General features: G+C 39.8%; 1 protein-coding gene and 1 non-coding gene across 4 annotated transcripts; one reads left to right on the top strand and one right to left on the bottom strand.

Moving 5' to 3' along the window:
• Nucleotides 1-66,388: 66,388 nt before the first annotated feature.
• SP4 (Sp4 transcription factor) lies at nucleotides 66,389-143,845 on the top strand. Of its 3 annotated transcripts, none has more exons than XM_055144976.1 (6): nucleotides 66,389-66,601; nucleotides 67,072-67,182; nucleotides 67,693-69,244; nucleotides 113,272-113,500; nucleotides 122,931-123,130; nucleotides 140,705-143,845. In XM_055144976.1, the coding sequence occupies exons 2-6, from the start codon at nucleotides 67,111-67,113 to the stop codon at nucleotides 140,950-140,952; spliced, it is 2,301 nt and encodes a 766-aa protein (XP_055000951.1). In that variant the 5' UTR covers nucleotides 66,389-66,601; nucleotides 67,072-67,110; the 3' UTR covers nucleotides 140,953-143,845. The 3 variants fall into 3 exon arrangements, with proteins under 3 accessions (XP_055000951.1, XP_004604149.2, XP_055000952.1); XM_004604092.2 differs by having other exon boundaries at nucleotides 67,067-67,182; XM_055144977.1 differs by lacking the exon at nucleotides 113,272-113,500 and having other exon boundaries at nucleotides 67,067-67,182; nucleotides 140,705-140,898.
• Nucleotides 91,043-91,176, bottom strand: LOC129400892 (small nucleolar RNA SNORA70). The gene has a single exon (XR_008627956.1). It is a non-coding gene; the product is annotated as a small nucleolar RNA SNORA70 (small nucleolar RNA).
• Nucleotides 143,846-144,179: the final 334 nt, after the last annotated feature.

Genomic DNA, 144,179 nt, shown 5'->3' with positions numbered 1-144,179 from the left:
GTGAAGTCCTTGAAATCAAAGTTAGTGTCAAATAAATGTTCAATATTACTATTTTGTTATTATGACCTTAGTGGTTTCTGCAAAATATCTCCAAAGATATTTTCATTCGTGGTCATCAGTGATAAAGCTGAACACTGTCTCACATGAAAAGTTGCCCAAGTGTACTATATTCTGTTACCAAGCTCTGACCATGGAACCAGATCTGGGAAATAGCACAATCTACTGTCTGTATTTTTAGCTACAGTATACATTTCCTTCCTGGTTTCCTTCAGAATAGGGAAAAGGTATTCTCAGGTCTGTCTTCACTTTAGTTTTCACTTGTCAACATATAATTTAGTACCCGAAACATGTTTTTGTATAATACAATAAAATAATGAATTCCATCCTGTTGTTCATGTAGATGACTTTTAAGATTTTCAGACTAAATCACTTGCTTTTTATCATTTCATGTTACATGTCATTGCATTGCAGATTATTTGTATGAAAGTATTGTGAACTTTCATACAAATTTACAGTTGAAGGTGTGAAAATCCAATACCATAAATTTTTACTCTATTATCACCATGTTACCTAAATTGTAATCTAAAATTTTTAAAGAGGGGAAAAAAGAAAGAGACTTGATATTTTAAAATCTGCAATTGGTCGACTTTAGGGGGGAGAAACTCCAAATAAATAATAGTGAATTTTTTGTTGAAATATTGAATGTAATCAAAGTAAAGTGAAAGTAAAGTGAAATTTCGCAGTTACACATGCGTGGTAGGGGGATGGGGAGGTGGGGAAGGGGGGAGGTATACCATGATTCTTGGTGGTGGAATATGTGCAGTGGTGAAGGGATGGGTGTTTGAGCATTGTATAACTGAGACTTAAACCTGAATGCTTTGTAACTTTCCACATGGTGATTCAATAAAAGAATAAAATAAAAAAAAACCTGCAATTGTCCATCATACTTTAGAACTTTTTGCATTGAGATCTACTAATTATCCAACTCTTATTATGTTAAATTTGTGTCAGTAAGATGTAGAAATGAGCATTTCACAGTAACCATGCCTGAGGAAAAATTTTAAAGCTTGACATTTGAGACTATTTATTAATTATGATAATGTGATAAATAGCTCATTAATCCTGTTTATCAGGTTGAAACTAGGCAAAGTTGTCACAGATTATATCAATATAAAGGAGCTTAAAAAAGAATAAACCAAGAAGTTGTTTGAGGTTCTTTAACCTAAACCAGGAGATTAGAAGTTTTCTTAAATGATTCCTTAAACACTTTTCTCAAATATTTTATGCCTCACAGATATAACAGTCTCTGTCACCACTGCTCAATTCTGCCTTCATGAAATCAGCCATCAACAACAGGTAAGTGAATACATCTGCCTAGATTTTAGTAACTGCTGCAACATGGGTGAAACTGGAAAGCATTAAGCCAGTAAAATAAAGCAGACACAAAACATATTTCATGATTCCACTTATATGAGGTCTCAAGAATAAATAGATTTAGAGATGGACAGTAGTATAGTCATTACTATCTTCTATAGTAGATATAGTAGTTATTGTATACTACAGGGACTGAGAGAAGGGAGAATGGCAGTGCTTAAAGAATACTGCCAAAGAGTTTATGTTGGGGTGATGAAAAAAATCTGGAATGGATAAGATAATGGATGTGTAATTCTGTTGATCTGAGAACTAGCCAAGGTAATCACTCTGTCATTGACAGAGCCACAAGAGTAAAAATAAAAATTTTTTATCTTAAATGATTTTTGCAAAAATATTAAGTACATAGGAATCAATTTAACAAAGGAGGTAAACGTCTTAAACATCAAAAATCATAAGTCACTATTAAGAGAATTAGAAGACATAGGAAAAGGAAAATTTTCCACATTCATAGATTGTAAGAATGTTAAAATGACTATCCTACTCAAAGCAATCCTTGTCAAAATTCCCCTGGCATTCTTCAATAACATAGAACAAATACTACTAAAATTTGTATGAAACCATAATACACCTAAATAGTCAAAGCAATTTTGAGAAAAACAATGAAAGGCACTGCATTATTGACTTTATACCATAAGAGCCAGAGAGATAGTACAGAGAGTTAGTACTTGTCTTGCACATGGCTGTCATAGATTTAATTCCAAGCACCCTATATGGTCCCCCAAGCCCACCCTGAATGACCACTGAGCACATATCCAGAAGTAAACCCTGAGTATAACCGAGTGTGGCCCAAAAACTAAAAAATAAGAATTAAAAATAAACTATACTGTAAAGTGTAGTAATTGAAAGTGTGGTATGAAAATAAAATGACTCTTAGGCCACTTAGAATAGAATTTAAAACCCAGAAATAAGATCTCAGATGTATGGGTGGCTAAATAATACATAAAAGTTAGTTTGAAGTGGATTAAAAACCTCAATATAGCCCTCTGCCGAGATGTAATCCTGGTGGCCACACGTGTACGGCCTCTCCACTGCTGCACGACCATGGCCCCAGAGGCCAGCTAAAGTACTTTGGGCACCAGAAGCTTCTTGCAGAAATGTCTCTAGACTGGGAACTGAGCCCAGGCCACCATCTTATGATGACCACAAAAGGGAGGTACGAGCTTTCAGTGATGCAATTTCTGGCAGAAATTTCCCTGGGCTTAGTTACTAAAATACAAAAATCCAAAACCTCATATCTCTTCATTGTCAGCAATGGAAAACAAATTATCAAATGCTTCCTTTCAATAGGTCTGATTTTTTTGGGGGGGGAAACTCCAAACAATAATAATGAGTTTTTTGTTGAAATATTGAATGTAATCAAAGTAAAGAGAAAAGTAAAGTGAAATTTATCAGCTAAAGAGGCGGGGGTTGGGGGCAGGGTGCGGGGAGAGGTATACTGGGGTTCCTGGTGATGGAATATGTGCACTGGTGAAGGGATGGGTGTTTGAGCATTGTATAACTGAGACTTGAGCCTGAAAGCTTTGTAACTTTCCACATGGTGATTCAATTTAAAAAAAAAAAACTCAATATAAACCAGAATCCATAAAATACATGAAAGAAACAAAAGCAGAATTCTCATGATATCTTCAGAGGTATCCTCAATGATGTAACACCTTTTGGTTTTTGATAAAGAAAACTGAAGCAAGGTCAGAGAAATAGTACAGTCTCTAAGACTCTTGTCTTTGATGCAGCTCACTGAGGTTTGATTTCTGGCACTTCGTATGGGCCCCTGAACCCCACCAGGAGTAATCCTACCAGGAGATTACTGAGCACTGCTGGTTGCCAACTGTGACCTAAATTTCCTTTCCCCCAAAAGGCAAGACATAAAAGGAAAAAAGCAATAATAAACAAATGGGAAAATATCAAACAAAAAAGTTTTTGCACTGGGAAAGAAAGACACCCTAATGAGTAGGAGAAAATATATCCACACCTCATATCTGACTAAGGGCTAATAACCAAGATTTATAAAGCACTCACAAAATTTAACAGCAACAACAACAAAAAACAAACTCCAGCAAAAAATGGAGAGAAGAAATAAATAGATACTTCTTTAGAGAAAATATATAGGTATATGACCAACATGCATATGAAAATGTATTCATCATCAGAGAAATGTAAACCAAAGTGATGAAACCACACCTTCAACCAGTGAGAATGGCCTAAATCAAAAGGTCAGAAACAGTCAGTCCTAGCAAGGAGGTGGTGAAGCAGGAACCCTCAGTCACAGTTGGTAAGAGTAGTATCTGGTGTGGCTTCCACAGGAAACAGAGGGGAGACTTACCAAAAAATCTGACATGTTATCACCATACAGCCTAGCAGTTCCACTTCTTTCCATCTATTCCAAGAACACAGGAGCATATAGATTCACACACACATGTTCCTTACAACACTGTTTACGACAGCCAAGATGTGGAAATGACCACACGCCCAACATATGAGTAGATAGAGAAATTGCGGTATGTACACACTCTGGAGTACTACTTGGCATGAGGAAAGATGAAATCCTGCCCTTTCCTCCAACTTGGATGGAACTTAGATGATGTCATGTTAAGTGAAATAAATCAGAGGGGAAAGGAGAAATGCTGAATGATCTCACTCACAGTGTGGCATAGAGAAAGCAAGGGAATGAGTGGCGTGTGGAAAAACAAAGCTGACTCTGAAAACAGAACAAGGTTAATTACCACGCAAGGAGTAGAGGAGGAAGGGGACTTATGAGAGGAACCCTAGGGACAGTGGTGTTTTGCACTTTGTGGTGGGGCAATAACTGTACACCGAAAGCATAAACATTAACCTTTTTGTAAACTATGTTACTGCAATCATAACAAATAATTTTGATTTTCTATATCGAATAATATCACTGTATCACTGTCTTACCATTGTTCATCAATGTGCTCGAGCGGGTGCCAGTAATGTCTCCATTCACCCCTGTCTCGGCCAGGGTCAGAGGAATGAGACCCATTATTGTTACTGTTTTTGGCATATCGAATATGCCACATGTAGCTTGCCAGCCACTGCCGTACGAGATTCTGCATTGCTCTCTTCCAGGAGCTTTGTTTTATAGTCTCTGGATCTTAGCTGTTGATGATATAGAAATTACTTTTACTTTTAAAATTAGAAATTATGCTTATATGTGTATGGACATGGAGAATATCATGCTAAGTGAAATGAGTCAGAAAGAGGACAGACATAGAATGACTGCACTCATTAGTGGAATACAAAAGAGCATAATATGAGACTGACACCTAAGGACAGTAGTGACAAGAGCCAGGAGGACCACTCCACGGTTTGGAAGACCGCCTCCTGTGCTCAGGAGGGATGGAGAAAGGACAGCCTAAATCAATGATGGTTGAAGGGATCACTCGGGATGGGTGATGTGTGCTGAGAGTGGACTAAGGACCAAACATGATGGACTCTCAGTATCTGTATTGAAAACCATGATGCCCAAAAGTAACAACCAGTTAGAGTAAGAAGGAAGAGAGTAAGAACCAGAGAGAGTAAAAAGGAAGGTTCCTGCCACAGAGGCAGGGGGCAGGATGGGGTGGGGATGGTGAGAGGGATATTGGGAACATTGGTGGCGGAAAATGCACACTGGTAGGGGGATGGGTGCTTGATCATTGTATGACTGAAACTCAATAATGAAAGCTTTGTAACTGTATCTCATGGCGATTCAATTAAAAGTGTTTTAAAAAGAAGTGGAAATTATTTTTACTCAGTTATTTTACTGCTCAGAGAGAAAACAGAGCTCTTGACTTCAAAGATAAATTTACCTAAAGGGAAATCCTCTCGGGCCTGAGAGAGAGCGCAGGGATGAAGGCATGCACTCACTTGTGCCAGCTGGATCTCCACCATCACCTGGTTCCCCAAGAACCACCAGATGCAGCCTTAGAGCCCCAGCACTGCCCGTGTGATCCCCAGAACCGCAGCCTCAGGCCCTCACACTGAACCACTATCCTGTTTGAGAATAGGCAGGAAGAACCTCTGGCACCCACTTTGGAGCCCCCACCTTTTAAAAAGAGGGGAAATACTATTATTTTCATTATATTACTAATTATGCAGTGATTTTAAATTTATTGTCATTATTCTATTTAGTTTGTGCCTCATTTATTCTAGGCCATTGTTTTTGCTTCTTCAGTTTCTTCTAGGACCCCCTTTACTTCTGTGCAATTTTATCTTCACAAACCACCTGCTCCTTTTCAGCAAGATGCATCTATCTGCATGAGGCAGGGGATTTCACCAGGGCTTAATCTGAGCACCAGGCCTGTTAAATTCTTGGGGCCTTTGTTTCCTGGACAGGCTCCATGACTGGAGGATCTATATCTAGGCCCTTCAGTTCAGCATTTGACATATATTCAGGAGCCACTTAGCCTCTTTCTGGGCCACTGACCCTGTGCCCAGGTCCACAGTGCGGCCTGGAAACATCTAGCTCTCTCCTGGCCAAGATTGAGTGGCTCGCGTTGCTTCTGGAGAGTAACTTCCCTCAGATACTGACGGTGGTTCCTCAGATCTGCCTGTGCTGCCTGGCCTGGGCAATTTCATGAGTGTTGTTAAAGTGAATATGTAGCTTTAAACACTTGGTTTGCATGATTTTGCAGGGCTCTCTGGGTCACATGAATAGCAAGCTATTTTGAGCCCACTTAAGGCTGCATATGGAAGAGAAACAATGGTGGTAGCTCGAAGAATCTTTGAGAACTGCTTTCGACCATTGTAAAGCCCCTTATTCTCTGCTTTCAAGACTCCAAAATCATGTAACATATACACTTCAATAACTTTTGGTATTTTTAGTGTTCTCCTATATTCTATAAACAATCTTTGCCAAGAAGTGGAGAAAAGTTCTAAGAGCTGGAGAACATGCTTTGGATACAGGAAGCCTAGGTTGAATCCTTCTGCCATGTGGTCCCCTGAGCACTGGCAGGAGAAACCCCTCAGAACAGAGCCAGGAGTAACCGCCAAGCACTGCTGGATATCACCCCAAAACAAAATAAAATATTTGAATATCAATGTAGAGAAAAAAACATTGAATTGATGTTTCAAAAGTGTAGACATCTGAACCTTAATGATGTCATTAATATTCTCAACTAGGTGTAAATTTTTACTAATGGTTAAATTTTTTTTCGTTTTGGGTCACGCCCGATGATGCACAGGGATTACTCTCGTCTCATGCATGTAGGAATTACCCCTGGTGGTACTCGGAGGACCATACTGGAATCAAACCCTGGTCAGCTGCATGCAAGGCAAATGCCCTATCCACTGCACTATCACTCCAGCCCCTAATGGTTAAAAATTTTTAACCACTTTTTTTTCATCAACACTTGCTATCAGAAAACAGATTGAATATAACATATTGCACCTTGTAAGGTTAAATGCCATTTCACATCAAACATAGGTTGATAAACCATATTTTCTTTAAACTCTTTTATCCTGCATATTGGAAAAAATTGCTTGAAAGTCCTTTATAAGATAAAAATGCAAAGGTAATACTTTGATCCTCGATGTTGAGCTGTAAAACTATTGTTGCCTACACATTGTGCAGATTCTCAGATATAAAGAGGAAGACAGAGAGCAAATTTATAGTCACCAAAATGATTAGGTTACCACATTCATTTCTAAGCACCTGAAGTATTTACAGATCTCTTGAGAAATGACTCCAGTTTCTGGGATGTTACCTGTTGACCTTTGGAAGTGGAAGCAAGTGAATTTTACCATCAGTATCCTTCTTTCATTTTGAAGTTTAATATAGTGTCATTGGTCCTCCAATATCCATGGTGCCAATTTCCCACTGATGTCTTATATCTTGGGTTTCCTCCCCCCCCCTTAGAGGTGAGCTGATGAAATAGGTGAGGTAACATTGAACAGAGAAAGCCCATGTAATTACATAGTTTTTCCAGCACAATTCACAATGTTCTGACACTGGGTATCAGTACAATGATAAGTAAGAGCAGAACACTTGTCAGAGAAGTTTGGCAAAGTGTGCAGCCCCTGGACAAATGCAGCAGAGTTTGTGAACAAAGGTGGTGGTTGAAAATTGTTGGAAATCAGAATGCATTGTGTGGAGAATAAGGTGACTTCTGATCCTTTCAAAGAGGCATTTTTCTGAGGCTCACTTTCTTTTATAAAGACAGACTATCCTGTACAAGGAGTGAAATGCTTTTCTTCCAAAAAGAGATGTTCCTGGAAAGACTTGATTCCAACCACAGCAGGACATGCACTATTGCTAGGACTGTATCAATAATTTCTTTCTATAAACAAACTTGTCATTCTGCAGCTTGGCATCATTTCACGAGCAGCACGAACTGGAGTCCGGCAAGCACAGCCTCTGCTTTAGCCACTAAAAATTGAGGGCCCGTCTGTTGATGTTTGCCTTCCGTAACTGTTACTCTCCAGGACTCCAAATGCTTGCTGAGCTTTACCAAAGTACCTGTCCTTTTAAATTATTTGTCTCTGACTCTGCATAAAAGCATTGAGAACAAACGCTTTCTCTGTTTTCTTCTTTATTTTGCCATGCCCAGGTTTCCACACATGCAAAGCACAAGCTCTAACACTGAGTGACACTCCGGGCCCAGGAACAAATATTTTAATATACGACTCAGTGATCCTCCCCTGTTGAAGCATTTTAACTTTTACCTAGGAGTTGATTTTGTGTTTCTGACCATGAATGACCTGTACTTCTTGGGACACTATTATAGGGTACCCTCAAGTCTGATCGCTGTCACACCAAGCAGCTCCAAGATACAAACGAAGACACCTTCTGTGTCTCTGACAGACCCTAAATTCAGATCACCAATTTAGCCAAAGACACATCGAAACCAATCTCCAGGATTCTTAAACACAAAAATATCTACTACTCTTGAAGAGCAAGTGCTGCCTGTGTAGTTCAGATACGGAGCCTTTATTATCCCAGCCACAAGAGGATGAAGTAGCTACTGCCATCTCCAGCCCACAGGTGTGAGCCAAAGAGGTAGAAAAACTCTCTTCCTGCTGGTCAGTTCTGATATCAGAGCTGACCCTCCCTTCTAACAACAAATTCCAGGATTCCTCTCTTGCTTGGCAGCAAACATCACCAAGTCTCTCGGCACACTCACCTTGATGTATAAAATCTGTGCGTACTATCATAGTAAAACTTTCCATTTTAGAAACTGTGGACGTTGGTGGTTGAAATGTGCAGTGGTAGGGGGATGGATTTTTGGATATTGTATAACTGAAACCTGACTATGAACAGCTTTGTAACTGTATCTCTCAGCGATTCAATAAAAAAATAGCATTGTAGCACTGTCGTCCCATGGGTTGCTCAACACCCACCCCCCAAAAAACCCACTCCCCCCACACACACAATACAGCACTGCACTGTCTCACTGTCATCCCATTGGTCATCGATTTGCTCCAGCAGGCCCCAGTAATGTCTCCATTATGAGACTTGTTACTGTTTTTGACATATTGAATACGCCATGGGTAGCTTGCCAGGCTCTGCCGTGAGGGAGGGATACTCTCAGTAGCTTGCCGGGCTCTCTGAGAGGGATGGAGGAATCGAACCCGGGTCAGCCAGATGCAAGGCAAACGCCCTACCTGCTGTGCTATCGCTCCAGCCCCACTTAATAAATAAATATATAAATAACTTTTAATTTTGGGGCCAGATAGGATAGTAGTTAAGGCAATTGTCTTGAACACAGTCAACCTGTTCCATGACAGCACAAAGTGGGGTGAGCCCCTCTGTTTTGTTTTAGGTGGGTGTGCCCTGATCCCCACCAGTAGTGATCCCTGAGCGCAAAGCCAGGAGTAAGCCCTGAGCATAGCTGGGTATGGCCCAAAAGCCAAAAAAATTTTTTTTTAATTTTAAAGCAATAGATATTATAAAACTATGTATAGTAGGTTACTAATTTACTTTATTTAAGGCTCGAAATATGTGAAAAGACAGTACTAATAAGCCAAAATATTAGTGGTGATCTTCTTTTGGCAGATTACCAATAATGTTTACTTGTTGCATAAGCTTTTCTTTCTCTTACAAAATTTTTATAATAAACATTATCATTTTAAATTTAATACTTATTTATTTTAAATGCAAGAAAATTCAAATGTAAATGCACCATTTAAATGCAAATATTATAATGGAATGGGTTTGCCAGAGTGACTTAAAAATTCGTCATGTTGTCATGTTCAATTGACAATTATCATTGGGCTTAGCATGTCAGTGAGTATTTTAGTGTCCAAAGGATGGCTTTTATATGCAAAATGAACCACTTAGAGCTGTCTAAATATTCAATTTGTAACTGTACTTAATTAAAAGACTGAATTTTTTTAAACCTCTAGATTCAACTGATAATTCTTGCTAGTGTATTCATGAATTAAATAAAATTAAATTCATTAAAATTAAACACAATCACTTTTTATTACTCTTTTATAATTGTTACTAATAATATTCATTTGTCTGGTGATTTTCTAGTAGAAAATCAACATCAAAGGAGAAATTTCAATAAATTTCTTTAAACACTTTAACTTATATATGTATATATACAACTACTTAATATTATTTTCTCAATTATATAATGGGCTGAATATTTTATGAACTAAAATAATCTTTATAAGTTATTAAACAGCTTTTAAAAATAAAGCAAATTATATTTACAATTTTAGCAAGCTTTTGAAATTGTTTATAAGCTAGATCAATTATATTCACTAACTCATGTCAAATTTAAGTCACATGTACCCATCAGGCATTACTAATTAAAAGTACAAGGCAATAATTAGATCCCGTACATGTCAGACATTCTCTAATGTGTCATCTTTAGGACATTTTAGAATTGCATATAAGAAACGTTAATTATTCTGATGTAAAATATATTCCCAGTACATAAACTGACCACTAGAGTATTAATTTTTCCAATAGCTTTATTTTATTTTCTCTATTTCTACTATCTCCATGACGCCAAGTTTCTAGAGAAAAACATGTATAATTGGTTTGAAGATAGGGGCTAACAGAAAATTCAGATGTATGTTTCCCTTTTCCCAACCTAGAGCTGCTTGTCACAGCAACAGGGGAACTCAAAATCCTGCTCTTAGCTACCATGTAGTTTTATACCATTCAAACATATTTCTCAGATAAATTTCAAATTCCATCTTTATGCAAATTGTTCAACTCTTTATTATCCATTTAGGTAGCTGCTAATTGTCTTCAACTAGTGCTAATTATATTTTATGCCTGCCTGGTTATAGCTGCCCTATTTTTCCAGTTTGGGGGCCAAACCCAATAGTACTTATGAGTTCCTCCTAGCTGGGTGTCATGAATCCACAACCTCACACATGCAAGGCAAGTGTTCCACCACCTAGCCACATCCCTGGCCCCAGGACACCTTTTTTTTTTTTTATGTTACTCATCATTTCTCTCCTTGATTACTATTTTATAGTGATTCTAATAACAGTATGGTAGGTTACGTATAGACTATGTGGGCATATACAAAATGCTTATGTATTGCTTTAGACATCTGTTCCAGCATGGAATGTATTATTTCCATGTTAGTCAAATTTAAAGTTAGGTCTGCCCCGGAGATGACTCCGAGTGCTGGAATCCAGGCTTTGCCCCAGGTTCGGGTCATGGCACTCCATGATCTCCCAAGCACTGCCGAGAGTAGGCCCCAAGCATTGAATGGGCCTGGCCTCAAAACACAGGTTCAGCCTAGGTCATATTTTAGAGGCAGTCGGTTCATCGGGTCACCAACCCAGGTCAGCCTTACCCCACTCAAATTAATCATCCATTAACAGTATTCTCCATGTAAGCATTAGTATTATTCTTAATGTAGGACTTTCAGCAGCGCACCTAATTATCCTCATTTTTATCATGATTTTAAGAAAGTCTAAGCTGTCTAAGTTGGATGCCTAATAGAAATTATAATCATTCATCAAATTAGCATAACAATATTTTTAATTTACCATTGTTATGATAATTGAGGTTGTTTCCACATTTTAATTCTATAAATAAAATAACTGAATATGTTTTTGATTATTAGCATGGTTTTCTTATTCCATTTAATTATTTTCTTAGAAAAAATTTTACAGCAGTAATATAGATGTAGCTTTGGCTATTAGCTGGCTTTGTCTTTATGTTTCCCAAATACTTGTTTAGTAACAACTATGTCAGGATTATGCTTATTTGTTTTGTTGAGATGTTCTTTCATATGGTCAATTCATATTTCATAGATGTGAGTGATAAAATGTTGCTTTCATTACTAAGAACAATAGTTTTTTATATTTGCCTATTGTTTTCATCTTTGCTGGTTTATCAGTTTACATATTGATTCTTTAAGTTAGTACAACATATTCGTCTTGCAAATTCAAATTAATTCTTTATGTGCTATAAGAATAACCTCTTGGTACTAATTTTGTAATTAACTGTTTTCATATTAATTTAAGTTTTAATTTGTTTTTTCTTTTTGGGTCATAACTGGCAATGTTCAGGGGTTACTCCTGGCTCTGCACTCAAGAATCAATCCTGGAGGGACTGGAGCGATAGACAGCGGGTAGGGCGTTTGCCTTGTACGCGGCCGATCCAGGTTCGATTCCCAGGATCCCAAATGGTCCCCTGAGCACCACCAGGAGTAATTCCTGAGTGCAGAACCAGGAAAAACCCCTGTGCATTGCCTGGTGTGACCCAAAAAGAAAGAAAAGAATTAATCCTGGAGGTGCTCAGGGGACTATATGGGATGCCAGGAATCATAACCCGGTGGGTACAAGGCAAATGCTAAACCCATTATATTATCACTCTAGCCCCAAGTTTTAATATGGTTTGAGTATATGTTAAAATTATTTATTTTAGTTTACATAACAAGGATTCCCTGATTCCCTGGCTATCCTTAAAGATCACTGTATCACTGTATCACTGTCATCCCGTTGTTCGTCGATTTATTCAAGCAGGCACCAGTAACGTTTCTATTACACTCAGCCCTGAGATTTTAGCAGCCTCTCCTTATTCATCTTTCTCAACGATTGGAGGCTCTTTCAGAGTCAGAGGAATGAGACCTATTGTTACTGTTTTTGGCATATTGAATATGCCATGGTATCTTGCCAGGCTCTGCCGTGCGGGTGGGATACTTTCGGTAGCTTGCCGGGCTCTCCGAGAGGTATGCATATATCTTTTACTGTGTTTTGAGATATGAATACACATGGGAAGCTTGCAAGGCTCTCCTATGAAGGCAATAAACTCTTGGTAGCTTGTCAGGTTCTCCAAGAGGGAGAACAAGGCTATTATATGTCAGGAGCTTGGTCTTATAGTCTCTGGATGTTGACCGTTGGTGGGATTACACAGCGCTGGGGGAAGTTTGTGGGTGTGGCTGCCAAGCTACTGGAAAATGGGGGGTCTTGCTGGAAAAGGCCCATGTCCAATCTGAGCAGGCTTGGAGATCTCAGCCCCGGGTCCCATATGCCTGGGTTCCTCTGCCGGTATTCATGCTTGAGGCTCGTACAAGTGTGTGGAGAGTGGCCTTGAGCATGGCCTTGAGCATATCATTAAAGATATCAAATTAATTTTTTAAAATTTTTATTAGAGAATCACTATGATGCACAGTTACAAACTTAATGAACTTTTTTTCATTTGAGTTTTCATTTTACTCATATAGTGATCGTTTACCCATCCCTCCACCAGTGCCCATTTACCTCCACCAATGATCCCAGTATCCCTCTCACCACCCCCACCCCATCTCCCACCACCCCACCCTGCCACTGTGGCAGGGCATTCCTCTTTGTTCTCTCTCCTTTTGGGTGTTGTAGTTTTCAATAGAGGTATTGAGTGGCCATCATGTTCGGTCTATAGTCTACTTTCAGCTCGCAGAAGATATCAAATTAATTTTAAGATATATGTTTGCTCCATGAAAGCAAGAACCATTCATGTGTATTTTATACACAAGACACTCCAGGATCTAGTACAAAGTTTGGCGTATAGTGGGTATCCACTGATTTTTTTTTCTGTAAGTGTTTGCTAGTTAAATAAATATTGGAAATCTACTGAATAGCCAAAGCATTCTAGGATAAAAGAAGATGGAGGGGCTTCTATTTTCGCAAGTTCAAATTGTGCTGTAAAATGATAATAACCAAAACAGTGTGGTTCTGGAATAAGGACATGCTCCCAGATCAATAAAATTGAGAGTCCAGACTCAGATCCTCATAAGGACAGTTAATCTTCAATAAAGGAACAAAAAGTATAAAACGGACCAAGGAAAGCCTCCTCAACAAATGGTGTTAGGATGACTGGTGGGGTACATGCAAAAATTTGAATGCAGTCTCTTTTGTATTACTGTGCACAAACTTTAAATAAAATTGAATTAAAAACCTTGATATCAGACCTGAACCCATAAATTATACTGAGGACAGTATAAGTAGAACACTCCATGACTTTGAATTTAGAGATATCTTCAATGATTCAGTGTCATTGGCCAAGAAAACAGAAGCAAAGCTGAACAAATGGGGCTACAACAAACTACAAACCTTCTGCACTGCAAGAGAAATGAGGACTAAAATAAAAAGACACATCAGAGACCAGGAAGAGGGTATTTTCCCACCATTCACTCATCTGAGAAAAACTTACTGCCTAAGGTATATTGTATATGAAGCACTGTTAGAATTTAAAAAGCAGAAAATAGCCAACCCCATCAAAACATGGGGGGGGGGGAGATGAACAGAAACTTCCTCAAAGAAGATGTGCAGATGGCCAAAAAGGTCCATGAAAAATGTTTTACATTATTTATCATCATTTAAATGCAAATCAAAGCAATGCGACTTCACCTCACACCAGTGAGACATTTACAAAGAACAGAAATAAACCACGTTGTATGTGAATGTGGGGCAGGGAAAGACCCTCATTCACTGCTGGTGGGAATGCCAACTGGTCTAGATTTTTTGGAAGACATTATGCCCATTTCTCAAAAAACTAAGAATCACGCTCCCGTATGACCCAGCAATTGCACTTCTTGGCATCTACTCCAAGAACCAAAACGTAAAATCTATTCAGAAACAAACATTTGTGCTTTGACGTTCAGTTCCACACTCTTCACAGTATCCAAAATCTGGAAACAACCCAAGTGTACAAGAACAGATGACAAGATAAAGGAACTGTGGTTGGGCCCATGAGGTAGTACAACAGATAGAGTGCTTGCCTTGCACACAACTGACCTGGGCTTGATTCTCAGCACTATATGTTCCCCCAAGCCCTGCCAGGAATGAGAACGAGGAGTAAGCCCTGAGCACCACCAGCTAAAAAAAGAGAGAGAGAAAGAATGAAAAAGAAAAGCCTATGGTACATATATACAATGAAAAACTGTTTGACTTAAGAAAAGAAGAAATCAAGAAGTTTGCTGCTTTGTGAGTAGATTATGGAGAGTATTATGCCGAGTGAAATTAGTCAAAAGGAGGTGGACAAACACAAAATTATCTTTCTCATATGTTGGATCTAAACATAGAAGGGAGATAATAAATGCCCAATGACATCAGAAACTGAGAACTGTTTTTGAGTAGAAATTTTACCAGAGATCGGGGATGAAGGGGGTCACTGGGACAATGATGGAGGCAAGTGGACAATCTGAAGGAGGCTATATGAATGATTTGTGTAATACATTCATCAGTAGCCCTATCCTTAACAGTATTACAAACCAGCCTAAAATAAAAGTTCTAAAAATTAATAAATGTTGGTTGGTTGGAAACTGAAAATTATGGTTTATGATATTTATAATGCCTATTATCATACTAAAGATTCTGAGTCATGTATTATAAAACTATTTAATTCCAAAGTGTTCAAAAGTATTTAATCATAGAATCTTCTTTTGATAGAATAGTATATATCACAGAACAAATATCAAATAAAATGGAATTCAGAAAGTACATAAAAATATTAAAGGACATTCATTGATTTCATTCATGATTAGGAATTTATTTCAGATAAGGATCTATATAGAAAGTACCTAAATGGCAATAAAAAATAAATACATTGCAAAAAATAAGAAGTGGCAGGGAAAGATTGTTGTGAATAAGATTATTACTGAAAAGGAAGTTCTTATCATTTTAATGGTTTCTGAAATAACATTTCTCTCATAACATATTGGTGATCACTATTAATATATAACTTTAGATATTTATTTGAAATATTCTACTAGTGTAAATATAAATGCTACAATATAATTAACCATATTATGATATTGGAAAGTGAAATTGGTTTTAAAAGTATTAAGTATTCATATTCTTCTATGAAAATCTAAAATATTGCTATAATTAGTAGGTATTCATTTTTTTCAAAACTGTATTAAAAATAAATTTACAAAATTTTATTTTTTAAAATATTTTTATTAATGAATCACTGTGAGGTACTGTTACATACTTACAAATGTTCATGTTTGCATTTCAGTCATACAGTGATCAGTTATCCTCCCTCCACCAGTGCCCATTCTCCACCACCAATGATCTCAGCATCCCCTGCCCCACTGCCCCTACCCCTACCCCTCCTCACCCCACCTTTGTGACAGGGCATTCCCTTTTGTTCTCCCTCTCCTTTGGGGTATTATTGTTTGCAATAGAGGTATTGAGTGGCCATCCTGTTCTGTCTACAGCCTATTTTTGGCAACTCCCAACCCAAGCGGTCCTCCCAGCATTCTTTACTTGCTGTTCCCTTCTCTGTCTGAGCTGACATTTCCGCCAGCATGTGAGGCCGGCTTTCAAGCGTAGGGCAAACCTCCTGGTCCTTATCTCTACTATTCTAGGGTGTTAGTCTCCCATTCTGCTACTTTATATTCCACAGATGAGTGCGATCTTTCTATGTCCCTCTCTTTCTGACTCATTTCACTTAACATGATACTTTCCATGTTGAACCACTTATATGCAAATTTCATGACTTCATCTTCCCTAACAACTACATAGTATTCCATTGTGTAGATGTATCAGAGATTCTTTAATCAGTCATCGTTCTTGGGCACTCTGTTTTATTCCAGATTTTGGCTAGTGTAAATAGTGCAACAATGAACATACAAGTGCTTATGTCATTTCTACTATACTTTTTTTGCCTCTCTGAGGTATATTCCCAGAAGTGGTATTGCTTCAAATGGGAGCTCAATTTCTAATTTTTTGAGAAGTGTCCATAATGTTTTCCAAAAGGGCTGAATCAGTCGGCATTCCCACCAGCAGTGAAGGAGAGTCCCTTTTTCCCCACATCCACACAAACACCAGTTGCTTTTGTTCTTTTGGATGTGGGCCGAATTTACAGAATTTTAAAATTTATTGTAAAATGAAACCTTTATTTCTTCTACTTAATAAAAAAGAATATTGGCTAAATTAGTGAATTCTTTTCTGTTTAAAAAAAATATAATTTTGGGGGCAGAGCAGTAATACAGTGGGGAGGACATTTGTCTCGCACATAGCCAACCTAGATTCGATCCCTGGCATCCCATATGGTCCCCCGAGCATCACCAGAAGTAATTCCTGAGTACAGAGCCAGCAGTAGTTAACCAGTGCTGACATGAATGTGGGGAAATGGGGATGCTCTTTCACTGTTGGTGGGAATGCCGAATGGTCCAGCCTTTCTGGAAAACAATATGGATAGTCCTTCAAAAACTAGAAATTGAGCTTCCATATGACCCCGCAATACCACTTCTGTGAATATATACCAAGGATACAAAAAAACACAGTAGAAATGGCATCTGTACCTATATGTTCATTGCAGCACTGTTCACAATAGCCAAAATCTGGAAACAAACCAGGTGCCCTAGAACAGATGACTGGTTAAAGAAGCTTTGGTACATCTACGCAATGGAATACTATGCAGCTGTTAGGAGAGATGAAGTCATGAAATTTGCTATAAATGGATAGACATGGAGAGTATCATGCTAAGTGAAATGAGTCAGAAAGAGAGGGACAGACATAGAAGGACTGCACTCATTTGTGGAGTATAGAATACCATCACATGAGGCTGACACCCAAGGACAGTAGATACAAGGACCAGGAGGATTGCCCCATAGCTGGAAGCCTGCTTCATGAGCAGAGGGAAGAAGGCAAATGGAATAGAGAAGGGATCACTAAGAAAATGATGGCTAGAGGAATCAGTCGGGATGGGAGATGTGTGCTGAAAGTAGATAATTGATCAAACATGATGTATATGCTGCAAGCCATAATGCCCAAAAGTAGAGAAAGAGAGTATGGGGAATATTGTCTGCCATGGAGGCAGGGGGAAGGTGGAAAAGGGGGGGGATATACTAGGGATATTGTTGGTGGGAAATGTGCACTGGTAGAGGGATGTGTATTTAATCATTGTATGATTGTAACCCAAAGATGAAAGCTTGTAACTATCTCACAATAATTCAATAAATTTTTTTTAAAAGTGAGGTAGTGCAGCAGATAGGGCACTTGCCTTGTATGCAGTCAGCCCAGGTTCAATCCCCAGCACCACATCTGGGTCCCCCAAGCAATGCCAGGAGTTGAATGTGACCCAAAAATCATCATCATCTCTGTCATCCTGTTGCTCATCAATTTGCTCAAGCAGGCACCAGTAACGTCTCCATTGGGAGACTTGTTGTTACTGTTTTGGGCATATCCAATACACCATGGATAGCTTGCCAGGCTCTGCCATGAGAGGGAGATACTCTCGGTAGCTTGCCGGGCTCTCTGAGAGGGGCGGAGAAATCGAACCCAGGTCGACCGAGTACAAGGCGACCACCCTACCCACTGCGCTAATGATCCAGCCCCCGACCCAAAAATCAAATTAAGAAAAAGAATTTCTCCTCTGAAACAAAGCCATAGGCTAAAGAGATCAGAAAACCCCAAGCCAGATCAATAACAACAGTAAATAATAATAATAATAATAAAAACACACTTAGCAGCATTATACTAAGGCATCTGAAAGCCACAAATAAACAGGAAAGTTTGAAGGCAGCCATAGTAAAAGAAGTAAATCACAGATTATCTTAGTTCAGTCAGGGCCACTATGAATAAATACTTAGACTGCTTACACAACAATTTTATTCCATTTCAGCTTTTGGCACACACACAGGGTCTCTTCTTGATTCTGTGAGCAGATATGACCCTGGGAGACCATATATAGTGCTGGGGGTTTGAGCCAGGATCAGACAGATGCAAGAGAAGTGGCTTTACCCTTGTGCTATGTCTCTGGCTCCTTGAACAACATTTATTTCTTAATGTATCAGACACAAATTGTTGTCTGGTGAGATCTCACTTCCAAATTCACAGATGACTGTTGTCTTCTTGTTTTCTCATGTGGCAGAGAGCAGAGAGTGAGAACAAACTCTTATGTCACTTCTAAATAAGAGCATTTATTTATTTTTCTAATTATTTGCTTTATTTGGCCTGTTGATTCAGGTATACTCTCATTTAAAGGTATAAAGAAAAGGTGAATTTTGTGAATAACCCCAACATCAAATCTCAGAGCACCTTGAAAATTAAATATTGTTGGAAACAATATCTATTGGTGGAATACAAAGATATTTGTTCTTTTATAAGTGACTATTTAAGCATCATTAGCATAGTAGTTTAATCACAAATATTAGGAACATCAGTACCCCATAATTGTAAACTTAAGGCAATAATATTTTTTCTGAACTTAGCTATTTTACCATAAATTTTCCTAAAAATCTGTAGATCCAAATACTGACAGTTCTATTTTTTTAATATAATTTTAATTTGGTTATCACATAAGCCTTTCACTTAAATAAAATTTACTTGCAAATATGGACACCAACTATTAAATTTGTGGGCCATTTTCCCTCCAATTAATGCTTTAAAGGCTAGATATTAAAATGTATTATATTTTAAGAATTTTAAAATACACTGATTTATTTTGTAGGGACTTTATATTTGGGCTTAATTACCTCCTAAAGTCCCTGCCTCTAAGACATCCCACTGAGAGTTTGCTACAAGCACTTAGTCCATAACACAAAGAAAAGGAAAAAGATAGGAACTAAGTGAAGATTTTGTCTGTACAACTGCGCTTACATTGTGGGTTCGGGAGGGTGGTCCTTGGGATACTGGTGGAGGAAAGCAGACTCTCTGTGATGAGGGTGCTATTGGAGTGATGTATGCATGCAAACCATGGGTAATAGTGTTGGAAATCTGGTACTTCAATTAAAATGGTGGAGAAAAAAAGAATTATAACAGACAGTCTCATTGTCTTTGACTTCTATGCAAGTCAAAGGACAGTGGAATGACATCTTTAAAGTACTGAAAGAAAAAAGTATTGACCTAGTTTTCATACCCAGAAATAAATATATATACATATCTTTCAAGAATGTATCTTAAATAATTTTAGAGCATTAATTACCAGCATACCTGCTGTATAGGAGATATTTAAGGAAGTGCTTCTTACAGAAATAATATAAAAGCAAACAGAAGCATGGCCCTACTAAAGAAATATTAAGATTCCTGAAACAATTAAAATGAGGATCACTTGTATCACTTGTAGTCCCGTTGATCTTCGATTTGCTCAAGAGGGCACCAGTAACATCTCCATTTGTCCCTGTCGCGAGCTAGTGTAGCCCAATGATACCTGCTCGCTCCAGGAACAGAAAGAGCCTCAAATCGTTTATTCAGAAATTTGACGAAGAAATCTGACCATCTAGTTGGAGGGCGGCCAGAGGTCTTCCAACGTCCCGTGGAATCCAGTCTGTAACAGCTCTAGTCCAACGGTCGTCTCTGAATCGCATTACATGACCGGCCCATCTGATTTTTGATGCCTTGGCAAACGAGACAGCATCCCTGATTTTTGACCGTCGATGGAGGTCAGAACTCCGGATTCCTTCTCTCACTTGAGTGAGACATGATATTCCCAGCATAGCTCTTTCGATTCCTCTTTGGGATGCCCTAATAGCATTCTCATCCTGCTTGCGTAGGGCCCAGGTCTCTGAGGCATATGTTAGTGCAGGAAGAACGGTGGAGTCGAAAAGATGTACCCAGAGTCAGAGGTTCTATGTTCTCTTAATCACCTCTTCGACGCTCTTGAATGCATTCCATGCTGCTGTCTTACTCCTGCACAGTTCTGGCACCAAGTTATTCCCCATGTTGATTTCTCGACCCAGGTACATGTAGCTGCTGCATTCGGATATGTTCATTCCATTGAGAGCAAATAGAGCTTCAGGGAAGTTCATTTTTCATGAACATCATCTTGTTGAGATTCAGCTGCAATCCAACCTTTCCACACTCGAGGTCGAAGTCAGCCAGCATTTGTGCCGCTTGGCTAATGTTTGGCGTTATGAGAACGATGCCATCAGCGAAGCGGAGGTGGTGTAATTGCCGACCGTCTATCTTCACTTCCATTCCTTCCCATTGCAGTCGTCCCATGATGTTCTCAAGGGCGGCACTGAAGAGTTTCGGTGAAATGGTATCACCTTGCCGCACCCCTCTCTTTACATCAATGATCACTTCCTTGTAGAATAGTGAGATCCTGGTGGTGAATCCACAATACAGCTCGCGGAGGATTTTGATATACTGAGTTTGAATGCCCTCTTTGACCAGGGCTTCAATGACCACCTTAGTCTCAACAGAATCGAAGGCCTTCTTTAAGTCTATGAACGTTAGACAGAGCGGCATCTTGAACTCTTGAGAAACTTCAATGAGTTTGGTCACTGTGTGGATATGGTCTATCGTGCTGAATCCTCTTCGGAACCCGGAACAAGATCATTGTTGGTGATTTTAATGCCAAGATAGGTCCGAGAAGGTCGCCCAAAGAACTCCACATTAGCACACATGGCCTAAAATGGAACAATTAGGGTGAGAGACTATCAGAATTCATCGTGTCGACCAAGACCATCCATGGTAACTCACAGTTCCAGAAGGCCGAAACTAAATGCTGGACATGGGAGTCTCCCGGTGGACAGTTCCATAATGAAATTGACCACATCATATTCTATCAAAGGTTTTGCCGGACCAATGTCGTTGTCCCAAAATTCCAAACTGGATCAGACCACCGTCTTCTTCTTGCGAAATTCTACTTCACAGAACAGGGAGAAAAGTCTGCAAAATTTAAGTCTAAGAAGACAACTTCCAGAATAACCACCAACTGGGAACTCTTTGGCACTATTGCAGCAACATGGGAAGATGCCGTCCTTGACAACATCAACGAGGAATACAATAGACTGGTTCAGCCCCTCCACGCAAAGAATTCCTCGAGTGAGAAAGCCACAAAGAAATGCCTGTCTTCGGAAACTCTCGAGCTCATTCGTCAACGTGGTTCGGCGAGAGCCTCAGGCAACCACAAGCTAAAGTCCGAGCTCACAAAGCTGTGCAGAGATGCGATAAAGGAAGACCTCAAAGAGAGAAGAGCAGCAGTGTTGGCCAGTGCAGCAGAAGCCGGGAAAAGTATTCGCAACACTCGCCTGTCTTTTGCCAACTACAAGACCAAGATGACTGCCCTCTGATGTCCCGATGGATCTATCACATCCTCCAGAAAGGCAATGGAGAAAATTATTCACGACTTCTACTCAGATCTCTTTGACAGCCATGTCCACCTGCCCACATACCAAATTCTGCAGGATGGATATGTCGTTCCCAACATTCTCCCTTCTGAAATCCGACACGCCATTTCGCTGGTAAAGATGCGAACAGCACCTGGTCCGGACAAGGTCAGACCCAAACAACTGAAGAATCTGCCGCCAGTACTCATCAATACACTGGCCCGACTCTTCACACGCTACCTGTCTGAATGCAAGGTTCCGTCCCAGTGGAAAACCAGTAGGACCATTCTGTTGTACAAGAAGGGAGACATCCATGACATCGGCAACTATTGCCCAATCTGCCTGTTGTCTGTCATCTACAAGTTGTTCACTCGTGTCATCCTGAATAGAATAGGCAGAACACTAGATGAAGGACAACCATGCGAGCAAGCCGGGTTCCGAAGAGAATTCAGCACGATAGACCATATCCACACAGTGACCAAACTCATTGAAAAATGAGGATAGGCATAAAAATTATATTTTTCATAATTCATTGTTTGTTTATATTATGTTTGTTAACATTATATGTTTCATAATTCAGAGAGTCTCTTGCCCGCACACGTGGCTGTCTTCCCTGGGGCCCCTCAGAGGGGATGGGCTCCAGCTTCCCTCTCCACCCTGAGCAGAGCTCCCGGCAGCCGAAGACCACCGGAACCTAGCCACAGCCATGCTGGAGGCCCCTCTCCACATGTTCGGACAGGCCTCAGGCATGAAGGTACCGGCAGAGGAGCCCAGGTGTGTGTAATCCCATCAACGGCCAACATTCAGAGACTCAAAAGCAAGCTCCCAAAAGGTATCTTATAACCTACTTCTCTCTCTGGGAGAAACTGGCAAGCTACTGAGTTTCCTGCCCACATGGGACAGCCTCTCAAGCTTCCCATGGTGTATTCATATGCTAAAGGCAATAACAAGCTGGATGTCATTCCCCTGATCCTGAAAAAGCCTCCAAGGTGGCACGTTGGGAAGGCTGAGTGGAGAGAGACTTCTAAAATCTCAAGGATAGGAAGAATGGAGAGGTTACTGAGCCCGCTCGAGAAATCGACGATCAACGGGATTTCGTGATTTGTGACATGATTCATGATAATTCATTGTAAAGGAAAAATAATAGCAGGAATATATTTGGAATTTATAGTATATGTGAAATCCAAATGCCTACTGCAATATAAAAGATGGGAGGGAGAAACAGAAACTTATTGTTGCAAACCTTTTATTTATACCACACATAAAGCAGTAAAATATTAGGTAAAGATAGTTATTAATGAATATATGTGGTATAACCTGAAGGTAAAATATTAAAAGATAACTTAAACATCCAAAAATCAGCTAATTGTGAGAAAAAGATGCAATATAAGAAGTATTTTATAATTTATAAATATACTAAATTTTATAAACTTCATTTTGTGCAGTACAACCTCCCACCAGAGTTGCGTGGAGCCAGAGAGATATTACAGGGGTTAAGACACTTACCTTGCATGCAGCTGACACTGGCTCAAAACCTGAAACAACTTATGATTCCCCGAGCACTGCCAGTGGTTGCTCTTTACCATGGAGACAGGAAATCACCCTTGAGCACCACCCTGTAGCCCAACCCCAACATCCCAAATATTAAAAGTATCCTACTGATCTTAAAACAGGCTAAGTAAAAGAGGAAAAAGAAACTTAAAAAAAAATAGTAAATGTGAAGCAAATAAAGTCACTGCACATGACATTTACCTAGAGAATTATTAAGTAACACCTATATCAAATTAGATGAGGTGTTACTTTGAACCATTATTTCATAGAATGAAATCATTTGAGTCAAAGTTGATTTGGAGAAAAGATTAAAAAGAGACAGCAGGGTGAAGCAATAGCATAGTGGGTAGGGAGTTTGCCTTGCAGGCGACCGATCCAGGTTCAATTCCCAGCATCCCATAGGGTCCAGTGAGCACTGCCAGGAGTAATTCCTGAGCACAGAGCCACGAGTAACCCCTGAGCATTGCCGGGTGTGACCCAAAAAGAAAAAAAAAAGGAAACAGCAAACCCCACGAAACAAAATTGTTTAATAAAGAGAAATACCTAGTCTTCCAGTGAAACCTAAATGTGACTCTGGGCAAGGAAAAAAGAAATACAGAGTGGGGTAGTGTTATAAAAGTAACTTAAAAGGAAAGTACAGACAGAAAATGCCATTATGTTCGTCTGCATATCTCATCGTACTATACTTCTTTTATTTGTTTGTTTGTTTATGGGAGGTTTATTTTGGGGGTGGGGGTGTTATGAACACACCAACAGTGCTCAGGGCTTACTCCTGGCTCTGTGCTCATGAATCACTACTGGCAGTATTCAAGGGAACTTATATATTGCCAGGTCAGCCACAAGCAAGGCAAATGTACTGCCTCTCTGACCCCCATTTTTATCCACCCTCTTAATGAAGCAAATCAAATAATATGAAATACTCCACATAATTTTTGTTTTCATACAAATAGTTTCCCTCAAGTAAACCGATATAGTTTATACAAAATAAGCAAAAATGAGTATTTCCCAGTGTAAGACTTATAGAATATGTCTCTTAAAACTATCGAGACATCACAACACAACAGGCACAGGTTCCAGACTGCTCAAGGAGTAGGAAAACCAGCCACAAAAATGTACAATGTACATTTTACTTAGCAATAAAACAGAGCAAAATCTACCCAGTGACACAAGTGAATGTTTCCCCACATAAAAAGGATACAATTTTAAAGAGCATTGTCATTTTGGTGAAGTGGCCAGGCACAATATTCATAATATTTAACTCACAAGGCACAGATATCTGCCAAGCAGAATCACACGGTAAGAAAATGGTATAGAATTACTGAAGTGTATCAGCTTGCACGTGGGAGATATTTTGCTTCACATCTCTGTGGAATCTGAGTCTATTTTTGGCAGGTGTCTGGTACATATGTGAAGGAGATGTATCTTGGCAATATCTTTCTTTTTTATCATTAGAAGGCTTGGGGTTCTACTTACAACTCTTGTTTGTTTGTCTTTGTTTGGGGAACCATACACAGTAGCAGTCAGGGCTAATTCCTGGTTTTGTGCTCAGAAATCAGTCCTGAAGATGCTCAGCAGACAATAGATGGTGCCAGGGATCAAACCCAGGTCAGCCGCATGCAAGGCAAATAATACAGTGGGTAACACTGTATTATCTCTCTGGCCCTTAGGCAAACTCTTGATTCAAGATTAACCCGAACATTCTTCTCTTTTACAGAGCCAGTGAATCCACACCACAGGTGAAAGGTTCAGAATTTTAAGAGGTAGACTTAGCAAGAGAGGTTGTTCAAAGTTTGAAGCCAGAGAAATAGGAGTTCAGGTAAGGTACTTGCCTTGCATGTGGCCTGCCGGGTTTCAATCTCCAGCGCCACATATGGTCCCCAGCCCCTGTCAGGAGTGATCCCTGAATGCAGAGCTAGAAGCTCTGAGACAGCCTTGTGTGACCCCAAAACATGAAAGAACGACAACAACAAAACAACAAATAAAAAGCCCACCAAGTTTCCGTTTTCTACTCAAAATAATTTTTTGTTACTAGTGTTTGCCCCTCAATCCTTGTTTCTGAGTTGTCTGCTGGATGATCCTTTCATTTATGCTGCTCATGTTTCTGGCAATAGCATTCACAGGAGCCTATGGAGAAAGAAGTTTGTGTCTTTTAATGGTCTCAAATTGAATGTTCTTCCCTCAGCCAACCCCAATTTAGCGGCCTGCCTCTCTTTTTTCTGAAATGGATTGCAGAGATGACAACCAATTACAGCTTTTCTAACCCATCTGGGGTCTGAGGGGAGTTTGGGGCCACTGATAGATTCTCTATTTCTTTAAAAGAAATGTTTAAGGCAGTTATGTAAGATTTCTCATGAAACAAAGAAAGCAAGCCTGAAGAACAAATTATACATTTATTCTCGCCTTAGTGTAATATGCATAAGCTTTCTTTCAGCCAGGAAAAGGCTTACAGTTCCATCTTTTCCCACTGTGGTTTGTAAAAATGTTTGAAATGGTTGGAGCGAGAAGCGCCCACACCTGCTGGTGCTCAGGGACTACTCTTGGCTCAGTGCTTGAAGGACCATTTGCAGAGTACTGAACCCAGAGTTCCTGTATGCAAAGCATGTGTTCCAGCCTGTTGCGCTAGCTCTATAACCATAGTTTGTAACCTGCAGCACCTTCTCAGTGAAAGATGATTGTTGATTGCTCCTTACAAAGCCAAATTATCCAAAGACTCTTTAGCTTGCCATGATGATGAATAAGAGATTGGGGGTGGGTATTATTTTATCGATGATTTCTTTGTGAACATGATATGACCTGGAGAGTGTGTGATGAGGTAAGTATTGAAAAAGCACCCAGAAATAAACATGCAACCAGGAGGGACATCCTATATGAACAAATGGGACATTTGTCCAAATATCAGAATGCAGATCAAAGTATCACCTTTGAGAAGAAATGAAAAATGACATAAACATTTCCAGTAAAATCCATTTCTGTGATTTTAAGAATCTTAATTTCTGCGTGGTCCCTGATCACTGTCAGGAGCAACCCCGGAGCACAGAGCTGGTAGTAGGCCCTGAACATTGCCATGTGTGACCCAAAACCAAAAAAAAAAATTAATGATTTTTAAAATCTTTCTAAAAGCATATGAGAGAGAAATCATTCAGAGAATATTGATGGAAGAAGAAAAGAAGGGAAGACGAGACATAAATCATCTAAGGAGGAAGAATGTTCAGCTTATAGGATACTCAGAATGGGATCTCAAAGGATGTTCAGAGGAGGAAGAGATCAAAGTAATAACAGAGGAAAAGGCTTTAAAGCTAAGGGTATGGGATCTTCAGACAGACTTAAGGAACCCAACTGCTAATTACAGGAAAGGAAAAAACGACATGTGCCTATATTCACCATCACAAAATTTCAAACAGAAGAAAAATCAGAAGATTAAGGAAATATGATGAAGAATTTTAGGGCTTGGAGAGATAGGTTCCTGTATGTGCCTGAACCTGCATCCAAAGCCTGGCACTACATGGCCCACCTCCCAGAACTACCCAATGTGGTCCTAGAAGCTCCATAAGCATCACTCAGCTGGCCTTGGTACTTCCGATTCACCTCCAGGCTCCTCTTGAGCTCTACTTGGAGGAACCTCCCCAAAGGAACAGATTAAATAGAATGGACAATGCAAAGAGGTATTAGAAACAAAAAAAGAAGGAAGGAGAAAAAAAAACAAAAACAATGCGTGAAAGTAAAATGTAATTGACTGGTTAATTAGCATAATATCAAATAAACCAGGAAAGTAAAATGCAAGGAGAAATTTTCTTTTGAGAAATCAAGCTAATTGAGTATAACAATGAAAAGAGAATTTTTTGATTCTTGATACTAGAACTAATCTTCAAATGATTTTGGCACTATGGCATTCCTGGATAAGGAATGAGATTAAGTCCTGGCATACAGCTCAACTCTGTGTTAAAGAGAAACCACACAGTCATACTAATTCAAACATGTGGGAAAGTATGTAAGAGTAAGACGACTCTATTTATTTATATATAAAATGTAAATTTTATAACTAAATGTGAAACAATCAAGGATAAAGCTAAAGGTACAGTGGATTCAATCCGAGCAAAGCCTATTTGCTGATGGGAAAATAACTCAAGTGGAAGAGCACAGGTCTAGCAAGTATAACACCCTGAGTTGAGTCTCGGCATGACAGTCTTGGCCACATAGAGCCCTGAGCACTGCGAACTTTGGTTCTGGTGGGCTACCAAGATCCAAGGACCTATGCATCACTAAAGAACAAGCTCTCACCCCTATTTAAAAATAGGTGTCACCCCTATTTATAAACATGTCTTAAAAACATTCTTTTCTGTTATATAATGGTCCTATGGGTGGAGCGATAACACAGCAGGTAGGGCGTTTGCCTTGCATGCAGCCAACCTGGGTTAAATTCCTCCGCCCCTCTCGAAGAGCCTGGTAAGCTATCGAGAGTATCTCACCCAGATGCCAGAGCCTGGCAAGCTACCCATGGGAAATTCGATATGCCAAAAACAGTAACAAGTATCACAATGGGACATTACTGGTGCCCACTCGAGCAAATTGATGAGCAATGGGATGACAATGCTACAGTGAATGGTCTGATGGTGGGTACTCTTCTCTGTTCAGTTTTCCGTGCTCTGGTCTTTCAGAAAACTAGGGACAGAGGCTGTGGGATGGACCCTGTTTTGATTCCCAGCCCTACATAGGGTGCCCTCAGACCCACCAGGAGTGATCCCTGAGCACAGAGCCAGGACTAAGCCCTGAGCATAGCCAGGTATGAGACAAACACCTAAAAAGAAAAAGAGAAATAAAGTGTTGCCAGTGGTAAAGTCAGTTACCAGTATCTACACTGCACATGTATTCCTGTCCTGCCAGCCCCAGGATGCATTGTCAAGCTATGCCTGGAATCCACTTCTTCTGCACAGCAAAGGAGGTGTTCCTGCCACCCAATTCCTCAGGAAGCCACGGACTTAGGTTGGAACGAGGAATTTCCCTTTGCAGAAAAAGGAAAGTTGGTCCTAATCTTGACAGAGGCGTTCTGGGTCCATAGCCTTTCCCTTACAGAAAAATATTTCAGGAAGAGGCAAAATAGTGATACAAAGAAGTTTTCATTGAATGAAACTTAGGAAAAGATGGGTAAGGGAAGAGAGAAGGAAAGAAATACATGTTCAAGAGAGAACACAAGTTAATCTAGGCATTGTCACAAGAGAACCTTGCATTGCTGATGATCCCTTCATAATCTCAAAAATTCTTCTGTAGCTTCTTTTTCTAAGGGATCCACTCTTCTCTGAGTGAAGACTTGGATTTCTGAATCTGGGTGGTACCTCAGTTTCTCCTCTCCAGGACTGATGTTTCAAAGGAATGTGGTCTTCATGCCTTTGGGAGACTTCAGGGCTAACCAAATTCTACCAAGTTTTTTGTTTGTTTGTTTGTTTGTTTTAAGGACATCATCATGGTCTCCCTACTTAACTGCCTATAGCTATACCAACATTCAACCTCAAGCCCTATACCTTGGTGTCAGGAAAATTGGCCAATTATAATTAAAATAATTTCCAGAAATGTACACAGTTGGATTGGTGTAAATATTCAAGATAATAGTTACCTTTATAATTTATCCCCAAAGACAACATATAATAAGTAGAATAGAGCTCTGCATTCAAAGAGAGTAAGAAATCAGGTTTCCTTATGAATATTGAAGAAAATATTCATTTATTTTAAATGAATAATGATGGTTTCAAACCATTATTCATTATTTAAATGAATAATTATGGTAACAAATCTATGTGGTATTTTATGACCTGGACTTCTTATATATATGTACTGCAGAAGTTTCTTTTTTAAGGTGCCATAAAATACTCTAAAAATTACACTCTTTCTACTTTAAATTTTTTTCTCTTGGAAAATTTTAGATATTTAAAAAAATGTGAGGGGTATACAGTTTTATAAAATTATTGGGGGGATATAGAAACAAAAAAATAAAACTAATACCCCAGATTTTCTAAGGTTTTTGCTTGTACAATGCAGTTTGTCAGTAATCTGTCCGTAACTCTAGTTCCCTATAGAAATTTCATAGATCCATGAGTTAACATGGATTCACATATTCATAAGTGGGAATAAAACTTTATGGAGATGAAATCATTATCTATCCCTCTTAAAAAACAGATCAATGCTTTATTATGCCGGTGAATATTTAGATAAGTATGTAGATATGTGCCTTTCACAGTACAAGGCAGGGCAAAGTTTAATCTCTTGATACACAGGTTTCTTGACATACCATATTTTATTTTTCATGCATGCCTCCAAAGTACAGAGTCAAATTTAACACTGAATTAAATAATAGTGAGTGAAGTTCAGCACTGAATTTAAATAATAGTTTATTGATTAGGCTTCCCTGCATCAAATTCTTTTTTGGCCACCTTAGTTGTTAATGCATTCGACCACTTTACTCATCCTAATGATTTTATGGTTTTATTGTACCCAGGAGATAGTGGATTGCTTCCTTTGACCTTTAACTTACCCACTTGTAGGCAAACATATACAAACGAGTTCGGATAAGTTTTGTTGAATTAAGCAAATCATCAACCTGAAAGAAAACAAATGAAAACACTCAGTCTAGGTGATGGCTCTGATGATTAGAAGTGAATTAAATTAAAGTGTGCCAATTTAGCAGTTTATTTATTAAATAGAAATTTAAATGATCGCAACTATAGGTTCCTCCAATCCCTGTCCCAAAGCTGAACCAAAATCATATATTTTGTATTATACATATATATTTTATATATGGGCTGGAGCAATAGCGCAGTGGGTGGGCGTTCGCATTGCACGCGGCCAACACGGGTTCAATTCCTCCGTTCCTCTCAGAGAGCCTGGCAAGCTACCAAGAGTATCTCGCCCGCATGGCAGAGCCTGGCAAGCTACCTGTGGCATATTCGATATGCCAAAAACAGTAACAACAAGTCTCACAATGGAGACATTACTGGTTCCTGCTCGAGCAAATCGATGAGCAACGGGATGACAGTGACAGTGACAGTGATTTTATATATATTCATATATTTTAAAAATATATTTTATATATTAATTATATTATATATACTATCTCGTCCGCACGGCAGCTCCTGACAAGCTATGATCTCCAAGTACCACCAGGAGTGACCCCTGAGCACTGGTAGGTTTGGTCCAAAAATCAAATGAAAGAATGGAAGGAAAATAGGGAGGGAGGGTGGGAGGAAAAGATCAGGGGTGGGGAGAAGAGAGCTTATAATGTAGCTTAATGGACTGGAGCATGTGTTTTGCAAACTGGAGTCCAGGGTTCGATCTCTGGCACTTTTTGGTCGCAGGAACAATTGCCCCCTCATTACCAATCAGAAATCAGCACCCAAACAAGTGAACAAAAAAGGAACAGGTCCAAATAGAGTTCTTTGTTCTGACCCCACCCATACTTAGTCACTAAGCAAATTGCAGTTTCAATCTCACCCAAAGGTAGATTTTTTTAATTTAATTTAACTTGTGTGGGGGGGGGAACATTTGAGATAGTGTTTTTTTGGTTTTTTTTTTTTGGTCCAACTAGTGAGGCAGTCTGCTTAGTAAGACTCCCTTGCCTACCCCTAAGGGAAGATAATTTTACCTGGAAAAAAAAAATCTTTTTCTTTCCTTGGCTAGTAACCAATGTCTCTACCTCTTTCTGACTGAAAAAAAAAATCCTTTTATTCTGTACAAATTCCTTGCAGAGCATTTTTTTTTTTTGGTAGGTGGGATGGTTCTTGGTCCATCAATCTTTTATAATGCCAATTTTATGTCTGAATTTTCCTGGTGCATTTTATTTCTTACGTTACATTTGTTTTCTAATTGGCTTCATTAGTCATCCTCCAGCTGCTAAATAGACTATGTCACTGATGAGTGACACCAGTCCAGTTTATGAAGCATACTACTCTGTATACTTAGATCATGAGGACTAAATAGCAGAAGCTTAATGGGGGAAGAATCAAAGGGATGGTTATTTTTGTTTTTAAACAATGAGAACTATTGGGTAGACACAGCAAGTGCCAGGATATCATAATTCTGAAAGTCCCATTCCACCACCACCTGATGAGACCAATCAGTTGAGAGACCAGATAATAGGTAAAGAGTTGCAGTAAGCAAGTAGCCATCAGGTGGAGAGACAGTAGGTCCATGACCTAGAAAGCCATCTTCCCTGCTTGGTCACAAGTAGCAGCTTGTATGGGAAAGGCACAGAGACGGCTGTGTTTAGAAAGGCAGGGTGCGGACTGCTGGACGCCGTGTTGCGTTTAAGGTAAGATTTATCTCCAAAGAGCTCTGATGGGAGCCAGGAGGATAGTACAGTGATTAAGACTTTTATTTTGTACATGGCAGAATGAGGTTTGATCCTTGGCATAACACATGGTGCCCCAAGCTTGTCAGAAGTGATTCCTGAGTGTAGAGCCAGGAGTCATCCCAGAGCATGACAGAGTGTAGCTCTGAAACAAAGACAAACTAAAGATTTCTGGTAGGTTTGGTAGGGAGGATCACTATATCACTGTCATCACTGTCATCCCGTTGTTCATCGATTTGCTTGAGTGGGCACCAGTAATGTCTCCATTGTGAGACTTGTTGTTACTGTTTTTGGCATATCAAATACATCATAGGTAGCTTGCCTGGCTCCTCCATGGGGGCAGGATACTCTCGGTAGCTTGCCGGGCTCTTCGAGAGAGGTGGAGGAATCAAACCTGGGTCAGCCAAGTGCAAGGCAAACGCCCTACCTCTGTGCCATCACTCCAGCCCGAATAGATCTTTATACCTTAAATATGAGCATTTGATCATTTGCTGCCAATCCTCCCCTTGGTAAGTTCTTTGATACTGAACAAATGTCAGGAAAGGAGGCCCAGGATTTCCACTAGGCCCATTAATGGCACAGAAAGCACAGTTCTGAGTTCCTTCCCATGAAAGATGGCTTTCACTAGTGTTATTAAAGCAATCTCTTCCCATGTTGCAAGCTTCATGTAACCCTTTAGCTATCAATTTCCTTTTGAAAACCTTGTTCCAATACCTATTGTTCCTCTTTTGTAGAGTATTCTGGTTTAGATGAGTATTCTTTGGATAGGGTATTATTCCCATGATGGAACGAGAATTAAGTGCTGTTAAAAAATTCTCGTTCTCTCCAAATGACCGTGTTCATAGAACTAAAAGTGAATACTTAGAACCAGTTTAGATGTCCACTCTTGGCACTGTAGCCAATTGACAGGTTGGGAAAAAGCAATTAATTCTGCACTTGGAGTTGAGGTTCCTCAGGGTAAAGCTCTGGCTTCCAATATCCTGGTCAGACTAGTGACAGAATGTTCAACATTGAGTGCCAAAGACTACGCTGCTTACCTACAGCCAGTAAGCCAAGTTTTATCTAAATTACCCAAAGTGGGTGGGTACCTTTTAAATCAAGATTAGAATACATTTATTCAATCACCTCTGTGATTGGCATAACACATGGTGCCCCATGCCTGTCAGAAGTGATTCCTGAGTGCAGAGCCAGGAGTCATCCCAGAGCATGACAGAGTGTGGCCCTGAAATAGAGACAAACTAAAGATTTCCGGTAGGTTTGGCAGGGAGGATAAGATAAGGAAAACATTTTACCCCCTTCTTAACATCCAAATCTGAAGGTGTTGCCTGGTTTTAATCTGTTGTTTTGGCCTGCTACAGAGGCGGGTGGGGGTGGGGAATGAGGTGAGGGTGGTGGGAGGGATACTGGAATCTTGGTGGTGAAGAATGGGCACTGGTGGAGAGATGGGTACTGGGTCATTGTATGACTGAAACGTAAGCACGAAGGTTTATAAGTCTGTAACTACCTCATGGTGATTCATTTAAAAAAATTTAAAAATTAAAATTAAAAATTAAGAAAAAAATTGTTGTTTTGGGCCATACCTTGTGGTGTCCAGCGGTTAGACCTGGCTCTGTGCTCAAGGGCCATTCCTGGTAGCGCTTGGAGTTCGAGCCTTGGTCAGTAACACACACACATACACACACACACACACACACACACACACATACACACACGCACACACACACACACACACAAAGCAAGAGCCTAAACCCCTCTGCTACCTCTCAGGCCCTAACTTTTTTTGGAGGGGTGGAGGGTTGGTTTGGGGGCCACACGCGGCAGTGATGAGGGGTCTCTCCTGGTTTTTACACTCAGGAATCTCTCATGGCAGTCTCAGAGGACCATAAGGGGTGCCAGGAATCAAACCCCCATCAAGCTGACCTGCTATACTATTGTTCCGGCTAACTAACCTTTTTAATTGAAAGGTATCTTTAGTTGGGATTTGGAACATTGTCACTTGTTTGGCCTATGACCCTCTGTCCTGGTCAGAGCTGCTAAAAACACTTGGGATTCCATAAGTTTCTAAAGCAACAGGAATATCCCTTGGTACAGTATTTTGTCATTCATCCTCACCTGGATCCAGTTCTTGAAGAAGCTCCAGAACAGTAAAGGTTAAAGTTTCTTTTGTTATTCTAACAAGCCCCTGCCAATCTGCAGTTTATGCTAATCAAGTGAATTTTGGAAACCCCTCTGAGGATGAAAGACAATTGCCAGGTGATTAGAGGGTTGCTACTTTCAGCCTCCCTCTAACCTCTTCAGCCTGGGAATTGCTAGTAACCAGGACCACATCTTTATGATGAAACCTCCATAAAAAATGTTAAAGATCAGGATGCAGGGAACTCAGGGCCTATGGAACAAATGGAGGTGCTGGACTGACCATGCAAGTGGAAGCAAACATAAATAAATAGGACTACATCAAACTAAGAAGCTTCTGCACTTCAAAATAAACAGTGACCAAAATAAAGAAAGAGACAACAGAATGGGAAAGAATATTTACCCAATACCCATCTGATAAGGGATTAATATCCACGATATTCAAGACACTAGTACAATTGTACAAGAAAAAAATCTCCAACACCATAAAAAAATAGGGAGAAGAAATGAACAGAAGTTTCCTCAAAAAAGAAATATAAGTGGCCAAAAGGCACATGAAAAAATGCTACACAGAGCTAGTCATCAGGGAGATGCAAATCAAAACAACAATGAGATATCATCAAAAGCAACCAGTGCTGGCATGGATGTGGGGAAAAATGGATGCTCTTTCACTGTTGGTGAAAATGCCGAATGGTCCAGCCTTTCTGGAAAACAATATGGACAGTCCTTCAAAAACTAGAAATTGAGCTTCCATATGACCCCGCAATACCGCTTCTGGGAATATATCCCAAGGATGCAAAAAAACACAGTAGAAATGATATCTGTACCTATATGTTCATTGCAGCATTGTTCACAATAGCCAAAATCTGGAAACAACCCAAGTGCCCTAGAACAGATGACTGGTTAAAGAAACTTTGGTACATCTACACAGTGGAATACTGTGCAGCTGTTAGAAGAGATGAAGTCAGGAAATTTACTTATAAATAGATAGACATGGAAAGTATCATGCTAAGTGAAATGAGTCAGAAAGAGAGGGACAGATATAGGACTGCATTCATTTGTGGAGTATAGAATAACATTACATGAGGCTGACACCCAAAGATAGATAGATATAAGGGCCAGGAGGACTGCCCCATAGCTGGAAGCCTGCTTCATGAGCGGAGGGGAGAAGGCAGATGGAATAGAGAAGGGATCACTAAGCAAATGATGGCTTGGAGGAATCAGTCAGGATGGGAGATGCACGCCGAAAGATAATGGACCAAACATGATGATCTCTCAGTGTCTGTGTTGCAAGCCATAATGCCCAAAAGTAGAGAGAGAGAGTATGAGGAATCTTGTCTGCCATGGAGACAGGGGGAGAGTGAGAAAGGGGGGTATACCGGGGATAGTGGTAGTGGGGAATGTGCACTAGTGGAGGGATGGGTGTTTGATCATTATGAGCTTGTAACCCAAACATGAAATCTTGTAACTATCTCATGGTCATTCAGTAAAATTAATATATATATATTGAATAAAAAGTAAGCATAAAACTGAAAAAAATGGAGGTGCTGGAAAAGTAGCACAACTGGAGAGACTAAGAAACTCTGTCTTGCAAAGAAAACAGAGTTTGTCAGATGTTGATTAGTAAAGAGAGATTTTATTCAGATAACTATTGAAATGGGTAAGAACAATTTAATATAGAACTGGACTCTTCAAAAAAGATCAGGAAAAAAAAAGGATTTTTTTTTTTTTATAGCCAAGGAGCAAGCTGGGGAAAGGGACATTGTTGGATGAAAAATTACTAAAAAAATTATAAAGTCTGGGGTATTCTGGATGAACAAGCCAAATAAGATACTCCTTAAGGCAAGACAGGCTAATTTGCTATCTCCTCATGTGAGGCAGGGTTGGGGTTGGGATGGGGAGCAGGTGAATATTTGGTCAGATAAAAAGTGCTCTGCATCACTAATCATCAGAGAGATGCAGATCAAAACAACCATGAGATACCACCTCACACCACAGAGACTAGCACACATCCAAAAGAACAAAAGCAACCGCTGTTGGAGAGGATGTGGGGAGAAAGGGACCCTTCTTCACTGCTGGTAGGAATGCCGACTGGTTCAGCCCTTCTGGAAAACAATTTGGACGATTCTCAAAAAATTAGATATTGAATTCCCATTTGACCCAGCAATACCACTGCTGGGAATATATCCCAGAGAGGCAAAAAAGTACAATCGAAACAACATCTGCACATGTATGTTCATCGCAGCACTGTTTACAATAGCCAGAATCTGGAAAAAACCCGAATGCCCCAGAACGGATGACTGGTTGAGGAAACTTTGGTACATCTATACAATGGAATACTATGCAGCTGTTAGAAAAAAGGAGGTCAAGAATTTTGTAGTTAAGTGGATGGGCATGAAAAGTTTCATGCTGAGTGAAATGAGTCAGAAAGAGAGAGACAGACATAGAAAGATTGCACTCATCTATGGTATATAGAATAACAGAGTGGGAGACTATCACCCAAGAACTGTAGAAATAAGTACCAGGAGGTTGACTCCATGGCTTCGAGGCTGGCCTCACGTTCCGGGGAAAGGTCAACTCAGAGAAGCGATCACTAACTACATTGTAGTCGAAGGCCATGTGGGGGAAGGGAGTTGCGGGCTGAATGAGGGCTAGAGACTGAGCACAGCGGCCACTGAACACCTTTATTGCAAACCACAACAGCTAATTAGAGAGAGAGAACAGAAGGGAATGCCTTGCCACAGTGGCAGGGTGGGGTGGGGGGGAGATGGGATTGGGGAGGGTGGGAGGGATGCTGGGTTTACGGGTGGTGGAGAATGGGCACTGGTGAAGGGATGGGTTCCCGAACTTTGTATGAGGGAAGTATAAGCACAAAAGTGTATAAATCTGTAACTGTACCCTCATGGTGATTCTCTAAATAAAAATAAATAAAATTAAAAAAAAAATAACAACCTATGGTACATATACACAATAGAATATTACTCAGCTAGAAGAAAGGACAATCATGTGATTTGCTGCTATGTGGATGAATCTGGAGAATATAATGTTTAGTGATGATAGAAGGAGAGTGACAGAAACGGAACGGTCTCTCTCATATGTAGATTATAAAAACATACAATAGCAAAATAGTAAATACCCAAAGGCAACAGAAACTGAAAACTGGTCTTCAGTAGGAAGCTTACTTGAAGTGGAATGGTGGAGGCAGGAAAAGAATAGGGGAGCCACTGGGACAATGGTGGAGAAAGTGGATACTGGAGAATGTGATGCCAGAATATTTTATGCAAAAAACAAAGCAGAACAAAAATAGAAAACAAACCCATAACCAAAATAACTCCATTTTTCTACCATCTTGGCAACAGAACTCTTGTCAAAATGTTGTCTTACAAAATTGAATGGAATGTAAGCATTTTTTGTTTTCCTATGCAAGGTATCAATCCGAAGGACTCAAAAATATGCTTTAAATTTGTGTAATCTCACTATGAATAAAATTATCTATCTTTTCATAAAAAAAAAAGAATTGCTCATAGAAGCAAAGATAAGTAAATGGAACTATATTAAGACATTTCTCAAAGAAAACAATACAATAACCAAAATACAAAGACATACTATGGTCTGGGAGAAATTATCTAACCTCTAATTCATCAAATAAAGGGTTAATATCCAAGATATATAAAGCACTGATAGAACTTTATAAGAAAAAAAAATCCAACTCTATCAAAAAATGCTGAGAAGAGATGAACAAAAACTTTTTCAAATAAGAAATACAAATGGACAAAAAACACATAAAAAGTGCTCTCCATCCTAATTGTCAGGGAAATGCAAATCACCTCACACCACAGAAACTGGAACACGTCAAAAAGAGCAAGCCAGGGGCCAGAGGAATAGAACAGGTAGTAAGATACTTGTCTTGCATGGAGTCAGTTAATCAGGGTTTGATCCCCAAGCACCACCAGAAGTGATTCCTGAGAGCAGAAGTAGAAATAACCCCTAAACAGCACAGGTGTGCCCCTCCCTCCCAAAAAAGAGCAACAGCAACCAGTGTTGGCATGGATGTGGGCGGATAAGAGAGCTTCATTCTCTACTGGTGGTAATGTCAATTGGTCCAGCCTTTTGAGAAAACAATATAGACATTCCTTAATAAAAAAAAAACTGATAACATGTCTCAGCAATTCCACTTCTTGGGATGTACCCCAAGAGGACAAAAACACAATGCAGAAAAGACCTTTGCACTTCTATATTCACTGCAGCGCTATTTGCAATAGTGAAAAGCTGGAAACAACCCAAGTATTCAAGAACAGATGACCAGATAAAGAAGCTATCTGTACACAATGGAATACTACTCAGTCATAAGAAAAAGATAAAGTCAAACAATTTGTTGTTCTGTGGATGTGTCTGGGACTATCATGCTGAGTGAAGCTAGTCAGAGAGAGAGGTACAGACATAGAATTATCTCTCTCATATATGGAATATAAAGAAACATAGTAGGGGAACAATAAATGCACCCAAACAATACAAAGAATGTGAGAGCTGGTCTTCAGTGGGAAACTTGCCACTACAGTAGGGATGAAGGATAGGTCAGGGGAGAGAACACAAAAACAATGATGGGTGTGTAGTATCTGTCATCAAGGCAGGCTACGAGGGGGGACGAGGCAGGGAACTGGGGACATTTGTGGAGGGAAGTAGACAGTGGTGAAGGAATTTATGCTGGAATATCATAAGCTTAAAACTTAACCATGAATAACTTTGTAGTGTTGTAATTCATGGTGATTTGCTATAAAAAGCTAGAAGCTCATGAAGGTTTCATTTAGAATTGGGATTATTTAGTTGGTAGGAGAAAAATGGATAAAATGTTAACATAAAAAATACAGTAATTAAAAATTTACGTATGTGCCTCAAAAAAAGGGAGGGGGAAATTCTTGCTAAATTGACTTAGAAGGATTATTGCTAAAACTGGATTCAACAAGCAAGTACATCTATGAATGGGCCTTATTGGAAAGAGGATTCAGAGGAGCCCAACCAAAGTTTGAACAAGTCAAGAAATTGGTAGTTAATTTGCCTCACCCTTTGCCCTATGCTTCTCTTCCATAATGATGCTTGTAGTATGGCCTTGAAAGTTCAGTTCTATAGTGGCTCAAAGGCCAATCAAATCAGAGATATGTTGACAGGTAAAGAGAAAGTGTTTTCTTGGCATCATGCCAGCATGTTGGAAAATGGCAGACACCTGTCCACAGAGTCACCATTCCTGTCTGCATGGTCACAAAATGGATTTTTATAAGGAAAGAAAACAGGGAAGGGTGGGTCACAGGCTGGGGGGCACCAGGATGATCAATAGATTCACTCAGGAGTTGGTCCCCTGGGGGTGCACTTTCATTGTGATTGCAAACAAAGATTTACTATTATTATTATTATTATTATTATTATTGACCTCCGCCCCTCTCAGAGAGTCCAGCAAGCTACTGAGAGTATCTCATCTTCACAGCAGAGCCTGGCAAGCTATCCATGGCATATTCAATATACCAAAAACAGTGACAAGTCTCCTGATGGAGATGTTACTGGTGCCCGCTCCAGCAAATCGATTATTATTGAGACACATCTGGCAGTGCACAGGGCTTTCTCCAGGCTCTGTGCTCGGGGATCACTCCTGCCAGGGCTCAGGGGGACTATGTGGAGTGTCAGGGATCAAACCCAGGTCAGTTGTGTGCAAGGCAAGTGCCCTACCTGCTGTACTATTGCTCTGGCCCCAAATAAAGATTTCTGATTGAGGTTTCGGTGATCTTATGCTAGTGAATGATAAGGGGGACTTTCTTGACCATCCCCCATCCCTAAACACATAGATTTTTTTGTTGTCTTTTTTGGGGGGAGTGCATTGTTTATTCATTTGATTATTTTGATTTTGGGGCCACACCCAATAGTGTTCAGAGCTTACTCCTAGCTCTGTGCTCAGGGGTCACTCCTGGCAGGCTCAGAAACCATATGGGATGCCAGGGATTGAACCTGCATTGGCTGCATGTAAGGCAAAAAGCCTTACCTACTCTTCTGTCTCTCCAGTCCCATTTTTGTGGCATTCTAATATTGAACTCAGCTCCTCATCTCTCTGGGACAGTTTCATCCTTTGAAATATCCCTTGTGATAAATAGTCAATAGTAAGTAAAGTGTTTCACTGAGTTCTGTAAATTGCTTTAATATATAACTGAACCTGAGGAGGAGTTATGGAAAACTCCAGCTTATTGTCAGTCAAGGGTCAGATGCCCAGGTGTAGGGCAATCTGGACTTGTGTTTGGTTCTGAAGTGGTAATACTTGTGGGACTGAGCCTTAGCCTGTGGGTTTTCCTGGTAACTCCAGTTAGGATCAGATTTGAGCTAGGACACCCAGCTAGTGGCTGGAGAATTGGAGACTTGCTCAAACAAACATGATCAAGAGTCAGTATTTTGTGACTGAAGCCTACTACTGAGAGTAGAGGAGAAGCCCAGAATTGTTTCGAAGTCATTTTCAGGACACATGTAGTCAGGACTGTTGTGTTGTGATAACAAAAACTCAGACAAGCTCACATGCAGTGGAAAGTTTGGAATTCAACTTATTTGAGCTAATAAGTATATTTCTGTCAGGCATAACTGGATCCAGACTTGAACAATATCATCAAGTTCTCTGCTTTTGACTCTCTCTTTGTATGTGATATCACCCTTGTTATATGGCAGACATCACGATTTACAGTGGATGCAGAGTTACAGGTTTCTACATTTTGAGTCTATATTGTCACAGCCTGAGGGGCCAGGTGTAGGCACACACAGTCCCTTGGCCCCTGATTTTTTTTTTTTTAGATAAATGTTGTCTCTTTATTTATTTATTTATTTATTTATTTATTTTTCTTTTTGGGTCACACCTGGCAATGCACAGGGGTTACTCCTGGCTCTGCACTCAGGAATTACCCCTGGCCGTGCTCAGGGGACCATATGGGATGCTGGGATTTGAACCCGGGTCAGCCGCGTGCAAGGCAAATGCCCTACCCGCTGTGCTATCTCTCCAGCCCCGGCCCCTGATTCTTAATGCACTCCAAGAAGGATTTCGTGGACCATACAAAGCATTCAAAGCAAGCATTTATTTCAAAAATTAAAAGAAGCAGAGGCTGGGGGTGAAGTGTTTATTTAAGGAAAAGAAAAAGTAGAAATGAAACTCCCACAAGCAGGCAATGGGAGTGTCCAACGGGGAACACCACCTCTGTCTCTGTTCCACCTCTTTTTATGGTTTCAGACTTTCCACCTTTCCCATTCCCTCCCACTCTCCTCCCTGAATGAGTGGAGATACCTTGGATTCTAAGACCCTGAGCATCTTTGACAACTTCCATGGCAACATGTAGTTACCATGGTGATGATAAAACTGTCAAGGCAATAGTGGGCTTGATTTTGAGATAGTAAAGTAGTACAGTGATCATACAATGGACTAGAGTTTGCTCCATGGTCACAGAACTGACCTGTGTTTGTTCTCCTAGAAACAAATTATTATCAAGGGAAATGTTTTGTTGTTGTTTGGGGGCCACCACTGGTGATGCTGAGGGGTTACTTTTGACTATGTACTCAGGAATTACTTCTGGTGGTGTTCAGGGATCATATGTGATGCCAGGGATTAATCCAGGCTGACCATATGCAAGGCAAGTCTCTGCCTGCTGTACTATCTCTCTGGCCCCAAAGGGAGAAAACTTTAGGAGAACATAAAATTGAATAGAATTTTCTTCTCATTGTAAATTTGGCCTTGGTGTGGTTCTGCTGGACTTTTGAGTCAAGCACGAAGGAAATGTGTTGCCTTACTTTGCATCTCCCTATCTTTTGTTATACTGTCATGACCTCCCCCACACCGTTGACTATCTACCCACCTAACAATGTTAAAGAGGAAACTTAACCCAGTAGTTTTTGCTTGGAATTGGTTGTACTCCCACTCCAGAGCACGACTAGAGAAAATTGCCTGCATCTCAGTCACACAGATTGTGTGAAACTTGCTAGTAAGAAATGTTGCTAGGAGCTGAGGGAGAAAGCAGTTGGGGTAGAGAAGGGACCACCATGACAAATATAGTTTTCAGCAACTGCATGCTGAAAACAGGTAAAGGAACAAACATGATAGCCTCTTAGTACCTGTACTGCAAACTACAATGCCCCAAGGAGGGGTGCAAGAGAGGGAGGGAAAGAGAGAGAGAGAGAGAGAGAGAGAGAGAGAGAGAGAGAGAGAGAAAGAGAGAGAGCAGTACCTGCCATAGAAACATACAGGCTGAGGGGATGGTGGCAGGAGGAAAACTGGGGACATTCGTGATTGGTAGTGGGAAACATACCAGTGGAGGGATGGGTATTGGAACACTGAAACCCAATCATAATCAGCTTTGTAACTCTATATATCACCATAATTCAATAAGAAAGAAAGAAAGAAAGAAAGAAAGAAAGAAAGAAAGAAAGAAAGAAAGAAAGAAAGAAAGAAAGAAAGAAGGAAGGAAGGAAGGAAGGAAGGAAGGAAGGAAGGAAGGAAGGAAGGAAAGAAAGAAAGAAAGAAAGAAAGAAAGAAAGAAAGAAAGAAAGAAAGAAAGAAAGAAAGAAAGAAAGAAAGAAAGAAAGAGAAAGTGAGCGAAAGAAAGGAAGGAAGAGAAGGAAAGAGAGAAAGAAAGGAAGGAAGAGAGAGAAAGAGGAAGGAAGGAAGGAAGGAAGGAAGGAAGGAAGGAAGGAAGGAAGGAAGGAAGGAAGGAAGGAAGGAAAGAAGGAAGGGAGGAAGGAAGGGAGGGAGGGAGGGAGGGAGGAAGGGAGGGAGGGAGGGAGGGAGGGAGGAAGAGAGGGAGGGAGGAAGAGAGGGAGGGAGGAAGGTTGCTAGAAGAAAAAATCAAATCAAATGACAATAATTATGAAATTTAGTGGCAGGCCAGAGTCTGGCTCATGTTTTCTTCCCCTTCCCTTCTCCCTGATGATGTGTTCACCATGACTAGAGCTCATACACACATGTTTAATTGTGGTGCTTGCAGTAGAAGATGGGGCAGTCTCACTCCTGGTCTTGGTGCTCACACATCTTTCTAATTGTGATACTCACCAGAGTTTGAAGTTTCAGTTGTAGTGCTCTCACACACCTGGCAGAGTTGGTGCCAAAATTGCATGTAGCAGTGCAGAAGATTTGATAGCTTAGCTGCCGGGATTGGGCTTGCCACGTGCAAGGTTCCTCCAGGGATGAGACTCAGCCTTGTACTTGCAAGGCAAGTATTTGACCTACAGAGGAGCAATCTCTCAGTGCCTCTAGCATGTACTTTAACAAACACTCTGACCAATTCTGATGAAACCTTCTGGGTGATGCTGAGAACCACTTTAAAGACCATCAGCAAGCATTCTCTATAAGCAGTAAGCCTAGGTTTGATCCCCGGTGCCTTTCGGAGCCCCCAGCACTGCCAGAAGTAGCCCCAGATCACAAAACCAGGACTAGATCATAAATAACATCAGGTTTGGCCAATAAACCCCAGCACCACCAACATAACCAAAACACCAGCACCATCAAGAGATGAAATAAAGCAACCTCTCACTTAATAGGAGAGAGAAAGTTTCAGGATCTATTAAAGATGATTGTTATTGAATGCCCGAGTGATAGTAGAGTGGGTAGGGTACTTTCCATGCACTCAGCTGTCCTGGGTTTGACCCCAGCATACCATAAGGTGCCCAAACCCTGGCAAGATTCCTGAGTGCAGAGCCAGAGTAACCCTTGAGCACCGCCAGGTGTGGCCCCAAAACAAAACAAATGACAAAAAAGATTAAGATGACTGCTGTTGTCCTCTTGTGAATCCCTGCAAAAGTCTAAGTTAGTCTAGAGAAAGGCCAGTGGTTCATAAACTCCTTAGCACCCAAGATACACCCAAAGATACAGCTCCACTAGGGCCAGAAGATGAGGTGCTGCAGGGCCTCTGTGCTGCTGGGGACTCCAGAGCCACAACCCAGCATCTCGGGGAACCATGTGGTGTTGGGGATCAAACCTAGGTTAGGGTGTGCTAGGCGAGTGCCCTAACCATTCTTCTATCTTCTTGGCTCATAGGATACAGACATTTGAAGGCTGCACATGGAAGAAAAAAGGTGAAAGAGAAGAAACCATAAAGAGGAATCAAAGAGAGGAAGAACCCCTGAAAGACATAAGGTGATTATAGGTGCAATCTTCAGACCCTTTGTGAGAGTCCTCATCTGGTTCACTCTCCTCCCTCCAGACTCTGGACAAAAGCGATCTGAGTCTGTCCACCCTTCCTTCTTTCCTTCCTCCCTCCTTCCTTATTTCCTTCCTCTCTCCTTCCTTCCTTCCTTCCTTCCTTCCTTCCTTCCTTCCTTCCTTCCTTCCTTCCTTCCTTCCTTCCTTCCTTCCTTCCTTCCTTCCTCCCTCCCTCCCTTCTTCCCTCCCTCCCTCCCTCCCTCTTTTCCTCCCTCCCTCCCTCTCTTCCTCCCTTCCTTCTTCCCTCCCTCCCTTCTTTCCTCCCTTCCTTCCTTTCTTCCTCCCTTCCTCCCTTCCTTTTCTTTTGTCTTTTGTTCTTTTTTTTTCTTTATAGTTAAGGTAATATGGCTATAATAGTTCATTGAAGAACTACCACTGTAGCACTGTAGCACTGTCATCCCGTTGTTCATCTATTTGTTTGTGCAGGCACCAGTAATGTCTGCATTGTGAGACTTGTTGTTACTGTTTTTGGCATATTGAATGCACCACAGGTAGCTTGTCAGGCTCTGTCGTGCGGATGGGATACTCTTGGTAGCTTGCCAGGCTCTCCAAGAGGGACAGAGGAATCGAATCCGGGTCAGCCGCACGCAAGGCAAATGCCCTACCCACTGTGCTATTGCTCCAGTCCAAGAACTACCACATTGTTTACTAATATGTTTCCCCAATGTAAATTGCCACCAGCAGCATATTAGATACCTATATATCTATATCCTTGCCAACGCTTTCTTTCTTTCTTGCCTTTTAGCCATTTTAAGATGTTGCCTTGATATTTTTCTAACTTCCCCATAATCTTCTTGAAGATATAGGTAGGCTTTGTGTACCTTGGGTCCCCATATCTACTGGCATAGACGCTTTCATAGAAAAGGAGTTAGGTAATATACATTGATATGCTTTCATTCAATGATCATCAATGTTCCATTCTGATATCTGATAAATCTGTTTATTTTCAAATAACTGTATAACATGAGAAGAACTGTAACCTTTTTTTGTAAGCCATAAATATGTGGTATACTCTCCTTTTGGGGGGTAGGGGGATTACATCTACGTCAGTGCTGGGGATTACTCCCATGTTTAGAGTGATGCTCAGTGGTACTTGAGGAACCATGTGATCAAATCTAGGGCTTCAACATGTCGAGTATGTACTTCAGTTCTTTGAATTATTGCCCTAGCATGTGTGTCCTTTGTATCCTCCCTTTTACACTCACAGATGTTACTAGAGACCTATACTGCTTGATTCCCTTTCCAATAGTAGCCTCCTCTTAAATTTATTATTATTATTATTATTTGCTTTTGGGGTCACACCCACTCTGGTGTGTGCACAGGGGTTACTCCTGGCTCTGCACTCAGGAATCACTCCTGGTGGTGCTCAGGGGACCATATGGGATGCTGGGACTCGAACCTGGGTCGGCTACGTGCAAGGCAAATGCCCTACACGCTGTGCTATCACTCCAGCCCCTCCTCTTAATCTTTTTTTCAGCAGAGGCAGAAGAAATCAGAGGATAAGAAAAGCGCTTCTAGTTTTAGATGTTCTGGTTCAAATCTAAGCTCTGCCATTTGCTAGAAAATTGAATCTGAGCAAGGTATTTCACTTGTCCAGACCTTACTTTCTCCATCTACAAACGAAGAATTATACTTTTCATGGTTGGTTGTGGGGATCTTGAAGAATTATACCCTTTGACCATCTTAGTTGAGCATTCAGCACAGGATATAGTCCAGAATACTCCCTTGATCATATTTCTGTTGACTAGAAATTCCCAGAAAAAAAAAGTATGAGGTTGTCATACTTTTTTTTATCCTAGTTTTATCTCTGAGAAATAGAGCAAGCAGTGAAACCAAAAATCTCTGGTCTCTGTTTCAGGGAACCCCACTGAAGTCTAACTCTGCTTACTTAGTGTGTTATTTTAAGCAAGACACTGAACCTCTTTGGGGTGCTATGAAGATCAAGGAGTATATATCTGTGGAAAGCACTTCACAAACAGCATGCTTGCTTTACCCAAAGCAAGGAGCTGTTGCTGAGAGCAGGGTACAAATTTAATTGCATCTGTTTGGAAAATCTCACCCTTAGAAAATCTACCACAGGAACAGGGATTCTTTGTCTCAGTTTGATTGGATTATCCTGATTATTGTTTGTGGATTTCCTTTTTTTCTTTTTTTTAAAACTACTAATGCTGTGAGAAATCTTTCTGAGCCCATGATATGCTTCCTTTTCTAATTTTTAAATCCAGTTGGTCAGTAACAACAACCACATTCACCAAAGTCATCTGCATTTTAGCTCTTTAAAACTTGTTGCTGTGCTGTGACAAAGGAACTCTGTCGAGAACGGTAATGCGATTAGGATGGTAACTGGCTGTAGTACTAGGGACACCCAAGTCCGACACCCTTCCTTGCTGGGAAATATGTGAGGAGCAGGGTGGGAAGCTCTTGGTGTTTGTGAGTCACCTGGATTTAAATTCCTGCGTAACCACTTATTTCCTGAGTAACCTTGCAAATTACTTAGCCTCTGAGTGCCTCTGGCTCTACATCTGTAAAATAGGAAGAATTGGATTATGTGCTTTGTAGGATTATTGGGACATTAAATGAGTTCAAGTGAGAAAGTGCCTGTATGTAGTGTAGTGAGTGCTAAATACTTGACTACTAAAACATGCGGAAACCACACCTGAAAAGTCATGTCCTTTGACACTGGATGACCTTTCTCTGTGATGTTTCTCTGGGAGACTATGCGCTAGGACAGATGGAAGGATTCTTTTTGCTGGGTTAGAGATTTGGATGTAATACAGGTTTAATAGGTTTCCTCTTCTTCTTCCTCTTTTCTGTAATAAGCTATAGAACCTGTCATCTGACGATGATGGTTAGGAAAGGCAGCACGTAGCCTGACTGTGCACGGTTGAATGAGGCCAACCTACTTCTTCGGAACGGAGTGACAGGATTCAACCCACCAACAGACAGATTGATGTGGGGACAAGGAACGCAAAGGTGTGTCTCTTTGGCAAATCAGTTCTGTGAGTGATTTTCCCATCTGCTCACAAGCTAAGGTTGGTTGAGGAGAGCCTAAGGGGAATATTTTTATTCCTCATTTCACATTATTTTTTCTTAAAAATGGCCCTGCAATTTTCAAAACTTTGGGCTGCACCACATCTGCTTCAGTTGCTCTCAGGTATATAAATTCTCTTATAGAATATCCTTAATAACTAGTAGTTAATCAGTCTTGAACATCTCTGGTTAAGAGGAGCACTTCAGAGACTGGAGAGATAGCACAGTGCGTAAGGCATTTACCTTGCATGTTGTCAACCCTGGTTTCATCCCCAGCATCCCATATGGTCTCCTGAGCACCACCAGGAATAATTCCCTAGTGCAGAGCCAGGAGTAACCCCTGTACATCACTAGGTATGGCCCAAAACCAAACAAACAAAAATTTTAAAGAAGAGGAGCTCTTCACTCTATGGGGAGTTCATTTCATTTCATATTGTTCTGGCTCTTTGGAAGTTCTTTATATACCATGCCAGATCCTACCACCTGACCACAACTACTGCTGATCTTGGTTCAGCCCTTAGAAACCAAATGAAACATAATTCTCTAGCTACTGGGTCTGAACCTATTTCGAAGGCTGTTATGATTTCCTTTCGCAGGTCAACCTTTGTATTTACAGTTATTCCTCACTTCTCACCACCCTGATCAAATTCCCTTCTAGTGTGTGCGTGCGTGCATGCGTGTGCGTGTGCGTGTGTGTGTGTGTGTGTGTGTGTGTGTGTGTGTGTGTGTTGGGGGTGGGGTGGTATAAAGGACACTCCCAACAGTGTTTGGGGAAGTTCTGCAATGCCATAAAGTGAACCCTGGGTTTCATATGCAAGGCAGTTTGAGTCAAATCTCTGATCCTGTTATCTCCTTAAAAAGCACTTAAAGGGGTGGGCAGGAGCAGAGATAGAGCAGTAAGGTGCCTGCCTGCCTTGCTCTGACTGACCTGGGCTCAACCCCTGCACCACATATGGTCCCCTGAGCACAGAACACTTGTGATCCCTTCTGATCCCTGAATGCAGAGCCAGGATTCCTAAGCACAACCATCTGTGCCCCCTAAACCCCCAAAAAAAGGAGCGGAGAAAAAGGCATTGACCCACAGCAATGCCAGTGTGACCTGGGTATCCCCAGCACCACAGTGCCAGAGCAGCATCTTATGCCCCGGCCTTTGCATGGAACCACCAGCCTAGTTGGTTGAGAATCACCCACAGGGTTCTGGACGTCCTGAGCACCTCCCTTCTTCCCCTCAATGAAAGCACTTGGATTTGGGACTGAAGAAATAGTATAGGGGTTAAGGTACTTGCCTTGAAGCTGACTCCAGCTCTTTCATTGCACCACAGGAAAACCCCTCCTTCAACACCAGCACAACTAGGTAGATGTGGCCCCCAAGCTAACCTCCACCCAAATCTGAATGGGTCTTGCTTGACGAGAACAAGAAAACCTTATGGCTATACTTAATTTATGTTGAAGACTTTGCATTTATCATTGCAGAATATTTGACTCCCTGCAGTTTGCCCAATTTGTTGTAGCCTAATTTTGTTTCCTACTGCAGACATCACAGCCCTCAAAGATATTTCCTACTTGTCGTCTGGTGATGTTGCTTCCATCACAGATATATCAGGAGCTGGAGAAGGACAAGGATTTGGCAAGACTTTGCAAGAAGGCTTCTGGCACATTGCACACATTTGCTGTGAGGAGGACACCACGCCCTCATTCAATACAGCCATGTCCAGAGCCTGGGCAGAGAGCACTCTCTCCATCTGGATTTGCTCAAGCCACTTAGGTAGGAGATTTGGAAAACAAGGCTGTAGGAAGAGCTCATTGAAGAGAATGATTATCATTGGGGTGGAGGGGTGCTGTCACAATTGCTATTGATATTCTGTTTGATTGGTCTGGTTCAGGGGCCACGCCCAGCAATACTTGGGGACAACACTCAGCTCTGTTCTCAGACATCACTCCCAGCAGTGCTTAGGGATCCCGGACCTCCTCCATGCTCAGCCCTTGGAGCTACCTCTCAGAGGCCCTCAGTCTTTTCTAAAGGAAATCTCAATTCCGTTGCCTTATTTATATTTTTTGTAACTTTCTTCTGTCCTGTCTGGAAACTCACTGTTTTCCTTCCTGCTCTTGTTTGTTTGGGGTGGTGCTCATGGCTTACACGTGACTCAGGGGTCACTCCAGTGTGAGTCCAAAGTGTGGGTGCATTCGGTGGCTGAGAACCGCCTCCCCAGGCTGGTCAATGGTGATGGGTGAATGAAAGAGCGAGGGAACAAAGGAATGAGGCCACAGGCTGGTTGGTAATTTGTGGCCCCTTATTTCATTCATTACATCTCTTGTAGTTACATAGAAATTGTGAAGGGTGGAGGTACACAGAGATGGGGTTGAACATTATCATAACAACAAACACATGTAAAGCTTCGGGGGAAATTCTTTTAGGATATTAACTCAGGGACAAAATCTCATCTAGGGATTCAGCAATCTAGATTACTAGGTGACCTGCTCAAGGGCAGGATTTCATCTAAGGGCATTATTGCTTTCTCCTTTCTTTAGCTAGTAATCCTTTTTGTTTGTTTGTTTGTTTTTTTTCTTTTTTGTTTTTGCTTTTTGGGTCACATCCAGGCAATGCATAGGGGTTAACTCCTGGCTCTGCACTCAGAAATAACTCCTAGCAGGGCTCAGGGAACCATATGGGATGCTGGGAATCGAACCCGGGTAGGCCGCGTGCAAGGCAAACGCCCTACCACTTGTGCTATTGCTCCAGCCCCGGGCTAGGTTAGTCTTTCCTAACCCCAGCAGCATCCAGCTGCTTATTCAGTTGCTTACTTTTTGGATCATGACAGAGTTTGTTCCATGACCGTGGTCTTAATATATTATACTTCTTATGGTCCTTGGCATATCCCTTTTCAATGCCTTGTCTTGGGTCCATCCAATTCCTCATCAGGACCCGTCTTTTGGGGGTGTTAGAAAGCAAGGGCAACTAAAGCTTAAGTCAAGTAATTATGATGGATTCCCAGGAATAAATAATATTTGGAATCAATTAACTCCCATCTTACAAAAGCATAGCATCAACTGTCTCCCTGTGCTTATACAAAAAAGACATTGCTAAATTATGCATGCAAAGGACATAAAGGAAAAGCAATAAATAGATTAGGTATGTCTAGAGAGCACTGTGGTGAGAGTAACTCAATAAATCTAAGCTCCCTGCAGGAGGAGCAAGGACAAACTAATGTTATGCAACACTGCTGGTCATGCTGAGAAGCTGGGTGGCAGTGTGCGAGTGGGGTGTGGGGGTGGCATAGGTCAGGCCAGGAATCAAACCCATGAAGAGCTGTGTGCAAGATAAGCACTTTACCTGCTGGATTATGTCTCCAGCCCAGAAACGCAGCCTCTTTTCTGGTGCTGTAGGGGTGGTGTCCCAGTACCCATGAATCCACCAAGAGTGAGTGCATAACACCCAGGTGATGAGTTTGGGAGTAAAGCCAAGAGGCTGTTCTGTGCAAGTGTCAGGCTTGCTGTTCCGCCTCTCCTGGATCCCTGTCCTTCCCCTACTTTCTTCCTTATCACCTCAGAGAGCCAATGGTAGTGCCTCAGATAGTCGAAGGATAGCTGATAGTACAATTTCTCTTGCACTTTGTTTTGTGTGTCACACCCAGCAATGCACAGGGGTTACTCCTGGCTCTTGCACTCAGGAATCACTCCTGGTGGTGCTCGGGGGACCACATGGGATGCTAGGAATCGAACCCGGGGTCGGCTGTGTGCAAGACAAATGCCTTATCCGCTGTGCTATTGCTCAGCCCGCACTTTTTCTTTTTTGTCAGGCAAATTCCTAAATCCAGTTAAAAACTTTCTATTCCTAAAAGGAATAGAAATCAGTAGATTTCAGAGTTCAGATTTATTTGGAGAAAAGTGGACACTTCCCACCCCTACTTAACTTTTTGTCAAGTTGCTTTCAGTAAGTTTTATAGACAATCACTTAAGGGATTGGAGCGATAGTACAGCGGGTAGGGCATTTGCCTTGCATGTGGCAGACCTCGGTTTGATCCCCGGCAAGCCATATGGTCTCCCCAGCACCACCAGGAGAAATTCCTGAGTTCAGAGCCAGGAGTAACCCCTGAGCATCGCTGGGTGTGACCCAAAGAGAAAAAAAAATCACTTAAAAAAATTTGCAGTGGATACTGAGTCCCTAAAAAGGCCACCTCGTATAATCCCAGGAGTGGCCTGCTCAGGGAAAAGCACCTTTCTCTCATTTAGATTGCTATATTTTAGAATATAAGACTAACAAAATGAAGACTTAATTTTTGTACAATATAACAAAAAAAATACTGTGAACCAGAAAATAAAAGGAATCCAAATAAATTATAAACTGTCTACCATGGAGATTACCTCATGTAATCTTCCTAATAACCTCTTCCGTATAAATTATTATGAAGATTTACCATATAGATGAGGAAACTTATAGTTAGGTAATCCACCTGTGAGTTTAAGAATGAAGCCTTGGGGCTGGAGCAATAGCACAGAGGGCAGGGTATTTGCCTTGCATGCGGCCGACCCAGGTTCGATTCCCAGCATCCTATATGGTCCCCTGAGCACCGCCAGGAGTTATTCCTGAGTGCAGAGCCAGGAGTAACCCCTGTGCATCGCTGGTGTGACCCAAAAAGCAAAAAAAAATAAAAATAAAAATAAGATAAAATGAAGCCTTCACTTGGTTGGTTCAAAGCAGCCAATCTTACTTGACCTCACTCACTCAGGAATGGCTAGCAGCAGCAGCCAGGCTGCTTGAGCTCCATTATTTTTTTATTTTTTTAAATTTATTTTTTTTATTTTAAATTTATTTATCCACCAGTAAACCCAGCATCCCTCGCACCCTCCCCAGTCCCATCTCCCCCCACCCCACACTGCCACTATGGCAGGGTATTCCCTTTTGTTCTCTCTCTCTGATTAGGTCTTGTGGTTTGCAATAAAGGTGTTGAGTGGCCATTGTGTTCAGTCTCTAGTCTACATTCGGCACGCGTCACCCTTCCCCCGCATGACCTCTGACCACATTTTACTTGGTGTTCCCTTCTCTGAGTTGCCCAGAATGAGAGACCAGCCTCCAACCCATGGAGTCAACCTCCTAGTACTTGTTTCTACTATTCTTGGGTGTTAGGCTCCTAGTCTATTATTCTATATTCCACAGATGAGTGCAATCTTTCTATGTCTGTCTCTCTCTTTCTGACTCATTTCACTTAGCATGATACTTTCCATGCTGATCCATTTATATGCAAACGTCATGACCTCATTTTTTTCTAACAGCTGCATAGTATTCCATTGTATAGATGTACCAAAGTTTCTTCAACCAGTCATCTGTTCTAGGGCACTTGGGTTTTTTCCAGATTCTGGCTATTGTAAACAGTGCTGTGACGAACATATAAGTGCAGATGTCATTTCGACTATACTTTTTTGCTCCTCTGGAATCTATTCCCAGCAGTGGTATTGCTGGGTCAAATGGGTCGAGCTCCATTATTGATGTTCTTAATAAGCCTGCATTTTCCGAACCCTCGAAGAATCTGGACATCTATAAAGATTATGACTTCACAAACCAAAAACCATCCTGAACCATAGGAAACAAAAGCTCGGTTTCCTGTCCCTTGTCTTCTCTTGATCTCATATCTTTAAGTTGAATCCTCTCTGAGATGAACTGGCTGCCTGTATCCCCAAGCCCTGCTTGAGTAATAGCTTAGAATAAGGATTTGGTGTTGTCATAAAGAAGAGCTGCCTCAGTCTATCATTGCCTCTAACAATAGAAAGAAAGGTGAAACAAAAATCTCAAAATTAAAATCTTGGGCATTGTTAGAAATCCTTATATCACAGATAGTGAGATGATTCATGTTGTTATCTTTTTTGTTTGTTTTGTTTTGTTTTGTTTTTTGAATCACACCCAGTGATGCCTAGGGGTTACTCCTGGCTCACACGCTCAGGACTTACTCTTGGTGGTGCTCGGGGGACCATATAGGATGCTGGAAATAGAACCTGGGTTGGCCCTGTGCAGGGCAAATGCCCTACCTGTTGTGCTATTGCTCCAGCCCTCATGTCATCTTAAGGGTTCAGTGTGAGCCTTTGGGATAGTGTAAAACAATAAATTTATAGTTTCTTGGGTTTTAAACTAACATTGACTTTATTAGTATATCACAGTTTCTTTTCTTAACCTGTCAAGTCCAGTTTTCAGGTATTCTTTTATTTTGATTTTTGGACGACTCTTGCTGATGCTCAGGGGCTACACCTGGCTCTGTCTTTGGGGGTCATGGTTGGTGGTGCTCAGTGGATCATGCAGTGCTGGAATTAAACCCAGGCCTTCTGCATGAGAAGCCTGTGTTTAGCCCTTTGAGTTCTCTTCTGAACATATATACTGGGTGATTCTTTTATTAAAAGCAGTGTGAGGAATCAAACAAAGGGCCTCACATATGTAAGGCAAATGCTTTACTGCTGAGCCACGTCCCCAGACCTCAAATCTTATGCCAATATTTATGCTTTCTTGATTTATCTGTTTGGGGACCATACCTGACTGTGTTTAGGGTTTACTCCTGGCTCTGTGCCTAGGGATCTCTATATGCAGTGCTGGGGATTGAATATCTGAGGCACTGTACTGTCTTTCCAGCCCTTGGCCAACTTTTAAGTCCAGGAAGTATTATGTAAAATTTAAAAATATAGCGGCTGGAGTGATAGTACAGCAGGTAGGGCATTTGCCTTGCACACGGCCAACCCGGGTTTGATTCCCAGCATCCCATATGGTTCCCCGAGCACCGCCAGGGGTAATTCCTGAGTGCAGAGCCAGGAGTGACCCCTGTGCACTGCCGGGTGTGACCCAAAAAGCAAAAAAAAAAAAGAAAAAAAATGTAATTTTTTCACCTGAACTTTGCTTAATGCTCTATTAATATCAAAATAAACATATACAGTTTTCCTAAATAATCCCATATATGAAATTAACTTAAATTTATTAAACATTGCAAATGATAGCACAGCGGGTAGGGCATTTGCCTTGCATGTGGTCGATCCAGGTTCGATTCCTCCATCCCTCTCGGAGAGCCTGGCAAGCTACCAAGAGTATCCCACCCGCATGGCAGAGCCTTACAAGCTACCCGTGGCATATTCGATATGCCAAAAACAGTATCAACAAGTCTCACAATGGAGACGTTACTGATGCCCACTCAAGCAAACTGATGAACAACAGGGACAACAGTGCTACAGTGCATTGTAAACCTTCTAATCACATTTGTAAACCTAATAAAATAAATAATGAATTCTTTCAAGTATTTTATCTGCCTGAAAGGGCAAATTTACAGTCCTAGGTTGCACAGAGCCAGGAATTTAAAAGAAAGAAAAGAAAGAAGGAGGATCTATTGCAAACCACAACACCCAAAAGGAGAGAGAGCAAAAGGGAATGCCCTGCCACAGAGGCAGGGTGGGGTGGGGTGGGGGGGAAGGGGTGGGGGTGGTGAAAGGGATTCTGGGACCATTGGTGGTAGAAAATGGGCACTGGTGGAGGGATGGGTACTTGATCATTGTATCACTGAAAGGCAAGCACAAAAGTTTGTAAGTCTGTAACTGTACTTCACAGTGATTCACTAATAAAGAATTTTTCTTTTTTTTTGGTTTTTGGGTCACACCCGGTGATGCACAGGGGTTACTCCTGGTTCTTCACTCAGGAATTACCCCTGGCAGTGCTCAGGGGACCATATGGGATGCTGGGATTAGAACCCGGGTCGGCCGTGTGCAAGGCAAATGCCCTACCCACTGTGCTATCGCTCCAGCCCCTCACTAATAAAGAATTTTTTTTAAAAAATGTAATTGATGAGAAAATAGTATATAAGCTACAATGAATATAAAAAAGAAAAAAAGAAAGGAGGAGGAGGAGAAGGAGGAAGAAGAAGCGGGGGAGATAAAGAAAAGTTACTTTTCAAGATAGGGTGAATTTTGTTTGCTTTGAGAAACCAACATTTTTCTCCTTTTTAAAGATGAGAAGTATATAACCAGTCATGTTGATTTATTCTCACTGCTAGGAATCTCAGTAAATCTTAAAGCTCAGATTATATCTATACCTATATCTGTTTACATATATGTTAACACCACTGGTATCATAGTTTCCTTTTATTGGACCTGATTTTCTATTTAATAATTATTTTAGTATTTAATCACATGCAACTCAGGTTTTGTGAAAGTAAAAATGTAATCAAGGAAAATAAATAAGGGAATAGAATAGAATAGAATAAAAATAATTTTTCATTATTATTTTTATGAGTCGTCCATGAGAGAATCTATAACCATCATAAAAAGTCAGTGAGTGCAGCTGCTAAGGTGAACAGCTGCTGCTGATATCTAGGATGCTTCCTCAAGTGTCCAGCTTCCACCCCAATGTCTTGTAAATTTCACACTGTGTCTTCATTCAGACTATTCCAAATATCTTCCAACTTGGATTGAAATAATTCCAGTCATTCTCATAGTCATTACTGTGAGAACGTAACTTTTATGTATTGCTACACACGCATACATTGGTAAAATTTATTGACTCCCTTAGTATGTACTGAATACTCTCCAAGAGTCAAACAGCACTCTAGGCATTTAGTTTATATGGCAGGGGCAGGGTGCTGGTGGGAGTGGGTGGAGTGGTGGTAAGGAAATAATCCACTTCACTCTAGTGGAGAAAATAATTCTACATAAATATGTACAAGGTATATAAATGTATTTCCATGAACTATGAAAAAGTATGTTTTTAGTTTTCTATATGCTTCTGAAATAGTATTCAAAGTATATTACATAGAATATATGATAAAATACAGTGAATGAATTGGAAACATATATTGTAGCATTGAGCACTGTAGCACTGTTGTCCAGTTGTTCATCAATTTGCTCAAGTGGGCACCAGTAACATCTTCATTGTAAGACTTGTTGTTACTGTTTTTGGCATATCGAATACACCACAGGTAGTTTGCCAGGCTTTGCCATGTCTATGGGATGCTCTCGGTAGCTTGCCAGCTCTCCAAGAGGGACAGAAGAACTGAACCTGGGTCGGCTTTGTGCAAGGCAAATGCCCTACCCGATATACAGGTTTAATATCATTTACATTCAGCTCATAGAGATTGTTAAGAGACAAATAATCCTGGGGCTGGAGAAGTAGATCAACAGTCTGCAGCATAGGCTTCATAAGCAGGAAGCCTGGGTTCAATCCCCAATACCATATATGATCCCCAAAGCACTGCCAAGAACGAAGCCCTGAGCCCTGAGCACTGCTGGGTGTGTCCCAAATGCCCTCCTTTTAAGATAAACAAGACAATAAGAAATTATAATGTAAGACATAAGACTATGAACAGGCAATTTGCTGTGGTAGGAAATACAAATGGCCTTTGAGTAAAGCAAAGATGTTCAACCTTCCTAGCAGTCAGGTGAACTGCCTCACCTACCCATTTGCTTTGCAATTTTGGTTCAAAGCTGGGAATGATCAGTGTTCATAACATTTTAGGGAAATCTATACCCTCATGAAATGAGTGCTTAGTGAGTGAATATATAAAATAATTTTTGTATACTAATTTAATGGTATATATTAAAATTTTAAATATACACATGCTTTCTGAAAGCAGTCTTACTGTTGGAAATCTTTCTACTAAAATAAAAATGCCAATATAAAATAATATCTTGTAAATACAAATAGAAGTAAGTTTATTGTTATTAATTAAGGTATAGTGAAAGCAATAAAAAAATTGACTGACTACCAATAGGACTATTACTCTTCAATAAAATATATTCATACAAGAAAGTAGTAAATTCTATTAAATATACAAACTCAGGACTGGAGCTATAGTACAGTGGGTAGAGTGCTAGTTTTTCACGTGGCTGGCCCGGGTTTAATCCCCGGCAACAACCCCAACACTAAAGTCATTAGATTTGATGAAAATTATGGTGGTAAAGTGGATGTAAAGTTGGGGGGGGCTGAGTGATAGTACAGTGGGTAACATGCTTGCCTAGCATACAGCCCACCCAGGTTCCATTCACCACAGCCCATATGGTTCCTCAAACGCGCCATGAGTGATCCCTGAGTGTAGAGCTGGAAGTCAACCCTGAGCATCACTGGTGTGCCCCCGCTCACGCCCCCAAAAAAAGACAGTGGATGTATAGTAAGCACATAAAGTGGTGGTAAAGTGAGAGGAATGGGAAAAAGGTTCATTTTAGTGATAGAAGGTACTGGAACTTTGTGGTACGGGTATTATATCCATTGAAAGGTGTGAAACCCCTGATATTCTGTAATATTGTAAACCAATGAAAAATTAAAAGTAAAACAAAGTTTGCACATATATTTCTGTATGTAAGTTGAAAACTGCATGCATGTTCAAACAGTACACATATTTGTATAAGTAAGATAAAAGTGATAAAGGAAAAGTCAGAGATAGCTCAAAGTACTAGTGCATGCTTTGCATGTGGAAGACCCAGGTTTGATCCCCAGCACCAAATAGTTCCCTTGCTACTCCCAGGAATAACCCCCCACAGATGAGATGCTCCTGGGCATCACCAGGTATGACCCTTCAAAGAAAACAAACACAGAAAAAGTAAGAAGGGATATACCAATCAGTTAACACTGGTAAATTTAGTATTTAGAGCAGAGGTATATGGATTTTTCCATACACCTAGTAGAGAGGCTTTCTACTTGTACATGTCTGTGTTTGTCTTACTGGAGCTCGAATGCCTTGGTAATATTGATTAAAATGACAAAATAATAGACATAGAGATTTTACCATATGCCATAAACAGTTCTAAGAATACTGGGGTCAGAGATACAGTATAGCAGATGGGGTGCTTATCTTAAACACGGTTGACCAGGGTTCCATCCCTGTGCACTTGATATTGTCCATTGGGCCCACCTGGAGTGATTCCTGAGTGCTGAGCCAGGAGTAAGCCCTGGGCACCACTGGGTGTGTTTTTTAAAAACCATTAAAAATATGTAAAAATATGGAGAGTATCATACTAAGTGAAATGAGTCAGAAAGAGAGGGACAGACATAGAGGGACTGCACTCATTTGTGGAATATAAAGTAACAGAATGGGAGACTAACACCCAAGGATAGTAGAGATAAGGACCAGGAGGATTACTCCATGGCTTGGAAGCCAGCCTCACATGCTGGGGGAAAAGGCAGTTCAGACAGAGAAGGGAACACCAAGTAAAGGATGCTTGGAGGGCCCGGTGGGGATGGGAGATGTGTGCTAAAATTAAACTCTAGACTGAACATGATGGCCACTTAATACTTGTATTGCAAACCATAACACCCAAAAGGAGAGAGAGAGTAAAAGAAAATGTACCTGCCACAGAGGCTCGGGGGGTGGGGTGGGGGGGCAGAGGGTGGGAAAGATACTGGGAATATTGAATATTGGTAGTGGTGAATGGGCACTGGTGGAGGGATGGGTACTCAAAATGTAAGCATGAAAGTTTGTAAGTCTGTAACTGTACCTCACAGAGACTCATTATAAATAAATAAATAACCTGAGAAGGGAAATATATATATGTATATATATATATATATAAAGTAATCCCCAATTCAAAGAATATTTAATCTTATTTGATTCTGGAATCAAACCTATAAGATGGTAACAACACAAGGAGAAGGAATGGGACTCTGAGGGGTTTGAAATTATTTATCTAGGACTATGTATACATTTTAGTTATAGACAGACAACAGTTTATTATTTTTGTTTCATTTTGAATTCGGAAAGGGGCACACCCCACAGAGCTCAGGGCTTATTCCTGACTGTGTGCTCAAGAATCATGCCTGGCAGTGCTTGGAGAACCATCTGAGGTGCTGGGAATTGAACTTGGGTTTGCTGTATGTTATGAGTGCGTAATAAATGTAACTAGGTTAAAATCACAAATTTTACACGCTTATTTTTTTTAACATGGGACACAACAATAAAGGCTTTCATTACAAGAGCCAGAAGAGAATGAACCAATGCTTCGATGGGCATTGGTTTTCCATAGAAAGAATTTCAGTTCCTTGTCCTTTGGCATATAGCTGTCTGTTTAATCATGCTACTCCAGTATGCTGGGCTGGAGCAATAGCACAGTGGGTAGGGCATTTGCCTTGCACGTGGCCGATCCGGGTTCAATTCCTCGCCCCTCTCAGGTAGCCCGGCAGAGCCTGTGGCAAGCTACCCGTGGTGTATTCAATATGCCCAAAACAGTAACGACAAGGATCACAATGAAGACATTACTGCTGCCCACTTGAGCAAATTGATCAGCGGGATGTCAGTGACAGTGACTCTGTTATGCTAGTGCTGCATACCAGAAGTTTGGCCTGCTGGGACATCTCCTTCAGAAGGATGCTGATTTTAGCATCATTTTTCTTTTGTTCTATTTCTTCCAACTTTTCTTCGGTGAATGGAGAAATAGTACAACTTGTTGGAGGCTGCAGTCCCTCAAGCACTGCCAAGAGTGAACTCTTGAGCACAGAGCCAGAGTAAGCCCTGAACAGCACTGGTGTGGCCTCAAAACCAAAATCAACCACCACAACAAATTGTCCTAATCCTTTCCCGCATCCCAGGGGTAGTGCAGGGTGAACTCTTCCCACTGCCAGTTAGCACAGGACCTTGGTGTGCACCATCTTATTGGATGCATTGTACACAATGTCAAAAATCCTCATTTTGTTAGTATGATACTTGAAGCTCCCCATACCTAGAAGAAAACCTACTTCCCCCCTTTATTGGATTTTGGGGTAGGGGTTTGAGGTTGGCTCACACCTGGATGCACTCAGGACTTACTCCTGGCTCTGTGCTCAGAGATTACTCCTAGTGGTGCTTAGGAACCATATGTAGTGCTGGGAATCAAACTGAGCACAAGTCAATTAGTTTAATTCTTGCACTCTCTCTCTAGTCCCAGAATCGTTTTTTTTTTTTTATGTGAAGTGAAATAGTTGTATTTATTTGTTTGTTTGTTTTTTTCAATCCACATCCAACTGTCAGTTCTCAGGGATCATTCCTGGCAGGTTTGGTGGAGAGGGTAGGCCATATGGGGTGCTCAAGATTGAATCCGAGTCAGCTGCATGGAAGGCTATGTGATACACACTGCTATCACTCTGACCCAAATAGTTTTATTAGTTTTATTTAAAGAAATAAATGTGAGGGGTGAGAGAGAGAGAGAGAGATAAAGAGAGAGAAGTATTAAAAAGAGGGTATAGACTTCTCCAGAAGGAAAAAATACCCCAAAATACTTCTTATAACTTTGCTGTCCCCAGACTGTGTGCCTGCCTCAAAGGATAATGTTGGTGATAGCAGGATGAGTTTTTAGCTTGGACTCTAACTTTTTGTGAAAGGGCTCCTGTATCACCTGTATCACTTGTCATCCTGTTGCTCATCGGTTTGCTCAAGCGTGCACCAGTAACGTCTCCATTCATCCCTGTCATGTGCTAGTGTAGTCCAATGGTGTTTGCTCGCTCGCTCCAGGAACACGAAAAGCCTCAAACCGTTCGTTCATGGTCTTGATGAAGAAATATGACCATCTCATAGGTGGGCAGCCAGGTGTTCCTGACATCCCGTGGAATCCAGTCGGTAACAGCTCTAGTCCAGCGGTCGTCTCTAAATTGCATTACATGTCCAGCCCATCTGATTTTTGACGCCTTCACAAACAAGACAGTGTCCCTGATTCTCGATCCTCGACAGAGGTCAGAACTCCAGATTCCTCCTCTCAGTTGAGTGAAATGTGATATTCCAAGCATAATTTTTTCAATCCCTCTTTGGGAGACCAGAATAGTGTTCTCATCCTGTTCTCATAGGGCCTAGGTCTCTGAGGCATATGTTAGTGCAGGAAGAAATGTGGAGTCGAAAAGATGTGCCTGGAGCCGGAGGTTCTTCATCCTCTTAACAACTTCTTCGACGCTCTTGAAGGTGTTCCACGCCGCTCTCTTCCTCCTGTGCAGTTCTGGTGCCAAGTTGATCGTCATGTTGAGTTCTGGACCCAGGTACACATAGCTGCTGCATTCAGACATGTGAAAGGTCTATATTTCACAAAGGTCTTATAACTGATTGTTCCAGTTAAAACAAGAGATGCCCATAGCTAGGCCTGGCTGAAAGAATTTACACATTGTGGGACAAGGGAAAGAGCTCAAAGGGTTGGATCACAGGCTTTGCATGATGGAGATCTAGATTTGATCTGCATGGTTCCCTGAGCACCTACCTCCTGGTATGGTTCAGAAACAGATCAAACAGAAATTTTAACTCCAGTCTTTTGAGGTTGTACTTGGTTAATCCATGAAAAAACTAAGCGTGCCTAAGAAATAATTAGCAATGCTATCAGCTCCTGCTAAAGAAATGCAAGGGTTGAAACGGCCTGAGAGAAGTCTCAAAAGGCAGCGTTTGTGCTTTGCATGCTGGAGGCAAGTGTCCAGTGTTTGGCATCTCAGAATCCCCTGAGCTCCAATGGGAGCAAGCCCTGAACACTGAACTGGGTATGGCCAAAAAATGAGAAAAGAAAAAGGAACTGAAGATACTGCACTGCAGTGGTCAGTCTTTGATCATTATCTGGTAGTGCTAGTTACAAACATTGTTCATAACCATTAAAAGGTTATCCTTTTGAGTTTTTACATGTAAATGTTCTATATTCAGGTCACAGTTATGTTAAAATTATATTTCTAAAACTTTTTGCTTCCTGAAAGCAGTTGTTGTCAAGAAATTTACATTTTGTGTGGGGCTGGAGCGATAGCACAGCGGTAGGGCATTTGCCTTGCACACAGCCAACCCAGATTCGATTCCTCTGCCCCTATCAGAGAGCCTGGCAAACTACCAAGAGTATCTCACCCGCACTGCAGAGCCTGGCAAGCTACCCATGGCGTATTTGATATGCCAAAAACCTAACAAGTCTCACAATGGAGATGTTACTGGTGCCCGCTCGAGCAAATCGATGAGCAACAGGATGACAGTGACAGTGACAGTGTATTGTGTGTGTGGGCTGGAGTGATAGCACAGCAGGTAGGGCGTTTGCCTTGCACGCAGCTGACCCGGGTTAGATTCCTCCATCCCTCTTAGAGAGCCCAGCAAGCTACTGAGAGTATCCTGCCCACAGGGCAGAGTCCAGCAAGCTACCCATGGCGTATTCGATATGCCAAAAACAGTAACAAGTCTCACAACGGAGGCATTACTGGTGCCCGCTTGAGCAAATTGATGAACAATGGGATGACTGTGCGACAGTGCAGAGCAGTAGTGTATGTGTGTGTGTGTGTGGGGGGGGGGGAGTGAGTGTTGGGAGGTCTTGTTGAGCCACCCATGGCTTTTCTTAGTTGCTCTCAGTTTAGTGTTCAAAGGCCATGCCTAGCACTTTCATTCGTTCAGGGAGATCATGTGGTAATGGGATTGAACCCAGGCCTCCACATTCAAAGAATATGCTTCAGCCCATTAAGCTCTTCAGATCTGCAATTTACTTTCTAATGTAATATTCTACACTTCCAGGCTTTTATTGTGATAGGGACAGTGCATGGTATCCTGGACATACTAATAATGACTTTAATGGAAGGGAAAGGAAAAGAAATTGTAGGGAATCTCCCTGACTGTGGAAGAGATTTCCTGAGAAAAGATTCCAGAGAGGGGCAGAAATCTTTCCCAATTTACACCTTGTTAACCAGTGGGGGAGTGAGGTAGATAAGCATTTTTTTTTTTTTAGAACTACTTTCAAGAAGTAGGTAATTAAAGCAAGAGAGGATGATGAGATGATAATCTTCTGGTGTTTTGCACTCCAGATTACCCCAGGTCATAGAATTACCAGGCACCAGCTAGGCTATCCTAGTGACACTTATGACATTCCATACCAATAATGTTTGTTTTTTTGGACCACACCTGGCAGTGTTCAGGGCTGACTCCTGGTTCTGTGCTCAGGGATCACGTTTGGCAGAGTTTGGGGAACTTATGTGGTGCCTGGGGTAGAATCCAGGTTGGCTGCATGTAAACTAAGTGCCCTACCACTGTACTATCTATCCAGCTCCCAATAATTCCCTTTCTTTAGGGCCATATTCCTAATCTAACTCTCCCTGTTCCCTTTTTTGTCCTTATTATAGTCAGATATGGCTCCAAGACAAACAAAAATAATATTTTATTCCTATCATGATAAAGTTTAAAGTTTAAAGTATCATGAAAAAGTTTAAAAGACACTGTTCTATGAACAATATGAATACAAGGAGCCTTTTCAGTAAAATTGCTTCCTCTGGAAAGAGATGATCCTTGCAGGCTCAAGATGAAGGATTTCATTGAATTCATGTTGATACAGAATTTCTAAAGAAAATGCTACTGACTTTCCATTTATTAAGGTGATAATTACATCTTCAATTGTTAGGAATAAAGATAAAACATTGGCTTTAAAGAAAAACATGAAGGTGGCCATGGTATAGATGGTACTATCTGAAACTCAGAAGGTGGTATCAGACTGACTGTGATTTTGGAACAGTAACAAAAATGATGGTGCCTGGGAAATGATTCATTTCAGCCACTTGGCCCAGGCCTCATGGCTTATCCAGGGACCAGAAGCTTTTGGTTCAGCATGAAAAGCAAGCCTGCGAATTCATGAGGGATAGCAGAATATGCCACTTCCAAAGGCCACTTTGGAATATCATTTTCACCTGTAGGTGCTTGAAAAAATTCAGAAAATGCAGAAGAGACCTTTTCTAAACTGTCTTATCTGGACAGATTCTTTAAAAGAAAACCCCATAGGTTTCACACCCATAGGAGTGAAAAGGGACTTTTCTTACAGCAAAAGTCTATACCACACCCAGACAACTGGCTCCTATCTATTTCGCCACGGGGCCCATTTATCTTTCTGAAAACTCCTTACCCCTCTTTTCACTATTCTAGGGGTTGCGTGGGGGAAGTGTGGATGGAGGATCTCTCCATGGTGCTCTTGCTAGGGGAACCACACAGTGCTAAGGATCAAATCTGGGCCTCCCACTAGCTTCTGGAATGATCTCCCTAAGTTCCCTTTTACTATTAAGATGATATTTAAGCCTGAATTCTAAAGCACCTCAGGATTCTTAATTTTTACCTAGACACCTTCCTGTACTCATGAAATATACAGACGAAATTGTTTTTCTCTGGGTTCTTTTACTACAGAACTTAGTAGAGGGGAAATTACTTCCTCCTTTACACTACACTGTTTAATGAATACCCAGAAAACCACTTTATAGGGTGAGAGTATTTAGGACACTTTGTAGCTCCATAGTAAGTAAACATCCCTTTAAAAATCTGTGGTCCAGGCAGTGACATTGCCCCTCGCAGCAGGTTTTGTAAGGTAAGAAAACTACAAGGAACGCCCCAATTTCTAAGACTGCAAGATGTCTTCCTTCCTTCATCATAGTGAATTGTGAGGAGGGAAAGGGGCCTGAGAAAACAGTACGTCGTAAAGGCAGGCTGCGCGTTGGGGCTTCATATATTATACTTGAGGACCGGTGAGTGGGGTATTTAAGGACCATCAGCCAAGTTAAAAAAGGGTCCAAAGGACTATGTAATTCCTTTTTCGGATTGCTTTGTCTTGCAGCGCGCCAGGCTTTGTCATCAGCTCATGGCTGCAATTACTTTAACAAGCAAAGGAAATGCCAATCAAGTGCAGCACCTGGGACCTCCTCACCCTCGCAACCTGTCAGGCCTCAGGCAGGAGACAGAACGCTCGAGGCTGCGTGTGGAGCACAGGTAGAAAAAAGAAAAAGGAGGGGGGTCGGGTGGCTGAGTCGGGGTGTGGACGGGTCTCCCAAGGCCAGTATTTTACACGAGTGATTCGTTGCCACTCGGGTACACTGAATTGGGCGCGCGATCCCTGCCACCATCCTGACTGGCAGTGCTTCAGGGCTAACGCAGAGGTCAGGCTTCAGAGCATCTGACCCAAACAACTGCTTTGTGCAGCCGGAGGGAAATTTTCTCCTGCCCAGGAAGCTTCCAGCTGAGCCTCGATGGGGTGACCGGTGAGCGGGGGGCCGACCCCGGTGGAAGCTGGGCTTCTCCCCGCCGCTCTAGGGAAGACCCCTGGGAGTGCAAAAGTCCCGCCACCACGCGGGCCACTGGACAAAACACGCCGTCGCCCGGAGAGGTGGCCCGTTGGCTCGGCGTCGGCAGGCAGCCGGAGGGAGACACCACCTAAGATGGAAGAGCCTCGTCCGCGGCGGGTGGGGAAGCAGGCCTCGCTCGAAAGCGAGGCAGGCCTGGAGGGAAGGGACGCGGGCGAAGGAAGAGAAGCGCGGAGACGCAGCTCCCCGAAGCCGGCTTCATTCAAACCCCGAGGCCAGCAGACCCCGCCTCCCCGCGCCGCCCTCCGCTCAATCGCGGCGCTCAGCGGGTGTGAGCGCGCCCCGCGGGGAGCGGCTTGGAGCCGAGGAGGCGGTGGCAGCGGCGCTCTGGGCAGCCCCGAGCGGCCGATAGGCCCAGGCAAACAACACCCCTGCTCCCTCCCCCGGCCCCCGCGCAGTTCAACTCCCACTCGGCCCCGGCCACGCCTCGCCGCCGCCCCCTCCGGGCAAGCTTTCCGCTCGGCGGCCGGGCCGCGGTCGGGGGCGGGAGGGAAGGCGGCGCCTGGGAGGGGCGGCCGCGCGCCGCGGGAACTACCGGGACCGACAGCCTCCGCGGCCGCGCCCCGCCCCGCCGCTCCCACCACTCAGCGCGCGTCCCCGCGAGCGCTCAGCCAATGGGGGCCGAGCCAGGGAAAAAGGGCGCCCGGGTCCGGATGCGCCTCGGGAAAGCCATGCTCCTGACGCGGGGCCGGCGGGCAGTTGGCTCCGCGCGCGGGCCGGCGGCGGTCCGCGCGCCCCCTCCGCCCCCGCGGCTCGCTCTCCCTCCCCTCCACCCCCTCATGCTTTCCTTTCGTGATGACCCCTCGCGGGCTTCTGGCGCGTGTTAGGTTTTTTCTTTTTTAATTGAGGAGAGGGCGCTGGGAAATGAGTAGGGGGCGGGATATCCTGAGACAACAAGTTTGGCTGTATGGAGGGCCTAGCGGCAGCGCGCCTCAGCTAGGACGCCCGCGGCGGCAGCGCCCGAGCAGCCGAGCGGCCGAGGAGAGCGGCCCGAGGAAGAACCCCCGAGCCAGGGGGTGGGGAGGAGGCGGCCCCAACGCCCCGGCCCCCGGCAGGTCGGCGGCCAATCCGCTGGGGGAAGGGGTGGAGAGTCGGCGGCTCCGGCGGAGAGAGGCCGAGGGGGGTGGGGAGTCGGCCGGGCTCGCGCCGCCCTGGCCCCGCCCCCCGGCCCGCGCCGCCGCCCGCGCCGCGCGCCGCCGCTGTCAATCAAGGGCGAGTCAGCCGGGCTCGGGCGGAGAGAGGAGCTGCTACGCCACAGCCCAGCGGCGGCCATTCGCGGAAAAAGAGGCAGAGCCTGTGCCAGCTACAGCCTCCTCCGAGCCACCGCGGGCGGGCGGGACCGGCCTCTCCTCCCGCCTCGCCCCCACCCCCACCCACCTCTATCCCAGTGTCTCCGTCGGAGGGTTTGTCCTGTTAATGCGGGATGAGCGGTACGTATTCTCCACCCCCCTCGGTCTCCTTCACCGCCTCCTTCCCGCCCTCCCTCCCCAGACCCGGCGCGGTGCTTCCCCCCTCCCCCGGGGCCGCTGAGATGCTGGAAGGGGAGGAGGCGACGGAGGGAGGGGAATCGCGGGGAGGGAGGGAGGCTTGCGTTTTGTCTTAATGTCTGAGGGAACGACCTCCTTCTGGGTGTTGCTCTGGAGCCGATGGGTCGGGTTTCAGACCACGTTTTGTGATATCCCCCTCCTCCCTTCCCTCCTTCTCCCCCCACCCCCTGCCGGTGTGCGTGGATCGCGGGTTTATGGAGATTAATGTTGCGGGGGGAGGGGGAGGAGAGGCGAGGGGGAAGACGAATAATAACCCTAATAACCTGTTGTCGCGTGTGCGTGTGTGCGTGTGCGTGTGTGTGTGTGTGTGTGTGTGTGTGTGTGTGTGGTGGGGGGGGCTTGTTGCAGATCAGAAGAAGGAGGAGGAGGAGGAGGCGGCGGCGGCGGCGGCGATGGCTACAGAAGGAGGGAAAACCTCTGAGCCAGAGAATAACAATAAAAAACCCAAAACCTCAGGCTCCCAGGTAAAAGCAAATATTACCCCCCAAGAAATGTAGATATACACCACGAAAACATAAGGGGAAGACAGGAAGTTATGTCCTTTAAATGCCCCCAAATGAAGAACAGAATTAAAAAAAAAAATGTTTCTCCAGCTCAGAACATCTTTTTATGAGTGAGGAACTTAAATTGTTTCATACAGACTTCACGTGTGTTGAGGGATAACATTTAAAATTACAGCAGAAACGCAGATGATAAGAAAACGGTGTGTGTTTTCCCAAGGGCATCCTGAGTTCAGGAAAATTGTACTCTTGAAAAAGTTTGCTAGAAATTTCCTTTTACTTTAAACTTGGTATTTCAGGAACCTCTTCCTAATTTCTATGCTGTTTTTGTTCATATTGCTTTATTTCTGCCACTTCCTAAATTCTGAAGTGTATAGCTGTCAAATAAATAACCCCCTTGCAGCTACCGGCCTCCACTAAATCCGCCCACTTTTTTTCCCCCCCCCCTCTCCTTTACCATCCCATTTTGGGTAGGACTCTCAGCCCTCTCCTCTGGCTTTACTGGCAGCTACTTGCAGCAAAATAGGGACTCCTGGTGAAAATCAAGCGACTGGACAGCAGCAGATTATTATAGATCCAAGCCAAGGATTGGTGCAACTTCAGAATCAACCGCAACAGCTAGAACTGGTGACAACCCAACTTGCTGGAAACGCTTGGCAACTTGTTGCCTCCACTCCTGCTTCAAAAGAAAATAACGTTTCTCAACCAGCTTCTAGTTCATCCAGTACTTCCAGCAGTAATAACGGGAGTGCATCTCCTACAAAAACAAAATCAGGTAATTCTTCCGCCCCTGGTCAATTTCAAGTCATACAAGTCCAAAATCCAGGTGGCAGTGTACAGTACCAAGTGATTCCACAACTTCAGACAGTGGAAGGCCAGCAGATTCAAATCAACCCAACTAGTAGTTCATCTCTACAGGATTTGCAGGGTCAAATTCAGCTCATTTCAGCAGGTAATAATCAAGCTATACTCACAGCTGCTAACAGGACAGCTTCTGGGAATATTCTTGCTCAAAACCTTGCAAATCAGACAGTTCCAGTTCAAATTAGACCTGGGGTTTCAATACCACTGCAGTTACAGACCCTACCTGGTACTCAGGCTCAAGTTGTAACAACCCTACCGATTAATATTGGAGGAGTGACTTTAGCATTGCCAGTGATAAACAACGTGGCTGCTGGAGGAGGGACTGGACAGGTTGGCCAGCCTGCTACTACTACTGATGGTGGGACTTCCAACGGGAGCCAGTTAGTTTCCACGCCCACCACCACCACTGCTTCTGCCAGTACCATGCCGGAATCTCCCTCCTCCTCCACTACCTGCACAACCACTGCTTCGACATCCCTGACCAGCAGTGACACGTTAGTGAGCTCAGCAGATACGGGTCAGTATGCAAGCACATCAGCCAGTAGTTCTGAACGCACTATTGAAGACTCTCAGACATCTGCTGCTACTGAGTCAGAAGCCCAGAGTTCTAGTCAGCTTCAGCCCAATGGAATACAGAATGCACAGGATCAAGCAAATTCTCTTCAGCAGGTACAAATTGTAGGCCAGCCGATTTTACAACAGATCCAGATCCAACAGCCTCAGCAACAGATCATTCAGGCTATTCCACCACAGTCATTCCAACTCCAGTCAGGGCAGACCATTCAGACCATCCAGCAGCAGCCGTTGCAGAATGTTCAACTTCAAGCAGTAAATCCGACTCAGGTGCTTATCAGGGCTCCAACTTTAACACCTTCAGGGCAAATCAGTTGGCAAACTGTACAGGTTCAGAATATTCAGAGTCTCTCAAATTTGCAAGTTCAGAATGCTGGTTTATCCCAACAATTAACCATCACCCCAGTGTCTTCAAGTGGTGGCACAACTCTTGCTCAGATTGCTCCTGTGGCTGTTGCTGGTGCCCCAATAACTTTGAATACTGCCCAGCTTGCATCAGTGCCTAACCTTCAGACAGTGAGTGTTGCCAACCTGGGTGCTGCAGGCGTTCAAGTGCAAGGAGTTCCACTTACAATCACTAGTGTTGCAGGTAAGTTACTACAAGCTTTCCTCTAATATTTACAGTTTGAACGATGATTTGTTAATCGCTTTTCTTTGCCAACCCTTCGATTTGCTATAGACCTCTGAAGTCAGTGTGCTCATAAGCACCCAGGGATGTACCGCCATAACTAATGAGCAGTGTGACTTGTTCAGATGGGTACGTTTTAATACTTGGTTTTATGTGTTACATTTGTTAATTTTTACATGTAAAATTGCTTTCTTGTGAAGCAAAATTCCTAGATTCATGATTGCTTTATTTAAAGTGAATATGGTGAACTCTTATGCAGGCTCTAATCGAATGTTTTTATCTTTAGAAAAAGTAGATTTAAAGCTGAATTAGTGCAGAGTTAATTCTGTGTAATAAGGCTTACCTTTTGTTAAATTTGTTACATTTCATGCTTTAGCATCTGGTTTCCCATGCTTTATGTTCCATTTATACTAGATTGTTTAAAGCTAGATACTGATTCAGCTGAGAGATAAAATTTTAAGTTATAAACTGTTAGATGAACTTTCATGTCTATTCTCTTGAAACCTAGATTTGGTCACAATTTTGAGTTAATTGTCCATCATTTGTACAGTTAGTTTAAGCATATCTCAGTGGTTTTTATTATGAACTTGGTGATACGAAGTTAAAAGTTAGGAAGATCTCACCAATTTTGAGTTTGTTGCAGCAAGGTCAGTTTGAAACTAGTTATAAAGTAATGGTTTTTTTGTCGTGCTTATAACAGATCCTTCTGAAGAATTTGGAAAATTAGTCATAGTAGGTATTTTCATCTTTCTGGACCCATCTAGTACCTTCTGTTTTCTAGTAATTGAAACATTTTCTTTGGTTCTAATTTGGTGAAAACCTAGTTGTGGTTTTAGTGCTTTTGATACTTTCAAATATTTAAATATTTAAAGTCCATTAAATACTTGTATTTTGATAATCTGAAGTGCATAAGCATATCCTCTTGACTTTTCTTGGACAACTTTCAGAAAATTATGCCAACAAAAGAATAATTTGTTTTACAGTTAATATTTAAAGTAGCTGTGCTTATTTAAAATTGCAAATTACCAGATAGAGCGCTCTGATTCAGAAGAGTGGAGATTATATACTTTTTATGTAGATATCCCATTAACTCTAAACCAGTACTATCCAGTGGAATGTTCTGATGATGGAAATTTTTCTCTATTTTGTTCACCATATTAGCCATTAACTATGTGCAATCTTGAACACTTAAAAAAATCTAGTAACTGAGGAACTGAACTTTTAATTTGATTTATTTCTGTGAATTTTAATCAAGATAGCCACACGTGATTGGTGGCTCCTGTGTTAACAGCACTGGAGTAATCCAGCCAAAAGTATTTTGAGTGTGACACTTTCTGCCCTAAAACTATTACAGCACAATTATTTAAGTGTTTGTCTTGATTACAGTCCTTAGTTTGCTTTGTTCCTAAACATTGACAGTAATTTGAGAGGCTTTTCCCCTGGGCCATTTTCAGTGTAGGCCAATGTTACCAAGAGTATGAATTTGTGAGCACTTAACTTGGGTTCACTTGAATGATGCATTATTATAAATGCAGGATCCAGCTTCTAAAACTATAATCTTGGGGGGAGTCGGGTCAAGGAATTTAGCTTTCAAACAGATTCTCCAGGTGATTCTAAATCTCCTTGAAATTTGAGAACTAAAGTTTCAACAGTGAAGCAGAAGGCAAAATATGGCAGCAGGAGTCAAACTAGTTCAAATATGCCTCAGAGAAGGATTTTGATGGCAAATAGAGCTTATGTTTTATTTCAAAAATGTTTTGATCATTGGGGCTGGAGCGATAGCACAGCGGGTAGGGCGTTTGCCTTGCACGTGGCCGACCCGGGTTCGAATCCCAGCATCCCATATGGTCCCCTGAGCACTGCCAGGAGTAATTCCTGAGTGCAAAGCCAGGAGTAACCCCTGTGCATCGCCAGGTGTGACCCAAAAAGAAAAAAAAAAATTGATCATCTGTACTCTGCATTCCCATTGGGTGTGTTTAGTTCTTCATTTCCAGGACTGTTTTGAATTTATGTGATGGTGGGAGGCATTTAGGTATGAAAATATTTGAACTTTACATAATTAATTCTCTCTTTCCCAAAACCAAACATTTTAAGTTTTGTTGGTGTTGAAAAGTTTATGTTCTAGGGGCTGGAGTGATAGCACAGCGGTAGGGTGTTTGCCTTGCATGCGGCCAACCCGGGTTTGATTCCTAGCACCCCATATGGATAATTCCTGAGTGCAGAGCCAGGAGTGACCCCTGTGCATGGCCGGGTGTGACCCAAAAAGCAAAAAAAAAAAAAAGTTTATGTTCTAATAGATGTGGTTAATAATTTTTAGAAGACATTACAAAGACTGGAAAGCTTTCTATGTCTGCGCTGCAACTGAGTTCTAGCCAATGCAGTGCATTTTGGCCTGCAACTTTTGCCCTACTGCCTGACATAGTGGACAAAAATATGTACAATTGAGGTGTAGAAGGGAGGGAAGAGGATAGTGGTTTGGCTCTAGGCATGATGGTTTGTCGTTGTCTTAATAATACGCTGATGAAGCTCTTCTGTTTTTATCACTTTCTCTTAGCTTTGAGTTTTTCATGTTAGAGTGGGACACCAAGATGCTTTACTGTCTCTGCTAGGGGTAGAGTGAGCAATAGTGCCTATACATCCCTTTTTTTAATGAGCCCTTGAAGATCCATTTTTACTTTGTGTCCCATTACAGGAACTTTGGGGATGTGTCACACCAGTGGTGCTCGGGGTTTATTCCTGGCTCTGTGCCCAGGATTACATCTGGCAGGCAGGGGCACTGGGGAGGGGAATATAGGGTGCTTTGGGACCAGACTTGGGTCAGTGTGCAAGGCAAGTGCCCTACCCTCTACTATCTCTCAGACCACGTTTTTAAATGCTCCTTTCCCACATACCTCAAAGAGATGCTGTTAATTTATGGGAAAAGTCTGCTCTATATATTCATGGCAGTCATATCCCTTTCTGCTGGAAATCAACTTATGTGTTCTACCACCAAGCCAGGCCTCCAGGCCTGAAACTAGTTCTTAAAGCTGGACAGCTTTATACTTGATTTTTGTGAAGTATAAATGACAACCTAATGGGCACCAGTGTCCTTAATAAAAGTTATGTTTCTGTGCTTTGGTCTCAGTGCTAAATTCTGAGTTCCAGGCTGAGCATCTAGCACTTGTTTAATTTGAATAATGGTAGAAACTAGATACATGTACCTGCTACATACTTCTTAGTTATTTCCTTAATGGAATTGAGTTTTGATTTTAAAGATAAAGAATACATCTTGCTTTAGAAGCAGAGGGTAACAACTCATCTTACTGCTCATGTAAAACATCTTTTGTGTAAACTGAGGGAAGTGGGAAATACTTTGCTCAGAACGAATGAGCTTTTAAAATATCATTTTTTAAAGGCCCCTACATAAAGTGAACTTCAGGAGTTAATAAATCTTTAGAGTTTAGAATTGTAGGAATCTTTAGTTCCAAAGCCTAATAGCAGTGGCTAGCAATTCATTTTGTCTTGGATCCTCATGTACTAATCATGTTTTACCCTGAAAGAATCTTTTCAGTTTTAGTAGAAATTACATTTTTATGCTAATATTTGTTTGTTTGTTTGTTTGGGACCCTACTTGGCTGTGCTTCGTGCTTCTGGTTCTGTACTCCAGGTTCACTCCTGGCAGTACTGTGGGGGGGACCATATGGGGTGCCATGTGCAAGGTCCTATTTAGTATTATCACTTCAGCCCTAAAGTTTTCTTTTTGTTTCTTTTTGATTGGGGGCCAAACCTGGCTTTGCTTAGGTCTCATTCCTGGCTCTGAGTTCAGGGATCACTCTTGGTGGGTTTAGGGGACCATATGTGGTACCTGGGTCAAACCCGAATTGGCCATGTGTAAGGCAAGTGCTCAACCCACTGCATTGTCTCTCCAGCCCTTTATGCTATTTTTTATAGAAAAGATTATTTAAATTTGAAAAGAGAACTTGACTCCCTTTTGCCTTCATTTGCCCATCCCCAGGATGGACCAGTACTAGAAATGGGAGAGCCACTTGTTGGATTATTGGTGAAATGAGACCAAAACAAAAATTGACGTTTAATTTTAACGATTATATTAATCCAGAATCAATTTCTGATACAACTTATTCTAAAGCTAAAAATAGAAACTGACTTGACGCTTAAATATTTTTATTTGCTATGTATGTTCTCTTAACATGTATTTTCCTCGAAGGCATGTTGAAATAACTTGTCTCTGCCAGTATTTATCCGTAGGCTTTTGAGTTTTCTTTTCAGAGAAGTCAAGTGTACTTCAGGTATACTCCTGATTTTGAAGATTTTTTTCTCTCTAAAACCTTCTACTATCATGATAGATTGAAACTCATTATAAAGAATTATACTCATTCTGTACAAGTAATTTGGGTTCTGAACTGTCAAGTTGGTTTTTTTTTGTTTTGTGTTTTTTTTTTTTTTTGGTTTTTGGGTCACACCTGGCGATGCACAGGGGTTACTCCTGGCTCTGCACTCAGGAATTACTCCTGGGGGTGCTCAGGGGACCATATGGGATGCAGGGAATCGAACCTGGGTCGGCCGCGTGCAAGGCAAACGCCCTACCTGCTGTGCTATCGCTCCAGCCCCTTTTTTAAAATTTTTTTATTAGTGAATCACCGTGAGGTACAGTTACAAACTTACGAACTTTTGTGCTTGCATTTCAGTCATAGAGTGATCATTTACCCATTCCTCCACCAGTGCCCATTCTCCTCCACCAATGTTCCCAGTATCCCTCCCACCATCCCCACCCCATCTCCCCCCCCCCTCTGTGGCAGGGCATTCCCTTTTGTTCTCTCTCCTTTTGGGTGTTGTAGTTTACAGTAGAGGTATTGAGTGGCTTTCATGTTTGTTCTGTGGTCTACTTTCAGCACGAGTCTTTCAACCCAATGGGTCCTCCCAACATCCTCTATCAAGTTGGTTTTTATTCATTTAGGTAACCTTTACAATTCCTTAATAATGACAAAACAGTATTGTGGCTTATTTTTAAAATATTTTTCACAATAGATGAAAACTCAATGATTTTTTTAAGGGAGCATTTATTATTGTTATTATATATATATATATTGAGAGAAATTTCAGGGCAGGATGAGGAGAAAGAGTAAACAGAACTTGGATTATCTGCTTATCAAACCTAAATCAGGGACTGTACTTAGTAAAAAGTAATGCTTAGGAATATTGGTGCAGGCATGAAAGCAATTAGAAGAGTAAAAAGAAAAGGGAGCTTAATCAGGAAGATAGGGGAAAGGAGTTATGTGTGCATCTTGTAGAAATAACACGGAGACATGTACAAAATAAAAAAAAATTAGTTTGATAAGATAGCTCAGTTATTGCTTATCAATCGTAGCCTTTGGTACTATTGCTGAAATCTTATTGAAAAGGAATTTTGTGGTTTTACTATTAGAAATGATAACAGAAATTTGGGTCCAAGATTTTCAGTACTTGAGGATGGCATAGTACAACTTGGCAATAAAAGGGGGAACCTGTAGAAAACCATATTTTCCTACATATAGTTGTTTTATATTTTGTGTTTGGGCTTGCAAAGGATTGCAGAATGTTTTATGTTTTTTGCTTCAGCTACTTTGGTACAAATTTAAAATCCTGAACTCTGGGGGAAAAGGGGGGACCTGTTCTGCGTGCGCGCTTGTGTGTGTGTGTGTGTGTGTGAGAGAGAGAGAGAGAGAGAGAGAGAGAGAGAGAGAGAGAGAGAGAGAGAGAGAGAGAGAGAGAGAGAAGATTAAATATTTATAATGCTGGTCATTTTACTACCTAGTGAATGAGTAAATGGTAGCAAAAGAAACCTATTAAACAACAAGTTGCTTATATCAGTAAGCTTTGTAGATAGAAGCTTAATGAAATTGTAGTTAACTAGGTACTTTTAAGATAATTGAGTATCTTTTCCCCCTCATTTTTTACTGAAACTGAAGCACTGAAAAAAATTGAATGACTTTTCTGGTACTTGGTTGCAAAGTGAGTACTATGATCTTAACATCTGGTCCATTGTCTTTCTGTTATAGATATATGTTCTTTTTGTTTTGTTTTGTTTTGCTTTTGGGCCACACCCGGCTGTGTGCATGGCTTACTCTTGGCTCTGTACTAAAAGGATCACTCCTGGTGGGGCTCGGGGGACCATCTGGGGTACTGGGGATTGAACTCGGGTCAGCTGCATACAAGGCAAGCGCCCTCCCCTCTACACTATTGCTCCAGCCCTTATACTTGTTTTCTTTTGGTAGTGAATGGGCAAAGCGGCTGTAGTTTAGGAACCAATCGAGTCCAGCTTAAGTGCTTCTCCCAGATAGGTCTGCCAGTTTTTACTTGCTGTTCCCGTATGTGATTATACAGTTGTTTTTTTTTTTTTTAACACATGTTGAAGAACGTTTCCTTTCTCCATGTTATGCTGTCGATGCCTGAGTCTATACATATGAGAGTTTAGATATGGACCAATTGTCTTAGATAGAGGCCGCCCTCAGCAGAGCCTCATGGTTTGGTGCCTGCAGTACTCAGATGCACCCAGGGCTATACCACCGGTGCTGACATGGATCTCAGAGCTCCATACAACTTATGCAAGTGCTGTACCACTTGAGCTGGCTCTTTGACCCCGAGAGATATACTTTTAAATTTATATCAGTGGAGGAAGAAAATACTTGAGTTAGTATTAGGTATTTAATTACAGAAATACCTATAAGATTAGGTATTTCTGTAATTATATTAAATCCACAGTATCCTTATAAACTTGCTATTACTATGTCTTTTTTTTTTAACTAATAGCTTTAGAAATATGGGTTTTACTTATTCCTCATTATTTTCTTTTGGGCCCATATCCAGCAGTACTGGCAGGCTACTCCCAGTTTTGTGCTCAGGGTTTGCTTCCACAGCGATACTCATTGGACCTTGTGATACTGGGAGTTGAATCCATACTTCTCACAAACATGGTACTCACTCACCTCTTAGAGCTATCTCTGTTTCAAAAGTTTTACTTTACAAAATATTACCTCCAGTAAGTGATTGAGTCATATTTTAAAGTCATTTCTGAATCTGAGATGTTTGTTCATGTGATACAAGGTTTTTAAAAAGACAAATTTAAGATAGCATTCTTTTCCATACTTCAGAGTCTAATGCCTACTTACATCCTTTTTAAAGGGTAAATGATTTTCAATATTGAATTACCACTGGCCTTGAGCCTGAGGTTTCTTCTAACATTTGAAGATTTTAACATTTGTTGGCGCTGACTGATGACCAAAAGTCGTAGAAGAATAGAAACCAGTATGGTTACGTGCCAATGTCCTGTATATTTTTTAATTTTAATTTTTTATTTTTACTCGTTTTGGAGTCACACTAGCGGTGTTAAGCAGTACATGTAATAGTTTACTATTTCTAAGACTTATTGACTGTGATTCTAGGTGTTGTTTTTCTATCTCACTTGAGTTTTTATTTAGTGACTCTGAAAAATTTCATATGTATTTTTGTGAGAGGCCACACCTGGGCCTGCTCGGGGGCCACGCCTGGTATTGTTCACGGTACCATCTGCACTTCTGGGGTTTGAACCAGGGCCACAGTCAAAGAAAGCCACTTGCTGGGAAAGCACCTTAATCTTCGTACTGTTTCTCTGGCCTGCCTTCAGTCTTTTAAACATAACTTTAGTGCCCAACATTTAATTTTTAGTTGGGATATTTTATGACAGTAGCTCTCTAATCTTAGTTATATTTCTGATGCTATCACTTTATTATGAACAATGGAATTTCCTTTTCTTAAGTGGAATTGGAGAGCAGTTGGAAAATCTAGGCTTCTAACAGAGCTAAAATTTATGCAAGTACTCACAGCTTCAGATTTATTCTTTTGCCTCTTTTAGTATGCCTTTATTTTTGGTGTAAATTTTTTTTTTTTTAAGAAAATGATACCTAGGTCCCTTTTGTGTTATAAAATAAAGTGCTATTTCGGATAAATGGAAGCTTTCTTTTCCTTGGGTATCTTAGTAAAGTTAGGAGGTGTAGGAACTGTTTATCGTAGGTGTGGTGCATGTGGTAGGTTTCTTACTGCACACATTTACTGAGATTTCCTAGGGCACGGGTGATGGTCACCCAGATGTGACTTCCGGAAGAGGCCCAGGAGAGACTTGGAGTGGGAAGGGAGAAAGGCCTAGACACAGTCTCTCCACTCCCGGGGTCACGTGGGAGGGATTGCCAAGGAAACTGGCCCTGCCTTGTAGTTGAGGAGCAGAGGGGGAAAATGAAGACACTATATTTGGCGGTGGGAGGGGGAGGATTTCATTGGTTTCTTTAAATGTTACTAAGTCACAGTTGGGAAGAGACTTGGGGCAGGAGGGCCTTATCAGTCTACTACACCTGATTCTTGGGCATGCTGCCTGACAGCCTGCTTGTGGGGATGTTGAAGCAACAAGGAAAGATGACAGTTTAAAATTTATAACACAGTAGGATGAAGAATTACAAGGCAATGTTTTTGCTCAGATGCTCCTCCCCATTAGCTGTTCAACCTGGGAAACTGTTATAATTGGAACTTTATTCCTCTTTTCATTTGTGCAAGAGTAATAATAACTTCCTCTTTAGCTCATAGAGTTGCAAAGAGAAGATAATGTGTTTGAAAAGACTAAATGTTATAGAAATCTGTATACACAATTTGGTAATTTGATAAAATCTACATAGCAACTCCCATTAGAACGGAATTGAATAGTTTTATTTTTTGAGGAGGGGTGGAACCCAGCAGTGCTTGGAGCTTACTCTTGACTCTGTGCTGCTGGATCACTCCTGGTGGGGCTCAGGAGACCATACAGGGTGCCAGGAATTGAAGCTGGGTTGGTTAGGTACCAGGTAAGTATTCTACCTGCTGTACAATCACTCTAGTCCCCCAAAGGAGTAGATATAGTTATTAGCTATCACAAATAGTTTTATTATTTTTTTTTATTATTTTTTTTTAATTTATTTATTTTTAATTAGAGAATCACCGTGAGGGTACAGTTACAGATTTATACACTTTTGTGCTTATACTTCCCTCATACAAAGTTTGGAACCCATCCCTTCACCAGTGCCCATTCTCCACCACCCGTGAACCCAGTGTCCCTCCCACCCTCCCCAATCCCATCTCCCCCCTACCCCACCCTGCCACTGTGGCAAGGCATTCCCTTCTGTTTTCTCTCTCTAATTAGCTGTTGTGGTTTGCAATAAAGGTGTTGAGTGGCCGCTGTGCTCAGTCTCTAGCCCTCATTCAGCCCGCAACTCCCTTCCCCCACATGGCCTTCAACTACAATGTAGTTGGTGATCGCTTCTCTGAGTTGACCTTTCCCCGGAACGTGAGGCCAGCCTCGAAGCCATGGAGTCAACCTCCTGGTACTTATTTCTACAGTTCTTGGGTGTTAGTCTCCCACTCTGTTATTCTATATACCATGGATGAGTGCAATCTTTCTATGTCTGTCTCTCTCTTTCTGACTCATTTCACTCAGCATGAAACTTTTCATGCCCATCCACTTGACTACAAAATTCTTGACCTCCTTTTTTCTAACAGCTGCATAGTATTCCATTGTATAGATGTACCAAAGTTTCCTCAACCAGTCATCCGTTCTGGGGCATTCGGGTTTTTTCCAGATTCTGGCTATTGTAAACAGTGCTGCGATGAACATACATGTGCAGATGTTGTTTCGATTGTACTTTTTTGCCTCTCTGGGATATATTCCCAGCAGTGGTATTGCTGGGTCAAATGGGAATTCAATATCTAATTTTTTGAGAGTCGTCCATATTGTTTTCCAGAAGGGCTGAACCAGTCGGCATTCCCACCAGCAGTGAAGAAGGGTCCCTTTCTCCCCACATCCTCTCCAACAGCGGTTGCTTTTGTTCTTTTGGATGTGTGCTAGTCTCTGTGGTGTGAGGTGGTATCTCAAAGTTGTTTTGATCTGCATCTCTCTGATGATTAGTGATGCAGAGCACTTTTTCATGTGCCTTTTGGCCATTCGTATTTCTTCCTTGGTAAAGTTTCTGTTCATTTCTTCGCCCCATTTTTTGATGGGGTTGGATGTTTTCTTCTTGTAGAGTTCAACCAGTGCTTTATATACCATTGATATCAACCCCTTATCTGATGGGTATTGTGTAAATATCCTTTCCCATTCTGTGGATAGTCTTTGGATTCTGGTCACTGTATCTCTTGCGGTGCAGAAGCTTTTTAGTTTAATGTAGTCCCATTTGTTGATCTCTGTTTTTACTAGATTGCTTAGTTCCGTGTCACGTTTGAAGATACCTTTATCTTCAATATCGTGGAGGGTTTCGCCGACCTTGTCTTCAATGTACTTTATGGTTTGTGGTCTGATGTTGAGGTCTTTAATCCATTTTGATCTGACTTTTGTGCATGGTGTCAGGTCAAGGTCTAAACCCATTTTTTTGCATGTGGTTGTCCAGTTGTGCCAGCACCATTTGTTAAAGAGGCTTTCCTTGCTCCACTTCACATCTCTTGCTCCCTTATCAAAGATTAGATGGTCATACATTTGGGGTTGTGTGTAGGGATATTCCACCCTGTTCCATTGGTCTACGGCTCTGCCTTTGTTCCAGTACCATGCTGTTTTAATTGTTACTGCTTTGTAGTAAAGTTTGAGGTTGGGGATGGTGATGCCTCCCATCATCTTTTTCCCAAGAATTGTTTTAGCTATCCTTGGACGTTTGTTATTCCATATGAATTTTAGGATTGCTTGATCCATTTCTTTGAAGAATGTCATGGGTATACTTATAGGGATCGCATTGAATCTGTATAATGCTTTAGGGAGTATTGCCATTTTCACAAATAGTTTTAGATATGCTTATTAGCTATCAAGAGTAGATAAGAGACTTGCATAAAAGCAATCGCAAGCAGAGAGCTTTGGTAAAGAGCAGTTAATTATATGAGGAGAAATATATCAGGTGGAAAAGAAGCATTGTTTCTTTGCTGTTTATTTGCTGTTTACTTAGTCTATGTTAGCTTCTACAAGTACTTGTCTTTAAAGGATGCTTATGTTGGGAGATAGGCTTGCATACATGAAATAATTATATGGCAGCTGCATTGGCATGTGAGAGCTTTTACTAAAGTACTGGGTGCTTAAGTATGGAAGACAACTGAATGCTCAGAGACATGTGAGATCATTGGAAGGTTGGAATAAACTAGATTGTCTGTGGTAGAGAGTAGACTTGAGAAAAGCCTCAACTAGTTTGGAAAAGTGGGCATTTGAGACTCTGAGGGTAAAGAGGTGCCGAAAGAGCATATTTTGAACCTAGCAGCAGAATTTAGAGTGAGGTGACAGGGACCAAAGATTGGAAAAGCCCTCAGGCAGAAGATGACAGCTAACATGGGAAGGTCTGTGCTCTTGTTTTTGTGCTCAGTAGAGGTTCTCACAGGGTAGTTACGGACATTCTAGGTGAACAGTCTGCCACCCCTTTTTTAGCCCAAGAAGTTGTGTGTGTTGGGTTGTTTCCTGTCAAGTTTATTTGAAGAAGAAATTCTGCCAAAGTAATAGTAGTTTGAAAACTCTTGATTCTAGTGGATGGAAGATATAAAATAGAAAGATATGTGGTGCATATGACATGTGAGTGTTCTTCTATAGATTTAAAAGAGGGAAAAAAAGCATGGAAAAGTTAGAAACTAGGAGCCCATTAAAATAATGTTGTGTTGGGTTAATTTTGTCATGAATTCACAGTGGCATCTAGAATGATGATGGTCATGCAGTTTAAACAAAGAAAAGGTGGCTGAACTTCTCTTTAGTGTACAGAATGGTGACATGAAAGAAATAGACGTTAAGTAAAATCCTGTTTTGGTTATTCTCCTTTATCAAGCACAGTAATAGGTAGTGAGAACTGAAGATGGGCAAGACATGTTTGTACTCTCACAGAATATGTTAATCTGTCCTGGGAGACATTCTGTCACTGTCACTGTCATCCCTTTGCTCCTCGATTTGTTGAGTGGGCACCAGTAATGTCTCTCATTGTGAGACTTATTGTTACTATTTTTGGCATATCCAATATGCCACGGGTAGCTTACCAGGCTCTGCCTTGCGGGCGAGATAGTCTCGGTAGCTTGCCGGGCTCTCTGAGAGGGGCGGAGGAATCAAACACAGGTCGGCCGCCTGAAAGGCGAATGCTATACCTCCGTGCTGGCTGGGAGACATTGAACTAAAGAAATACTTGGTCACTTTAATATCTTTGAGATTGAAATGTGCCTTTCGGGCAAAGAGGAGCCATAGTTGGGGTGGTTGTGTCACCCTTAGCTATGCTCAGGGCTTGCTCCTGACTTTGTGCTAAGGTTTCACTCCTAGCAGGGCTGGGAGACCATAAGCAGTGCTGGAGATCAAACCTGGTGGACAGCATGCAAGGCAAGTGCCTGCCCCTCTATTATCTCTCCAGCCCAGTTTCTTTCTTATGATCAGTAGCATCTTAGACTGAACTGAGTATGATGTATATGTAGATAATCAAATTATGTGGCATTTGGTTTGTTGATAAAGATTATGTGTGAAGTGCCATAGATGCTTAAAGGAAAACGAGGTCTGTTGATGGAGTTTTGGGATTGTTTTTATGGAGAGCATGATGACTGAGCCTTAAAGGATGACTAAAAATTTCCAGGATGGTTGGGAAGGACGACATTTCAGAGTTGTGGAAATTTTACATGGAGTTTGGAAAATTCAGTTAGGGAGTGAGCTATAATCATTGTAAAATTCAGGCTTCAATTAAAGAGTTACAGTTGAAGTGTAAATGTCTTTTTGGTAGGGGCTGTGACATTGTTTTGTTTTCTGTTTCCCACCTTGATCAATACCTCAGTACTCCCTCAGTAACTAATATCTCAGTACTAACAATCCTGATATTATAACTTGGGGAAAGGAGAAAACAACCTGATACTGAACTTGGGGAAAGGAGAAAAGTGGAAAACTGTGGTTCAATTTAAGAATGGGATGGCTAATTTCTTGGAATAGATTACAAGAAAAGAATACATGAAAAGTACAGAGTGTAGAAACATGAAAAGTGATGAGTAAGATGAAGTAAAGAGAAATCACTCTGATTGTTTCATGTGTATTGGTAGATCGTTGCAGGTGAGAATCTTAACAGTGAGAGGAGTTTTGAGGAAAAATTGAAGGTATATATAAAGTTTATTGGATGTTTCTGCTTGCTCTGAAGTTCTTATGAGAGTGCTTCATAATGTGGCCTGTCAGAAAGGGTTTAGTACAAATCTATAAATAACGATCAAGACACCATAGCTTTTTGTTCACAGAAGTGAAGCTGCTTTTGCACAGTCTAGGAAGGGGTTCGTGATCTGTGCTGTGGTAAGTGGTTATGTACCTGTCCTTGGTATGGGGTTGGAGGAGAGAGTGGAAAGTCTTTTTTCCTTTTATTGTTGAGGATGACTTGGCTATGGAGTTGAGGGAGAAGAGGGAGTAGGTAAAGGGGCTGGAGAGGTGGTTCAAGTAGCAGAGCACATAACTAGCATGTGGGAGATTCTGGCATCTCAAGGTTCAAGTCCAGAATCGTAAAACCCATACTTCCAGGCTTAGCATTGTGGGATTGGTCTCAAGCCCCAAACTAAGCTGGATGTGACCCTTATTTAAAAAAAAAAAAAACCTACAGAATGTGATGGGGAGTACTAATTGGTATATAACGATTTTTTATATTAAAGACATAATGTTATTTTAAGTGGTTTGTAAGTCTTAAGGATCATATTTATATCTGTATATGAATCAGTTTGAGATATTGTGATACTTTGTTATGAATACTATATAATAATATGCATGTTACATTTTGTTAGTTGTGGGTTTGCACACCTGCCTGACAGGGTGCACACTCTTTAATTGGGTGTTCACACTAGCTTCTGGTTGCTTACCAGGGTTCCTGTGATTCTCTGCAGTTGAATCACCTTAGGGTGTGTTGCTCACACACCTGACTAATGCAGCCAGAAATTATTTATGGCATCAGGAAGAACTCAGATAATAGAGTTATCAGGATCATATTCTGCTCATACGGAAGCACCAGGGACTGAACCTTTTATGAGAGGGGGGAGTTTCTCAGTCTAGTGAGTCTGACGATTCTGTGCTATATCTCAAGGATGAGGCACTGCTCAGGCCTTGTGATGCCAGGGGCCACTCAGGCCACACCTGGCATTGCTTGTGGGCCTTCAGGGCTATCCTTGGAGGTCAGAGGGGTCATGGCCCTGGAGATTGAACTGGAATCCTGTGAATGCAAAGCATTCACCCTTTACCATTACGCTTTCTTTCTGGCCCAGAGGGATGGAAATCTTGAACTTAAGCTTGCAAGACAGACATTCTAAGCTATGCCGCAATTCCCTGGTTTCCACTTCATGTATGTATTTATTTACTTATGTATATGTTAATGTATACACATCATCTCATTTAAGTTTTGCAGTCCTTAATTTTAAGAAAGATGATGGAGATAACCACAGTTCATAAAGCAGGAAACCAAGGGTGTCAGAGGTTAATGTCTTAAGCCACTTGTTAAAAATCAGCCAGTTTGTTAGGCACCTGGTAAGTTAAGAGGGTCTAATGAACAGTAAGCACTTGTCTTTACAGATAAGCAGTACTACTTAAAATTTCTATTAGGGTATTCAGTTAAGCTCAGTTCTTTGATTTTTGTCTGTCTTTGGGGTTCTGGGTTATTGGTCACAGAGACTGAATAAAACTTTATTTCATTTTGTAGTATCATGTGTTGATTGGAAATTTTATTATTAATTTTTTAATTATGGTTTGGGAGCACCTGTACCAAGGACTTACTTTTGACTCTGTGTTCATGGATCATTCTTGACAATACTCCAAGGACCGTCTGCCGTGCCAGGGGTCTAATCAGGGTCAGCTGCATGCAAGGCAAGTGCCTTAACCCTTGTACTGTCTTTTTTGGCCCCTGATAGTAGATTATAGATCTGTAAGAACATTTCATTTAGTAAGTTAACATATAGTACAAAACCAATTTTGTGTTGTAAAATAGGTGGTTTTTTTTTTTTTTTTATGTTTTGGAATCACACCTCATGGTGTTTGGGTACTATTTCGACTCAGTGCATAGGGGTCTCTCTTGGGGATGCTTGGAGACCATGCAGGGCTGAGGATTGAGCCCTGGCCTCCCGCATGCAGATCACTAAGAAATGAGTTTAAGAAAACGTGTAGAGAGGGCCAGGGAGACACTACAGTGGGGAAGGTGCTTGCCTTGCATGCAGCTGACCTGAGTTTGATTCTAGTTTCCCCTGAACCTCTCCAGGAATGATCTCTGAGCATAGAGTCAGAAGAAAGCTTTGAGCACTGCAAGGTTCCCCCCCCCCCATCTTGTCCCCCCAATCAAAGATACAATACCACTGGCACCTCACACTTGAATGTGACTTGCTAATATAAGTTGCAGTGCTTCTGTCGACATGTTAAATAATTTGCCACATGTTAAAGAATTAGTACACGGTAGTGATAATTGGGAAAAGACTGGAGATTACATCGGCTTCTAAATTCTTCCTGCTGTTTTATTATGAATCTGGGCCAAGGAAATCAATTTTAGTGAAAAATTTTTAGACGTTTTTAGTAACAATCTGTGGAAGAAAGTTAAGACCAATGTCAATTAAACAAGAAATTGCTGCATCAGAGTTAATTTATAGTTCATGAGAAATGGGATAAATTTAGTTTATGTCTCTAAATGATGTGTAGTTTATTTTCTCTGTTTATTTTGTCTCTGTGTATATGCATGTGTGCTCTCTTAGGCATGTCACATACATGTACAAGCTTAAGGAGGTTATGTTCTGTATCTGTTCAAGGACTTACCTTGTTGTCCTAACCCTTCCCTGTAATTAAAGATAAGCAACTCATTTGAGGAAAATTCTAAAAAAAATATGAACACACCTCTTCATAATCCTGTCTTCAAGTCACAAAGAAAACTTGATCATTGAAATTCAAGTATTCAGAACTTTCAATGCTTAGAAAAGGATTCTTTGGCTGTTATCTGAACTGGAAGTGGTAACTGTGTATAACATACAAACTGGAAAGCAAGCATATTCCATTCCATAAGTAATTTTGTTATTGTTTTGCTTGGGGGCCACAATTTGCCATACTCGGGGCTTACACCTGACTCTCTGCTCAGGTGTCACTTCTGGCAGGGCTTGGGGGACCATAATTGTTGCAAGGTATCAAACCTGTACAGGCCACCACAAACCCCCTGCTAGCCATACTATCCCTTAATAAGTAATTTGTAACTAACATATTTTAGCTCAGTGCTAGGTTTCAGGTTATCTCTGCCATTAAATAGTACTGTGCCATTCAGAATAAAACTTTAAAAAATTTCCTTTCATTCTTATGCAGTGAAATATGTGTTTTTTCCATTGTACGTATTAGTGATATTTTTGTCACATGTTAAAATTCTGTAACTTTGTGCACAAATGTTTGGAAATCAAATTGAACGTACCTTTTATTTTAGTGAGCCAAGTGTAAACCTTAGGGAAAACGTAGCTCAAGGGCCTGCTCCTGGCTCTGTTTATGTACCATGTGGTACCATTGGTAGAACCTGGAGCTCCTGCAGTGCCCAGCAGGCATTCCACTCCTTCAGATAATCTCCCCAGCCCCTAAATCAGATTCTTCAAGTAACGGTGTGGTGAATGAGATATGTTCACTGTATCACTGTCATCTCGTCATTCATCAATTTACTCGAGCAGGCGCCAGTAACATCTCCATTTGTCCCAACCCTGAGATTTTAGCAGCCTCTCCTTACTCGTCTTACCCAATGATTGGAGGCTTCTTTCAGGGCCAGGGGAATGAGACCTGTTATTGTTACTGGTTTTGGCACATCGGATATGCCATGGGGAGCTTGCCAGGCTTTGCCATGCGGATGGAATACTCTCCATAGCTTGCCGGGCTCTCTGAGAGGCATATATATATGTATACGTATATATACACACACACATATATATACATGTATAAGTGTGTATATATATATGTATGTATGTATGTATGTATTTCCCTCTATGATGATGTGTTGCACAGCTGCACGGTCCAGGATTATGTTCACTCATGTGTGAGGCTCAGCCCGAGTGTGTGGAAAGTGGCCTGGTGGTTGGGTAGTGGAGGTCGGCTGCTGGGGCTGGGTTCCTTGGGGCAGGGAGGGCTCTCACCTGCCCCACTCTGGGGCACCCCGAGTGGAAATAGCCTCTGGCACAGAGTCCGGTGGCATGGTTATGGGGGCCTCATTTTATGCTTTTCCGGGAGAAGCAGCCGTGAGTTCTGGAGGGTGGCTGATGAGGATCTTATCTGGCGCTGGCAGGAGGTGACTGAAGGGTGTGATCTCTGGGTCTCCAGAGTCTGGGGGAAGCAGGCAGAGGATCTCTGCTCCCAGGTCCCGTTGAGCCAGAGTCCAAGATCACAAAGTTCCACATTACTTGGATTCCTGGGACTTCGCTCATGCATGAGGCTCAGCCCAATCCTCTGGAAAAGTGGCCTGGAGTGTGGAGGCGAGATCAGCTGCTGGGACTGGGTCCCTTGGGGCTGGGAGGGCTCTCACCCGCCCCCCATTTGGGGTACTCCGAGTGAAAACAGCCGAGATCTGTTAGTATTTCCAAAATATGTAGATTGGGTTTCCAACTGGGGTCAGTTGGTGCCTTACCTCCTGTACCTCACTCAGACCCTTTGGATTTTGGTTTTGCAAATGATTGAAGCTAAATCTAATGCTATTGAATCTAGGACGATTGTACCTTTTTTTTTTTTTTGGTTGGGAAAAGGCAGTTTTTACCACACCCAGCAATGCTGAGGGCTTACTCCTGGCTCTGCACTCAGGGATCACTTTTGGCTGGTTTGGAAGACCGTATGGGACGCTGGGGATCAAACCTGGGTCAGCCACATGATTGGCAAGCATTCTACCTGCTGCACTGTCACTCTGGTCCCAGCACTATTATACTTTAAAAAAGGTCATTTATTTAGGATTGAATTTTTAAAGGTGTATAGAAATTTTTAGAAAATGGTTCTTTGCCTTCCTTGTCACTAAGCACATGCACAGCCTTCAGCAATAGCAAAGATGTGGGCCAGAACCTTAAATCCTCGGGCACTCAGATTGCCATCTGGGATCTCAGCTGAGTTTTCCAAATGCCCTTGCCTGTGGGTGTAGATGTTGAAGAGACCAGGTTGTGAGACCAGCTGCCCTTTAGGTCAGGGAGTAGGTTTGCTTAGACCTAAGCTTTACAAGGAAGCCTCAGAATAAATACTGCCACAGTAATTTTACAGAGAACTCTTGAACCCAAGATTACCTCCTAAGCTTTCCTAAAGCTGGTTCCTGATCTTTCAAGAAAAAACTTTACTATAGTCCTTGTTGCTTGCTTTATCTCCACTTAACAGTAACTATCTCAACCTACCTAATAATTTTGTTACTTTAACACCTTGTGACTTAAACTTCAGTCTATTCAGTAACAATAGTGTAAAATCTAGGAATTTAGACGAGTTAGATCATTTTATCAGTTGCAAAGGAAAGAATGCTTTACCATTGACTATAAAAGGCCAAAAGAATATCCAGATGCTTTGTAATTCAGGAAGTCTTGTAAGAGCAGTAATTTCTTCATTTGCTGGAATTTTAGACTTTATTTATGCTAGAATCTTATTGTTCAATTCACTATTCAACTTTCTATTAAAGCAGTGACAGCTCTGTTTTAGTTTTAGGTAATGATAAAAATGAAGTTAATAGGGGACCTGAGAGGTAGTACAGAATATAAGGCACTTGTCTTACATTCAGCGGACTCAGGTTTAATCACATGATACCCCAAACCCTATCAGGAGTGATCCCTGAGTGCAGAGCCAGGAGTAAGCCCTGAGCATAGCTGTTGTGGCCCCAACTACTTCCTTCCACCCACTGTCCCTTAAGGAAGTTAATATTGAGTTGTAGTTTCTGCCTTGACAAGAAATACCTTACTGGATTGCAGTATTATTTAAAAATGTTTTAGATATAACAAGTTCTGTGAAGAAAAACAATTTTTGAGTATGTTATGATAAATCAATTTTTTAGACAGGGTTTTTTTTAAAGCTCCAAATACATATTTGCCTGATTTTTTTATTTTCCATCTTAAATTTATCACAACACCTTTTAAGAACAGATTCAGTTACCTATGATTATTGAGCAACAAAATAGTTGGTTTTGAAAATCAAGTCTTTGAAAGAATCTGTGATATATAGCACTTTATTCTAAAGTAGTTTTTTAAAAAGAAGAAAAAAACACTATTAACAAATACCCCTAGTAAAAAATTTGTTGCGCTAAATTTAGAGCTACCATAAAGCAGTTTCTCAATTGGGGCCTACTTGGCTCCTTGTCAGCCCTCAATATTTTAAAGGGGCTTTGGGTGAAATTTGTATAAATGTGAGGGGCATGAAATGGGACAGGTTGGGGCAGTCATTTGAACAGGGAAATGCTGAAGAAAACCAGGTTGGAAAGGAGGCCCTAAGTCAGCAAAAGATTGAGAACACTGTTGTAAAGGGCTGAGCTCAGGCGTTGTGTATGGCAGGTCCAGGTTCCATCCCGAACACAGCATTGTCTTCTGAGTACTGTCAGGTGTGGCCCAAACTGCCCCATAAAAAAAAAAAAAAAGTCAGCCTAATCTCTTTTATTTATAGTAAAGGCCATTGAGCAATTAATCCTCAGTGGTTAGAAATAGCTATTTGTTTCTTACAAAATAATAGCTTGAAGTTTAACCTGAAGTGGAGGAGGAGAGAGCGTGGTGTTGCTGCAGTGGACAAGAATCAAGCCCTGGCCTCAGTTCCTTGGCCTGCCGGTTACTGTCTCGGGTACAGGGATATCCTTTAGAGTTATTGAGCTTTAGTTAGACTTACTTTAAAAGATGATAGACTGCTTCTTCTGCTACACAGGCTTTTATTTCCCCCCTGAGGCTTAACTGGAATAATATATGAAAATGTTTTGTGTCAGAGCACTAAATTGTAAATTTTATTATTACAAATTAATCATACTCTGTCCTTTTAAATTAGTGTTTGTGTTTAGCATTTTTAAGCCTTGTTTTCATTAAATGATTATATTTACATTTACAGCTAATGCACTGCAGGATATTTTTGGTCACACCCAGCAATGCACAGGGGTTACTTCTGGCTCATGTACTCAGGAATTACTCCTGGTGGTCCTCAGGGGACCATATGGGATGCTGGATTCAAACCCGGGTTGGCCACGTGCAAGGCAAACACCTTGCCTGCTGTGTTATTTCTATAGCCCCTACAGGATATTTTTAATATGCTACAGTGCTTGTATATAGTGAGTGCTCAATAAACAATCCATGTCAGTCTTCTTTAGCACTCAGTTTAATTGGGTGTTAAACTGTGGGGGTATTTTGCTAGGGGGTTGTTTGTTTTTTATATTTTGACACCTAGAACCTTGCTGATCCAAGAGGGATGGAGCCTTCCAGTATTTTGTCCCATTCCTGGAGATAGTAACCAAATCTACCTTTGAGGGTGTTTTTGAAGTACAGACCAACCAATCTCCAAGTTCATTACCCAGTGGCTTCCTTTTTATACCTCATTTTTATTTTATTTTATTTTTTTATTGAATCACCTTGTGGAAAGTTACAAAAGTTTCAGGTTTAAGTCTCAGTTATACAATGCTCAAACACCCATCCCTTCACCAGTGCGCATATTCCACCACCAAGAATCACGGTATACCTCCCCTCTTCCCCCCACTTCCCCAGACCCCACCCCGCATGTGTAACTGGCAAATTTCAATTTACTTTCACTTTACTTTGATTACATTCAATATTTCAACAAAAAATTCCTATCATTGATTTGGTGTTCCTCCCCCCTAAAGTTGACCTGCTGAAAAGAAAGCATTTGGTAATTTGTTTTCCATTGCTGAGAATGAAGAGATATGAGGTCAGGAGGCCGCACTAGCAGCTGCACAGTTTTGGATTTCTGTATTTCATATACCTCATTTTTAAGGCTACTATTCACCTATCCTAATCACCCCAAGGCCAGGTACCAAATTAATACGACAACCTTCAAACTTTAGCGCTTTTTGCAGTTATTCAGATTTTCCAATTCTAAACCTGTTTCCCCCACAGTAAAAGCATATGCCAACAGTTCCTCCCCCTTCTTCCTCCTGACCACCAGTGATTCCCTATGTGGCTGGCCCCTTGTGTCATTCTGTCCTCTTGGGAACTGTGAATAACAAACTGTATCTTTGTAAATGGCTGTTTTCTCCTTATTAGTTGGACACATGGTACCCAAACTTTTTTTTTTTGTCATATTCTTGTCAATAAATTTTTGGATAGCTAACTACTGATTATTATTATTGTTACGAAGCAGGATTTATTGTGGTATGGTGGGATGTGGTTGTGAGAGCTAAGTTGAGGACCAGGGACTCAGGGACAACTAAACTCCAGGAGTGCAGTGCCTACCAATTATTTAGTGGTAGCTAAATAGCCATATGTGATGAGCCCCCTTTCAGCCACCATGTCTTCAAACTCATCTTCATTAAATTTGGCAAAGCCCCACTTCTTGGTGGTATTCAAGTTCCCTGTTTGCCAAAGGTCCACATCACCACGAAGTGGCACTTTGAGATGTGGCTCTTTTGGTAGCAAGGGAACTTGAACTGGGCCCAGCTCAAAGCCCAAGTCATGTACTCCTTGTTCTGCAGTTTGATGCTGCTGGACATGATGGCTTGGCCAGTGTGGGCCCTGGCCACCATGTCTTGAGGCTTTCCAACAGCCTCAACCGCCATACTTGTTTGGAGCCTGACATTGGGGATAGCCCAAAAGCTGTTGGTAACATCCACTGCAGAGAACTGTCTCCAAGGTCCTTTAGAATGCCTCATACAAGCCACAAACTGCATACTGTATGAAGGAGGTTGCTTGCTGTATGCAGCCATTGCTCATTAGGTCCCCAGTGACAGAGAGGTCGGCTTAATTGGCTGCACTAGGATACCGATTTTTGAAAAAGTTATTCTGGCAAAGAATCTTATAATTAAAAAAATAATGTTAACTATGATGAATTTAAAGAGATAAATTGAACATGATACAGAAATGATCCAGAGGTGGGGACTGGAGAGAGCACAGCAGGTGGGGTGCTTGTCTTGCCTGCAGCTGACTTGGGTTCAATACCTGGTATCCCGTTTAGTCCTCTGAGCATGACCAGAAAATGATTCCTGAGTGGAGAGCCTGGAGTAAGCCCTGAACATCACTGGGTGTGGTTAAAAAAAATGATACTGAGATATATGTGTTTTGTAGGTAAATATCTGTGTTTGTAGATGGGTATGATATCTGTAAATGTGTTTTAAACATTGGAACTTAACAGAAGTTGTGCTTTTTAAGCTACACTTATAAATTCTTTTTGAATCAGTTTTGTTTGTTTATAAGTGAAAGGTCTAAGACCAAAAGCAGATTTCCTGTTTAACCCAAATCATACCATTACCTGTTGGTAAAGTCTGCATAATCTGGATAATTCAGGTCTTTCTTCTTGACATAGACATTCAAGTTTCAGATGCTTTTTCTGTATAGAAAATTATAAGCAAGGACTTTTTAAAGGGCTTTTTTTTTCTTCTTCCCTTTCTCACGGGAATATGGTATTAAGGCTAATTTTGTTTTCTTTTATCCCAAGCGGCAGTGGTTTGGTTGCTAAGTAATTGTTCCAATTATTACAGTTTTTGTGTCTAGCAAATCCAGAACTTAATGTAGTTATTTAAATTTTATTTCAAACTATTAATAATAGATTCCACATATTTTTGTATCCAAAATTTACTATTTTTTTGTTTCAGGTTTTAAAAATAGTGTATTTCTTGTTAGTTTCACACACTTTAAAGCTCATAGTAGCCTTTAAGTACTTTGTTAAGTATTTTCAGTTGTACATAGTGTTTTATGATAAAATTCACTGTGTCAAATTTTCATCTTTCGGATGAAGATAAAATGAAAGAAACTTTCATTTGGGAACATCAATTACTGTGAATCAGGAACTTTGTTTTATTTCGTTTTTTCTCTTTCTCTGCCCCCTTCCCACGAACCTGGTGACAAAACTTGTCAATTATTTCAAGGGCTAATATTTATTTCTGCTGTAGTAAGCATGCAAAAACTTAAGATTTTTACCTTTTGAAATGGTTTGCTTTGGAGAGGGTAGAGGCTTAGGTCACACCAGGCCGTGCTGGGGAAATTACTCCTGACTTGGTGCTTGAGGAACCATGGTGTTGGGAATCAAACCTAGAGGCTCACACTTCATCAGTTTCTAAACATTCCTTTCTCATCTCTTGCCAATTAGCATGGTTAAGTGACCATGAAGTAATTGATGTTACTTTGTGAGGTACTAGTAAAATAAAATACTAGTTTTAAAAATAGTAATATAAATGTTATATATTTGTTGTCTTTTTTTGCAGTGCAGAAATTAAAATGATGAAATACTTAAGAGTTCTTGTAATGGTTGATAAGAGGAAATGTAGAAATGATTTATATAAAATAACGTGTGTGTGTGTGTGTGTGTGTGTGTGTGTGTGTGTGTGTGTGTGTGTGTGTATACGTGTGCGCACATTCTCAATACCTGTTGGTGCTCAGGGCTTATTCCTTGTTTTGTGCTCAAGAATAATAACCCCAGATATTGCTCAGTGGTGCCAGTAATTAAACCAGTGTCTACCATATTAGGGAAAGCATCTTAGTTACCCTGTGTTCTCTGGCACCTGCTTATAATTTTATAGGAAATTCATTTCTTGCCTACACACATCTTTGAATTATTTGGATTAGTCTCATACTAAGTGTACAAACAGATCTCCTAGTATGACTTTTTCCTAGAAATAAGCTTCTAAAATATCAGCCACAGTGCAAATTCATCATATATGTGAATAAAACTTTTGCTTATGTTCTAAACTTGTCTCAGTCCCCAAATATGTCTGATTTATTTGTGTCTAAGGAAGTCAGTTAAAACACAAAAAACCAAAACACTTTCCACAAATATGTGCTTGTTGATACTCTCCTCATCTTAATTGGAAGAGAAAAAAAATGCTACTAGACCTGAATTATTCTAGAACTGAAAATGAGGTTCAGTTGCAGGAGAGAGCAATGTATGATGGTTCTTACATGGTTAGAATCAGAAAATGTCTTATTAGTTCACCTACACCTGAATGTAGAAAACAGGTATTTTCTAATTGCTCTATTTGCTGTTTAGAAGTGTAGCTTAAAATAGTCATCTATGGAATACACAGTCCATGGTAGCTTAACAGTGCTGGCCCAGCCTCCTTTGGCCCTAAACTGTGTAGTTATTTTAAGCTGTGACCCAAGAACTGACAGGGCATACTGTACCCTTGTAACACCGAATGCCCGTTCTGTATTTCCCCGGCTCGACACATTAGTTATAAACTTCCATGTAATTGTGACTCATTCTAATATTTGGGGAATCCTCATGCTCACCTGCACAAGCTACCAACTTAAATTTTTTACAGCAGGCTTTATTAAAATAAATATCATTGTAGGGTGAAGCAGTTAAAACACAGACCTACTGGGCTGAGAGATAGTATAGCGGGTAGGGTGCTTGTCTTGCATATGGCCAAACTGGGTTTGATCCCCAGCACCTCAGAGTGTCCCCCAAGCCCTTCCAGGAGTAATCCCTGAGTGCTGAGCCAGGAGTAAACCCTGATCACAGCTGGGTATGGTGTGATCTGAGCTGGGCACAAAACCCTCTCCCCAAATTTTCTGCTCTAGTTGAAGGGACAGAATAGTCGTTGAAATAAAAGCACACAGAAATGCCATGCTGATAAAAGTAAATTGAATTGGTAAAAGATAGTACTACTGGAATTAAACCAGGATGAAGTTTGTGAAATGCTTCATAAAGCTAGGAGTCTTAACTGATTCTTTACCGGGGGTTCAGGGGCAGTAGGGAACCAAAACAAACAAGTAAAAGAGAAGGGAAGTCAGGCATTATAGGTTACAGAAAAAATAGGTGCAAAAGAAAAGAAGAGGAAATAGCTTTACATATTTAAGAAAGATTGGTAGGATAGGGATTTTGAGAGAAATTAAAAAAAAGATGGAGTTGGCAAGGTTGATAGACTTTGTAGAATGACAGTGTCAGACTCAGTCTGAAGTGAAAGATTATGTAAATGTGTACATTTTTGAAGGATTAGATGAAGGAGATTTATTTATAAAGTGACTTATTGTCTAGCAGGCATTAGAAATAGATAAGGCATCTTATGGCCCTCATAATAGTGCACATATCAGTGATGGATAATCTGATTTGGGTGTTAAGTATGTGTTTTAAAAGACTAAGAAAATAATTGACAGAATTTGGTGCATGAGTCTAGAGGGAATGGAGTTTTCTCTAGTTTCCACAAAATTTTTATTTAAAAAATTTATTGAAATTGCATTAGTTTTTGAGTGTAAATGTTCATACATTTTAGAACCATTTCACACCATACCTCCATCAAAATCTCAATAGCCCTGCATACTGTTCAATGGACCTTCTCCTTCAGCTCCCATTCCCCGTGTTGATAACGCCAGTTCTTTTATCAGTCTGTTTTTATTGAACATTTTCTGTTCCCTTGCTTTGTTTTTCTATATGCTATCTGTGAGAGAGCTTCCCGTATTTTCTTTCTCCTTCTGACTTACCATGACCCTGTCCAGTTTTATACATGTTGTAGGAAAAAGCATGATAGTACCATAACTTTCTTATAGTTGATTTTGAGTACAGAAAATAACAACTAGACTCAAGGTAACATTCAGTCTTTTAGGGCCTAAAGGAGAAAATTGAATCCAGAAAAGTAAGAGAGCAGTCAGAGAGGGGTGGTATGTACTAGCAGTTAAGAGGAATCTCTAAGTGTTATTATAAAGATGAGTTGGAGAGTGAATGTTGAGAAAAATCTATTTAATTTTGTGTTTAACTCATTTTATAAGACTTGAGAGCTGTGCTATTCAGTATGAAAGCTAATTGTCATGTGTTACTGTTTAAGGCAAAACTAATTCAAGTTAAAAATTCATTTCTTAAGTTGCACTAACCACATTTCAAGTGCTAATATTTACACAAGAATAATGATTTTCACTCTGGACAGTCTTCATACAGAATATTTTTACTATTGCAAAAAAAAAATCTTTAGGACAGGTGTACTGCATTTTAAGTTTAGGGAATGCTTAGTAAATCAGACCTTTTAAAAGAGTGAGTAAATCATGAAAATATTGACTCAATGAGTGTAAGATGCACTTGGGAGAGTTTAAAAAGAGAGGAAGAGAAGCTTGTCCGGGGTGCTTTTTAACTATGATTACTTCTTGTGAGGGCCTGTTTGCCCATACTGTACTTAGTGTATGTACCACAGGGCTAAAGAAGGCATTTAAGAGTATTGGACAGGGTTGTTGGCAGGCTAGAAATCAGATTAATTCTGATGTAGTGTATCACACTCTAAATAAAAGGGAACTCATCTTCCATGGAACCCAATTATGCACTAAGCCAATGAGAGGTTTTGTGAGCAAGCTTTCCTTAAAATAATGATACAGAATAGTTTAGGTTGATTAACAGAAATGAGCCAACGTGTGAGATAAAGGTTTTTTATGTGACGAAGATCAGAATTGGGTATGATGTGTTCAAAGAATTGCAGGTAGTTTCTCTTAATCACATGTTCTGACCAGGGTTCATGGGCTATAATTATGTTGGCAAGGACCATAGAGTCCTCCATTGCCATAAGGAATTTAAACTGTATCCTGGGAGGTATGGGAAGCCTTTTAGGGACTTTTAAGTGAAATATATATCATCATCAAGATCCAGAGACTATAAAACAAAGCTCCCAGAAGAGAGCGATGCAGAATCTCGAACGGCAGAGCCTGGCAAGCTGCCTGTGTCGTATTTAATATGCCAAAATCAGTAACAATAATGGGCCTCATTCCCCTGACCCTGAATGCGACAGGGACAAGTAGAGGCATTACTGGTGCCCACTCGAGTCAATCAATGAGCAGCGGGTCGACAGTGATACAGTGATAGATCATCATCAAGTTTGAACCTTAGATTGTACAGTGTGAACATGGATAAAGGACACTGGTTTTCAAGAAGGACAATAGGAAAATCAAACTAGTAGAGAAGCAATGGAGTTTAGGGGAAAAACAGTATGTATTTTTGAGGTGGTAATAGAATTGCCTCCATAAATGGCAGAAAGTCAAAGAGCCAAGGGATTAGTAAAGGTGTGTGTGGACAGGCGACTAGAGAGCAGACTGAAAATAAAGATGAAATTTAAAAGCGTAGGGATTAAGAATAGCAGAAAGGTAAATGATAGTGGAGAAAAGGCCATGCTGCCTTTGTTTGTTGGAGTAGAGCAGTTCTGACTGTAAGAATTTTGAGTTGAGGTTGTGCGTGTAAGGAACCTATTGAGCTTAGAGGTGATTTTCCTGTACAAGCCTGCTTCCCCTCTTGTGTTCCTCTCAGTTAATGGTTTCAACCGCCTCCTATTGTCCTAACCAGAATTCTTACAGACCAATTTAATGTTCATAACAGTGATTTTAATCAAGATCTGTAGCTTTATGCTTAAACTTTGGAATTGGGCAGACCTTACTTCAAGTCTTGATTTTGCCACTTAAATCTTGATTAAGTGTTCTCTGGATTTGATTGTCTTCATCTCTAAAATGGCAATAGTCACATTACTGGAGTGGCGTAATGCATGTTTGTCAGAGTTTAGGACACATAGGTCTTACCAAGGGCCAGCAGGTATGTTATAATCATTCTTCTATCCAGTTCTTTCTCTTTCAGGGACACCCACCATCTTAAGGTGAAATAGCTTAGCTGGTTTCTCTGAATGGCCTTTCACATCTTGTTACACACTTGAATTCCGGAGTGTTTCTAAAACCCAGATTTGATTATGCCCTCCTTTCCCTTTCTTTAAAACCTTCACAGGTCTCCAATTTCAGGTTTAATATTATAAAATCTTTAACATAGTTCATTTTCAGGAGGGGAGAGAGACCTGGCAGGCTACCCGTGGCATATTCGATATGCCAAAAACAGTAACAAGTCTCATAATGGAGACGTTACTGGTCCCCGAAGGAGCAAATTGATGAACAGTGCTACAGTGGTGACTTAATTTCTAAGGAACTACAGTAAACTTTGAATTCTAATTAAAAGTAATCAGGATTTCCTTTATTTTCTCCACCACCATCTTAAATGGATATAATGCAATAAAAATTGAATGGGCTGTCGGGAAGCTTTAAAATATACAGTAGGAGATGGAGTGATAACACAGCGGGTAGGGTGTTTGCCTTGCATGCAGCCGACTGGGTTCGATTCCCAGCATCCCATATGGTCCCCCGACCACCTCCAGTAGTAATTCCTGAGTGCATGAGCCAGGAGTGACTCCTGAGCATCGCTGGGTGTGACCTAAAAAAACAGACAAACAAATACATATACTACAATTTTGTTTTAAGAAAGTATTCCTTAAATAGTCAAACATTTCTGGGGTCAGTTGGTTACATAACTTAAAGGGGTTTCTATGACCTGAAATTTCCCCATAGAGATAATGGATAGAAAATAATTACCTAATCTGAATAAACATCAGAATAAATAGAATAACTAGAATTAAGAGAGTAGTGCAAGTCTTTCCCCAGTTTATCTATGCATTCTTAGCCATTGAGAAGTGAACTATTTAATAAATGCTTATTGTGGTTAATTGATCAAAATAGATGAACAAAAATATATAAAATACGTTGGATTATTTGTGTCATCCTGAATCAAGAGAAAAAGAACATAAGTGCTTTTGAGTACTGATTATTTTTCACTAAAAACTGATCTATTCTATATTAAAATAATTTTGCACAAAAATGCAATTTTATTACAAACCAAAATAAAAGAATTTCATCACTAGGACTGGGAAGATAGTATAGTGGGTAGGGTACTTGCCTTGCATATGGCTGACCTGGGTTTAATCCCTGCCAATTCTTATGGTCCCCTGAACCCCACCAGGAGTAATCCCTGAGTACTTTCAGGTATAGCCCCCAAACAAAAAATTTCATCATTAAAAACTCATTTAAGTAATAGACTTTGGGTGTAATACTGCTGTGTGGATAACATTGGGTTGTCCTTGTTCCTCCCACAGGGAGCTTAGGTTTATTGAGTTACTCCCACAACAATGCCCTTGAGGCACACCCAGTTCCATCAGGCACTAATAATCCTATATTGATTTTCTCTTTCCTTTATGTCACTTGTACCACTGTAGCACTGTCATCCCGTTCATCAATTTGCTCGAGCGGGCACCAGTAATGTCTCCATTGTGAGACTTGTTACTGTTTTTGGCATATCGAATACACCATGGGTAAGTTGCCAGGCTCTGCCTTGCGGGCAGGATACTCTTTGTAGCTTGCTGGGCTCTCCGAGAAGGATGGAGGTTTTGAACCCGGGTCTTCCACATGCAAGGCAAATGCCCTACCCACTGTGCTCTAGCTCCAGTCCATGTGTATTGTATGGTTTAGCAATGTCTCTTTTGTAGAGACACAGAAAGACATTTCATGCTGTGCTTTGTAACCTGGGAGTTAATTTACTCCAAAATAATATTTACTCCTGAACATACATATTTACTTATGCCTCAGTTTCCCTTAGTTCCTGGCACTCATTTTGGAGAAGTCTGGACGAAGGGACTGGATGGACCCAGGGCAAGCTGTAAGCTACTCTGGCATCGAAGCTAAGCACCATAAGTATAATAAGTTAAGAGCATGCTCATGGAACAAACTCTGTCATGATCCAAAAAAGAAGTAACTGAATAAGGACCTTGCTAGGGTTAGGAAAGATTAAGCTGGCCTGAGGATTGTGGTCTGGGATATATAGTGAGATTTCCCCAGGAAGAGCCAACCTTTAAGCTTAACATACCTCTACTGTGATACAAAATGACTAGAAATACTTTAAGAAGTAAAGATGCTATGTTTAAATGGATTACTAGATAAGGAAAGAAGAAAGCAATAAGCCCTAGGTGGAATCCCGCCCTTGAGCGGATCTCCTAGTAATCTAGACTGCTGAATTCTCAGATGAGATTTTGTCCTTGAGGTAATACTCTAGAACTTCCCCTGAAGGAGTGGCTTTACCTCTGTTTGTTGTTATGACAATGTTCAACCCCACTTATATGTACCCCACCCTTCATGGTTTCTGTATAGTGTAAGAGGGTTAGAGGCCTTTGAGGTGTACAAGCAGTCTGGCGTGATGGAACTATGATAACTGGGACTACGACCAAAACTACAACTATGGTTGTGCTGTAAGAGGAGAGATTGGACTCTGCAGGGGAGGAGAGAGAAAGAAAATGACTACCGACCAGCCTGGCCCAGCCCTGTTTCTCTGTTCCCTCCCCATTGGCTGGCCAGGGGAACACCTCTCTGCCACCAAATGCTCATGTCGTGACCCACGCCCACGTCTTTCCCTTGAAACTTACACTGCTTTAATTTAAGTATAGAAAATAATTATAAAAAATAAAGTATGCAAAAAAATCTGTTGTGAAACATTGGCTGTAGAAAACAAGACACTTAGTAATTTAAAAGCCAGTGTCATATTTTTAAAACTAGCCATTTATGGAGGTCTACTAAATTCCTCTCTCCACCCCTCCCCTCTGTTCTCTTCTCCTCACTAAAGTTTGTCAGTCTGCCTTAGAATTAAATTATTGAAGTTGCATTATTGAGGTATATGCATAATTACTTAATTTAAAATGATACATAGTTTTTCTGTTTCAAAGGAGAGCTTCCTAATGTGTTTTTTGTTTATTTGGGGGTTATATCTGGTGTTGCTCAGAGTTTACTCATGGCTCTGTGCTTAGGGATAACTCCTGATGGGGCTCATGGGAGAAGTGCAGTGCCTGGTATCTAACCTGGGTCAGCCACATGCAAGTTAAGCATCTTACCTGCTGTACTCTCTTCCTGGTCCTAAAGTGATTCTTAGAACAAGTCAAATTTTATCTGTGACTTAGTCTTTAACTTAGTTTCAGATCTGATTTTTCAGTTTCAGATTCTAGAGAAACTGATTTATAAAATCAAGATTTGTAATATGACAATTTATTTAAAATATAAGATGTAAATATTTCCTAAAAAAACTGGAATGATCTGATCTATTCCTGGTATCAACATTACTTGAGAAACTAAGTAATAATAGAAATTATTAATGATCATAAAATTAGTGTTAGGAGGTAGTGATACTTAGCAGGTCATGTATGAAGTACATAAAACGTGCCTGTTTCCTCTAGACTGAATATATATCCACTTCTGTAGAATTGTATTTCTAATATCTAGAATATTATTGTCTTCATTGTATCTTTCTAGATAACAGTGACACTACTTCTAACTGGTTTTGTTTTTGGTTTAATTTTAATATTTCAATAGTTATATATTACATTATCTGGAAAGTTGTCTCCAAACCAAAGAGCATAAAGAAAATATTAGCCTTTACTTTAGTAACTAAATAAGATGTCTATTAAAAAGTATGCATATATCTCATATGTATGTGTTATAAATATGTTAATTTGTGAAGCCAAGGTAGTTTTACTGATCCTGTTAAATAGTAAAGAAAGCTCAAGGGCTGGAGAGATAGCACAGCGGGTAGAGCGTGCTTGCACGCGGTCGACCCAGGTTCAATTCCCAGCATCCCATATGGTCACCCAAGCACTGCCAGGAATAATTCCTGAGTGCATGAGCCAGGAGTAACCCCTGTGCATTGCTGGGTGTGACCCAAAATGGAAAAAAAAAAAAAAAGAAAGCTCAGACTTGGCATTTGTTCTCTTAACAATTAGAATTCTCTGCTTGCTTCTTAGTTTTGCTTAGATTCCTTTACTAAGTATATTCATTCTGTTGAAATATGCTAATGCTTCCTTACATTTTCTTGAATTTGGTAGCCATTAAATCATTCTTGATGCTAGAGTTCATTTAAAGAAAATTCCATGTCTGCTCTTCATAAATAATGGCAACCTCTCTGGTACTCTTTTGGAGAAAATAATTTTAAGTACTGCCTGCTGTACCTGTGTTTGGAATTGCCTTTCCTTCCTATTTTAGAGAGGTTCAGAATAGCAGCCCTTGTAAACTTAAAACTGATAGCAGATATTAATTATTTTTAGTTACTTGGAGTTGGCTGATCTAGATATAAAGCCTAATACATATTAGGCATTATATGTAATATATATATTGAATTTCTGATCCATTTTAGATGTATGACTTGTAAATAAAACTGCCAATGAAAAGATTATGAAAACCTAGAAGTAAATGTATGCGTAGTTTGATAAGAACTTTCTTATCTAGTCTGGATAAAAGTCATATTGGAAAAATGATTTTAATCCTGCCAATATGATTTTCTACAGGGCTTATTTAAAAGAACAGGAAGGTAGCTCAGTGATAGAGCACTTGCCTTGCATGGGGTGAGGCCCTAGATTAAATTATTTGCATCGCATATATATAATATATATGTATATATACATAAAGACAAATAGAACTTCAAATAGAACTTTTACACTGATGGCGGGGAGGATAGTGAGAGGGGCGGGGATGGGGGAGGGAGGGGGAAGGAGAGAGAGCAGGGGAGGGGGGAGAGGGGAGAGAGAGAGAGGAGAGAAAGATGAACTTGGACTGAGAAGATGGGTCAGGGGTGAGTATCATAGGGAGTGGCCCTTGGTCCTACTTAAAAGTAGTTGTAATTCTCTGTTGTCTCCAAAATTCAGTAGTCCTTGTGGGGAGAAGTAGCCGACTAACTCTTCCTAGTACAAGGCTCTAGATTCAGACTGAGGTGTTAAGCAGGAGTTTATGGTGACTTTTGGAAAGTTTTATGTCCTTTGAGCCCTAGGAGAGAACATTAGATGACAAAGTACAAAATATTTGTTTAATATTGGCTAGTTTGTACGTCTGACAATGGAGACATTACTGGTGCCTGCTTGTCCAAATTGATGAACAGTAGGGATGACAGTGCTAACAGTGCTAATTCTGTAAACTCATTTAACATAAATGATATATATATATATATATATTTTTTTTTTTGCTATTTGGGTCACACCCAGCAATGCTCGGGGGTTATTCCTGGCTTTGCACTCAGGAATTACTCCTGGCGATGCTCAGGGGACCATATGGGATGCCGGGGATTGAACCCAGGTCGGCCGCGTGCAAGGCAAACGCCCTACCCGCTGTGCTATTGCTCCAGCCCCATAATTGATTTTTACATGACAGCTATTTTCTGGATTGGGGATTGGAGGGATGATCATGATAACCATAACAAGAACTAACCACTTCCTTTAAGGGGAAAACCCATAAAGTTCTTTTGGGTTTTTGAACAAGTCCTTACAAGTCCTTTCCTGCTCTGTTCCTCTGTGTCTTTAGCCTTTCATTTCTGCCTTAGCAATAATCTTTCTCAGGGTAATAACTCTTCCCACAGCCTCTCTATTTGCTCTTTCCATGGCAAGCCATTTCATCTTCATGAGAACTTCTTTGCTTCTCCTTTACACTTAATCCAGTTCTTCTACGGTAAACTTTTTTTTAAATTATTATTTTATTTTTCGGTTGTTGGGCAACACTTGGTGTGCTCAGGATTGAATTCTGCCCTCTGCTAAGGAATCACTCCTCACTGCTTGAGGAACGACATGTGGTGCTGTGATTCAAATCAGGCTTGTGCTTTGTGAGGTGAGCACCTTAACTACTGTACTGTCCGTCCTGCCCTATGCTAATAAAATCTTACTCGTGTTTGCATTGAGTTTGTTTGCCATACAGGTCAGTTTCAGGTAATATTTATCTGTCCAGGAGCGTTAAATGTATAAGAGATCTGCAGGAAAGGGTTTTTCAAGTAAATAAATTTAGAAATTTATACACTGTTTGCTTTCAGAGACGTCTGAATGACTGTTACATGGTTGAACTTAATAGGTAACAGTTTCTGATGTAGTTAGCATTCCTCTTGGTTGTTTATAATATTTCATACTTGTGCTCAGTGTCTTGCATCCATCCATCCCCTTGGTTAATTTTCACTATTAATTCTTAGTTAATTATCCCAGTCCTAAAAGGGAGAAACCTCACTGAGTTAGAACTCAGATTTATGTGCTCCAGATTAAAGCTATTTAATCCGTAGATTCTGCTAAACTGTTGTTCCTACTCAGTAACTCAGCATTTGTTTTATTAATTATGTTTGATATGTGGTAAGACGTTCTGGAAGTCATTAGCTAATATAATTTACTTTCTTAAGAATTTGGGGCTGGAGTGAAAGCACAGCGGGTAGGGCGTTTGCCTTGCATGCGGCCAACCCAGGTTCCATTCTCAGCATCCCATATGGGCCCCCTGAGCCCAGGGGTAATTCCTGAGTGCAGAGCCAGTAGTGACCCTTGTGTATTGCTGGGTGTGACCCCCAAATAAAGCAAAAGAAAAAAAAGAATTGAGAAGGTAGCTCAGTAGGCAAAACACATGGTTTGAGTGCTGGAGGCCTGGGTTCAATCCTTGGCTACCACATGGTCTTCCTGATGCTTCTTGGAGTGAACCCACTTACTGAAGGCATGGCCAGATGCAACCCAAAATGGGGAGAAAAGAAATTGCAGAGAGCAGTTATTAATATTCTCAAGTTATGTTTTCTGTTCAAAATGAAAAAGAGTTCTTGGTACAGATTTATTTCATAATAAACCTAATTTTAAATCTCAGAATGTTATTTTACCTGTCAAACATATTAAAACCTACTCGAATTTATTACTACTCCTTTTAAATTTTCTTGGTTTCTCGGGTGCCCCTGGCTCTGCACTCAGGAATCACTCCTGGTGAGCTTGGGGGACCATATGGTATGCCAAGGAAGTGAGCATGGGTTGACCTAATGCAAGACAAATGTCCTACCCACTCTACTTACTATGTCTCTTGTCTCAGCACATTTTTATTACTCTTTGTAAATGCTTTAATTAATATTCCCAAGTCAAAATACATAATTGTTTCCTATGCCTCTGATCTGAAACCTCCTTTTTTATTATATACTAAATGTTTATATGTACACACACCTATTTCATCTTACAAGCTGTACCTTGTAATGTTTAATCAGCTAGCAGAATTTTATGGAGATTATTTTCTGATTCATTAACATTTAATGAATTAAATTTTAGAAAAATAAGCATGTTTTCAATAATGATTTTTTTCCATATAAGGACAGAGATTTCTATTTTTTTCCAGATTTCTATTCTTATTTTGTACAGTTTGCTTAATCATTTTCCCAAGACCTTAAATAGTTTCTAACAATATTGAATCTTATGTATTCATCATTCTTTCAATTGTGAATGGGCTAATTTTTCTTTTTTTATATTGATTGTTGTGAATGTGTGAAGGAAAACTCTGGATTAGTTATGTTGATACTATATGTTGATATTTATGTCAGTTATTCATGTTGATATAGGTCATCATACTACATTGTGTTTGTTTTGATAATTTGTTCTACTAAGGTTTTCCCCTTAGAAGGTTTTTTTTCCTCTCTCAGTCTTAATACACTGGCTTCTGAATGCTACACAACAGAGGTGGGGTTAGAAATTTCTTTTTTTCCTTTTGCTTTTTGGGTCACACCTAGCAATGCTCAGGGGTTACTCCTTGGCTCTGCACTCAGGAATTACTCCTGGTGGTGCTTGGGGGACCATATGGCATGCCGGTGATCAAACCCAGGTCAGCCACATGCAAAGCAAATGCCCTCCCTACCTGCTGTACCATCGCTCCAGCCCCTAGAAATTTCTTCTATTAAAAAACAGTGAGATGGGCTGGAATGATCGCACAGCAGGTAGGGCATTTGCCTTGCACGTGGCCAACCTGGGTTTGATTCCCAGCATCCCATATGGTCCCCCAGCACCGCTAGGAGTAATTCCTGAGGGCAGAGTCAGGAGTAACCCCTGTGCATCACATCACTGGGTGTGACCCGAAAAGCAAAAATCAAACGAAGAAAAGTGAAATGCTAAATTTTATCTATTATATTTTTCAATTATTACTCAATATTTTTGTGTATGGAATGCAAGTGTACCCTCATATAATTCTAATAGAAAAATAAACAGTGCCAACTTTTGATGGGTAGTGGGATGAGGTGGCACTGTTGGGGATCAAAGCCTCAGGCCTCATATGTAAGACTTCACTGCTGACTGCTATCTGGGCCCGCAAACTCAGCTTGTTATGTATACTTCTCTAATTTTATACATATTTCTGTAATGTTTTATATCTTTTAAGATAATCCTTTTAGTTATAGGACTATCCATGAAGAATAAAGAAAGCTTGTTAAAGTTTCTCATTATGTGTTAAGTATTGCTGAAGTGAAAGTTTCACAATATCTTTTATGTCTTATAATAGAATAATGATTTTGTAGGTTAGTGCATAACCATTAGCATTTGATTCTGTATTTGCATAACCATTTTAATTTGATTCTGTATTTGTAACCGTTACTAAGAAAGACTTTAATGTAGAATTATTTATGTTGTTTTATATTGTCATCAAAATGTGCAGAATAAAGATTAGAAGCAAATATACCAAAATGATAATTGTGATAATCAGTGGGTAATTGATTATCACACTGTGACTCATAGCCTGTGAGTCACATAATCTGTGACTCATAACCTGTATATGCAAGATTTTTCATTTTAACCAGGGGTTGAACTCAGGGATTAAACATGTGGGGCATGTGTTCTGCACAGCCACATCCCTGACCATGTCTATGTCTGGTTTTATGTTCTCCATTATACTTTTAAAAAGTACTTTATGAATATAGTTTACTTAAATCAGTAGAAGTAAAAACAGTGCATATATCTGTAGCACTAATCTCTCATTACCATCCTCAAAATAGGTAGAGGGTTGGGGGTGTGGCTCCCATGTATAAGGGTCTTGTGTTTCAATTCTGTCAGTGCCAAAAGAAAAAGAAAGTAGAAAGAGAAAAATGTGTGTGCGAACTTGTATGAGTTCTGGAAGATGCTGTGTTCCTTTATTAGTTAGGTCTGTTGTTCCTCCTTACCCTACATTTAAATTTCTCTCAGATCTTACTACTCTGTTAAGATAGTAGACTTGGTTGGTGCTAAAAGAAAATGTATATGAAATGAAAAAATTTCTCCCAAATACTCACTCTAGATTTTCCTCCCTGTCTAGCAATCTAAAATTATGCTATCCACTCCCAGTTAATCTTGGAATAGTTTTGATGCCTGTAAAAATAAAAGAAAAGGGCAGAATCACATACATACATGTACCATGATATTTTAATTGCTTCAGATAGCCTTGGAGTATTTTTGCTCTGGCATCATGAAAGCAAGAGGGAAAAAGAGGGGTCATCTTGGTTGATTCACACTGTTGCATAATTAATATCTCTTTAAAAAAATAAAGTAGAATATATGCATATTAAGAACAAAATGGATGTATTAGTAAGAACAGGTTAGAGATCAGAGTTTAGAGAAACAGGAAAATTTAAATTTTATAACTGTTTTATAACTATATGTAGCTTGTTGCTACATATAGTTGATTGTCGTAGCTATTTTTCTCGTTTCCTGGTGGTGCTCAGGGACCTTTTGTGTTGCTGGCTATCAAACCTGGGTCAGTCACATGCAAGGCACACACCTTATCTGTTATGCTATCTCTATCCCGTTTTTAGCAGCGCTATCAATTGGAATATTTTTTAGTATTTTTATTACCAAATTAACAATTTTTGTTTGACATCAGAGTCCAATAAACAAGTTTTTGTATTTTTTTCTAATGCTGTCTTACATTTCCTGTGGAATTATAAGTGGCATGGTCTCATTTATGTGAACTGTTTTTTCTTGTAAGTTATGGTATATACAATTCATCGTGTTTTAACAGTTAATCTTTAGAAAACAATTTCCACTAGCATGCAAGGTAATCTATAACTAAAAGTTTATTGACTATAAATTATATAGATTTATATATAAACCTGTATACATATATAAACTACATATATATAACTTGTAAACTATATATATAAACTTTTCAGACTATAAACTCTAGACCACTACCAGAAGTCTAACATAGCAGTAGTTGTAGGAATAGAAGACAATAGTAGATTTAATTACCTTCTTTTCAAAGACAATGATTTATGGCCTACTTGGAAAGATAAAATTTCTTTCTATACACATTCACTGTTGTTTGTTGATATAATGAAATTATGCACAGGATATTATGTAAAAATAGGAAAGAAATATCTGACCCAACTCAGAGGGACTTACAAGAAATACTTTGTGAAGAGAATATTGACATGAACTGAGTTCTGTTTGATGAGTTAGCTTTTGTCACAGCAAGAGATATTTGGGATGGGAAAATGTGTTGGATTCCAGTTTTTATTATTTTTTTTTTCAAGGACCCAGAGACAGTTAAGCACTGGAGGAAATAGTTTAGAGTGACTGGTATTGAATGTGGGAATGGAGGAGGAGTGCTGAATGTTGAAGCAATAAATATTAAGGATAAAAGCAATAAATATAAAGGTTTATGGAGAGCTTTATGTACTATACTAAGAAATGTTGACCCTATTGTGACTTCTATGAGGGTGTGTGTATGTGTGTGTGTGTGTGTGTGTGTGTGTGTGTGTTATGGAGTTTGAAAAGTACATAATTGGCATAATAGTATAATTGCCTACACTCATGTATAGGCAGAAGAAGGAGAAAATAGATTTGAAATCATTTGAAGAGGTAGATTTCGTAAGGTCTTGCTAATCAACATGAGTAAATGTATATGGTAGAATAAATAACCTATGGAGTTTGCCAAACATAAAAAAATGACAAATTCCACATAAGTCAGCTATTTTGTGACCTGGGTGTTTTATTTTCTAGAACCTTAGTTTCTTCTACTTAAAGTTGGCACAATAATACCCAGGCAATTAGTATGGAAGGAATAGAGTAGTATTTTAAAGCACCCAGTAAAATGTTCTTTCACATAGTAAACTTAAAGGTCTAGCTACAATTACTGTGGAGGATGAAGAGAGTCAAGAATGGCTCTCAGTCTATCTGATTGGACACTCGGGAAAGTGGGGTAATTTTCATTCTTAGAGTCCCTGCAAAAAATAACTGTTCCCCGGAAGATGACAATGAAAGATGACTGTAAGACCTTCATGAGAGATATCTGAGCAGAAAATACAAATTAGGGAGATAATCCACTTAAACACAGTAGTTAAAGCTGTTTAACTAGAATTCAATTAATACAGAGGAGAATAGAAGTCAGCTCTGAGAACTGTAGCCTCGAAGAGCAGAATGAGAGAAGCTTGGGAAGACATCAGGGTGACAGGGAGAAGCAGGAGGATCACCGGTGGGGATGAGGATCAGTGAACATAAGAACAACAATTGGAGAAGAATGTAGAACTAGTAACTCAGTGCTTCCAGGGCATGATACTGGACCAAAGGAAAAGGTATTTTTGGATTTGCCAACATGGAATTATTATTAGCTGTCATGATTTTAGTAGAGTGAGAAGATGGATACCTATTTTCAATTTTTTTTAGTTAGAGGAGGGAGAGAGAAAAATGTGTCTATTGTAGACAATTTTTTTCACGAATGTGACTTAAATTTATATGTAAATACTGATTATAAAGAGAGGAAGGGGTTTCTGAGAATGTAGAAAGCTTGGGTTTCAGGGAGAGTAATCAATTACGTCAAATACAACAAAACAATCTAAAAATCTCATTGAGAAAAGAAGTGCATGGTGGATTTGGCCATTCACAGGTTTTTGTTTTTGTGGGTTTTTCTTTAATGAATAGCAAGTTTTGCTCAGTGGGGATCACGTGAAAATTATTTTGCCTGGAAATAATATTATTAGAACATGGCTTTTTATCTGAGGCATTAATTTGAAGGATTAAATAGATAAGAGGCATAGATCCTATTTAGCCAAAAATTTACATGGGCCAAGACCATGTGTGATGATCTGCCAATGAGAAATGAATACAAAAGATATTAACATAATAAGTATTTGTAGCTTGTCTATCACTAGATATAATAGGCAAAGAACTATCCTAAAAATTGCCTTTCAGATTTGGAGGTTGGTTTATAAGGAGAATTGTAATAACCTTTACTGCAGCAGAATAATTAGAAGAGTTAACTTCACTTTAAAAATTTTATTTTTAAGGTTTTATTATTGAAAACAAGCAAGATACCTTTTGTTGTAGTAGTATACTGAAGTAAAGCAAAACAAGGTGAGGGAAAAAAAGTTAAATTAAGGCCAAGATAATTAAAGGCAAGTAAGACTTGATGGCTGGTGGCCTATAGATATGTATTAAGGGGAACAGTGAACATAATGTGATCAGGAATGTCATTTCTAAAGAAGCGGTATTTGAACTGGAACTAGAATGTTACGAAGAATTCCTCTATGCAAAGATCTGGGTGCAGAGTCATCCTGGCTAGAATGGAAATTGTAGGCAAAGGTCTTTAAGAAGGGAGTAAACTTGATTTGTTCGAGATCCTGAGAAAAACAGACCAGTGTGTCAGGAGCAGAATGAGCAAGGGACAGACTAATACAGATGAGGTCTGAAAGGTCACACCAAGGACTTAACTGAGACCTTGATCTGGAACTTGGTGGTATATTCTTAGTTGATAATCGTTGAAAGAAAAGTAGCATTGAGAGGCTGGAGTGATAGCACAGCAGGTAGGGCGTTTGTCTGGCTCGTGGCCGGCCCGGGTTCGATTCCCAGCATCCCATATGGTCCCCTGAGCACCACCAGGGGTAATTCCTGAGTGCAGAGCCAGGAGTGACCCCTGTGCATTGCCGGATGTGACCCCCCCCCAAAAAAATAAAAAAGGATAGAAAGAAAAGTAGTATTGAGCTGTGCTGACCTGTTTGTGGAAAATAAAGGTGAAGAAGTCAAGAGAATTGTCAGATTTAGCTATATATGTTCACTTATTCAAACATATGTTTAAATATAAATTCAAGCCTAGTATTATTCACTGAATAGCTTACTAAATATTTAGGCATTGAAGAAATAATTTTCGTGCTAAGACTTGAATCTAGCAAGAAAATGGCCATGGGACATTTGAGGGGAAGAAATGGAATTAGTGGAGAGATAGTATAGTGGGAAAAGCACTTTCTTTGCCCAAGGCTGATCAGGGTTTGATCCGCAACTCCCCATATGATCTCCTGAACACTGTATCAGGAGTGATCCTTGAGAACTTAAGTCCTGACCCACCAATCTTCACCCGCCCCCCCAAAAAAAATAGTTCCCTAAAAAAATCATGCATTTCATTTACTTGCTTTTGAATGCATGTGATATGCCAGACTGTGCTAAATTCAGGAAATAGAGCACTAAATATACAATTTAACCTTACGGGTTCAGGAAGATGGGCTATTCAGACTCAGTCAAATATATGAGAATGCAGTGAGTGGGGTAAGAGATAAAGGAACTAAGAACATAGTGGCAGACCTAATCCAGACTAAAAGCTTGTTCTTTTCTTGATTCAGACCCCTTTCCTGGAGACACTTTCTGTGGTCACTCCTTACTGGGCTTGTCATTGTCAGGGTCTTCTACTACTTTTTTCTCCAAAAACAGCAGGCTTCCAAGAGGGGACAGATGATAGATAACCTGCAATGAGTGGTGGAAGGTGGTTTAGCTTTTCCTACCTTCCCCACTCAGATGCATGTGCACATTTGGTTAGCGATACATACTTGCACGGAGGGGTAGTGCTTCACCTCATCTCCCCAGTTAGGTAGCAGGGGTTCCCTACATTCCCTGGCACAGCAGTTTGTCCCTCCCGGCTGGAGTGGCTAATACTCAAGGAACCACAGCAGCGGGGCAGCTCACACAAGAACAAATACCACCTCGAGGATGGACAGTGGGGAGAACTGGCTACTAGGTTCCAGGACAGAGGCAGACGGCTGGTCTGTGGCAAGAGAGAGAGTGGTCTGGCATGTGGGAATGTCAGGAGGGACTACAATCCAGACAACTCCCAGTTGATGTCAACTCAAAGCTTCTGAGCTTTTGACCAGTAATTTAAAATAATATTGGGGTGGGGGAAACCATATATATGTTGAAAAAATACTTTGAGTCTTCGATGGTGGTGAGGTGAGCTAACAATAAATTAAGATCATGTTGTTAACAACATTGTAAACACATTGCCTTAGCTATAGTAAATTTAAGGAATAAAATCAGAACAATCATTTTTTAAAATTTTTTAATTCAGTTACTGTGAGATAGACCGTTACTAGAGCAATCATTTTTAAAAGCTACAAAATTAATCTTTGACTTGGTTACAGAGACTTTATCATAAGAAGTAAACATAGCTTTTAAAAACAACTATTTAAAATAGTGGAAAGACAAAAATTATGAGGTCAGCATTACTTGAGGCAAAGAAATGGTAGATCTTAAAGTACCGTCACTACCTGGATTCACAGAATTCACAATTCCTTGCTTTATGTACATTGCTTTGCTTACCACTATGTTAATTCAAAGGCTAACAAAAATGTAGCTTCAGAAGAAGGGCTAAAACATGTATTACTAAAACAGTGATTAAAATGTCATATTTTTAATAATAAAAGTTATAAATTATATCAGGTTTGCTTGCCTTGCATGTGGCCAACCCAGATTTGATCTCCAGCACCCCATATATTCCCCTGAGCCCTGCCAGGAGTGAGTCCTAGGGACAACTGGGTATGGCCCCAAAACAAAGTAAGAAAAATGCATTAAATGTACAACTAACACAGGTTTAAGAATACTATAAATACACCAGTGGGGGTGGGGAGTGGGGGGCGATGATTGACTTTGGTTAGGAGAAGCAGTGGTTTAATTTTGCTTAGCAAATGTGTGCTGTTTCCTTACCTGTAAATGTTTATTGTCTTTTCCTGTCTACTCTTTATGGTTAAAATATTATCTATACAGCTTAAAATCAAGCTCTTTTATTTTGCATTCAATACTCATGTTGGTATGTGCTGCCATATTTTCTTTATTGCTGTCCAACTCAGTTGAAGCTAGTATTAATAATTAACATATAATGAGCACCTGTGGTTCTGGGTTTGTTTGTTTGGCTTTTTGGGTCACACCCAGTGAAGATCAGGGTTTACACCGGGCTATGCATTCAGGAATTACTCCTGGTGATGCTGGGGAACCCTATAGCATGCTAGGGATCCAGACTGGGTCAGCCGCATGCAAGGCAAAAATGCCCTACCGGCTGTACTATCGCTCTGGCCCATGGTTTGTAAAGAGGAACTCATTCAGTCTTTACATAAACTCTTAAGGTGGGGAACATTCTTTCATAAATTGTGTTTTTCATTTATTTATGTATTTGAATTTCCACACCTTTGGTAGAGAAAATAGAACTGAGTTGAAAGGATAATTACAAGGCAATACATACGCTATAGTCAAATTTAAGCCATATACATAGATACTTCTGTCTTACTGTATACTGTTTATCAGTTTTCCCTAAAAATAAATCAAATGTGTGTGTCTATAGATATATTACTGAGAAGTGAGGTCCAATTATTGTAATGTATGTGAATAAAGCAATAACAGTTAAAATGCCTGTATTGCAGTTATAGTGACAGTTTCCCTGAGTATCACTGGGACCAAGTACTGAATCACCGGGAATGGCTAAAACTCTCAGCCCCATATCGCCAAGAACTGCTGGGGTTGAACCCTATTTTTAAAAACCTACTTAAATCAATGTGTATAATTTTTAAATGACTCATCAAGTGAAGAGATGTTTGCTTAAAGTGATGTATTTAGAAATGTGAAATTCAGTTCTGAAACGAATTCTTTCTTTAGTTACATTTCATTACTGTTCAAGTAAATAAGTTCCTTACTGTGGAAATGGTAATTATTATTTATTTATATAACATCTTTTATCTGTGGATTTAAAAATGCAGAAGTTCAGTGAGAGGTAGTGAAATGACAGATACTATCTTTATAGAATAGAAATCAAAGCCACAAATTGGTTAATGTATATATTCCCATCCAAATCTGATATTAGAGGCTACCTGAGTGAGCTTAAATAAGAATGTTACATTTTAGGAGATTTGGCATAACATAGGTCATTAACTTTGTTAGTTTTGTAGTTTAAATGATTAGAACAAATGTGTTAGCTTAAAAATGTGTGAGGAATTGGCTTTTAATCATTTCTTTAGGAATAGAAAATATCATAATTTTTTTGTTGACCACCCACCTCCTCGTTTTTAGGTCAACAGCAAGGACAAGATGGAGTGAAAGTCCAGCAAGCTACAATAGCTCCTGTAACTGTAGCAGTTGGAGGAATTGCTAATGCAACGATAGGTGCTGTTAGTCCTGACCAACTCACACAAGTGCATTTGCAGCAAGGTCAGCAAGCTTCTGATCAAGAGGTGCAACCTGGCAAGAGGCTTCGAAGAGTTGCCTGTACCTGTCCTAATTGTAGGGAAGGAGAAGGAAGGTAAATGCTCTTATTACCAACTCTGTCTCTCTGGAAGGTGTGAATTTGTGAAGACCTAAACCTTTAGCTAGGTACTTTAGTTTGTAAAAACATCATTAGCTTTGCAGCCCAGAAACTGAGATGGTATATTGTTATGAACAGAGTTAAATGGAACTATTCTAGGGATGAGATTTCAGTGGTCTTCTACCTTTTGCTTTATTTATTTATTTATTTATTTATTTATTTATTTATTTATTTGCTTTTTGGATCACACCCGGTGATGCACAGGGGTCACTCCTGGCTCTGCACTCAGGAATTACCCTGGTGGTGCTCAGGGGACCATACGGGATGCTGGGAATCGAACCTGGGTCTGCCGAGTGCAAGGCAAATGCCCTACCTGCTGTGCTTCACTTTTTTTATGAATAGTAAAGTAGCCCCTGCTTTACTTTTTTAAAATCAATTTTCTTCTTTTCACGTATTATGTAAATTTTAAAGATAAAATATAATTCACTGACAGTGTTCAATTTAATTATTTTTAATATATTAACCAATTTGTGTGACCATCATCTTAAACTTAAAGCATATGTTTTGTTACTTGCAAAAGAAAGCCTATTTTGTTAGTCATTCCCTGATTCCCCAGCACTCAGCTTTAGGTAACCAGTAGTCTTATTTCTGTCTTTATAGATTTGTCTATTTTGGACTTTTCATATAAATGGAATCGTAACATGTATACATTGGTTTGTAACGCTTCATTCGCTCTTTCCCAAGGCTTTTTCATGTTTCAGTGTATATTAATTTTAGTGAGTAAGCAATAATTTCATTGTACAGATAAACAGTATTTTGTTTATTCATTTATCAATTGGATATTCGGAAATCTTTTTATTTTTTGGTTACTCGGCTACTATAGATACACTGTGTTTTCATTTCTCTTGGATATGTACACAATAATGGAATTAATTGTTAAAACTAGGTCAAGCTACTTAAGAAATTGCCTGATTGTTTTTCAACGAGGCTGAACCAATTTATATTTTCATCAACATTTATCTAACTTTCATTGAAAAATACATCATTTTCCCCATTTAAAAATAAGGTCCTTATTACTGAATTACAGTAGCTCTTTACTTATTCTAGATTTGAGCCTCTTACCAGGTATGATTTGCAAATATTTCCTACCATTCTGTGAGTTATCTTTTAATTTTCTTGAGTATGTTTTTTCTTCTGAAGAGCTATTGGAACTGTTCACTTAGTTGTTCATTGAAAGTAGATATTCAGTAGATGCATAGAAATACTGTTCTGTATATTGATCAGATATCCTGCTACCTGGTGAACTCTTTCATTCCATTAGTTTTTCAGTTGTTTTCTATACGTAAAATCATGCTATCTAAATGGAAATGGTCACTTCTTTTCTGCTCTGAATGACTCCTCCTTTTCTTATCTAATTGTTGATGATCTTCAGATCTGTATTGAATGAAAGTGACAAAAGTCTTTATTTTGTTCCTGATCTTTGGGGAAATGCCAGTCTTCACTAAATGTAATAGCAACTCTGGACTTTTCAGAGATGTACTTAGTTAAGCTGAGGAATTTCTTTCCCATTTTTATTTTCATAAAAGGATATTGGGTTGTATCTAATGCTTTTCTCTATCTCTTGAGATGATCATGTAGCTTTAATTTTAATTCTATCAATATTTATATTGATTGTCGGATGGTAATGCTTTTTGTGTATTATAATTTGGTCATTATGTATATTATATATATTGCTGGATTCAGTTTGTTAACATTTTTGTTATGAATTTTTTCATGTGTGTTCGTGAGAAATACTGGTCTGTAGTTATATAATATTTTTGTCTGTCTTTTATGGCCTCATAGAATGAATTATTGTTTCCTGCAGTTTAATTTTTGAAAGATTTGTGAAGTAATTGTTTAAGTGTTTAGAGTAATTTCACAGTGAAACTTTCTAGCCATGTCCTTTCTTTGTGATTACTAATGCAACTTATTTATGTTTCACATGTTTTTTCCTGATTTTTTTTCCCTAAGGTAAATCATAAGTAAATAAGTAAATCATAGAGATTTACTTTGTATGTAGAAATTTGTCCTTTCTTTGTGATTACTAGTGTCCTTCCTTTGTGATAACTAATGCAACTTATTTATGTTTCACCTGTTTTTTCCTGATTTTTTTCCCTAAGGTAAATCATAAGTAAATAAGTAAATCATAGAGATTTGCTTTGTATGTAGAAATTTATCTGTCTTAAAAAAAATTTTTTTTTCTAGGGTCAAAGAGATAGTATGGCAGGTCAGGTGCCTGTCTTGCACTTAGCCAACCAGGGTTTGATCCTTAGTATCTCATAAGGTTCCAGGACTCTGCCACAAGTGATCCCTAAGGGCAGAGACTGGACTAAGCCCTGAGCACCACTAGGGTGTGGCTGAAAAACAAAACATTTTTTTTAAGTTCTTTTGTAGTAACTAGTGTTAATGTTGAGTTTTGGTACCTTTTGTCTATTAAAGAATTTGATTCATATAAGAGCTCTGTTTATCTCTGTAAGGTTGATAAAGTGGAACCCTCTTACTGAGTCCGGCAAATTTGAGTATTCATTTATTTTATTTTTTTATTTTTTGGTTATTCTGTCTACAGATTTGTTTATTTTAGTTGACCATTTCAAACAGATTTTTGTTTCATTGATTTTTTTGTTATTGTTCCTATATTCTTCATTTATTTCTGGCTTTATTCTTTATCATTTTCTTTTTTCTGCTTGTTTTATTTTAGGTTAAATTTGATTTTTTTCATCCCCCATTGTCTTCAGATAGAAGATTAGTGCAGCAGGAGATAGCAGTTAGGCACATGTAAAGCATGTGCCTGGACTGAGCTTATCCCTGGCACCACCAGACTTGCTCTAATGGCCCCCGGCACTGCAAGGCGTGAGCAAAAAGTTGGCCAGGGAATCACTATGAGCAGACCCTGGCCCCCTGAGCACAGTGCGCCACATATGCTTCACCACATATGGTCCCCCATAAAAAAGATGGAAGGGTAGGTTATTGAGTTGAATTTTTTTTTTCCTTTTTGTGTCTCACAAGCTCTGCTCCAGGTTTACTCCAGGCTCTGTGCTCAGGGATCATTCCTAGTGGGACTTGGGGGACCATATGTGATACGAAGATCAAACCTGGGTTTGGCTTCATGTAAGGGGAGCACTCTATCTGCTGTACTATCCCTTTTGCCCTAAGGTCATTTTTAAATTGATTTCACAGCTATAAAGTATCCTCTAAGCATTGTTCAACATATGCCTCTTAAGTTTTGGTATGTCTGTGTCTTTATTTTCATTCTTCTGAAAGTATTTTCTAATTTCCCTTTTGATTTCTTCTTTGCCCATTGTTACTTCAAAATTTGAGGTTAAAAAAAAAATTCTAGATACTTGTAAAATTTCCAGTTTCCTTCTATTATTGATTCTAATTTCACTTCAATATAGTCATAAAACTGTTATTTCTCTTTTTTAAAATTCATAGAGGCTTTTTTCAGGGCTCTGCATGTAATCTATACTAGAGACTGTTCCACAATCATGTAAGAGTATAATACTGTGGTGTGTTCTGTGGTTATTTAGATCGTTTGTTGAGTCATTCAATTCTTCCATTTCCTTGTTGATCTTCTGCCTACTTGAAAACTAGTTTAAAAACTACATTGAAATTATAAAGTATTGAAAACTCCAGTTCTTGTTATTTAATTATCTATTTCTCCCTTTGGTTTCTGCCAGCTTTTAGTTCATCTGTTTTATACTCTTTTACTCTCTTATTCCTATTTTAAGTGCATGTATCTTTATAATAATTATACATCATTGTTTGATTGACTTATTTGTCTTTATAAAGTCTCTTTTTTTAATCTATAATAACTTTTTTTTCTTTTTGGTTAACTTTCGTTCAGGTATTCTTGTGGTTTTCTTGTGGTTATTTACCGTTTTTGCTTTAAGTCTGTATCTTCGGCTGTAACCTGTAGGCAGCATTAGGGTTGGACCTATGTTTTAATTCTTTCTTGGTCCAGCCTGAAAAAATTCTGCCTTTTGATTGGACAGTACATTCTATTTGCATTTGAAGTTGTTAATGATACAGTTTGTCTGCCAAAATGTGTCTGCCATTTTACTATTTCTCCATCTTCCTTGTGTTCGTTCCTCTCCTTTTACAGCTTTCGTTGAGTGCGAGGTAGCACTTCAGTGTGAAATGTGGCACTTTAATTGTTAATCATTTTTTATTGTTATTTCTATTTATTCCTTGAGTATTCGCTCTTTACCTTACCATAGTATATATCTTATAGTCAGATTTATTTCCTAGTAAGTTACATATCCATATATAATTTTAATCCCTCAACTCCTTTTTGATATTGTGAGAAATATTACAAAGTCTGCAATGCATTGCTAAAATTATTTCCTTTTTTTTTCTTTTCGGGTCACGACCAGCAGTGCTCAGGGGTTACTCCTGGCTCTGCACTCAGGAATTACTCCTGGCGGTGCTTAGGGGACCATATGGGATGCTGGGGATTGAACCCAGGTCTGCCATGTGCAAGGCAAATGCCCTACCCGCTGTACTATCGCTCCAGCCCTAAAATTACTTCTTTATCTAATATTATGTCTTTTAAAAAAATTAGAGAATGGGATCAAAAAAATTAGAGAATGGGAGCACCTGCAGTAAGTTTCTCATTTAATCTCACCAGTTGGTCCTGGGGAAATGTGAATAAGCAAAATAGTGTTTAGTAGAAAGAAAAATCCTCAAATAGAATAACATTAACTTCAGAGACCAGGGAATTGTACAACAATTAGGCTTTTTTTGCCTTGCATGCAATTAACCTGCGTTCAATCCTTGGAACCACATATGGTCCTCTTGAGTCCACCAGGAGTGATCCCTGAGCACAGAGCAAGCCCTGAGCACCGCTGGGTGTGGCTCAAAAACAAACAAACAAGTAAAATAACATCAATTTCATTTTGTTTTGTAGACTGAAGAGTACTATTTGTTTTTTTACTTCCTCTTTCATTTTCAGCAGTGTTACTTGATTCATTGTAGAGCCATATATATGTGTGTATGTGTATGTGTGCGTGTGTATATATACATATATACACACATATATATACACACATATAATATGTGTGTGTGCATGTATATATATATATATATATGGCTTTTACTATGTCAGTTTATCACCTCTTGTTCTCTTCATTTGTTCTCGTAGATCCCATCTGGAGTAATTTCTGTAGTTCAGTACAACTTTGCTCACACCCATTTCCTTTTTTTTTTTTACATTGGCAAATTTGTGTATTTCTTATATGTTATAGGCTCCTACATTTATGTATCCACTTTACAAAATTGCTTTCTGTAATTACCTTTGCTTTTATTCCTTTGTCATCTACAGTTAAAATGTTCTGTTTACTAGTTTTTAGTTTAAAGATCTTTGGTATTTTTTTTGCAAAGCAGGTCTGCTATCAGTGAGTTCTCTCAGTATTTGTTTATCTGGGACTATAAGCACATTCCTCTTTTATTTTTTAAAGATAGCTTTGCTAGATAGAGACTTCTTGTGTTTAACGAGACATATTGGGGGCCTTAAAATAATTTTTTTTAATTTAGTCCCTGTGAATTGCAAAATTATTCATGATTGGGTTTCAGGTATACAGTGTTCTGGCACCAATCCCTTCACTAGTGTCCACTTTCCTCCACCAGTGTTCCCTCCCACCCTACAGCCTGCCTCTGGTGGGCACTTTTTTCTTTCTCTTTTTTCCGTTTAGACACTGTGGTTTGCCATACTGTTACTGATAGCATACCACACATATTACTTCACCTCCGTTCAGTACCCAATTCTCATCCAGCATGACCACTACTCACCATCATTGTCGTCAGGGCCCTTCCCGGACTTATCCCCCTTTCCCCACATTGGCAAGAACTCTATTAAGACCAGTTCTGCTTTTTGTTTCTATTGTCCTTGGGCATTAGTTATTCCCCTCCTATGTTTCTTTATATCCCGAGATTGATCATTCTGTGTCTGTCCCTCTCCCACTGACTCATTTCACTTATGTTTTCTTACGGCTGAGTAGTATTCCATTGTGTATCTGTACCGTAGTGGGGAAGGATTTTGTATCTTCCCACTCCCTTCTGATCTTAATTATTTCTGCCGAGATGACAGCTGTTCATTTGCTGAGATTTCCGTAAGTCATGAGTCTTGCTCAAGATTTTGTCCTCAAACGAGTTTGAAGAGTTTCAATATAAAATACGTATTCTAATTGTGGTTTAAGTTCTTTATTGATACATCCTATTTGATGTAACATTAATATCATCTCTCTCTTTTGTCTTTAGTCATTGAGGTGTGAGTGTTGGAAGCCCTGCGGCTTGCTAATGTCTTTAGGCCTTTGATCAAAGTTTTGGGGAAGGATTGGGTGCGGTGGACTTTAGGCCCCCCTCCCCCCAAGCAGTGTTCAGGAGGCTATTTCTGGTGGCAACAGGGGACCATCTGCAGTGCTGAGGATCAAATAGTGTTCATGCAATGCTAGTACCTTTATTTTTTTCCCAACCTCCCCTCCACCCCCAGCCAATGCTAGTACCTTTTGTGGGAGGGCTTGGGTTTGGAGGCCACAACCAGCAGTGCTCAAGTATAATACCTTGTTCTGTGCTCAGGAGTGACTCTTTGCATGCCATAGGTGGGCTGGGGATTCAGACCAGAGAGTTGTGGCTGCATGTAACACATACACCTTAACCTCTGTACTATCTTTCTGCTCTGAACTTGTGTGTGTGTTTGTGTGGTGGTTGGGGTCACACACCCAACTGAGCTCAGGAGTTTACTCCTGACTCTGCACTCAGGGATCACTCTTGGTGGACTCAGGGGACCATATAAGGTGCCAGGGATTGAACCAAAGTTAGATGCATGCAAAACAAGTGCCCTATCTACTGCTATCCACTACTATGGCTCTGGCCCCTCTGAATTTTTAATGCTTGCTGCGAAACTGTTAAATCTGGGTTCCCATAAGCAGTTTTTGTGTTTTTCCCCCGTCTCTGTTGTATGGATCATGCTTTCCTGTTTCATTGCGTTGTTTGTTTTTTTTTAACCTTATAAATTTTTTCTCAATTTTTTGTTTAAAGCTGGATGCTTAGGTGATAGAGAATAGTGTAACAGATAAGACGTTTGCGTTGCACACAGCTGGCCCAGGTTTGATTCATAACCCGCTCTACAAATAGTTCCCTAAGCCCCACCAGGAGTGATTCCTGAGCACAGAGCAGGAATAAGCTCTGAACACTGCTGAGTGTTGACCCTAAAACCAAACAAGAGCAAAAACAGAAAACTAGACAAATTAGATAATAAGGCAATTCTAGAATACCCCATCCTTCTTCAGCTGCAGCTTGTTTTGTGACTAGATTCTTTCAGTGCCTTTTCCCTGATAATATGTGTTTGTTAAGTTCCTTATTGCCAACTGATTGCTCTGTTGTTTTTAACAGTGAACCATTCCATGGACTGCTCCAGTTACCTTTGAGGGGAGGACTGAGGATGTCCATAGTGGGGTTAGAAGAGTGGGGAGCCTGGGTTCATTCACTGTGATACTCTGCCTTAAGGTTGTTGAGGCCTTAAGGTTCTGTGCTCTGGCCCACCCATGTGGATATAACCAGGTGGTACCGGGTTACCTGAGATATACCCAGTTGTCCCTGGGATTTAGATTGTGCCAGAGATTACCTTTAGGAACTCACACATGCAAGGTATATCCTCTACCTGTTTGAACTAACACCGAAGCCATCCCCTACCTTCTCATCCCCTGTTAACTCCACGTCTGTGTTTGAGATTTTTTTCTGACTTGGGATGGTACCTCTCAACTATCACTTTCCTTGCTGTTTCCTGGCAACCTAGCCAGCCTACAACTTAGACTGTTTCTCCTAGTGACTATATTATTCTTGTCCACCTAGTTGCTTTTTGCAACCATTTCTGCTATTTCAAAGAATACCCTTAGACTCAAAGTTTTCTATGCTTCTCAAATGAAACCTGTTCCTTTGGCAAGAAATTTGGAACTCTTTTATTGCATGTTTTCTCCATTTAGCCAAAAATCTCTGTGCCACGGCTTTTGAATCGGTGCCATATTTCTCTCTGGGTATCCTCCCTTCATAGGAGCTAAAAGCATTCATTGTGGGGAGCAGCAGTGGCTTCCGTTCTTCTTGGTTTGCTTCTTTTGTCTTAGAACTCCTACTTATGAAATTAAAACTGGGCCAAGTCAGTGACAGTCTGAACACCAATATTTTTATTTTGCCATATCTAAGCTGGAGCGATAGCACAGTGGTAGGGTGTTTGCCTTTTACGCGGCCGACCCGTGTTCGATTCCTCCGCTCCTCTCAGAGAGCCTGGCAAGCTACTGAGAGTATCGCGCGTGCACGGCAGAGCCTGGCAAGCTACCGCTAGCATATTGGATATGCCAAAAACAGTAACAATAAGTCTCACAATGAGAGATGTTACTGGTGCCCGCTCAAATAAATCAATGAGCAATGGGATGACAGTGATCTAAGGTAGAGTGCTAGGGTTGTGTGTGCTAGGATTGGGGTATGTGGAAGAATACCTTCTTGTCAGCCACACATTTCTGAAACAGCCTCATCAACAGGTAACTGAGAACACAATGAGAATTGCTGACATCTTGCCCGTCCTGGGAGATAACTCCTGGGTATACCGGTCTGTCATGTTTCTGTGCAAGGGAGATTAAAGGGAGGGAGGAAACAAGAATGTAAGTCTTGGTTCAAATGCTACAGACTTTTTACCGTTCTTATATATTTCATTGCCTTGAATAAATGTTTATTTGCTGTATACTTATTAGGCTGTTTCTAGAGACTAAATGATATTTGGTGTTTGGCTTTTACAATTTTCACAAGCTTCACTGGTAGACAAATCCACGGAAATTCTCATTCTGTCTTTCCTGAATGTGAAGCTCTGTACCATGTACTTTCAAGTCAGAAACACCAACATAAGGATATTTTATGGGATTTTCAAGTGTCTTGTAACCTTAGGGATTTATCATGATAAAAGCCGACCAGGAAAGAAACATGAAATGAATGGTAGAATATAAACTCTGAGATTAATAATGTTTCATAGCCCTATAGATTTCATATATAACCCTTGTACTATATTTGTAATTGTTTTCCTGATATAATACTGAAGTAAGTCAGAAAAAATTGTCCTTGGGACAGAGAGATTGCTCAAAAGACTGAGTGCATGCTTTGTGTCGCGAGATGCCCTGAGTTCAGTCCCCATCATTGCATAGTGCCCCTGAACCCAGAGCTGAGAGTAACCCAGGAGCAGTTCACGGTGTGGCCCAGAACACCCTCCCTCCCCACCCCCCCAAGAAAACCCCACACATACACATAAAAAAAAAGCATCCTTTAAATATTTTTACTCCTTTTTATATTTCCATAATTATATTTATGGTATTTGAGATTAGTAATATTTGATTTTGGTTTTTGTTAGAGGCAGTAATGAACCAGGAAAAAAGAAGCAGCATATCTGTCATATTGAAGGATGTGGAAAAGTTTATGGTAAAACGTCTCACCTTCGAGCACATCTTCGCTGGCATACTGGAGAAAGACCTTTTGTGTGCAACTGGATGTTTTGTGGCAAAAGATTCACAAGGAGTGATGAACTTCAGAGACATAGAAGAACCCATACAGGTTAGTTATTTACTTTAGGACCTGTTTTTGTTTAAATTTTTTTTAATTAATTTTTTCAGTCTTAGCTAAAAGTTTGAAAAGTAATTAGAAATAAGCAAAAGACTAGTGGTTATATGGAAATGTTGAAGTTCCAAACTCTTTACCGGGGCTGGAGCGATAGATAGCATAGCCCAGCATCCCTTTTGGTCCCCTGAGCACCGCCAGGAGTAATTCCTGAGTGCAGAGCCAGGAGTAACCCTGTGCATCGCCAGGTGTGACCCAAATAGCAAAAAGAAAAAAGAAAAAACAAACAAAAAAACCAAACTCAAACAACTCTTTACCTCTATGGTTTGAGGATATCGCACAAGTGGTAGAGCACTTGCAGAGGCCCTGAGTCGGATCCTCTGTGTTCCTTCCCTACCCCAGCACTGCAGGTTGTGGCCCAAGTGACATCAAGAATGACCTATGTAGAAAAAGAAATCTGCCTAATTTCCAAAATATTTTAATATGCCTTTTATATGCTTTATCAGCATAGCTCTATGAACTGAGTTTCTTTTATTTGCTTATCTTATATTCTTAAATTCACATATTATTTTTGTCAGGATTTAAATAGTAAAAGAGTTAAATTAGTCTTATGAGCCTTATTAGATTTTGTTTTGTATTTCTTATTCAGAAATTGCTGAAAGTTTCAGAATTACACAGTACCCACAGACCTCTCTGAATTAAGCACTGTTGTGTTTTCTGTTTTTTTTTTTTTTTCCGGGGGTGGTCACACCCAGCAATGCACAGGGGTCACTCCTGGCTCTGCACTCAGGAATTAACCCCTGGCAGTGCTCAGGGGACCATATGGGAATCGAACTCAGGTTGGCTGCGTGCAAGGCAAACACCCTACCTGCTGTGTTATCGCTGCAGCCTCCACCCCTTTTTTTTTTTAAGAGTTGTTCTCATACTTTTTTAAAGATAACAGCTACACAAATGTAATATATAAGCTTTAAGTATATTTTGATACTCTTTTATATAATGAATTTTACCTGAGTGATATATTGCAATATCTTAATTTTACTTGTTTTGAGATCTAGCCAAGTTCATGTAAGTGTGTACTATATATATGCTTGTACTCATAAATTTATTTTTATTGCTACATGATATTTTGTCACAATCACCTACCCCACTGGATTAATTCTTTTCTTATGTTGTTTAAGATTAGTGACCGTCAGCCACTGTTCTGCCACCTTGGTATAACTGTCAGTGTGTGGACTGGTACAAAGGACCAGTGCCAGTCTGCAAGTGTAAGGAGGTTGAGGAATACAGGTGTACATCACTGGTTTTCAAAAGCCAGTCCTTGAACTCTTGCCAATCTGTTGATAAAATAGTTGAAAAACAGTGGTTTAAAGTTATCCTTTTTTCTGTTTTTTTCTATCACAGGGTTCACCATTGTGAACATTTAGTGAATATATATGAGAAGTAGAATTAATGCATCATAGAGATGATTTTATTTTGCTAGGTTACCCACTTACTAAGCTTTCCCTATTTTAGCAGTGAGAGATTGATAGTTCATACTTTATGTATTTTCCAATACTCAGTAAGGCCAGTTTTTGACAATTTTTGTCAATCTAAAGTAACCACTTTTTAATTGGCATTTTACTTATCAGCATGTCTTTTACATGTTTCTTGGTCATTTACTTATTGGTCATTTTTGCTCATTTTTCTTTTTGATTATTTTCCTGATTGCTGATTTATATTTTTGGGATTTTCAAATTTGCAAATTGCCCTTGTATCCTTACATTATGATGGGGTTGGTTATTGATAAACTCACTTTAAGTTAAAGGTGCATTTAACGATAGGAGAGATAGAACAAGACTTAAGGTGTTTGCCTTGCATGTAGCCAACCTTGGTTAGATTTTAGGTGTCATATATGGTCCCTTGAGCACCCCTCGGTAAGTCCTGAGCATCACTGGGTGTACACATCCCTGCGCCCCAATTAAAAAGATACATTGATGTATTGAATACATCTAACTTACCAAACAAACATAAATGCTTAGCCTACTTTAAATATGCTCAGAACATTTAGTTGTGCTTATAATTAGTCAGAGTCAACAAACACAAAGGATATTTTCTGGTACACTATTGACAATCACATATAATTTATCAAATACCATACTAAAAATGGAAAAAAGATGTGGTATGGGTTCTCACTGTTTATGTATATATCTGAAAGCCCTCTGGGCCCAAAGAATGTTTAAAACCATGTGCTAGGGGCTGGAGCGATAGCACAGCGGGTAGGGCGTTTGCCTTGCACGCGGCCGACTCGGGTTTGATTCCCATCATCCCATATGGTCCCCTGAGCACTGCCAGGGGTAATTCCTGAGTGCAGAGCCAGGAGTAACCCCTGTGCATCGCCAGGTGTGACCCAAAAAGCAAAGGAAAATAAAAAATAAATAAAACCTTGTGCTAAAATTATTGCTGGATGATCAATCACTTATTTTCTCTGAATGATGCTTGAGAATAACTGATTAAGACACTGTTGAGTTTTGTTTGCTCTCATGATGGTGTAGGTTACTGAAAGCTACAGCTAACTACTGTCCAATACTGTGAGAGTATATCACGTACTGCTGGCCTGGGAGTAGATAAATTTTTAAAAGTTAAAATAGTTTCTATTAATTGCATAAACACTTTAACACCATTGTAAAGTAAAAACTATCATGAGAACTATCTGTGTTATTAGCCTTTTTACTTCATACTATCTTTTGATGAATAGGAGTTTTACATTATAGTAAGTCAAATACAAGTGTTTTTTAATTAAGTTCTGTTCTAGGATTATAATTTTTTTGTTTTTGAGCCATGCCCAGCGGTGTGTAAGGGTTACTTCTGGCTCTGAGTTCAGATTATTCATGGTGAACCCCAGGGAACCATATCTGGTGCCAGGGGTTGAATCCAGGTCCCTGCTGTACTAACACTCAGACCTCAGGGCATAATATTCTCATAAATGTGTTCTTCTAATGACTTTAATTTTTTTTTGAAAGTTTGATTTGTAGTCTTGACTTCTTTTGAAAATAAAATGAGGAAAAATAAAATTAGGTTTCTTTTCTGTTTAAAGCTGTTTTTTTTTCCCTACTAGCCATTCTTTCTACATTGATAGTGAAACTTATTTTGTATTAATGTATTCACTTAGGGATATATTAATTTCTATATCTTCTCTTTTGATTCTTTTTTGTCTGTCACTGCCTACAGTAGTACTGTTTTACTTACCAGAGGCTTATATCCTGATAGAGTTTATGTTTGATAGTTTCCTTTTAACTTTCTTTCTATTTTTTTGTTTTAGACTACTGGACCTTTCTATTTTTTTTTTCTTTTTACCTCCCCCTTCCCCCTACCTCCCCAGCCACCTACCCCGCATGTGTAACTGGTAAATTTCATTTTACTTTCACTTTACTTTGATTACATTCAATATTTCAACAAAAAAATTCACTATTATTGATTTGGAGTTTCTCCCCCCTAAAGTCGATCTGCTGAAAAGAAAGCATTTGGTAATTTGTTTTCCATTGCTGAGAATGAAGAGATATGAGGTCAGGAGGCCACACTAGCAGCAGCATAGTTTTGGATTTCTGTATTTTAGTAACTAAGTCCAGAGAAATGTCTGCCAGGAATCGCAACATTGTAAGCTTGTACCTCCAGCTACTTTATATTCCACATATGATGTCTGTCTCTTTCTTTCTGACTCATTTCACTCAGCATGATACTTTCCATGTTGATCCACTTATATGCAGATTTCATGACTTCATGTTTTCTGACAGCTACGTAGTATTCCATTGTGTAAATATACCAGAGTTTCTTTAGCCAATCATCTGTTTTCGGGCACTCTGGTTTTTTCCATATTGTGGCTATTGTAAACAGAGTGGCAATGTGGACCTTTCTATTTAAAATATGTCTGATCAACCTTTGTGACTCTATACTTCATTAATAAGTTATAATTTGATAATTTGGATAGTTTTTGGGACAAGGGCACAGTAGTGGTGCTCTGGGATTGAACTAGGGTAGGCAGCATTGCTGGGCAAGCTCCTTAAGCTCTTACTATCTTCCCAGACTCAGGATTAGGTTTTTTTTTTTTTTTGCATTTTGGGTCACAGCTGGTGATGCTCAGGGGACCATATGGGATGTTGGGAATCGAACTTGGGTTGGCCATGTGTAAGGCAAACACCCTACCCGCTGTGCTATTGCTCCAGCCCCAGGATTAATTTTTGAGTTAGATTCTAAACCTTAACTTTCGTATTAGGGGCTGGAGCGATAGCACAGCGGGTAGGGTGTTTGCCTTGCACACGGCCAACCCAAGTTTGATTCCCAACATCCCATATGGTCCCCTTAGCCACCGCCAAGGGTAATTCCAGAGTGCAGAGCCAGGAGTAACCCCTGTGCATCGCCAAAAAGCAAACAGACAAACAAACTTTCGTATTGGTACACGTGAAACAGATGATGAAATAGAACTGACATCAACTATCATATATACCAAATGTTTCTAATATACTATCTCCTTTCATTCTATATAATCGATAGTAATTCTGTATTAGCACTGTAGCACTGTCGTCCCATTGCTCATCAATTTGCTTGAGTGGGCACCAGTAACGTCTCCATTGTGAGTCTTGTTGTTACTATGTTTGGCATATCGAATACGTCATGGGTAGCTTGCCAGGCTTTGCTGTGCGGGCGGGATACTCTCGGTAGCTTGCCGGGCTTTCTGAGAGGGATGGAGGAATTGAACGAGTGTTGGCTACATGCAGGCAAACCCCCTACCCGCTGTGCTGTCTCTCCAGCCCAATAAAAAATAAAAATTAAGACTTTTCCTCTAGTTGAAACTAATCTTGTAGAAATTTATTTTATTTATTTATTTTTGCTTTTGGGGTCACACCTGGCAATGCACAGGGGTCACTCTTCGATCTGCACTCAAGAATGACCCCTGGTGGTACTCAGGGGACCATATGGGATGCTGGGAATTGAACCCTGGTCTGCTGTGTGCAAGGCAAACACCCTACCCACTGTGCTGTAGTTCCAGCCCTAATCTTCTTGAAATTTTAATAAGCTTTCCATGCTAATATCTAAGGGAAAAAAAACACTCATAATGCTAAATTTGTTTACAGAGTTTTAGTCTTAAATATTCTGCCATACAAAAAATTACTTTTATATCTTGTCACAGAGCACACCTAAAATTATTAAAAGTATAATTTAAATGATAATACTTTATAAGTACCTCATGCATTATCAACATATACCTATCAAGCTTTTATGAAAAGATTTAGAAACTTAATATAATGTAATAGAAAATTATTTTTTTAAAGAAACGCTTTATAGATGGTATTTAAGTGTAATCTAGGAATATTTAAGAACTATCATGACATAGATATCAGACATGTGAAATTTTCTCTGGAAACCCATGGTTTGTTTCTTATTAACATGAACATCTCTCTTTCAGAAAAACACTGACATTTCTTGAATGCTAAATTTATTTATTTTGTTTTTGGACCACACCCAACTGTTCTCAGAGCTTACTCCCGGTCCTGTGTTCAGGGTCACTTCTACTGGGGCTCCAAGGACCATATGGGATGCTGGGGATAGAACCTGGGTCAGCCATGTGCAAGGCAAGCACCTGTTCTTGAAGAAACTTGTGATATATATTATAACTCATATATATTATAAATAATAACTAATACATTATTATCTAATAAATTTTCTCTATAATCTGTGGTGGTGTGGCTTTAGAAATGACAATTGAAAAGTTGAGCAGAGTTGATTTACAGTTTTGAACTCTGTAATTTGATTATCAAAGGGACCTAGGACCGTAAACATTAAAGTAAAAGAAGTGTTCGATGAAGCTATCTAAACTTTAGTTTGATCTAAATGATATAATGTGTATATTTTCATAAATCGTTATGCCAATTTTGCTGACTTCACATTATGCTTTCATTTGAAACTTATTTCTGAAAATCATGTTCTCATTATTTGAAAGTCTTTGGAAATTGGTGCCTCCTAACTCATTTGATTTGAGCCAGTCATTTTGTTCTCAATTTCTGTATTGTATGATGGGCTAGTGTTTCATAAGCAGTTGCTTTGAGCTTTGGAGATTATGTTTGCTGTGTCTATCCAAGTTAGTACATAGTATCATAAATAAAAGAAAAATATTCCGAAGTGGTAACTTTATTGTCAGCTATTGGAAGATGAAATACTTGTCTGAAGTAAGTTTATCACTTGCCATTACATTTTTTTAATTTTTTTTTTTTTTTTTTGGTTTTTGGGTCACACCTGGCGATGCCCAGGGGTTACTCCTGGCTCTGCACTCAGGAATTACTCCTGGCGGTGCTCAGGGGACCATATGGGATGCTGGGATTTGAACCTGGGTCGGCCGCGTGCAAGGCAAACACCCTACCTGCTATGCTATCACTCCAGCCCCATTTTTTAAAATTTTTAAAAAATTTATTCTTTTATTGAATCACCATGTGGAAAGTTACAAAGCTTTCAGGTTTAAGTCTCAGTTATACAATGCTCGAACACCCATCCCTTCACCAGTGCACATGTTCCACCACCAAGAATCACAGTATACCTCTCCCCTTCCCCCCACCTCCCCAGCCACCTACCCCGCATGTGTAACTGGTAAATTTCACTTTACTTTCACTTTACTTGATTACATTCAATATTTCAACAAAAAAACTCACTATTATTGATTTGGAGTTTCTCCCCCCTAAAGTCGATCTGCTGAAAAGAAAGCATTTGATAATTTGTTTTCCATTGCCGAGAATGAAGAGATATGAGATCGAGAGGCTGCACTAGCAGCCGCACAGTTTTGGATTTCTGTATTTTAGTATTTTAGTAACTAAGTCCAGAGAAATATCTGTCAGAAATTGCAACATTGTAAGCTTGTATCTCTCAGCTACTTTATATTCCACATATGAGTGCGATCTTTCTATGTCTGTCTCTTTCTTTCTGACTCATTTCACTCAGCATGATACTTTCCATGTTGATCCACTTATGTGCAAATTTCATGACTTCATGTTTTCTGACAGCTACGTAGTATTTCATTGTGTAGATATACCAGAGTTTCTTTAGCCAGTCATCTGTTTTTGGGTACTCTGGTTTTTTCCATATTGTGGCAATTGTAAACAGTGCGTACTTGCCATTACATTTTAAAACTAGATTTTAAATTTTATATTTACTGCAATCTAAGGCTGGGCATTGAGTAAGTGTGTGTTTATGTGTAGGTGGGTGGGTGGGTGGGTAGTAGTGGTATTGATCATAAGGAACCAAAATTACTTGCCTGGTGTATCTGGTTTCGACGAAAACTGATGTATTTAAGCCTGTTCTCGTTATTTTTTAGTTTATCCCCATTATATTCAGTTGTTGTGAGATAAACATTCCCTTCAGTTGAACAGATATTTGAATGACTGATAGCTGTCAGTCATTAAGATAACTGAAACCTCAACAATTATGGTTGTCTGATGATTGAGGAATTTGAGAAAAGAAGTACAGTTATAAAATATTTTCCTGAGGCTGTTGTAGGACCTAAAGTACCTATGTTCTATACATAAAAGACACTTTTCTGAAAGCAATATATATATATATATATATATATATATATTCTTTGGCCAGTTCTTCTTATTTGAATAGTTTTTATACACTGGGTGACTTTCTGTCGCCTAATTTTTCATAGTAATTATTTCTAAAGCACCTTTTAATCTTTTGCTTATACTCTTAACATCTGTAATTACAGAAATTAGTTTTATAATGCCATATACCTTTGCTTCTGGAATGACCTATCATAGACATTAATATCCCTTTCATGTTAATATTCCCTTTCTTTTCTGCTTTCTTTTGTCAATGAGGGATTTTCTTTCTTCATCTTTCCCCAAGGTCTACTTTCCCATGTTAGAAAGTATGAGAAATGTTCTAGCTTCACTAATATATTTATAATTTATTCTTACTCTTGTAGTACTCTGTTACCCTTATAAAAGTAAATTGCTTAACCTATATTATGGTTAGCAATGAGGTAACTACAATGTATGCAGTTGCTGTGCTTTCTGCTTTTACTGTTTTGTTTTCACTATTGAATAATTAGGAAGTTTTATAGTTTTATATTTATAAGCATGATTTATTTAGTTCAGAATTTCTCAAAGGACTGACTTTTACTTTCAAAATACTCAGCATCTGTATGACAAGTGTTGTTGGTTTTGAAATTGTGATCTCTTTTTGTGTGCATTTTCCTCAGGAATGTGTATGTTCTGATAGCTAATTTTATGGTTCCTATTGCTGGAGAGGGCTTAAAGATAATCAGTGTCCCAAATATTGGAATTATCTTTATAGAGATGGCTTTCCATCATTAAGTGAAGTTTAGGGGCCGGAGCGATAGCACAGCGGGTAGGGCGTTTGCCTTGCACGTGGCCGACCCGGGTTCGATCCCCGGCATCCCATATGGTTCCCCAAGCACCGCCAGGAGTAATTCCTGAGTGCAAAGCCAGGAGTAACCCCTGAGCATCGCTGGGTGTGACCCAAAAAGCAAAAATAAATAAATAAATAAATAAATAAATAAAAAATAAAATTGTTAAAAAAAAACAAAAAAAAACATTAAGTGAAGTTTATTGATGTAATGAAGACTGCTAACAAAATTGGATAAACAAAAGTGAACTGTGCAGATTCAGATCCAATTTACAGGATTAAATTCATGGTGAAACTGAATCGATCAAGTGAATCGCGATCTACATGCTTTTAACTATCCTCAAATCCTTACAACTGTAATAGAATTTTTCCAGGTTTTACAGAAGAGGTGAAGTACTTTCAATAGTTGAAAAATTAAAACTTTGAATTTAGCCTTTATGCGCATATAGAAAAATTACAGCAGCTTTGTTTCATATTCTTTTATTATAATCCTAGCATCTATAGTTTAAGATAACACTTATAGTTTAAGATAACTAAAGAAGTTTCTGTTATTTGCTGATTTGTATTTTAATAATGAAAGACAGATTCAAATGAGGTTAATGTTCTATAACCTCTTGAGCATTTTGTAATCCTTTCAAAATTATAGTATCAAAAATAGTACAGCGGGTAGGGAGTTTGCCTTGCACGAGACCCAGGTTCAATTCCCAGCATCCCATATGATCCCCCAGCACTACTGTGAATAATTCCTGAGTGCAAAGCCAGGGGTAACCCCTATGCATTGCCAGGTGTGACCCAAAAAGCAAAAAGGAAAATAGTTGTTAAAAAACTATGACTAGAGATACATAACTTTATTTGAGACATAAATTAATAATGAATGAGTTTTGGTAAATAGACTCAGTTTTGAATTAGCATTATGGTAATGTTGTTTGTTGTTTGTTGTTTTTTTTTTTAAGGAAGCTTTCTGTACACTATTATTGTATTGGTGCGTCTAGTGCCGCCTTACCGTTAGATTTGTAACCTCACTGTGTGATTTCATCATTTTGTTTTAGAAAAAACCTCTATCACACTCCCACATTCAGACAGATACATAAAACAAATTTTTCAAGGCCTGTGTATTTCAAAGCAAGTATCAGTGACTTGGAAATATTTTTATTTTTAGTAACAAAATATTTTTGAGAGAGAGAGGGAGAATTCTCTGCAGACATAAAAGTTAAGTCTGGGCATTGTCACAGAGAAAGCCCTGAACTCTTAATGTTCCTTTCAGATTATCATGACCTTTAAATTTTCCTGTAGCTTGTCATTTTCTAAAGGGTCTGTCCTTCTCTGGGTTGTACTTGGCTCTCTGCATTTGGGTGGTACCTCTGCTCTGAAGAGCTTACGTTTTGCATCTCAAAGAAATGTGTTCTTAGTGCCTTTGGGGTACTTAAAGACTGCTCTATTTCTTCTTAAATTCTTTTCTTTTTTGTGGGGGTGGGGCTGGGTGGGAGGGGTGGATGTCACACCTGCTCTGCTCAGGGTTTACTCTCAGCTCTACCCTCAGAATCAACCTTGGAGGCTCTATGGAGCTCTGGGGTGGAAGGTCAGTCATGTGGAAGGCAAACATCCTACCCACTGTACATTTCCTCAGTCCCTGAGAAATAATTTTCTTAATAATTATTTCCCAAAAGCTCATTTACCAGGGCCCCCATCTGCCCATGTTTTATTATTTTTTAAATAATACCACTCTCACCCTGTTTGCTTGAATAACTCAGAACTGAAATGCTTTAAGCTTACTTTAAATATTTTAAACATTTCTCTCTCTCTCTCTCTCTCTCTCTCTCTCTCTCTCTCTCTCTCTCTCTCTCTCCCTCTCTCTCTCTCTCTGTCTCTCTGTTGGCCCACATGTGGCAGTGTTCAAGGGCTATTCCCCCCTCTGTTCTAAACGCTTGCTTCTAGTCAGCTTGGGGATGTTAAGTACTGACAGGGGTTGGAGCCACAGGAGAAGTATGTGTCAGTCTATTGTACTATCACTTCACCCTCCAGATCAAGTGATTCATATTCTTAGAAAATGCTGCTCTGCTCCCTCTGGTGGTTTCCACCTGCTAGGGAGCTAGGAGGGTTGTGGAGTGGTTTCCTGCACCCAGAGGTTAGCTTGGTGGCTTCCAGGACTCGGAGGTCCTGGAAACTGCTGTCTGGAATGTCACAAGCTATTTGTGGTTGCAGTACAGCCAGGTATGTTTGAGTCACCATAACTGAAAGGCTGTGACCCACAGTGTGCACGACAGCAACCTCCTAGCAGGCACTACAACTGAATGTTCCTAAACACTCCCACCAAAGAACATAGTTTGTAGTGAACAAGTGTGCAAGCATCACTGCTAAAGGATACACCCCTCAGTGAGTACCTGGGTCAGGCATGCAGGGATCAAAGCCTGCTTGTGCCTCTTGCCCCTAAGTCAGACCTAGCCAAGTATATGAGCACTGCTGCTACATGGTGTGCAATACCTGGCCACTACAACAATGACAAAGGTTTTAAAAAATCAGAATGATGGTTTTCAACCTTTTTGTACCTATAGAACAGCACTGGTTCATGGACTAGTGGATGAAACTCATTATCAGTTTAATAGCAGTAACTTTTTTGTGGGTCGGAAAGTAATTTTTGTTGGCAGAAAATTGGGGACTAGCACCAGAAAGATTGCAAGCCAAATGAGATTCAGCACCTTTTCTTTGTTTAACATGTGCTGCCTTACTGCAACTCTTCATTTCTAGAGTCCACAAAGGTTAGTTTTTACAGGTTTTCTCAGTTTTCTGGTGTCTTTCAAAGAGTGAATTTTTGAAGGTCACCATCTACTGGTTTATTCTTGTTTATTTTTGGGGGGGTTTCCTCTTTTTCTGAAGAATTACAAGGTGTAGGGAGAAAGAATTGATGAGTTCTGTTTGTGAGATGGGGCACACCCATGAGATCTGGAATTCTCCATTGCAATTAGGAACCTAGATCTTGATATAGTTACCAGCTTGAAATGGTAGTTTGAACTGTTAGAGGAGACAAGATTGTCTAACAAAAGCATTTATATAATTAAATGACCGAAGAGATTCTATATTTGAATAAATAATTCCTTATTGGAAAAAAGGTTTTTAAAAAAATTATATTGTGGACATTAATGTCCCACTAAGTTCATGATCGCTGATACCAGCTAATCTGAGAGCAGTCTATCAATTCTGTCCTTTCTATTAGTTTCCTTGTTTCTTTAATAAATTCTATAACCTTCTTAAGTCTTTATTCTCCCACTAAACCTCTCCTTAAACCTTACTCCTAGTCTACTTCAGGAAAATTTAAGCCATGTGACTTTAAGATTGTCAACTCTCATTTACTTTTATTCATAAGTCACATTAGTGATTTGAGAATACTTATTAAAGGATTCATTTTTATATTATAGACTGGGTGGTAAATAAGAATGTCTATGAAGGAGGAGGGACACGTTAGAGGAATCTAGGGACTGTAGATTTCTTTATTTGAATAACTTGTTTTTAGAACAGATCCAAAAAAGATTCTGTAATGTGAATCCATATAGAAAGTTCAGTTATTTTACTGAGAAAGTTTTTATGTACTGGGACATTCAGTGGAAGTTATTAATTGAATATCGGATGTGGTTTTTACCTAGGCTTAGTGAGTGCCAGACATTGAAAATAGTCCCAGTAACAGATGAATTGTCCCCCAGGAAGATAATGTTCAAATGCTAACTTCTGGTATCTGTCAGTATGACTTTATGGAGAGAAATCTTTTTGCAAATTAAATGAAATCAAATAAAGGTTGAATTATATACCTAGTTTCTAGGATTTAGGACCTAGTAGACACTAAATCCAATTTTTTGATACCCATCTAAGGAGAGACAAAGGCTTACAGAGGGAAGGCTCTGTGAAGACAGAGACTAAAGAGATGTGGGAGTATGCCAAGGGGTGTCAGAAGTCACCAGTAACTAAAATTGGGCAAGGAATTCTCTAGAGACTTTGGTGAAGTATTTGGGATGTGCAATCTCTAAAACTGAGAGAATAATAATGTTATTTTAAGTCACCTTGTTTATGATATTTTCTTATGAAAACTCAAGGAAATTAATAATTTTTTATCCTGAAATTGATTTTAGGTTGTAAATATGAAGGTATGATGTCAAAGGGTAAATTTAGAAATAAAGTATGTTTTAAAGATTTTATTAGTTTAGGTTTGAGGGTAACATTTTGAAGACAGAATTATAAGTAGTACTATGACAGCAAGATAACTGACTCTTGATAGGTATGTCAAATAAATAAAAATGTTCAACTTATTTCAGCCATTCACCCAGATACATGATTTTATTTGAATCTCAGTCACTTTTTTCCTGATAATACTATTAATATTATGGTAGCAAGTAGTCTCATACAGTTTCTGCTTAAATCATTTTAAAGGATGATTCATTTTAATCATGTAATAATATAGCATGACATTCTAGACAATATAGGCAATAGAAGACAAAAATTTTTCATAATTTATTAAAATATTTTGGGTTATGTTCTTGATTTTCTTGGAGACTGTTTCAAATTTATACTTGACATGCTTTGGATACTTATAATGAAAATATATCGCAGAATTTGAAGCATACAATCAGCTATACTTTATTTTTCATTAGGCTGAATTTTTCAAGGTTATCTCTTATGTAACTATTAACTTTCTGTTGCTGCCATAACAAATTATCGCAAATGCTTAAAATAGCACTTTCATTATGTCACATTTTCTCTAAGAAGTCTCAGTGGGCACTGTCATGGATACTTTGCTTGGCATTTCAAGGTGTTGACCTGGTTTGTTTCTTTTTTTTTTCAGGTTTTTAATTTTATTTCTTTTAAAATTTTGTAATTTTTCATTTTGATTTTCATAAAGTTGTTCATAATAATTTATTCCATTCAATATTCCAACATCAGTCCTACCACCATTATACCTTCCCACCACCATTATATTGAATTTTCCCACCACCATCCAAACCTGCCCCAAAGGCAAATCCCAAATAATTTATTTTATTTTTTGATTGAGAACAGTTACCTTCTACTTAACACCTTATTAAATATGGTGTGGTACTCTTGGTACATCAGTGGGATCAGTGGGGTGGAGTATGACATATCGTGTGTCTCATCTCCAGGAATTCTAAAATTTTAAATAGGGTGATAGAGCTGGAATTAAATTTTTAACTTGTTGGTGACTTTGGGTTCCCGAGGTATCTCTGCAGCTTGTTGCTCTCTTCTGAGATTTATTTGTGAGTTTCTCTGGGTAATGACCGTTAATGAGCTTATATGGTGCCAGAGGTAGTTCATGGGCATGACTGCCAGACTCCCGGAAGAATGGGGAAATGGAGGGAGGTTGCCCCTTCCCAACTCTGAAAGCCTGGAGGTTTTAGTCACAAATCCTGCATGCCTGGGTTTTTCAACAGACCCTTTCTTATGCATGAGGCTCATCCCAAGTATGTGGAGATTGGTCCCAGAGCAGGGTGGTGGGCAATTGGGTTATGGAAGTTTTTGGCTGCTGGGCTCTGTTGAGGTGAGTGCTAGACTCACTTGGCCCCCCTTCAGGATACCCCGGATGAAACAGCCTGGCACAAGCTCTGGAGGCATCTTTGCAGCGTGTTTGTCATTCTGGTTTCTTTTCTTTTTCTTTTTCTTTTTTTTTTTTTTTTTTGCTTTTTGGGTCACACCTGGGCACAGGGCACAGGCTCTGTACTCAGGAATTACTCCTGGTGGTGCTTGGAGGACCATATGGGATGCTGGGAATCAAACCCAGGTCGGCCTTGTGCATCCAAACACCCTCCCCACTGTACTATGGCTCCAGCCCCTGGTGTGTTTCTTATTGCATGTACTGGAGGAAGAATCTACTTCCAGACTCCTTCATGTTGTTGGCCAGATTCAGTTCTTGCTGTTGTAAGATTTAGATCCTAGTTTCCCTGCTGACCATCAGCTGGTTGCCAGTGTTTCTTCTTGCAGTCTGCCCACATTCCTTCTTATAGTCCCTATGTAGTCTCTTCTAGCTACATCAGTTCAAGGCCCTCTCTCTCTCTCTCTCTCTCTCTCTCTCTCTCTCTCTATATATATATATATATATATATATATATATACACTTACATATTTATATACAAGTATAAATATGAAAAGTATAGTTATGTAGCTCAGGGACTATCCCTCCTGAAGATAAAGTTTAGTAATGTTTTCTAATGGTAGAAAATTTAGAAATTTGGGGGCTGGAACAATAGCACAGCAGGTAGGGCGTTTGCCTTGCACGTGGCCGACGCAGGTTCGATTCCCAGCATCCCATATGGTCCCCTGAGCACCGCCGGGGGTGATTCCTGAGTGTAGAGCCAGGAGTAACCCATGTGCATCGCTGAGTGTGACCCAAATAGCAAAAAAAAAAAAAGAAAATTTGGAAATTGATACCACCTTCTATAGGAAAGAATAATAAACAGAAATACCATTCCTCTAGTGGTAGTTTAATTTTTCAGTGTAATTTACTTATTTTGAGAGTTTAGCTAACTTTCTTATTTATTTAAATTGAATTACTGTAAGATACAAAGTTACAAAGCTGTTCATGGTCAGGTTTCAGTCATAGTGTTCCAACACCCACCCCTCTATCAGTGTACATTTCCTGCCACTGTCCCCAGTTTCCCTCCCACCACTCTTCCTAGCTAACTTTCATTGGTTGAAATATATTGGATATGTACTTAGGAGCAGACAGTTTAGAAAATCTACTGACAGGGCCCGAGAACAGATGACTGTTTAAGAAACTTTGGTACATTTACACAATGGAATACTATGCAGCTATTAGAAAAGATGAAGTCATGAACTTTGCATGTAAGTGGATCATCATGGAAAGTCATGCTAAGTGAAATGAGTTAAAAAGAGAGACAGACATAGAAGATTGCATTCATCTATGGAATATAAAGTAACAGAACCGGGAGACTAATATCCAAGAGTAGTAGAGATAAGTACCAGGAGGTTTGCTCCATGGCTTGGAAGCTGGCCTCACATGCTGGGGGAAAAGGCAGCTCAGGCAGAGAAGGGAACACCAAGTAAAGTGTGGTTGGAGGACCTGCTCAGGATAGGAGATGCGTACTGACAGTAGACTATAGATTGAACACGATGGCCACTCAGTACCTCTGTTGCAAACCACAACACCCAAAAGGAGAGAGAGAAAACAAAAGGGAATGCCTTGCCACAGAGGTGGGGCGAGGTGGGGGGATACTGGGATTATCAGTGGTGGAGAATGGGCACTGGTAGAGGGATTGGTACTTGAGCATTGTATGACTGAAACACAAGCACAAAAATATGTAAATCTGTAGCTGTACCCTCACGGTGATTCACTTAAAAAAAATTTACTCACAAACTATGTCACCATTGTTTTCCATTTACTTTGCCACTGAGTAGCTGGGTACTCTGATTTCTCTTTAATTGGCACTGATAACTCTAGATGCTTAGAAATAAGTGTCTCTGGAGAATGGAAGCTTCTTAAAGTTACACTTGCTCATTTTTGTATCACCAGTACAGAACATATTATAGAGGTTCCACGAAGAATGACAGAGTTCATGAAAATCAAATTAACAATTATTTATTAAGCAACTATTATGTGAACAGTTTGCTCGTCTTTGACTTAGTGCTAACTGAATGATGTTATGACTTTAGCCCTCACCACCTGACGACTTTCTCTGGCAACTGTTGGCTATTGTAGCTATAAAAGGACAGAGTATATGTGTTTAGAGAACACAAAAAGCCCAAATTAGAAATTAGGCATCTTGAATCCTACTTTGACATAAATAAGTTTTTTCATTCTGAAGCAGATTAATTTTGGGTCCCAGCTTAATTTATGTTAAAAATGAAAATGTAACATAAGATAATAAGATTTTGTTTTACATGTGAACTGAGAATTTTTTTTTTTTAATGGGAAAGTTGGAAGGTAAAGGTTAGTTTTAAACTTAGCCATATTTAATTATTTTGCCTATATCTGGGTGTCAGAATTCATAAAACTCATTTTAATCTTAATTGCCTTTATTTTTAATATCTTTGAGAATTTTGTCTGAACCATTTATCCATTCAAGAATCTATCATTTTTATGACTGAAAGAAAAAGAAGCAGCTCAGTAAGATAATGAAGATGAATTTTTTTTAAGAGCTAAAAACAAACACATAAAGAAGAGGGGAAAATCTGTAATGGACAAACTTGAGCCTATAGATTTTCTACTAGTAAGTCAAACAGCAGAGTCCAGTAGGAAAGTCAGCCAAATTTTTCTTACCCAAGATTCATTATCAAATCGGGAAAATATTATTCCCTTAAGTAACAGTTTCAGAGGGAAGGACTAAGTGAATTGTTGTTACATGATGAACAGTACACTGTTAACCTAATTTTTATGTGTCCTATCTTTTATGCACAAGAATGAAATGACCTAACTGGCTTTTAGTTACTTTTTATTCTAAAGCATAGAAGTATTTTTATCCCAGTAGAACTCCTTTTTTTAATCTTAGAGAAGCATGTTTACAATTTGCTTAGTTTTAATAGCCTGTAGTTTGATCTGCAAGACCTAAAAATTCTATTAAATTTGAAATGTAATTTACCTACTCACCTTATAAAGAAATTGGATGTATTATTAAATCATTAAATTTATTAGAATTAATTCTAAGATGCTTTATGTCTCCATGCATTTTAACCAAAGCCAGGTAGGTAGTTTGGTGGGAAAGTTGGCTCTCAGGTTTGTTTTTTGTGTGTATTTGAGGGTGAGGGGTACTGGTTCTCTGAGAACCTTGTGGTACTGGAGATCAAAACAGGACCAGCAAGGCAAGCAACTACCTCTTTACTACGTCTCCAGCCACAACTGGCTAGTTTTAGGAAGACTGGACAGGAGTTTTGAACACAAATTATATATTGTTATATTTGGAAGAGATTTTTGAGAGCATCAATTGGAAACCACTTATTTCATAGATAGGGAAACTGAAACCCAGAGTTTTGATTGCATTAGCTTCAGTTTTTATTTCCAATTAGTTGTGTAGAACTGGGACTTTGAACTTCACTTTCATTCCCAATCACATTGCTTTGCTCTTTCTTGCAGTGTTTAAAGTACTTTGCCATAGTCACAAGTTAAAAGTCTGCATGATAAAAAATAATATTTTTAAAAGTACATAAATAACTTACTGTTTTTCTGTCTAGGTGAAAAGAGATTTGAATGTCCAGAATGTTCTAAAAGGTTTATGAGGAGTGATCATCTTTCCAAACATGTCAAAACACACCAGAATAAGAAGGGTGGTGGGACAGCTCTTGCCATTGTTACCTCCGGAGAACTGGACTCATCTGTCACAGAGGTGCTTGGCTCCCCAAGAATTGTCACAGTCGCAGCCATTTCTCAAGATTCAAATCCAGCAACTCCCAATGTTTCCACCAACATGGAAGAATTCTGAAAAGTATTTATAACAGAGACCTCTAGTGCTGCACTTAAGTTTACACACCTTTGAAAATCTGGAAATGGGCTGGTCAAGTGGATTACAGAGTAGGAAATCATGTTTTCATTCTTGGCTTCTTTAAGTATTCCAGGGTTTTGGGTCAGCATGTGAAGTGTTGAGTTTTGAAAAACACAAAAAATAAACTGATGTACTGGAAACAGAAAAGTATTTACTCCATACTCTAAGTTGTAGTTATTTGGAAATATGCTACATAATCTTTAAACTGAATCTTCCCCTCTCTTAACATCATATGTTAACATATTTAAAGACCTTAGTAGTTTGAGGCTGGACCTTAATTGGGTTTACTTTCTTTTGAAGTACTTTTTTTATAAATTCAATCAGTAACAGCTTTCATGGATTTTTGTTGTTGTTGTTCTTCTATTGCACAGAAAATAGTTTACTAAGAGTAGATATTCTGCTTTATTTCCTTAGCTTGATTTCTGAAAAATAAAATGAAATTAGTTTTGGCCGTCTTTTCTAAATGTTAGAAATTCTTCAGCAGTTGAATTAGGTTGTAAGTTCCAAGAAGGTAATCTGAGATTCGTCTCAGATCTTTATTACCACTACATTATAGTAGTGTGTATGTAGACAATCAGTGCAGTCCAATTACTTTTCTCCATTTGGAGACATGAGAGGAACTTAAAGCTAAACCTTAGGTTAAATTTTAGATTGAAACCTTAGGAAAATGCTGCAAGAAAAATGGTTAAAACAAAATTCATAAAAAGCTTCAGAAAAATTAAATGAGGCAACTTAACATAGAAGGTTTTAGAGTTAGGGTTGATTGTATTCCTAACCCTAGATTCAACCATGAAATTCATTTTTAGTATTTATATTGGAAATACTTGCATAGAGTATAAATCATTCTGTAGTTTCATAGTCTGTAAATATGAGTTACATTGACAATGTGCAGAATTCTTTATGCTTTGTCTTGGTAGCCAAAGAGTTATCACAGTTTTATTTAAGGCCAGCAGAAAATTTATTTTTTTCCCTAGAAGATTATTTTAACTGCATTATAATTTACATTTTTCTCTTTGCTCAAAATTAGCCAGTTCCATTTTATTTCTAGTGGTATGTCAGAGGGCTGATGACGAGTTTATAAGACAGTAGTATCTTTGTTATGCCAATAACAATTTTCCCTAAAATACAGCCTAACATATATAATAGATATTATGAAGCAAAATTATTTTTGAAAATCAGAATACTTTTCATTTATGTGACTAAAGAAAAGTATTTCATTGCTTATGCAAAGGATCTTACAGGAAAGATGGCCAAAAGTTTCATATAAAAATTGGATTATACCAGTAGCTTAAATATTAGTGTTTCATATTTTAAAAGGGCATTTACAGAGAATCATATTGGAATTGAACATTTGAGAGCAAGATTTTATTAACATCTTTAGTTTGGGGACTGTTTGAATATAAGTACATATTTTCTTGTGCTTTTTTATTTCAGGAGAAGTACTACTCATGAGAATTCTCTTCCAAAATTGTGATGTTTCTTGTATTTTTGATGAAGGAGAAATACTGTAATGATCACTGTTTACACTAAGTACACTTTAGGCCAGCCCTTTGTAGCGTTATATAAAACTGAAGGCCTTTTGTGCTCTCAGTTTGTATATAAAAGCTTTGAGATTAAAGGAAAAAAATTTTTACACTGTGGTTATAAATTTCAAGTTTCTTAAAGCTTTTGTAGACTTGTAACAAAGTCTTTAAATTTTAGTTGGATTTTGTAAATTGTTTTGTATATTTTATTTAAATGTACTCTTAATAACTGATGTATCTGGCTTTAAAACATCAGAATCAGTTTGTTGTTTTGTTTGGTACAGAGGAGCATTTGGTAGTGTTATAATTTTATTATATAGGAGCTGAAACATCAAATATATATATTTTATCTATCATTATGCTACACAATCAGTGCTATAAATTTTTTTATGCAAAGAAACTTTTCCTAATGTTTGAATCATGTTTCTTCAGAGTGACACTTTCTGTTGTTGATAATACCAAGTATGAGCTCTCTGCACCATTATTCCATGGAACAGTTTTAATGCATACATATGTATGTTCATCAGAAATAGAAGTTATTTTTTAATCAACAATGAAACCTATTATAAATTTAACAAACTGAATCTGGATAGATTTATAGCATATAAAATATATTAATTTGTGTTAGCAGGTGCACATTTCGCCACTGAAATTAGAAATATTTTGACAGTCTGTTCTGCATACCATTCTGAATCCACTTTTCTGTCTTATAAGAATCGTAAATTTCAGTGTCCTTTATTTGACTCAGTGGGAGATAGCTGTTATAAGTAATAGGGCACAGATGTGCAGTAGTCTTGTTTAATGGCATTTCACTGTTCATTCCCTTTGCCACTGTTATAAAACTTTTCTTTATTGTAATTATCAGTGCAAAGCTATGTATTTATCATGGTAGAACTCCAGTGTTAGCGTAGTTTTTCCTTACAGTATACTTACTTTGGTTAGGTTTGTGTATGTGTTGCTGATTACATTAGAACTTGATGTTAAGTCATTATTTATCACACTCTCATGAGAGCAGTAATAAAAGTGTGTAATCTAGGAGAAAAAGTTAATTTGTCAAACTTAGATAAGCATGATGTTTAGGTCCTATTTTTCAATTTTATAACTGTTTTATTGCAACAATATTTGTATTTAAGTCTTCATTTTAATGCCTTGTGGTGTTTTTTTTAATGCATGTCACTAAGTTGTCATCCCACATAAATTGATGTGCAGCATAGGGTATTAAATCTACATAATGATTTTAAAACAGAAATAGTTGATGGTAAAATGTAAATGTTTTGCAAAAATTCCTTATAAAAAGTTTTGTAGTAACATTTCACTTGTAAATTTTTTTTGTAAGAAAAAAAAAGTAAATGAAAAAAAAAAAAGATGAATCCAGAAAAAAAAACCTTGTTTCCCATATCCTAGAATTTAGACAGTTATTCTGCCAGCAAAGCCTCTGGGGCTGTAATTGACATTTTTACAGTGCTGATTTGTATAAAATTTGTTTTTTGTGGATTTGGAAATAAAATCATGTACAAGTTGTTGCCTGCAATAACAATTGCAAGTAACCTATTAAAATTTCCCTTGAGTTTAACATGTTTCTTCATTTAATTATACAAACTATAAAACATCAACAAATTGAGCTATCACCCTTCATATCACCAT

Source organism: Sorex araneus, chromosome 1, assembly GCF_027595985.1.
Source record: "Sorex araneus isolate mSorAra2 chromosome 1, mSorAra2.pri, whole genome shotgun sequence".
Lineage (NCBI taxonomy): Eukaryota > Metazoa > Chordata > Mammalia > Eulipotyphla > Soricidae > Sorex > Sorex araneus.
The sequence above is the reverse complement of the archived record's forward strand: the minus strand, read 5'-3'. Positions and strand labels throughout refer to the sequence as shown.

Bases quoted from the DNA above. Each gene is read 5' to 3' on its own strand.
- SP4 (XM_004604092.2), top strand. The intron at 67,183-67,692 runs GTAAAAGCAAAT...CATTTTGGGTAG, and splicing joins CCAAAACCTCAGGCTCCCAG to GACTCTCAGCCCTCTCCTCT. The intron at 123,131-140,704 runs GTTAGTTATTTA...TTTTCTGTCTAG, and splicing joins ACATAGAAGAACCCATACAG to GTGAAAAGAGATTTGAATGT.